The 144179-nt window shown below is 50.0% G+C and overlaps 1 protein-coding gene and 1 long non-coding RNA gene across 4 annotated transcripts; both read left to right on the top strand.

Moving 5' to 3' along the window:
- The first annotated feature begins 26414 nt into the window (after positions 1-26414).
- LOC148542808 (uncharacterized) lies at positions 26415-95185 on the top strand. The gene is made up of 3 exons (XR_015876007.1): positions 26415-26498; positions 29264-29386; positions 94749-95185. It is a non-coding gene; the product is annotated as an uncharacterized LOC148542808 (long non-coding RNA).
- A 16564-nt stretch (positions 95186-111749) lies between these two features.
- On the top strand, positions 111750-137580 carry SMNDC1 (survival motor neuron domain containing 1). Of its 3 annotated transcripts, none has more exons than XM_088464762.1 (6): positions 111750-111859; positions 129535-129654; positions 131163-131305; positions 132265-132426; positions 132748-132901; positions 137336-137580. In XM_088464762.1, exons 2-6 carry the CDS (start codon positions 129535-129537, stop codon positions 137471-137473), a joined length of 717 nt encoding a protein of 238 aa, XP_088320888.1. In that variant the 5' UTR covers positions 111750-111859; the 3' UTR covers positions 137474-137580. The 3 variants fall into 3 exon arrangements, with proteins under 3 accessions (XP_088320888.1, XP_088320897.1, XP_088320905.1); XM_088464771.1 differs by having other exon boundaries at positions 111751-111844; XM_088464779.1 differs by lacking the exon at positions 111750-111859 and adding an exon at positions 111941-112027.
- The last annotated feature ends 6599 nt before the right edge of the window (positions 137581-144179 follow it).

Genomic DNA, 144179 nt, shown 5'->3' with positions numbered 1-144179 from the left:
GCAGACAGCACAGCAGTGACAGCACCAGATGGATCAGCACCAGCCCAGATGGACACAGCAGACAGCACCAGCCCAGATGGACGCAGCAGACAGCACAGCATTGACAGCACCAGATGGATCAGCACCAGCCCAGGACACAGCAGACAGCACAGCACCAGCACCTCTCCCAGCCCTACACTAACCACCCTCCCTGTTCAGTCTCCGCAGCCGGAGTGAAATGGCGGCCGCCGCGTGGTCCCTTATATACAACATAGATCATAGAGATGAAAGATCGCGAGCCGCAAGATTTTTGACTCTGTGGTTTTGCCTCGGCTTCAGATCCGGGGCCGGGGGAGGAACCGAACGCACTTTTGGTTCTTGCCCCGGATCTCAACATCCATGGGTGGAATCCTGAAAAGCGGGACTGTCCTGTTGAAGTTGGGATGGTTGGGAGCTATGCCTAAAGATGCTCCATACAGTGCTGTACTTCCTGGTGCCAACGACCCTGTCTCCTCAGTGTGACATCATGACATGAAGTGTATGGGGCGCGAAGACGGCGCAGGGGGCTAAATCACCCTGCTCCAGCACTGACGGCATGATATGTATGACTACTGCAGGATGTGCAAGGAATACTGTATCAATAATATAGCAATGAAAGATTATTAACAGCTATATCTGGGCTGTATTCATAATTCACATGCATCCGCTAAGTGTGTCAATAACAGATCTCAGGAGGGGCAGAGGGGGGAAGGGGGGTCCATGGTTCCCACTGCTCATTTCTGACTGAGGACAGCTAGTGAGAATATTATATAATAATTCCTACAGGGTAGGCCAGTATGGTTCTAACAGTATTAGCTAAGCTTTGCAATTTGTAAATGAATATTTTGCTAAATTGTACAGGGGCCTATTCACCAACACTAAAATAACGTTATTAAGGACATTTTCCTTAAATAACGTTATTTTGGTATTCATGAACAGACTTAGCACAGGAGATATCACAGATATCTCCTTGCTAAGTTCCCCTGCGTTAATTTCCACACTCCCCATACATTAGTACATTAGTACATTAGTACATTAGTACATTAGTATTAGTACATTAGTATGGGTACATTAGTACATTAGTATTAGTACATTAGTATTAGTACATTAGTACATTAGTATTAGTACATTAGTACATTAGTATTAGTACATTAGTACATTAGTACATTAGTATTAGTACATTAGTACATTAGTACATTAGTATTAGTACATTAGTACATTAGTATTAGTACATTAGTACATTAGTATTAGTACATTAGTATTAGTACATTAGTACATTAGTACATTAGTATGGGGATGTGGAAATTGCGGTATTCATCAAATTCCGAAAATTATGAATTTTCGGAATTTGATGCAGTTACTATTCGCCACTGTGAGGTGGCGAATAGCAGAATCGACTTACCTGTATCCGCGTGTGCAGGTCCCCCGACGAGTCCCTCCGGCGCTCTGCTCCATCCTCAGGCTCCGGAGGCTGGTCTGTCATGTGTGCTCCCCAGCAGAGCACAAGAAAGTTTAGAAAAAGAAAAAAAAAACCACATGACAGACCAGCAGGACGGAGCCGGAGGCTGCTGCGCGGACAGGTAAGTCGGGGGGGGAGGGGGGTACACAAACTTACTGCATCTGTAGGCAGTGCTGTGCATGCGCTGGTTTTACAGATGTAACAGCGCATGTGCAGCACTGTTTCCAGATGCGATAAGGTAGTGTAGGCAGGGAAAAGTATCTATTTCCCGAAAAGCTGTCATTGCAAAAATGACAGTTTTTCGGAATAGATACTTATGGAGAGGTGGAATGATGAATTCCACCTATAATTAGGTAGAACTCCATGCGAGTTCTAAACCTAATTATCTCCATTGAATTTTTAGGTTTAATGAATAGGCCCCTAAGTCTACTACCAGAGCTGGGAGATGATGTTTCATTCATTCTCCTGGGCACTGTAGTTGGGGTAGGAATGAAACACTTTATGGCCAAATTCCATTGACAAATGGTATTAAATTTTGTGGCCAAATGCATAGCGGTGCGAATATTTCATATAACAATTTAAAGAATTGCGCTAATCTGTGTGAGACGCGAGCGGTGTAGCGGCACAGCAATGACTGAGTGATACAATTAATTTTAAAAGAAAAGATTATGTCTGCGCTCTCTGCGGCTCCATGCGGCATGTTATTTACAAAGACCGATACGTCCATAATGAAATATTCTCCGCATGTCTCTGTGTAACAAGATGTTTCTGTCTCCTCATTACTCTCATGGCTGATCGCGACAACACGAGGCTCATTAGGAATGACTGCTTGTATCCAAACGTAGACGACAAGATAATAAATGATTATAGTATCACACACTTGGGAATGTCTCAGAAAACAACATAACCTTGGCACTGCTAGTACATAGTCATAAGGGCACCTGAAGCTACATAATTATGTGGGCATTATTCTAAAACCCCCACAAAAGTACGACATCGTGGAGATCTCTCCTGGATAAGGGAAGGGTGGGAACAGTGGGTGGGTGGGCGGGATCCGCTTCTACCCTAACAATTTATACCCAAGGCGAGATGTATCAAGTCCTGGGGTAAATTTACTAAAGTTCGATTAGAGATTAATTTTTATGAATCACTGAAATCTCCTGAGATCGAATTGAACTTGAACAGCACAATCCTTTAGTAAATCTCAAATTTAGTAAGAATGGATTTTGCTTTCGATTTTCAATCTTGTTTTAGTTTAAGAAGGGATTTGCTGTTCGATTTTGCATCGATTTTGCAAACTGAACAGCAAATCCCACTCCAAAACGAACTTCAAAGCCCCAAATGAATAGAACTGCTTCATGCTTTCGTTTTCAGCATGAGCAGTTCGTTTTGACACAGATACATGCATAGATCAGTGAGATGCATGCATGTATCTTACTGTAAAAAGCTTGTTAAGTGCTAATGTTTTAAAAAAAATGACGTGGGGTCCCCCCTAAAACAGAACCAGCCCTGGACTTTTCATAGCCAGTCCTGGTTGTGTAAGTACAGGGAAAAAATTGCGTAGGGTTCCCCTGTACTTAGCACAACCAGCACTGGGCTCTGATCCAGTCCTAGTTCTGGAATTACAGGGAAAAAATTATGTAGGGTTCCCCTGTCATTTCCATAACCAGCACTGTACCCTTTCTAGCAGGGGGGGGTAATGTCACAGCTAGGGAAACCCTATCACCGTGTACCCCAGTCGAAACATTACTCCTGAACGCTAGTCAGCCCAGGCTGGGGATCCCTGGGGAGTTGAGAACCCCCACAACAAAGCGGTCCCCCTCTCCAGGGCACCCCAGGCCTAGACTGATAGCCCGGGGCTAGCCCCGTCACCCGTGGGCGGTGGGTGCCGGGTTGATAGTGTAAAAGTGTAGTGTAAAAAAAAGAATAGTAAACATTGGGCCTGATTCAGACCCACTCGCGAGCGGCTGTCCGCTCGCAAGTGGGTCGATGTTATGGACTGAGGATGCGCACGATGGAGGGAGCTCCGTCGTGCGCATGCGCCAGACGCGACGAGCGAAGGAAAGTCCTTCGCTCGTTGTGTCCGATCAAAGGGGGCGTGTTGTCAATGTTGATTGACAGCACGCCCCCTTTGGTGGGCGTGCCGGGGGCGTGCCTCCCTGACGGGGGCGTTCCCACGGGAACGCCTCCCGTCAGAAGCCGGCCCACTGACATCACTAGTGATGTCAGTGGGAGTGATTTTGGCTCTGATAGAGCCAAAATCACTCCGGAGCTTGCGGTTGAAAACCTCAACCGCAGGCTCCGGCTCGCAAATTCGATGGTCGCGATGGTCTCGATCATCGCGACCATCACAATGCCCGCTCGTATAGCCTGTGGGTGGTGACCCACAGCTATACGAGTGTCCAGGAGGACGCTCCATGAAAATGGAGCCCGGCCCTCATTCAGAGCGTGCGCTCTGCTCAGAGCGTACGGCTCTAAATGAGGGCCTTTGTCTTTACGAGTAGAACTGCAGGTCCCAGCAAGCCTACCCTGCATGCTGGTACTTGGAGTACCACAAGGACTCTTTGGAACATCAATATTTGATAAACGGCGGAGCGGTGAGTGCTTTGTTAGCTATAAGACATTCTCTGCTGACTTTCCCCTTCTGGGAATTGGGAAGCAAAGCACGTATTTATCAATTGTGACATTCTCTAAACAGGAGTTTTCGCAGACATTTATTTTCATTAGGAAGAAACATATCATTCATCTATTTATTATTTTTATGAATCTTTTCTGTTGGGATAATTTTTTATTAGTGCACTGGTATAATATGCTGATTGTATATTCAGAAGTAATAGGTACTGCAGTTCTAGTTTTATGTGTATTTTAAAACGAATAAATAATTTGAATGAACCAATTTTGATTATTTAATTGCATTCTTGGTGAACATAAGTGCAGACACACTTTTCTTGTATTTGTATTTTGTTTGAGAGGATTTGTGGCAGTCTCCTCTGTATGTCAGCTGCTGTGTATTCACCTAAAGATCCTTGATTGATTAAGCGCTCCACTGTGTTTTGGTTTCTCTAATGGGGGGCATCCACTACAAGATCTGAAAACGACAGCACGATTACGACATTGTAATCGTGCAGTCGTTTGTCAGTCGTGTGATGTGCCTGCACTGAACGAGCAGACGTTCAGTGCAGGGTCATCCATCATCTGGAAACATGCTGAGCCTGACGATATCGTCAGGTTGACCAGCATGTTTGCACGATGATAGATGTCTAAAAGATGTCTAAAAGATGTCTAAAAGACCAAATTTTCAAACGTTTTTCAAACGATGTTTGAACGATTATCGAACAATTTTATCTTTATCGTTCAATCGTTCAACTTTATCGTCTAGTGGATACCCCCTATTATACATCTCCCTCAAATAATGTTTTCCATGGAGTTCAGGATAGCGTGTGGACATTCACAATGTCAGCAATTATAAAGTAGATGTCACATTGATGACAGGTTCCCTATGCCGACCGAGCACACGTCGACATGTTCTTAACATGTCGATATGGAACCTGTTATACATTGCCATACAATCAACATGTAGAAATGTTGACAGCTAACAGTAAGATATGTAATGTTGACACTTATGACTACATCGTCATGTGCTATATCAACATTTTAACCCTGTCTACATGCTGCTGCTGTCGACATGTAGCATGTCAACATTTTAACCCTGTTGACATGGTACACTTCGACATTGTGGTGTCGACATAATGAATGTCTATATACAGGCATTGCCGACATGGTGGCTGCATTCCTTTCCATCAGCCGTGGTCAATGTTAGGTACAGTCAGGCAAACCAGCTACAGAGAGGCAGACAAATGGCTGAGCTACATTGCTGGAACGCTGGTTATAAAGAACGTTTAGACATCATGTCAGATCATATGATCCTCACCGAGCGTGACGGAAACATTCGCAAATCAGTCTACGAGCTCTCTCCCGCGTCCTGGTGGGGCCTGAGGAGGGAGCCCTTACGGTGGTTTCCGGATTATTGCTGAGAATGGTCACATCAATCATTTCTGCTCTGACTGATGGGGTTAAGCACATAGGATGGCATTTAGGGAATATTGGAAAACCTCCTCCATCGTGACTGAGAGTCATACTGTCCCCGAGGCCATAGCATCATCCACAGCTAAATCTGTTTACCAATGTTTTCATACACAAGAGATATTATTATGCCCATGTATCCCTACACCGAGGTCAACGGATCTACAATAATGAGCAAATGGAAGGGAACTAGAGGATAACTATAAAACAGGATTATAGGGAAACTGGTATATTGATATATTCAAATAGGTGGGGAAGGAGTGATTAAGGAGGATGCATTTGGAAGGGGTCCTGTGGAGGTAGAGAACCTTTGAAGCAGGTTGCAAAGTGAGAGGGTGACACAGACGGGGAGAGAGGAAAATGAGACGAGCAGCAGCGTTCAGGGTAGGCTTAGGAGGGTAAAGATGAAAATGGCCAGAGAGGAAGAGATCCAGAGAGGAGGAGGTTACAGTGGTCGAGGAGGGGGATTACAGGGTGTTGGTGGCATCATCGGTTAGAAAATGCCAGATCCTAGAGATGTTCCATAGATGAAAAGATATTCTGAATTCGTGGGGTGAAGGAGAGGGAGCAGTCAAGGCTGATACCCAAGCAGCAGACTTGAGAGACAGTAGAGAGGGAGATGTAATCAGCCAAAAGAAAAAGAGGGGGCCCTGGAATGAGGGAAACCAATGAGCTTGGTTCTGGTCACATTTAATTTAAGAAAACACTGGGATGTCCAGGATGAGATGGCAGAAAGGCAGGAATGGTCCCGCGAGAGGATGGATGCAGAGAGGTTGGGGAATAATAGGCCAATTTGGGTGTCATCAGTGTAATGGTGGTATTGGAGACTGAAGGAGCTGATGAGGTTGCCATGGGAGGAGATGTAAAGGTAGAAGAGGAGGGGTCAAATATTAACCCTTGATGGACAAAAAAGTAACAGTTAGTGAAGTAAGAGGTGAACCAAGAGAGGACAGTGTCACAGAGACCATTGCAGTGGAGGGCTTGAAGGAGAAGCGAATGGATCAACAGCATCAAATGCAGCAGAACAGATCTAAGAGAATGAGAAGAGGCCACTGTGCATGCGGAGGCCATTGGTGACCTTGGTGAGGGCAGTTTCTGTGGAGTGGTGGGGAAGGAAGGCAGACTAAAGGAATGAGAGGGTTGGGAGAGGGACATGGGGAGTTGGAGATGGAATCTTCTTTAGGTGTTTGGAGGCATATAGGAGGAGAGGGATAGGGTGGTAGATAGAGAGTCAGAGCTAGTGACGCACAAGTGGGACAGGTTGAAGAAATAGGCAAGGTGGGAGCAGCTTTCAATAGAGAGGGAGCATAGTAGATAGGAGGGAATGGGGTTTGGGTGGCAGGTAAAGGTGGATATGATAATTGGAAAATAATGAGAACAAAGGTGGAAAGGAAGTAGGGGTTGGAAGGGAGGCAGGGGAGGTATAAGAAGAGGTTGGTGGGATGGTGTCAAGTTTGGATGTGAAGTGTGTTGTGAAGTCAAGGGCAGCAAGGAATTATGCTAAGGGAAGAGTAGAAGGACAAAGGAAGGAGTTGATGTTGATGAGGATTGGAACATTGGGAGAAGATGAGAGGCTTAATGTAAGAAGGGAATATAATTTGAAGTGGAGGAAATGAAAATGAGAGCTTGATTTCTTCCAGTACCATTCAGCAGTGCAGAATGCATTTATGAAGGTAGTGAGTGAGCTTAGTATGCCAAGGTTGGGGTGCAGACAGCCTAAGACTGAGGGAAACAGTTGGAGCAGTAGAGTCAAGGATGGAGGTGAGGGTAATGTCATAGAGAGATACAGCTTGATCAGGGTCAGACAGGGTGGAGATTGGAGAGAGGAAAGAGTCCAGTCAGGAGGAGAATAAGGCAGGGTCAAGAGCATCAAGGTAGTGCTTGGCAAGAGCAACCTTGCAGTTGGAAGAAGGTGACAGGAGAATGGGGAGGCTAAATGAGAGAAAATGATGGTCAGATAGAGGCAAGAGGGAGTTAGTGAGGTTGGACAGAACAGAACATTGGTGGAAGTATAGTTCCAGGGTGTGTCTGCTGGAATGGGAGTGGTGGAATGTTCATTGAGAAAGGTCAAAAATGGTGGAGAATAAAAGAATTTTAGAAGCAGCGGTTTCTGTGGGATTGAAAAGTGGGATTTAAAGGATGAATGGTCGGGGGAGGGAAAGTGGTTCAGCCAGGTGGTGAAGTTATCTAGGACCTAGTTGAGTCAGGAGGAAAGAAGGTAACAAAGACACAAAGATCTGAAAGCTGGACGAGGCATATTGAGTGGATCTTAAAGGAGGAGAAGGAGTCTCGGGGTAGGACATGGAAAGTGCAGCCAGAAAAGAAGCCTCAGATGCCACCACCCCACCAGTTACCATGACGAAGGGTGTGGGAAAGTGGTGTGAGACGGGGAGAGCCAGGTTTCTGTGGTGGCTAGGAAAATAAAAACATTCGAGATGAAGCAGTCATGAACGGTCATGATATTGTATTACATACACATTTGACCTCATTTGGTTCGAAATCAAATGGGCAAATATTATATGTTTTGTTGTCAGAGCCATAAGTGGGGGTGAGTGAGTGGTTCCACTACCCAGAGTGCACTGCCTAGGGGATGGTACTGTCCCTCCTCAGTGGCACCAGCAGTCGGTTTGCGTCTTGCAGGGTTTACGGAACGGTCATAGGACACTCAGCGCTAATTTCCGTCCTATTACCAGCTGCCCCACCCCACTTCCATAACATCATTACATCGGTGGCCTGGCCGGCACAGGGTGGAATAATGCCCCGCTAGGGCCCTGTCTGTGGTTTATTAAACAGGAACTAGAGAAGCTTCAGCAATGAATTCACATCCCCATTTTTTATCATCACTTTTTGTGGTGAGATTCTCAAATATTATTTTTAAACTGCCTTTTTTTTTTTTAAAGACTGTATTCATAGGATGCCACCACCCAGCCTCTGATAGATTAAATCCACGTGCTTTCAGCGTTTTATGCCGCCAGTCGCCGGGTGATAAACATTAAGTAGAAAGAGTCTAGCAAGAGGAAGCGAAAACAGAATTATGATCCTAATTGTATGAAATGCCCAATTAAGTGTCTATGGGCTCTATTTATTAACATTATTTTTACTAAAATAAAGTGAAAAAGGGTGTTTTCACACCCTTTTCACATTATTTTAGTTTCACCTGTAGTTATTACAGGGCAATTGGAGTAGAACTAGTAAAATTCTACTCCAACCCCTAGTATCACTTATTTTTAGTAAAGCAGATCGCATTTCCCATAACTGTAATGGGAAATGTGTTCCGACTAGAGTTAATAAAAATAAATTGTAAAAAAATACCGGGGGAAGCCCTATGATAATAACGCCACCTGGAGGTGGCGTTATCCAGGGTCTCCCCCGGTTACCGGGCTCCCACTCTGCTCTAACGGGGAGAGCAGAGCCGGGAGCCGGTACCAGTAATCAGCTATGTGGTCTAAACAGACCGCAAGCTGATTACTGTAAAAAAAAGAAAAAAAAATTTTAAACATTTTTTTTTACTTACCTGAATCCAGGGACCGGTGATCGGGCCTCCGGTGATGGCTCCTCTCTGGTCAGCTGGTCTCCCATAGTGCACTGCGGCTCGGTCATCATGTGATCGGGTCCCAGTGCAGTATGGGAGATCACCTGATCGGGAAGCCCGGAGAAGATCACCGGAGGCCAGGAGGATGCAGGTAAGTGTAATGAAGGGAGGGGGGGGTTGCGGTGGTCCGCGATTGCGGGGGGCGGGGCTTAGCGTCGGTGGGGGGTAGCAGCGTCGGTGGGTCGGCGCATGCGCGGGCTCTTAGTCGCAGTATTTTTTCTGAAAATACCGCGACTAGAGTGCGGATGGGATCCGCAGGGACAGAGCTTTATCGCAAGCTCTGTCCCTGCAAGGGATTTATAGTAAATCCCTGTGATATTGCCTGAATTCGCAATGCGAATTCACTCGGTAATATCACACTACAATCCGCATTCAATATGCGGATTGCAGTAAATAGAGCCCCAAATCTTGTTTTTGACAAGTGGTATATCTTATATAAAATGTTTTTGACAAGTGGTATATCTTATATAAAATGTTTTTGGCAAGTGGTATATCTTATATAAAATGTTTTTGATAAATGGTACAAACGCTGTTGTCTTCCTATGGTGTGGTCTGTTATCTAACTTGTATAGAGTAATAACTTACATAACAGCGACTCTTGCAAGACTGAACTCATCTGAGGGAAATAGCCGTCTATATCAATGTCTCTTTGTCCTGGGTCAAGTGGAGAAAAAAAAAAAAAACTCAACATGTCCCTGTTTTGTTTTATAAATAAATATATACTTTTGTTCTCTTGAACGAGAGTTATTCCCCGGGGACATAGGTTAAAAGTTTTTAGCTAGTGACAAGAATCAAAAAATGTTGAGATGTTGAACGTTCTCATATCTTCTTTTGGAAGTTATATGAATTTGGGATTCGGTGGCCATCTTGGTTAGGGAATGAAGCCTCCCTGTAGGAGCCAATTTGGCGTCTGCGCAGTAACGCTCTTCATCTTCAACACCCCCTCACTACAAGCATCTCCGTGTTACACAAACATTTACTCAGAGCTTCTTTGTAGCAACCTATAAAAAATAAAGGGTTAGACAAGTGAGAAAACATCAACATTTCAAATCACTTCTTCTCTGTAGATATCTCAGTAGGATTTCTCTCTCTGGGGCTTATTCATCATGAGAAAGAATTGTAAGGTCATAATTATGTTTTGAAATCACATCGAATTCAGAGCAAATATCGGAGGCATTCATCAAGCCTCCTTTACTAAATTATCACTTCCAAAAACCTGCTCTTTTTGTGGCTACAGCTTTCACCTGCTTCCTCTGTATCTTCTGCACAGAGTCCACGCTCCCTCCCAAATCTTCTCTCCCCCGGTGTCTGCTCCCTCCCCGGAGCACATTGCCTCTCCACATACTCTCCCAGTGTCTGCTCCCTGCATCATTACCCCTGGTATGTGCTCCCTCCTCGCCATCCTCTCCCAAGTGACTGCTCCCTCCCCGGAGCACATTGCCTCTCCACATACTCTCCCAGTGTCTGCTCCCTGCATCATCACCCCTGGTATGTGCTCCCTCCTCGCCATCCTCTCCCCCAGTGTCTGCTCCCTCCCCAGAGCACATTGCCTCTCCGCATACTCTCCCCAGTGTCTCCCTCCCTGCATCATTACCCCTGGTATGTGCTCCCTCCTCCCATCCTCTCCACCAGTGTCTGCTCCCTCCCCAGAGCACATTGCCTCTCCACATACTCTCCCCAGTGTCTCCCTCACTGCATCATTACCCCTGGTATGTGCTCCCTACTCGCCATCGACACTGGGGAGAGGATGGAACATTGCATCTCCACATACTCTCCCAGTGTCTCCCTCCCTGCATCATTACCCCTGGTATGTGCTCCCTCCTCGCCATCCTCTCCCCCAGTGTCTGCTCCCTCCCCAGAGCACATTGCCTTTCCGCATACTCTCCCAGTGTCTCCCTCCCTGCATCATTACCCCTGGTATGTGCTCCCTCCTCGCCATCCTCTCCCCCAGTGTCTGCTCCCTCCCCAGAGCACATTGCCTCTCTGCGTACTCTCCCCAGTGTCTCCCTCCCTGCATCATTACCCCTGGTATGTGCTCCCTCCTCGCCATCCTCTCCCCCAGTGTCTGCTCCCTCCCCAGAGCACATTGCCTCTCCGCATACTCTCCCAGTGTCTCCCTCCCTGCATCATTACCCCTGGTATGTGCTCCCTCCTCGCCATCCTCTCCCCCACTGTCAGCTCCCTCCCCGGAGCACATTGCCTCTCCGCATACTCTCCCCAGTGTCTCCCTCCCTGCATCATTACCCCTGGTATGTGCTCCCTCCTCGCCATCCTCTCCCCCAGTGTCTGCTCCCTCCCCGGAGCACATTGCCTCTCCACATACTCTCCCCAGTGTCTCCCTCCCTGCATCATTACCCCTGGCATTTGCTCCCTCCTCACCATCCTCTCCCCAGTGTCTGCTCCCTCCCCGGAGCACATTGCCTCTCCGCATACTCTCCCCAGTGTCTCCCTCCCTGCATCATTACCCCTGGTATGTGCTCCCTCCTCACCATCCTCTCCCCCAGTGTCTGCTCCCTCCCCAGAGCACATTGACTCTCCGCATACTCTCCCCAGTGTCTCCCTCCCTGCATCATTACCCCTTGATATGTGCTCCCTCCTTCCATCCTCTCCCCCAGTGTCTGCTCCCTCCCCAGAGCACATTGCCTCTCCACATACTCTCCCCAGTGTCTCCCTCCCTGCATCATTACCCCTGGTATGTGCTCCCTCCTTCCATCCTCTCCCCCAGTGTCAGCTCCCTCCCCAGAGCACATTACCTCTCCATATACTCTCCCCAGTATCTCCCTCCCTGCATCATTACCCCTGCTATGTGCTCCCTCCTCGCCATCCTCTCCCCCAGTGTCAGCTCCCTCCACAGAGCACATTGCCTCTCCGCATACTCTCCCCAGTGTCTCCCTCCCTGCATCATTAGCCCTGGTATGTGCTCCCTCCTCGCCATCCTCTCCCCCAGTGTCTGCTCCATCCCCGTAGCACATTGCCTCTCCGCACACTCTCCCAGTATCTCCCTTCCTGCATCATTACCCCTGGTATGTGCTCCCTCCTTGCCATCCTCTCCCCAGTGTCTGCTCCCTCCCCGGAGCACATTGCATCTCCGCATACTCTCCCCAGTATCTCCCTCACTGCATCATTACCCCTGGTATGTGCTCCCTCCTCGCCATCCTCTCCCCAGTGACTGCTCCCTCCCCAGAGCACATTGCCTCACTGCATACTCTCCCAGTGTCTCCCTCCCTGCATCATTACCCCTGGTTTGTGCTCCCTCCTCACAATCCTCTCCCCCAGTGTCTGCTCCCTCCCCAGAGCACATTGCCTCTCCGCACACTCTCCCAGTATCTCCCTTCCTGCATCATTACCCCTGGTATGTGCTCCCTCCTTGCCATCCTCTCCCCAGTGTCTGCTCCCTCCCCGGAGCACATTGCATCTCCGCATACTCTCCCCAGTATCTCACTCACTGCATCATTACCCCTGGTATGTGCTCCCTCCTCGCCATCCTCTCCCCAGTGACTGCTCCCTCCCTTGAGCACATTGCCTCTCCACATACTCTCCCCAGTGTCTCCCTCCCTGCATCATTGCCCCTGGTATGTGCTCCCTCCTTTCCCTCCTTCCATCCTCTCCCCCAGTGTCTGCTCCCTCCCCGGAGCACATTGCCTCTCCACATACTCTCCCCAGTGTCTCCCTCCCTGCATCATTACCCCTGGTATGTGCTCCCTCCTTCCATCCTCTCCCCCAGTGTCTGCTCCCTCCCCAGAGCACATTGCCTCTCCACATACTCTCCCAGTGTCTCCCTCCCTGCATCATTATCCCTGGTATGTGCTCCCTCCTTGCCATCCTCTCCCCCAGTGTCTGCTCCCTCCCCGGAGCACATTGCCTCTCCACATACTCTCCCCAGTGTCTCCCTCCCTGCATCATTACCCCTGGTATGTGCTCCCTCCTCACCATCCTCTCCCCAGTGTCTGCTCCCTCCCCGGAGCACATTGCCTCTCCGCATACTCTCCCCAGTGTCTCCCTCCCTGCATCATTACCCCTGGTATGTGCTCCCTCCTCACCATCCTCTCCCCCAGTGTCTGCTCCCTCCCCAGAGCACATTGACTCTCCGCATACTCTCCCCAGTGTCTCCCTCCCTGCATCATTACCCCTGGTATGTGCTCCCTCCTCACCATGCTCTCCCCCAGTGTCTGCTCCCTCCCCAGAGCACATTGCCTCTCCACATACTCTCCCAGTGTCTCCCTCCCTGCATCATTACCCCTGGTATGTGCTCCCTCCTCACCATCCTCTCCCCAGTGTCTGCTCCCTCCCCGGAGCACTTTGCCTCTCCGCATACTCTCCCCAGTGTCTCCCTCCCTGCATCATTACCCCTGGTATGTGCTCCCTCCTCACCATCCTCTCCCCCAGTGTCTGCTCCCTCCCCAGAGCACATTGACTCTCCGCATACTCTCCCCAGTGTCTCCCTCCCTGCACCACTACCCCTGGTATGTGCTCCCTCCTCACCATCCTCTCCCCCAGTGTCTGCTCCCTCCCCAGAGCACATTGACTCTCCGCATACTCTCCCCAGTGTCTCCCTCCCTGCATCATTACCCCTGGTATGTGCTCCCTCCTTCCATCCTCTCCCCCAGTGTCTGCCCCCTCCCCAGAGCACATTGCCTCACTGCATACTCTCCCAGTGTCTCCCTCCCTGCATCATTACCCCTGGTATGTGCTCCCTCCTCGCCATCCTCTCCCCCAGTGTCTGCTCCCTCCCCAGAGCACATTGCCTCACTGCATACTCTCCCCAATGTCTCCCTCCCTGTATCATTACCCCTGGTATGTGCTCCCTCCTCGCCATCCTCTCCCCCAGTGTCAGCTCCCTCCACAGAGCACATTGCCTCTCCGCATACTCTCCCCAGTGTCTCCCTCCCTGCATCATTACCCCTGGTATGTGCTCCCTCCTCTCCTCCAGTGTCTGCTCCCTCCCCGGAGCACATTGCCTCTCCGCACACTCTCCCAGTATCTCCCTTCCTGCATCATTACCCCTGGTATGTGCTCCCTCCTTGCCATCCTCTCCCCAGTGTCTGCTCCCTCCCCGGAGCACATTGCATCTCCGCATACTCTCCCAGTGTCTCCCTCCCTGCATCATTACCCCTGGTTTGTGCTCCCTCCTCACAATCCTCTCCCCCAGTGTCTGCTCCCTCCCTTGAGCACATTGCCTCTCCACATACTCTCCCCAGTGTCTCCCTCCCTGCATCATTACCCCTGGTATGTGCTCCCTCCTCGCCATCCTCTCCCCAGTGTCTGCTCCCTCCCCAGAGCACATTGCCTCTCCGCATACTCTCCCCAGTATCTGCTCCCTGCATCATTACCCCTGGTATGTGCTCCCTCCTCGCCATCCTCTCCCCAGTGTCTGCTCCCTCCCCACAGCACATTGCCTCTCCGCATACTCTCCCAGTGTCTCCCTCCCTGCATCATTACCCCTGGTATGTGCTCCCTCCTTGCCATCCTCTCCCCAGTGACTGCTCCCTCCCCAGAGCACATTGCCTCACTGCATACTCACCCAGTGTCTCCTTCCCTGCATCATTACCCCTGGTATGTGCTCCCTCCTCGCCATCCTCTCCCCCAGTGTCTGCTCCCTCCCCGGAGCACATTGCCTCTCCACATACTCTCCCCAGTGTCTCTCTCCCTGCATCATTACCCCTGGTATGTGCTCCCTCCTCACCATCCTCTCCCCCAGTGTCTGATCCCTACCCGGAGCACATTGCCTCTCCACATACTCTCCCAGTGTCTGCTCCCTGCATCATTACCCCTGGTATGTGCTCCCTCCTCGCCATCCTCTCCCCCAGTGTCTGCTCCATCCCCCGGAGCACATTGCCTCTCCACATACTCTCCCAGTGTCTCCCTCCCTGCATCATTACCCCTGGTATGTGCTCCCTCCTCGCCATCCTCTCCCCCAGTGTCAGCTCCCTCCACAGAGCACATTGCCTCTCCGCATACTCTCCCCAGTGTCTCCCTCCCTGCATCATTACCCCTGGTATGTGCTCCCTCCTCGCCATCCTCTCCCCCAGTGTCTGCTCCCTCCCCAGAACACATTGCCTCTCCACATACTCTCCCCAATGTCTCCCTCCCTGCATCATTACCCCTGGTATGTGCTCCCTCCTCGCCATCCTCTCCCCAGTGTCTGCTCCCTCCCCAGAGCACATTGACTCTCTGCATACTCTCCCCAGTGTCTCCCTCCCTGCATCATTACCCCTGATATGTGCTCCCTCCTCGCAATCCTCTCCCCCAGTGTCTGCTCCATCCCCAGAGCACATTGCCTCTCCGCATACTCTCCCAGTGTCTCCCTCCCTGCATCATTACCCCTGGAATGTGCTCCCTCCTCACCATACTCTCCCCCAGTGTCAGCTCCCTCCCCAGAGCACATTGACTCTCCGCATACTCTCCCAGTGTCTCCCTCCCTGCATCATTACCCCTGGTATGTGCTCCCTCCTCGCCTTCCTTTCCCCCAGTGTCTGCTCACTCCCCAGAGCACAGTGCCTCTCCACATACTCTCCCAGTGTCTCCCTCCCTGCATCATTACCCCTGGTATGTGCTCCCTCCTCGCCATCCTCTCCCCCAGTGTCTGCTCCATCCCCGGAGCACATTGCCTCTCCACATACTCTCCCAGTGTCTCCCTCCCTGCATCATTACCCCTGGTATGTGCTCCCTCCTTGCCATCCTCTCCCCAGTGACTGCTCCCTCCCCAGAGCACATTGCCTCTCCACATACTCTCCCAGTGTCTCCCTACCTGCATCATTACCCCTGGTTTGTGCTCCCTCCTCACAATCCTCTCCCCCAGTGTCTGCTCCCTCCCTTGAGCACATTGCCTCTCCGCATACTCTCCCAGTGTCTCCCTCCCTGCATCATTTCCCCTGGTATGTGCTCCCTCCTCGCCATCCTCTCCCCTAGTGTCTGCTCCCTCCCCGAAGCACATTGCCCCACCACATACTCTCCCCAATGTCTCCCTCCCTGCATCATTACCCCTGGTATGTGCTCCCTCCTCGCCATCCTCTCCCCCAGTGTCTGCTCCCTCCCCGGAGCACATTGCCTCTCCACATACTCTCCCCAGTGTCTCTCTCCCTGCATCATTACCCCTGGTATGTGCTCCCTCCTCGCCATTCTCTCCCCCAGTGTCTGATCCCTACCCGGAGCACATTGCCTCTCCACATACTCTCCCAGTGTCTGCTCCCTGCATCATTACCCTTGGTATGTGCTCCCTCCTCGCCATCCTCTCCCCCAGTGTCTGCTCCCTCCCCAGAGCACATTGCCTCTCCGCATACTCTCCCCAGTATCTGCTCCCTGCATTATTACCCCTGGTATGTGCTCCTTCCTTGCCGTCCCATACTACTGTGTTGGCTGAGGCCAGCTGCCGGTGGAAAGAACTGATACACTCTTCGCAGATGCAGACACTTCTGATGGGTCTTACAGGTTGTGGGAACAGAAGAATTGACTTTTCTGAGGAGCCAGCAGCCACAGGAAGGTAAGATACAGCTGGGAGGGATCTGAATAGATTCTTCTGCTGCATAAGCTGCCGTATAAGCGCATTTCAGGCTTGCTGCCCTTTGTCAAGGATTTGTCAAAGATAGCGTCTTTGATCTTTTCACAGAAAGGTTATGATTAAAGAAAGTTAACCAGATGCTGTTAGTGCAACTCAGACGCAATTTTATCCCGGGTCCCTTGCTGCGTAGTAGTGTCCAGCAATGTAGTTCTTGTACAGGTGCCAAATGTGTGTGAAACGCGTTGGAAGCGGATTACTGTACTATTGTGCCGCGATTGACATCATATGTATTGTGCCATCGGGCAAATGAACAGGACGGACTCACAGGGAACCAGCCAGCAGGAGTGGAGCGCAGCACAGAAGGTAGGCAGCAATAGGGATCGTTAGCCAGGTAACATGCTGTCATCCCAGTGTGGCTACGAGCTGGCAACATCGGAACCCCAGCATCCCTCTACAGTTCTTTTAAATGTACATTAAAAAGAGCTATATAACATTTCTATGCACTAACCATTTTTATTTTTACAGGTATTGCGCTTACACATTTTATTATTTATCTCTTGAATATACACTTACAAGCGCTCTATATTAAATTTTATTGCATGTTTTTTTATGAGTAAAGCTGCTAATTTTATAACCAACAATAGCGTGGTTTTACACAATATATCTAGTTCAGGATATGTCTCCAATTGCTAGCATATCCAGTGACATGTACTTGTTCTGCCTTTCAAATTCCATCTGTTCTGTTATTTGTGCTGTTTCTTTGAATATGAAATATCTAGACTTGACAAGCTTTCTGGTATTTGGATTCTATAATCTGTAGCCTTAACTTTCATGGCAATAGCCGAACATGATGCACTTTACTGATATTGATTCCACCTTGCATCTTCTTTCCTTTGGTATGTGTCCATAGGCAGTATTGCAAAAGTTTTGAGAGGTCTTGAACTTCATTTCCTCTTTGACCACGCTTCAATAGGTGTTTTTTTCTTTAGGGCAACTGCGAGAGAACAATTTTTCAGGTAAACTGCTGTAGACACGGCTTCTGCTCAAAACTGCTTGAGTAGGCCTCTAATTTTCAAGTGGGCTTCAATTGTTCCAACTTTTTTAGCTGTAAGCATTTGATTCCCAATTCTTTTGGATCACATGCAGTCAACGTGGTGAACATTCCTCATTGCAGCTGAAATGACTTGTAGCGTCTGAATCAATATACCAACAATCCTTTCTGCGGCTATCTGTGACACTCAGTGCTGATTCATCTTGCCATTGTATTTCTTACTCTGCATAGCATTCACATTATTTTGCTTGCACCCAAATGCTTTGTGATCTGTCTTGTGACATATGAGGCCAAATGTAATAGGGTCCAAGTTTTTTGTACGTGACAAACTCAGACCTGCTCACACATCTGGAAGGTGCGGGTTTGACCCAAAACTCAGAAATTTAATAGGGTGCAAGTTTCTGTGGCGCAGTTTGACTCATATGCGAGTGAATGCGAGTTAAACTGCTGGTAAGCTCACACAAGGGGCCAAATGTAATAGGGTGAGAGTTTAGAAAATGCGAGAGTTTAGTAGTAACCTCTGACACTTTTTAATCTTGAACAATGTAATAGAGTCTGAGAACATAGAAACTCTCATGTATTTAGACTCAAAAAACTCTCACGATTTAAACTCTCTTCCAGATGTTTTCCCATTTTGAAGATAAAACTCGACCAATGTGACAGGTTACTGCTAAACGCTCACATTTTCTAAATGCTCACCCTATTACATTTGGCCCATGGTGTGAGTTATACAGAAGCCTTCACAGGTCAGTGAGATCCATGAAGGCTTCTGTTTAGAAAAAGTAGTAAATTGTTAAAAATGTAAAAAAAAAGAAATGACAAGGGGTTCCCCTTTAAAAGCACAACCAGCACCAGGCTTTTCTGAGCCACTCCTGGTTGTGAAAATGCAGGGGGAAAAAAACATAGGGTTCCCCTGTATTTTCATCAACCAGCACCGGGCTCAGTGAGCGAATCCTGGTTGTGGAAATACAGGGGACAAAATTATCAGGTATTTTCCACAGCCAGCACCAGACTCTTTCTAGCAGATGTGTAATGCCCTGGCAAAAGCATTCAACACCTGATTGCTAGTCAGCCCAGGCTGGGAATCCCTGGGGAGGTGGGGACTTCCCCAATAAAGGAGATCCCCCTTTCCAGGGCACACCAGGCCTGGGTTGCTAGCCCGGGGCTATCCCCTTAACCCCTGGGTAGGGGGCTGCCGGGTTGATTGTATAAAAAAATAGAAGAAATAATATTGTCTTTAACAGTAGAAACTAGAGGTCCAAGTAAGCCAGTCCTGCATGCTGGTACTTGGAGAACCACAAGTATCAGCATGCGGGGCATTAAGGGCCGTTGGTACCTCTAGTTCACCTGCAAAAAAAATATTTAGGGCACAGACAGTGAAGGTTTTATTATTTTATTTCTCATATACTCACTCATTGGACAGAATTCAATTGATTACGCGGTCCGGATCTCCCGTCTAAAGTGACAGGAGATCGCGAGCCGCCATTCAATTGCTGCCGTTCTTCGCGCTGATCGCGCCCATAGAGGTCAGGTTTAGCCGCGTAAAGCAGCTAAACCCAACCAAAGTGCTGGGCGCGATCGCGAAAAGTGATGTTTGGGCGCCCAAACATGTCACTTTTCGCACAGTTCAGCTCTCATCCCCCAGGGGCTGCGAGCTGAAATGTAGCGCTTGGCAGCTGATCGCGCCCGACAGGAGCAAGAATAGAATAGCTCCGTCGGTCGCGATAGGGGATGAAAACAATTGAATTCCGCCCATTGTCCTCTTCTCCATGTGGCATCTACATAACCTGTAAAAAATAATATCTATACTCACCTACCCTTGTGTCATGTCCTATTCTGTCCACTGTCTTCAGAAAAAAAAAAAAAAAAAATGGAGCACACGGACATGTACCCTTCTCTAAGGACTGTACCTTGCAAATGAGGCCCCAGCCGCTGCATTTCCCATAGAAATACATTGGCTGAGTATTCATTGGCTGAGAGAGGCGAGCCTCCGCCTCTCTCAGCCAATGAGCAGTTTCTACCATTGATTTCAATGGTGGGAACCTCTAGGTTACTAAAGGTTACTCCTGTTGACAGTGCATATTAAACAAGCACTGAAACGTTGAAAACTATATGATTCTCCTAAAGTCGTTTTTTCTATTGCCCTGAGTGACGCACCATTACTGCTGTTTATGTATATATGTATATATAAAATGCAACTAGTTCCCAATCTTTATAGGCTCCCGGATGAGGAATTTATCATACACCATTTTTGTACCATATAATGACATCAGTGAAGATTAATCTGCTGCTCTCTGTACCCGTGTCATGTAGTGTGGATAATGCATCAGGCATATTTCGCTGTGTCCCGTGTGCTGTCAGATCTTCGCACCAGTGGAACCGCTGAATTATAACATAAATTAGGTTATTGATCAAAGTATGAAAGCTGAGGCCTAAGTGACGAGAAGCACCACACAGAATTCATTAGCAATAAACCCAATTGGGTGTAACTGGGAGACTTGTGATGTAATAGGTGACGTTAATGCAGAATATTGAGGAATAGATAAGACCTAGTACAGAGCAGGCGAGGGTTTGTGGCTTTGTGTTTGGATGTACAGTTGTGACAAATGGTGGTAAAACTTTCATTGTATAATCCTGTTTCATATGGATGTAAAGGGCAGGCTACTTATTGCTGTACGCAGAGTCGCGCCATTTTTCTTCTGTTGCTGCAGAACTCTGTAATTCCCTATTTAGGACTAGTGAGCAGGATCCTATTCCCTAAACATTCATGAGTCTTATTCAGCAGACACTATGCAAATGTAATCCCCCAAACTGAACGGCAATACAACCTTGTCCTGCTGACACGAGGCCTTCCAAGGCCTACCCAGGGCCCTAGCTAGGTGTGTGCGAGCACCAGGGTGCAGGGCCTAGGCGGCATTGATAAATGTGGCAGGCCTGGTGGTATCACTGCTCGGTGGCACCTGTATTTTGCTTATAGGGTGCGTAGGACAGCACCCTGCAGCTTTTATAGAGCAGAGTTGTCCTAAGGATGCAGACAGGTGCTGAGTCTCATCCTGGACCCGGAGGCTCGCCTACTCTTAATGACATCATTAACAGGTAGGCTATTCATTATCAGGTTCTAGACCCAATAATTGCAACAGTAAGAAAGTACCGCCGGGATGTATTAATAATCACATGCAGGGACAGGGGCTCCGATAGAATCCCATGGAATGGCCGGCGGTTGGATTCCCAGCAGCGCCTGGCCGACATCAGCAGAGTTCCCGGCAGCGGAAGCCCGACAGCGCTGGAAATCCTCATCGTGGATAGGTAAGTATTCTCTAACATAACCCTAACCTTCCTTAGGGGTGACTAACCCCCCCCCCCAAGTGCCTTACCCTAATCCCTAAGTGCCTAACCCCCCTTTCCCTGCTGCCTAAACCTAAGTCCCCCCCAGGGGTACCTAACCCTCCCTCCCCCTAGCCTAACCCTAACCTTCCCGGGAGGGTGCCTAACCCTAAGCCCCCCCCCGGTGGCCTAAACCTAACCCTCCCCCCCTGCGGCTGTCCGCTCGCGGCACCCGGCATCCCTTCGATCGGGATGCCGGGCGCCGGTCTCCCGGCATCGGGGAAATGCCAGGCGTCTACATCTAGACGCCCGGCATTTCATCCCTCGCCGGGATATGACAGTAGGGAAGCCGGCTGCCGGTATTAAGGCAGCCGGCTTACCGATTGTGTACCAATCCCGTCCCTGCAGTGTGTTAGAAGTGAAGCGATCACTAATGCATACCTTCCAACTGTCCCGCATTCAGCGGGACAGTCCCGATTCCTGCGGTGGGAGGGAAGTTGGGGGGAGCAGGTAAGCAGAGCGATAATAAATGCCATGCGCAAGCGCACGGCTTCTATTCACAGTGCGGGGAGGAAGCCCGTGGGCAGCCCAGCATCGCGGATATGCTGGACACTCCCATTAGTGATGTAAACTGAGGTGTGCCACCAAGCCACGCCTCTTTATGGATAGGCCACGCCCTCTTTACGGAAGTCCTGTGCTGTGAAAACCAAATGTTGGGAGGTATGCTAATGTGATCCCTTCACCTTCGGGACTCCAGCACAGTTCTATGCATGCATGAATTGCTGACCGTGTAGACTACAATGGCTAATGCCACTTTGGGCAAGCTCCGGAATGCTGGAGCTTGGTACATTCTGCAATTAATCAGCCCCCATAGAAACGTTATTAGCATTACTTGATAAATAGGCCTCTATGTCACATGAGAAGTGGGCAGGGCCGGCGCAGGGTGCATTATCGCCCTGCTATGACCATGTGGCTTCCACAAGGCCAAACCACTCATTCCTGAAATAATCTGTGCTGCTGAAAATATTTTTAGGACCTGATTTGCCAGAAATGTTTCTGACCCACCCACTTCAAAACCGATGACATCCCCAGACAAGCAGGATTTTAAGATTCATATACGTTTGGGGGATCCTTAATATATGTGGGTACCCGTTTTTGGGGGAATATGCCACAAATATTATTTGATAAATAGGCCGAGCCCCCAAGTCCATTTAGTGACTCTGACACAGTACTACTCACCCTTACCTTATGTACAGGTTCATCAAGTGCCAACTGCTTTCTCTCCTTGCAGCTTACCACAACTTGCCCTACAAGATCGTGAGTTGTCCTCACCCTATGCTCGCCCATTCACCGTACGCTCGCCCCCTCACCCCCTCATCGGGCCTAGCCAGTAATTTTATTGCTGTATGTTCTTCCTTGATATGTCAGATTGCACTGTGGGGCTGAATCGTTTGCTATGATGCGAACGCTCGTAGCTGGCCGATAGTCGCTAACTGCGCATGCGTACGCATCACAATGCACAAGTGCGAACCAATGCGAGAGATCGGGATGTGTTTGCTTGCTGCGCATAGACAGCCCAGTAGATTGAGTAAACAGGAGAGGCCGCTTGTAGGTGGTGGTAACGGGCTGGCCATTAAAAACGGGGGAGTGGAGGTGCAAACGCAGGCGTGCCTGAGCATTTCACCGGCATTTTAGAGGCGTGCATAATTATAAGTCAGCATCTTAGTACACGTCACCTGGCTTGTTTTTACACTGAAGTGCTCGCAGTGCTTGCGGCAGGGTATGGTCAACCTCAAGCCCTACGATAGCATCCGATGTTACCCGATGTACCGATGGTTGCATACTACACTTCCTGGACATGGCGTGTACAAGTGTGCATCTTAAAACAGGCTGGTGGGTGTCTGCATACACTGTGTGGTCGTTTTGTAAGAAATACTGGGCGTGCTAATGCATTGCTGTGAGAGTGCACTACTTACGCAATTTGCTTACACATCATGCGAGCGATCGCATCTAGCAAGTGGCTCTGAATCAGCTCCTCAGGCTGCAGTCCCACTCCATCTTATTATAACAGTCCAAATGATATGATCACTCTGATTCCATTATGGAGTTAAGTGGCAATTCTGCAGACGCTAAGATTTACACTATTTTACATATGAATGTTCTTCACCGACCTGGAATCAATTTCCCTCAGTAATTTGTTACATTGCTAATCTAATAGGGGAAGTGTGGCGTGCTTTCATCAAGGTGTAACGCTAAGTGAGAATGATGTTATTATTATATGCTGAGCAGATAGTGTGGGTGTTACTGTCACTTCCATATAATAGCAACAATGTGTCCTGGAATTGACAATGAGAAGGAACATTAACCATCCAACGCTTCTTACAATACACCGCCACTCGCGCACAACAAAAAGACGCGGAAGATCGCTGTCAACGCTCCACTTTCTGCTCACTTAGGGCTCTATTAATTATGTTAATTATCGGATAATTAACATTTGAACTTGCCTCGAGTGCCGGAGCAATTCATCGTCACTCCGGTGCGGAGACAGCGATCCGACAATCAGCGGTCTCCCCGAGTCTCTTGACTGCTCCTTTCGGGGGTTCACTAGACAAGGTAACAAGACCTCTCATTGCGTAAATGTATTCAACTCGTTCATATTCTCAGTCTGAACATGGCTGCCTGTGTCAATGCAATTGCGTCTTAGACGCAGTTGCTGACATTGACTCTCCTCCTACACGCCCGCCTCTGGCTTGTCACCCCCGTTACCACCCTGAAACGCCCACCGAAATTATATCTCCCCTGCATGCAATTCTGGTATCCATCAGGACGCAGACACAGTGCGACACGGACGCATGCACAGGCTGATAACATTAGGCGCTTGCGTGCAGCATCAACACGACACGCACCTGTGAATCAGGCCCTGTATACGGCCACCAGGAGAGTGTAAGCTGACGTCACTGGCTGTGGTCATTGCCGCACACTGTATACATAGGCAAACGCAAGGGGGGTTTCCGGTTGCCTGGAAACCCCCCACCCCACCCACACCATGACCACAATAGAAATAGTAATATAGTAGAATATTACTAATGCTGCATGATCTTCTAAGTATCACAAATGAAATAATTAACACAACCTGTGGATCTTTTAACATGTGTTAGCCAGTAATAAATACACCTGTGCACCAACTAGGAGATCTAGAAAACATGTACTGTTAGGGGTGCACTGCTATAGACCATCAATAGGCTTAATTATTAATACCATATAATAATACACTATCCAGTGCATAACGTGACCAATATGTACATACAGTATATGTCCAGGGCAGTGCTAGGTTCTTCTGCTGCTTCTCCCCCAGACTCCAGGATTTGCTCCCATACTCTGGAATGGAGCCTACATCTGAATCAAAAACATTCAGCTCAGGCAGGGTGGTCCTACTGCTGCATTTATTGGCTTAGTGTGATCACTGATCCTGTATATGCTGGAGTTATGACACTCAAAAGTTCAAAACACTTTGTATGATGCATATTAAAGCTGGATAAGTGCTAATTATACCCTCTTCATGGACTGGCCACACTCGTAAAATTAAGCATTTGGAAACCCCCCTTTAGAAATCCTGCGTTTGCCACTGGTATATGGAGCTGATTACAAGCGACCGATTGGTAAGCTGTACACACAGTACACAATCGGCAACACAGTATGTCTGTATCGGCGTTCCCTGTAACAAGGACTGTAGGCGGGTCACCCGTACACACAGGCAGATGTGAGATATATATCGTCATTGGCTGAGCTGCAAAGCCAACCTGATATTTCTTTGAACAACGTTGTGCACAGACATATCGGGTTTACACTGATGCACTCAAACAAATGATATGTGGACAAGTGTGTGCCCAGCATTACCTTAGTGAGGGGGCGCCGAGGACGTACAGACTCTTCAGCATTGTTCACCCTTCTTTAATCATACCTCCTAACATCGGAGGTCGGCATTTCGGGACAAGGGAAGGGGCCACGCCAATGAAGGAGCGCGTCGGCATAGATGAGGAGGCATGGCCACACTCAGGGGCGAGTTAATTGACTTGAGTCCACCTATGTTTAAGAAAAGTGTTTAATTTGAATTAAAAATAAATAACACTTGTCTGTGAGGAGTCCCACACTATTGCTTTAATGCGTTTACATACAAAAGCTTCATCAGGAAGACCTAAGAGAATTGAAAGCGCTTTTGAACTTAAAACTTAAGAAAAGAGATCTGAGGTCTGGATAAAAATTTTACATCTCAGAAGATCCAAAATTTTACAGCAGAATCCGGACTGGAATGGGTTAAAAACAAAAAAATAAATAACTACTGTGGTGTCCCATTCAAATCCCAATCAATATCCTTTAGAGAATCTATGGAATGGTTAGAATATTGGTGCTCACCAACAATCTCCATCTAATTTATTATCACCCTAATTCATCTGCCTCCCAGCCTGAACAAGCAGACACGCTGTGTGAAATGCGTCGCGCTAAACAAGTGACATAAACATCGTTTTTCTTGAGTTTATGCTTTATTTATAACACCTGTGGTATTTGTATTTACTATGATGAGTTCTTAGAAAAATATTTAAAGTTTTTATTGGTTCAATTTTTTTTTTTTTACTTGATCTGATATTGTTTAGTTTATGTTATCTGTAAGCATTTATTATCTGTGACTATAACTATTACACTTATTCTATCCCTAGATTGTGTAACACTCTGCGGCTGATTATGCTGTAGTGGCGTCTGCGAGTTTAAGCTAATGCTACTATAAGCCTTTCCCTTGCGAGAATGTGCAAAGATGAGATGCCCACTTGATGCGTCTTTAGACGCTACGATCGGTCGCACCATTGAAACGTGCTCCTGCCCCATCACAACCAGTTACTGTACCAGCCAAATCGGACTGTGATGTCATAGGCTTGCGATGGGAGTGAGTCTTGTGTACACAATGTTGTGTCGAACTCCAGATATACTGTAGTACACTGATATGTGTCACGGTGATATGGACAAAGTACACAGATGTGCATCAATGGGTGCTGCAGGTTTTATATCTAAAGTGGCATCATTCGGTGCTGCAGGCTTTGTATCCAAAGTGGCGTCTTGCGACACGGAGCAGGACACGAGGATAACAGGAAGTCCAAGATCAAATGATGTCAGGAGCCAAATACTATGACTTGGGAAGACATTGTACAGGCACTGAATGATCATCCAGGGAGTGTTTTTATATGCAGTGCCTGTTGCTGATTGGTGATTGAGTCCCAGTTGACAGGAAACACAGGTAGACTCTGGCTACAACAAGATGGCTGCGCCCATGAACTGGAGACTCCGTGGGCAATTTTGGAGGAAGACATCATGCAACTCTAGAGACGCCAGTCAGCGTGGAGGAGAGGTCTGTGCCCTGCGGCTGGAGCGTTGCCGTGACGAAGTCCAGCGGCTGCCCAAGCCCTCGAAGCAGAGTGCAGAGGTAAGTAATGCTGCTGGCTGGTCTCTCCATCGGGACCTGATATCGGTGTTCCCAAAGTCTGCAGGACTGTTCAGGGCATAGGAATGAGCGATATTCAATTAAATCAAATATATTTTTTTTGCTCACAGCAGCTGTATGTGAGATGGCCAGAGCTTATGTCCCACCCATAGAAAATACATTTTGTGGGGATAACTTAATTTATTTATTTTATTTATTTATTAACAGTTTCTTATATAGCGCAGCATATTCCGTTACGCTTTACAATTGGGGACATTAATAGAACAAAACTGGGTAATAACAGACAGATATATAGGTAGGAAGGCCCTGCTCGCAAGCTTACAATCTATAGGGAAATAGGCATTGATACACAAGGATAGGTGCTATATATCGCAGTTTGGTCCGGCCAGAATGCAGAGTTTCTTGGTTGGCTGCATGATCCTGAGTCACACAGGAATGTCGGCCAAATGTCAGGAGGATGTGAGAGAAAGACAATGGGGCATATTCAATTGTGTGCGAGAATAGCAAAAAAAAAACACCTGCGAGGTTTTTCCTGCAGGTGCGGGGTTCTTGCTATTCTATAAGGTGCGTGTTTTTTTAAAAACACGCACCGGGAGGTTTTTTTTATCACGCACCTCCTGAGCAAGCGTGATTTTCCAAAAAACAATGATATTAGGAAAAATCACCGGGACTCGCTCTGACACTCCCGCGGCACCCCCCATTAGGACTAATTAAGCAATTGGAAGTATCCAATTAGCTTAATTAGTCCTTAATTACTCACCTTCCGAAGTGCTGTCTTCTTCTTCTTCTGCATCCAGCGTCAGGAGGCGGCCATACTTGCCGACATTCAGCTCCCTCCTTCCGGGAGGGAGCTGAATGCCTGCTTTCTGTGGGGGGCGTGGCCGGGCTATGATGCTGTTTTGGGGGCGGGGGCGTCATCGCGGCCCCGCCCCCTCTTCACAATGCCGGAAAAAGGTATTGTGAAGCAGGGGGCGGAGCCACGATGACGCAATTCAGCGCGAATCGCGTCATCGGGCCCCCCGCAGCGGGGGTTTTTACTAGTAGTCGGGGGGTAGGCGGCAGCCGGGAGGCTTGCCTGCCTTTCCGGGGGTCGGGAGCGGCACCCGATTTTCGGGAGGCTCCCGACCAAATCGTGAGGGTAGGCAAGCCTGGAGGCGACTCTTCTGCAACAGGGTGAGTATGTCACTGTGTGTGCTGTATGTAAGTGTATGTGAGTGAATGAGTGTGTGTGTGACCCCCCGTGCGGTGTGTGTGGCCCTCCCCGGAATGGGCGCTGGGACAACTACATCTCCCAGCAGCCCTTGCTCCTCCCAGCAGCCCCAGGGTCTCCCAGCAGCCCCCTCTCCAGTAAGAAGAGAGAGGGGAAGCCACTGGGAGCTGCGGAGACCCCCTGCCAGGTAGGTGTTTTTTCTATTTTTTTCATTTTATGCGGCGCAGGGTTTTCAGAGTTGAAAACCCCGTGAGGAGCGCGCATACCCACGGTATTCCGGAATTGGGCACGAGCTGCGCAAGGTTTTTAACTCGCTAAACCTCGCGCCCAATTGTATATGCCCCAATGTGTGAGGTTATGTGTGGACTGTGAGAGGGGATGTAATAAGACATGGAAGTTATGAAGGTTATGTGGTCGGTTCTGGAATCTGATAAGCTTGCCTGAAGAGGTGAGCTTTCAGGAACGCTTGAAGGATTGGAGACTAGAGGAAAGTCTTATTGTGCATGGTAGGGCATTCCATAGAGTTGGCGCAGCCCAAAGAAAGTCCTGTAACCATTAATGGGAGCAAGTAATGCGTGGGGATGAGAGACGCAGATCTTGTGCTGAGCAGAGAGGTCGGGTTGGGAGATAGTTTGAGATGAGTGAAGAGATGTATGTTGGTGTGGTTTGGTTAATAGCCTTATGTGTAAGTGAAAGTATTTTGTATTGAATATGGTAGAAAACCGGCAACCAATGGAGGGACTGACAGAGCGAGGCAGCAGACGATGAACGCTTGGCAAGGCAGATGGATTGTAATGGCGATAGCCTGTTTTTGGGAAGACCGCAATAGTCAATGCGGGAATTAGAGTTTTTGCAGTGTCTTGTGTGAGATATGGTTGAATTTTGGATATGTTTTTTAAATGTATGTAACATGATTTTGAGACCGTTTGAATGTGGGGAACAAAGGACAGTTCAGAGTCAAGAATGTCACAAAGGCAGCGAGCTTGTGGGGCGGGGTGGATTGTCGAGTTATCAACAGTGATAGAGAAATCAGGTTGGTAACTGTTATTGGCCGGTGGAAATATAATTAATAAATGCAACTAACGTTTGTTGTGGCCACTTATCATGACATAAGAAATGAAGAGTCCTAGGTCCTAGGAATTTAACAATAATCACATCCGATGTCAGGAAAACCCTAATGTGATCACTTTACTTCCGGGTTCGGGACCCTGCACATTCGTGGTTATTCTGACTGTGCGAGTGGGGAGTGGGGGAATGGATCCTATGCATCCTGGTAAATGGTGCAGAAAGTACTGTAGTTTATAGGCTATAATGGCGTTAGCTACTGGGGCCAAGTTCCGAAATGCTTCACATATCAGATCTTAGTAAATGTGTCATTTTAGCAGCCCCATAGAACCCTGGAGCTATCTGCTGCGGCCCTCTATAAGTACATTCAGGAGATATTTGTCCTTCAAAACAGCTGTTGTGATATCCCGCAAATATGTTTTGCTTACTATGCTCCTTCCTTTGATAAAGTGGCATTTGAATGAATTTACAGGCTATGCACAAACAGCGATCTGAATCCAGACAGTGGAACACGGGACTTAAGATAGGTGTCGAAATTCCAATGCCTATCTTCATACCGACGCCGGAATACAGACAAGACGCCAGCCCAAACGAGGTAAACCGGGGACATCTTAGTTGTTAGCCGCGGGGGGGGTTAAGTTAAGGGAGCATAGCGGGGTTTGCATTAGGTTTTGGGGGGCGAGAGGTTAGGGTTAGGCACCCCTAGGGGGTGGGGGATAGGCACCACTGGGGTGGACAGGGTTAGGCACTAAGGGGGGAGGCTAAGGTTTAGGCACTAGTGGGGAGGGTCAGGGTGCGGGGTGGGGAGGGTTAGGGTTAGGCTACAAGATGGGAGCGTTATGGGGGAGGTAAGTATACTTACCCAACTCCTGTCGGGATACCAACCATCGTGGAGAATTATAGGGAAATAAGGTCAGTAATGTCAAGGAAACATGCTTATTGCAGTGTGATAATTCACAGGTACAGCACAGCTCCTGTATGAGTACACTGTCAGCACATTGAGAGTCACAGAGTAACGCGCCTGTATGAGTACACTGTCAGCACATTGAGAGTCACAGAGTAACGCGCCTGTCTGTACACAGGGCCTGATTCAGACCCGGTCGCTCTGACAGAGCGCTCGCTCTGAATCAGGGCTGAGTTTTTTTTTTTTAGAACGGCCTCCTGGCTGCTCGCATAGCTGTGGGTGATCACCCACAGCTTATGCGAGCGCCCAAAAAGATGGTCGGGATGGTCAAGACCATCGCGACCATCAGGTTTGCGACGAGACCCTGTGGTAGGGTCTCGCTGCCGCAAGCCCCGGAGTGCTTTTGGCTCTATCAGAGCCCAAAGCACTCCCACTAGTGATGTCAGTGGGGCCGGACCCAGACGGTAGGCGTTCCCATGGGAACGCCTCCGTCTGGGCAGCAACGCCCCCGGCACGCCCACCAAAGGGGGCGAGCTGTCAGTCACCATCGACAGCACGCCCCCTTTGGTGCGAGACTCATAGCGACAGCTTGGCTGTCGCTATGCGGGTCTCGCGCATGCGCACGACGGAGCTCCCTCCGTCATGCGCATGCGCACTAGGGCACCATCGACCCGCTTGCAAGCGCTCATCGCTCGCGAGCGGGTCTGAATCAGGCCCAGTGTACATACAGGCGCATTACTCTGTAACTCCCAATGTGCTGACAGAGGGCCTGATTCAGAGCCAGATGCTATTTGCGCTCGCTCGTTCAGAAAAAGGGGCTGGCTATTTAAATTGAGCGCTCGCTCTTTGCGGTCTGTTGACGCCTCTATTTCTGAGCGAGCGAGCGTCCGAAACATGCGCTCGCTATTTAGTAAAGACGCCTCTTGGCCGCTCGCATCATACGTCATCTCCGCTATTTATTAGATTAATCGAGTACATCGAAAGGCGTATGAACTGCTCGCTATTCTTGTGGTAGCATTTTCCTACTGCAATCATGCGAGCAGTTCAGGCTAAATGACAACCAAGTGACGTGGTCGATGACGCTGCTTTGTTAATTATGCACACCCATTAAACGCCCGTTTTGACCGTTTGGCACGCCTGCGTTCGGATCACCACTCCCCATTTTCAAGCACCTTCCCCTGTTACCACCCACAAACGCCTCATTCTGTCACTCAAATTAGCAGGCACTCGCTATTTTGCGAGCGCCCGATTTCCGACCGCACTGACTGGTTGGCGCATGCGCATTACGACCCATACGCATGCGCAGATGTGCGAACATCGCTCGGAGCGAACGAGCGGCCGCTTACGAGCGGCTCTGAATCAGGCCCAGTGTACATACAGGCGTATTACTCTGTAACTCCCAATGTGCTGACAGTGTACATACAGGCGCGTTACTCTGTGACTCCTAATGTGCTGACAGTGGGCCTGATTCAGAGCCGCTCATAAGCGGCCGCTCGTTCGTTCCGAGCGATGTTTGCACAACTGCGCATGCGTACGGATCGTAATACGCATGCGCGAACCAGTCAGTGCGGCCGAAAATCGTTTGTTTGCTAAATAGCGAATGCCTGCTATTTTGAGTGACAGGAGGAGGCGTATCTGGGTGGTAACAGGGAAAGGTGCTTGAAAACAGGGAGTGGAATTCAGAACGCAGGCGTGCTTAAAGGTCAAAACGGGCGTTTTATGGCTGTGCATAATTAATACAGCAGCGTCACTGACCACGTCACTTGGTTTTTTTATAGGCGGAACTGCTCGCATGATTGTGGTAGGAAAAACCAACCACAAGAATAGCGAGCAGTTCATACGCTGGTCGATATACTCGATTAATCTAATAAATAGCGGACATGACGTAGGATGCGAGCGGCCAGGGGGCGTCGTTTTCCAAAAAACGACCGCATGTTTTGTACGCTCGTTCAGACCTAGAGGCGTGAACAGACCGCAAAGAGCGAACGGTTCATTTGAATAGCCACCCCTTTTTTCTGAACGAGTGAGCGCAAATAGCGTCCGGCTCTGAATCAGGCCCTGTGTACATACAGGGCCGTTACTCTGTGACTCCTAATGTGCTGATAGCGTACAGACAGGCGCGTTACTCTGTGACTCTCAATGTGCTGACAGTGTACTCATACAGGAGCTGTGCTGTACCTGTGAATTATCACACTGCCATAAGCATGTTTCCTTGACATTACTGACCTTATTTCCCTATAATTCTCCACTTCCTGTACCGTGAACCAATATTTCAAAATAGTCACACAGAGACTGTATCTATGTCGTGTGTGATGGTGAAACCTATTGTGTAACGAGCCCTTAGATAGCGCTGTTCACTTGTTTTCTCTGAATACTCATATATGTGGTTTCCAACTCACTGAAGGCCTGATTCAGACCCGGTCACAAGCGCTGAGCGCTCGCAACCGGGTCTATGGTGGCCCAGAGCACATGCGCACAACGTAGCCGGCTCCGTCGTGCACATGCGCGAGACCCGGATAGCGACGGGCAATCCGTCGCTCCGGGTCTCGTACCAAAGGGGGCGTGCTGTCGATGTTGATGGACAGCACGAGTGATGTCAGTGGAGAGATTCCGGCTCTGTTAGAGCCGAAAGCACTCCAGGGCTTGCGGCAATGAGACCCTACCACATCTTCCTGGCCGCTCGCTATAGCTGTGGGTGGTCCCCCACAGCTATGCGAGCGGCCAGGAGGCCGCTCTAAAAAAACAAAAGGCCGGCCCTGATTCAGAGCGAGCGCTCTGTCAGAGACTCCGGCTCTGAATCAGGGCCACAGTCCCGATTGCAATGGCTAATTAGCCATTGTTAGTATGATTGCGTGCGCAGTCGCAGTTGCATATGGTAGTGAATCAGGCCCCTAGTGTTCTGTGGTCACATATCTACCTACTATACCCAGCGACTGTAGTGTAATATGTCATTTATACTGTACCCAGCGACTGTGGTGTAATATGTCATTTATACTGTACCCAGCGACTGTGGTGTAATATGTCATTTATACTGTACCCAGCGACTGTAGTGTAATATCTCATTTATACTGTACCCAGCGACTGTAGTGTAATATGTTATTTATACTGTACCCAGCGACTGTGGTGTAATATGTAATTTATACTGTACCCAGCGACTGTGGTGTAATATGTCATTTATACTGTACCCAGCGACTGTGGTGTAATATGTCATTTATACTGTACCCAGCGACTTTAGTGTAATATGTCATTTATACTGTACCCAGCGACTGTAGTGTATTATGTCATTTATACTGTACCCAGTGACTGTAGTGTAATATGTTATTTATACTGTACCCAGCGACTGTGGTGTAATATGTCATTTATACTGTACCCAGCGACTGTGGTGTCATATGTCATTTATACTGTACCCAGCGACTGTAGTGTAATATGTCATTTATACTGTACCCAGCGACTGTAGTGTAATATGTCATTTATACTGTACCCAGCGACTGTGGTGTAATATGTCATTTATACTGTACCCAGCGACTGTGGTGTAATATGTCATTTATACTGTACCCAGCGACTGTAGTGTAATATGTCATTTATACTGTACCCAGCGACTGTAGTGTATTATGTCATTTATACTGTACCCAGCGACTGTAGTGTAATATGTTATTTATACTGTACCCAGCGACTGTGGTGTAATATGTCATTTATACTGTACCCAGCGACTGTAGTGTAATATGTCATTTATACTGTACCCAGCGACTGTAGTGTATTATGGGCCTGATTCAGAGCCGTTCGCTATTTGTGGTCGCTCGTTTAAAAACAAGGGGTGGCTATTCAAATGATCCGTACGCACATTGCAGTCTGTTCACACCTCTAAGTCTGAACGAGCGAGCAAAACATACGCTCGTTTATTTGTTAAAAACGCCCCCTGGCCGCTCGCATCCTACGTCATGTCCGCTATTTATTAGATTAATCGAGTACATCGACCAGCGTATGAACTGCTCGCTATTCTTGTGGTTGGTGTTTGCTACCACAAATTTGCGAGCAGTTCTGGCTATAAAATAACCCAGTGACGTGGTCAATGACGCTGCTGTTTTAAATATGCACACCCATAAAACGCCCGTTTTGACCTTTAAGCACGCCTGCGTTCGGATCTCCACTCCCCATTTTCAAGCACCTTCCCCTGTTACCACCCACATACGCCTCATTCTGTCACTCAAAATAGCAGGCCCTCGCTATATTGCGTACCAACGATTTTCGGCCGCACTGACTGGTTCGCGCATGCGTACTAAAAACCGTACGCATGCGCAGATGTGCAAACATCGCTCGGAACGAGCGTACTGCCGCTAACGAGCGGCTCTGAATGAGGGCCTATGTCATTTATACTGTACCCAGCGACTGTAGTGTAATATGTTATTTATACTGTACCCAGCGACTGTGGTGTAATATGTCATTTATACTGTACCCAGCGACTGTGGTGTAATATGTCATTTATACTGTACCCAGCATGTCATTTATACTGTACCCAGTGACTGTAGTGTAATATGTTATTTAGACTGTACCCAGCGACTGTGGTGTAATATGTCATTTATACTGTACCCAGCGACTGTGGTGTAATATGTCATTTATACTGTACCCAGCGACTGTAGTGTTATATGTCATTTATACTGTACCCAGCGACTGTAGTGTAATATGTCATTTATACTGTACCCAGCGACTGTGGTGTAATATGTCATTTATACTGTACCCAGCGACTGTAGTGTAATATGTCATTTATACTGTACCCAGCGACTGTAGTGTATTATGTCATTTATACTGTACCCAGCGACTGTAGTGTAATATGTTATTTATACTGTACCCAGCGACTGTGGTGTAATATGTCATTTATACTGTACCCAGCGACTGTGGTGTAATATGTCATTTATACTGTACCCAGCGACTGTAGTGTAATATGTTATTTATACTGTACCCAGCGACTGTAGTGTAATATGTAATTTATACTGTACCCAGCGACTGTGGTGTAATATGTCATTTATACTGTACCCAGCGACTGTAGTGTAATATGTCATTTATACTGTACCCAGCGACTGTAGTGTATTATGTCATTTATACTGTACCCAGCGACTGTAGTGTAATATGTTATTTATACTGTACCCAGCGACTGTGGTGTAATATGTAATTTATACTGTACCCAGCGACTGTGGTGTAATATGTAATTTATACTGTACCCAGCGACTGTAGTGTATTATGTCATTTATACTGTACCCAGCGACTGTAGTGTATTATGTCATTTATACTGTAACCAGCGACTGTAGTGTAATATCTCATTTATACTGTACCCAGCGACTGTAGTGTAATATGTCATTTATACTGTACCCAGCGACTGTGGTGTAATATGTTATTTATACTGTACCCAGCGACTGTGGTGTAATATGTCATTTATACTGTACCCAGCGACTGTAGTGTATTATGTCATTTATACTGTACCCAGCGACTGTAGTGTAATATGTTATTTATACTGTACCCAGCGACTGTGTTGTAATATGTCATTTATACTGTACCCAGCGACTGTGGTGTAATATGTCATTTATACTGTACACAGCGACTGTAGTGTATTTTGTCATTTATACTGTACCCAGCGACTGTAGTGTAATATGTCATTTATACTGTACCCAGCGACTGTGGTGTAATATGTCTTTTATACTGTACCCAGCGACTGTGGTGTAATATGTCATTTATACTGTACCCAGCGACTGTGGTGTAATATGTCATTTATACTGTACCCAGCGACTGTAGTGTATTATGTCATTTATACTGTACCCAGCGACTGTAGTGTAATATGTCATTTATACTGTACCCAGCGACTGTGGTGTAATATGTCATTTATACTGTACCCAGCGACTGTGGTGTAATATGTCATTTATACTGTACCCAGCGACTGTGGTGTAATATGTCATTTATACTGTACCCAGCGACTGTAGTGTAATATGTCATTTATACTGTACCCAGCGACTGTGGTGTAATATGTCATTTATACTGTACCCAGCGACTGTGGTGTAATATGTCATTTATACTGTACCCAGCGACTGTAGTGTATTATGTCATTTATACTGTACCCAGCGACTGAAGTGTATTATGTCATTTATACTGTACCCAGCGACTGTAGTGTATTATGTCATTTATACTGTACCCAGCGACTGTAGTGTAATATGTCATTTATACTGTACCCAGCGACTGTAGTGTAATATGTCATTTATACTGTACCCAGCGACTGTAGTGTATTATGTCATTTATACTATACCCAGCGACTGTAGTGTAATATGTCATTTATACTGTACCCAGCGACTGTAGTGTAATATGTCATTTATACTGTACCCAGCGACTGTGGTGTAATATGTCATTTATACTGTACCCAGCGACTGTGGTGTAATATGTCATTTATACTGTACCCAGCGACTGTAGTGTATTATGTCATTTATACTGTACCCAGCGACTGAAGTGTATTATGTCATTTATACTGTACCCAGCGACTGTAGTGTATTATGTCATTTATACTGTACCCAGCGACTGTAGTGTAATATGTCATTTATACTGTACCCAGCGACTGTAGTGTAATATGTCATTTATACTGTACCCAGCGACTGTAGTGTATTATGTCATTTATACTATACCCAGCGACTGTAGTGTAATATGTCATTTATACTGTACCCAGCGACTGTAGTGTAATATGTCATTTATACTGTACCCAGCGACTGCAGTGTATTATGTAATTTATACTGTACCCAGCGACTGTAGTGTAATATCTCATTTATACTGTACCCAGCGACTGTGGTGTAATATGTTACTTATACTGTACCCAGCGACTGTGGTATATGTCATTTATACTGTACCCAGCGACTGTAGTGTAATATGTCATTTATACTGTACCCAGAGACTGTAGTGTAATATCTCATTTATACTGTACCCAGCGACTGTGGTGTAATATGTCATTTATACTGTACCCAGCGACTGTGGTGTAATATGTCTTTTATACTGTACCCAGCGACTGTGGTGTAATATGTCATTTATACTGTACCCAGCGACTGTAGTGTAATATGTCATTTATACTGTACCCAGCGACTGTAGTGTATTATGTCATTTATACTGTACCCAGTGACTGTAGTGTAATATGTCATTTATACTGTACCCAGCGACTGTGGTGTAATATGTGATTTATACTGTACCCAGCGACTGTAGTGTAATATGTCATTTATACTGTACCCAGCGACTGTGGTGTAATATGTCATTTATACTGTACCCAGCGACTGTGGTGTAATATGTCATTTATACTGTACCCAGCGACTGTAGTGTATTATGTCATTTATACTGTACCCAGCGACTGAAGTGTATTATGTCATTTATACTGTACCCAGCGACTGTAGTGTATTATGTCATTTATACTGTACCCAGCGACTGTAGTGTAATATGTCATTTATACTGTACCCAGCGACTGTAGTGTAATATGTCATTTATACTGTACCCAGCGACTGTAGTGTATTATGTCATTTATACTATACCCAGCGACTGTAGTGTAATATGTCATTTATACTGTACCCAGCGACTGCAGTGTATTATGTAATTTATACTGTACCCAGCGACTGTAGTGTAATATCTCATTTATACTGTACCCAGCGACTGTGGTGTAATATGTTACTTATACTGTACCCAGCGACTGTGGTATATGTCATTTATACTGTACCCAGCGACTGTAGTGTAATATGTCATTTATACTGTACCCAGAGACTGTAGTGTAATATCTCATTTATACTGTACCCAGCGACTGTGGTGTAATATGTCATTTATACTGTACCCAGCGACTGTGGTGTAATATGTCATTTATACTGTACCCAGCGACTGTAGTGTAATATGTCATTTATACTGTACCCAGCGACTGTGGTGTAATATGTTATTTATACTGTACCCAGCGACTGTCGTGTAATATGTCATTTATACTGTACCCAGCGACTGTGGTGTAATATGTCATTTATACTGTACCCAGCGACTGTGGTGTAATATGTCATTTATACTGTACCCAGCGACTGTAGTGTATTATGTCATTTATACTGTACCCAGCGACTGTAGTGTATTATGTCATTTATACTGTACCCAGCGACTGTAGTGTAATATGTCATTTATACTGTACCCAGCGACTGTAGTGTATTATGTAATTTATACTGTACCCAGCGACTGTAGTGTAATATCTCATTTATACTGTACCCAGCGACTGTGGTGTAATATGTTACTTATACTGTACCCAGCGACTGTGGTATATGTCATTTATACTGTACCCAGCGACTGTAGTGTAATATGTCATTTATACTGTACCCAGAGACTGTAGTGTAATATCTCATTTATACTGTACCCAGCGACTGTGGTGTAATATGTCATTTATACTGTACCCAGCGACTGTGGTGTAATATGTCATTTATACTGTACCCAGCGACTGTAGTGTAATATGTCATTTATACTGTACCCAGCGACTGTAGTGTATTATGTCATTTATACTGTACCCAGCGACTGTAGTGTAATATGTCATTTATACCGTACCCAGCGACTGTGGTGTAATATGTCATTTATACTGTACCCAGCGACTGTAGTGTAATATGTAATTTATACTGTACCCAGCGACTGTAGTGTAATATGTCATTTATACTGTACCCAGCGACTGTGGTGTAATATGTCATTTATACTGTACCCAGCGACTGTGGTGTAATATGTCATTTATACTGTACCCAGCGACTGTAGTGTATTATGTCATTTATACTGTACCCAGCGACTGTAGTGTATTATGTCATTTATACTGTACCCAGCGACTGAAGTGTATTATGTCATTTATACTGTACCCAGCGACTGTAGTGTATTATGTCATTTATACTGTACCCAGCGACTGTAGTGTAATATGTCATTTATACTGTACCCAGCGACTGTAGTGTATTATGTCATTTATACTATACCCAGCGACTGTAGTGTAATATGTCATTTATACTGTACCCAGCGACTGTAGTGTATTATGTCATTTATACTATACCCAGCGACTGTAGTGTAATATGTCATTTATACTGTACCCAGCGACTGCGGTGTATTATGTAATTTATACTGTACCCAGCGACTGTAGTGTAATATCTCATTTATACTGTACCCAGCGACTGTGGTGTAATATGTTACTTATACTGTACCCAGCGACTGTGGTATATGTCATTTATACTGTACCCAGCGACTGTAGTGTAATATGTCATTTATACTGTACCCAGCGACTGTAGCGTATTATGTCATTTATACTATACCCAGCGACTGTAGTGTAATATGTCATTTATACTGTACCCAGCGACTGCAGTGTATTATGTAATTTATACTGTACCCAGCGACTGTAGTGTAATATCTCATTTATACTGTACCCAGCGACTGTGGTGTAATATGTTACTTATACTGTACCCAGCGACTGTGGTATATGTCATTTATACTGTACCCAGTGACTGTAGTGTAATATGTCATTTATACTGTACCCAGCGACTGTAGCGTATTATGTCATTTATACTATACCCAGCGACTGTAGTGTAATATGTCATTTATACTGTACCCAGCGACTGCAGTGTATTATGTAATTTATACTGTACCCAGCGACTGTAGTGTAATATCTCATTTATACTGTACCCAGCGACTGTGGTGTAATATGTCATTTATACTGTACCCAGCGACTGTAGTGTAATATGTCATTTATACTGTACCCAGCGACTGTAGTGTAATATGTCATTTATACTGTACCCAGCGACTGTGGTGTAATATGTCATTTATACTGTACCCAGCGACTGTGGTGTAATATGTCATTTATACTGTACCCAGCGACTGTAGTGTATTATGTCATTTATACTGTACCCAGCGACTGTAGTGTATTATGTCATTTATACTGTACCCAGCGACTGTAGTGTAATATGTCATTTATACTGTACCCAGCGACTGTAGTGTATTATGTCATTTATACTATAGCCAGCGACTGTAGTGTAATATGTCATTTATACTGTACCCAGCGACTGCGGCGTATTATGTAATTTATACTGTACCCAGCGACTGTAGTGTAATATCTCATTTATACTGTACCCAGCGACTGTGGTGTAATATGTTACTTATACTGTACCCAGCGACTGTGGTATATGTCATTTATACTGTACCCAGCGACTGTAGTGTAATATGTCATTTATACTGTACCCAGAGACTGTAGTGTAATATCTCATTTATACTGTACCCAGCGACTGTAGTGTAATATGTCATTTATACTGTACCCAGAGACTGTAGTGTAATATGTCATTTATACTGTACCCAGCGACTGTAGTGTAATATGTCATTTATACTGTACCCAGCGACTGTAGTGTAATATGTTATTTATACTGTACCCAGCGACTGTGGTGTAATATGTCATTTATACTGTACCCAGCGACTGTGGTGTAATATGTCATTTATACTGTACCCAGCGACTGTGGTGTAATATGTCATTTATACTGTACCCAGCGACTGTGGTGTAATATGTCATTTATACTGTACCCAGCGACTGTAGTGTAATATGTCATTTATACTGTACCCAGCGACTGTGGTGTAATATGTCATTTATACTGTACCCAGCGACTGTGGTGTAATATGTCATTTATACTGTACCCAGCGACTGTAGTGTAATATGTCATTTATACTGTACCCAGCGACTGTAGTGTATTATGTCATTTATACTGTACCCAGCGACTGTAGTGTAATATGTTATTTATACTGTACCCAGCGACTGTGGTGTAATAATATGTCATTTATACTCAGGGCAGTTTCTAGGGTCTGAGGCTCCCAGTGTGAGCAGTCAAAATGCTCGAAGCAGTAATATTGTGGAGTGGGCGTGGCGTCATCATGAGGGGGTGTGGTATCACAGTAAGGGAGCGTGATCTAGAAAGACCACAGAATGACACCCACCGTGACTACTGAGTACAAGGGTGTCTAACCTGTCAGAGGCAAAGTGCTGAAAAATATATGTAGCTAAATAAAAGATAGACAGGATGCGCGTGCCGGAGGCGCGCGCTCAAAAAATGGGGTGTGGCCTAGCTGTCACAAGTACACGCCGCATTTCTGTGTGCATGCCTGTGGTGTGACATTTGCAGAAGTATGACCTTGCATCACACCCGGTTTTAGTCGCGTTGGGAGCGAGCCCAGCCAGATCCACATAAAATACACTGCAACAAACCACTTCCACATAAAATATATTGGAAAAGCCAGAGGCACATAAACTACGTTTTAAAACCACATCCACCTCAAATACATTATTAAATCCAGAACCACATAAAACACATTGAAAAAACATGATTCACATAATACACACTTCATTCCAGCCCCCTCCCTTACCATTCCAGCCCCCTCCCTTACCATTCTCTACCCTCCCTTACCATTCTCTCCCCTCCCTTACCATTCCAGCCCCCTCCCTTACCACTCCAGCCCCCTCCCTTACCATTCTCTCCCCTCCCTTACCATTCCAGCCCCCTCCCTTACCATTCTCTCCCCTCCCTTACCATTCCAGCCCCCTCCCTTACCATTCCAGCCCCCTCCCTTGCCATTCCATCCCGACAGGTCTTAGGCTTCCCCCCCACTGGCTCTCAGGCAAAAGTGCCCATTATGCAGTGCCCCCTGTAGTTGTCCCCATATGCAGTGTCCCCTGTATTTATGCCCCTTATGCAGTGCCCACAGTGGTAGTGTAACTTATGCAGTGCCCCCTGTAGTCATGTCCCCTGTAGTCATGCCCCCATCAGTAATGCCCCCAATAGTAATGGTTCCTGTTGTAGTGCCCCAGTAGTAGTGTCCCCAGTTGTATTGCCCCCAATAGTAATGCCCCCTGTACTAGTGTCCCCTTTATAAATTCCCCAGTATTAATGCCCCTGTATTAGTGCCCCCAGTAGAAGTGCCCCTGGCCCCTGAGTAATGCACCCAGTAGTGGTGCCTCCTAAGCAATAACCCCAGTAGAAGTGCCCCCAGAGTAATGTCCCTAGTAGCTGTGCCCAGGTGCCCCCAGTAGTGGTGGCTCCCCCCAAGTATTGTCCAGGCTGCCTGCACACACACACAAAAAAAAAAAAAAACAGTAACACTTACCTTCAGCCCCGCTCTGGCCCCAGCTCTGGCGTCCGATCCGCTCGGCTGCTCCTCTCTCTGCACTATGGGAAAGACGTCATGACGTCCTCCCATAGTGCACATTGTGGGAGCCGGAAGCCGGAGCCTCCGTCTCCGTCTCCGGCTGCTCTGCTCTGCCGGGCGCCCGCTGGTAACTGAATCTCAGCGGGCGCCCGGCAGTTAACATGCTGTTTCTACAGCAGGGGTAGGAGGCAGCGCGCCCCGTGCGATTGCACGGGTCGCCTGCCCCTAGAAACGGCCCTGTTTATACTGTACCCAGCGACTGTGGTGTAATACATCATTTATACTGTACCCAGTGACTGTAGTGTAATATGTCATTTATACCAGTGGTAGAACTAGAGAGTGGTGGGCCCAGGTACAAGAATATGCTTTGGGCCCCCCTATGCAGTGGCCCCAGTAGTGGTCTCCCTATGCATCGCCCCCAGTACTGCCCCTTATACAGTGTCCCCAGAAGTGGTCCCCCCTATGCATTGCCCCCAGTAGTAGTCCCCCCTATGCATTGCCCCCAGTAGTAGTCCCCCTATGCATTGACCCCAGTAGTGGTCCCCCCTATGCATTGCCTCCAGTAGTAGTCCCCCCTATGCATTGCCCCCAGTAGTATTCCCCCTATGCAGTGCCCCCCGTTGTAGTCCCCCCTATGCCGTGCCCCCAGTACTAATCCCCCCAATGCAGTGCCCCCAGTCGCAGTCCTCCCTATGCATTGTCCCCAGTAGCAGTCCCCCCTATGCATTGTCCCCAGTAGCAGTCCCCCCTATGCATTGTCCCCAGTAATAGTCCCCCTTATACATTGTCCCCAGTAGTAGTCCCCCCTATGCATTGTCCCCAGTAGCAGTCCCCCCTATGCATTGTCCCCAGTAGCGGCCCCCCCCTATACAGTGCCCCTAGTAGCGGCCACCCCCTATACAGTGCCCCCAGTAACCCCCCCTATGCTGTACCAGTTCCCGTGCCCACTTACACACACACACAAAAAAACACAACTTACCTGAATCCGTGCTCCTCCCGGCCCGCTCTTCTGCACAATGGGAGAGATGTCATTACGTCTCTCCCATCACCCGCTGCCGGGGGAGCCGGAAGGTGGAGCTCATGAGTGAGCTCCAGCTGGCTCCCTCCGTGGACGCAGCAGCCAATGAGAGTCTGTCTGACTGTCATTGGCTGCGATAACAAACACACAGCCGCCGCTCTCACTGCGGTCTGCACTTCACTTGTGGGGACACTAGCTGCGGGTGCAGCGGCGGCTATGGACCCTGCGCAAGCCACCGGGTGCACCGCCGCTAGTTCCGCCACTGATTTATATTGTACCCAGCGACGGTATTGTAATATGTAATTTATACTGTACCCAGCGACGGTATTGTAATTAGGGGTGTGCACCGGCCACTTTTCGTGTTTTGTGTTTTGGTTTTGGATCTGGATCTTTCTTCGTGTTTTGGATCTGGATTGGTTTTGCCAAAACCACCCTTCCGTGTTTTGGGTTCTGGGTTTTGTGTTTTGGATCTGTATTTTTTTGAAAAAAAGCATAAAAACAGCTAAAATCACAGAATTTGTAGGTTTTTCTGCTCCTATGCTATTATTAACCTCAATAACCTTAATTTCCACTCATTTCCAGTCTATTCTGAACACCTCACACCTCACAATAGTGTTTTTATGTCCAAAAGGTTGCACCGAGGTAGCTGGATGACTATGCTAAGCGACACGAGTGGGCGGCACAAACACGTGACCCATCTAGGAGTGACACTGCAGTGGCAGGCAGGATGGCAGTTAGAAAAACTAGGCCCCAAACTGTACATAATGCAAAGAAAAAAAGAGGTGCAAGATGGAATTGTCCTTGGGCCCTCCCACCCACCCTTATGTTGTATAAACAGGACATGCACACTTTAACAAATCAATCATTTCAGCGCCAGGGTCTGCCACACAACTGTGGCTGAAATGATTGGTTCGTTTGGGCCCCCACAAAACAAGCTGGCAATTAATGTGTCCCTGCACAAACTGGCTCTACGGAGGCAAGATGTCATCCTCATCCTCCTCATCCACCGATTCCTCACCCTCTTCAGTGTGTACATCCTCATCCTCACAAAGTATTAACTCGTCCCCACTTGAATCCACCACCACAGGTCCCTCTGTACCTTCTGGAGGCTGGTCTCCCTGGAAGAGCTGATAATTCATTTTGATGAACATCATCTTCTCCACATTCTGTGGAAGCAACCTCCTACGCCTTTCGCTGACAAGGTTCCCGGCTGCACTAAACACTCTTTCGGAGTACACACTGGAGGGGGGGCAACTCAGGTAAAATAGAGCCAGTTTGTACAGGGGCCTCCAAATTGCCTCTTTTTCCTGCCAGTACAGGTATGGACTGTCTGACATGCCTACTTGGATGCTGTCACCGATGTAATCCTCCACCATTCTGTCAATGGTGACAGTATCATATGCAGTGACAGTAGACATGTCAGAAATTGTTGCCAGGTCCTTCAGTCCGGACCAGATGTCCAAACTTGGTCCTGCCTGCCCTGCATCACCGCCAGCGGGTTGCTTAGGATACCTAAGTTTTTTCCTGGCAGCCCCAGTTGCGGGAGAAAATGAAGAAGGAGCCGTTGACGTGTCACGTTCCGCTTCAGCTGACAGTGTGTTCACCAGCAGGTCTTTGCACCTCTGCAGGCTTGTGTCGGCCGGAAAGAGAGACACCACATAGGCTTTAAACCTAGGATCGAGCACGGTGGCCAAAATGTAGTGGTCTGATTTCAACAGATTGACCACCCTGGAATCCTGGCAAAGCGAATGAAGGGCTTCATCCACAAGTCCCACATGCCGAGCGGAATCGCTCCGTCTTAGCTCCTCCTTCACTTTCTCCAGCTGCTTCTGCAAAAGCCTGATGAGGGGAATGACCTGACTCAAGCTGGCAGTGTCTGAACTGACTTCACGTGTGGCAAGTTCGAAGGGCTGAAGAACCTTGCACAACACGGAAATCATTCTCCACTGCGCTTGAGTCAGGTGCATACCCCCTCCTTTGCCTATGTCATAGGTGGATGTATAGGCTTGTATGGCCTTTTGCTGCTCCTCCATCCTCTGAAGCATATAGAGGGTTGAGTTCCACCGCGTCACAACCTCTTGCTTCAGGTGATGGCGGGGCAGGTTCAAGAGTGTTTGCTGGCGCTCCAGTCTTCGGCACGCAGTCGCTGAATGGCGAAAGTGGCCAGAAATTTTTCGGGCCACCCAAAGCGTCTCCTGCACGCCCCTGTCGCTTTTCAGAAAATTCTGCACCACCAAGTTTATTGTGTGAGCAAAACATGGGACGTGCTGGAATTTGCCCAGATGTAATGCCCGCACAATATTGGTGGCGTTGTCAGATATCACAAATCCCCAGGAGAGTCTAAGTGGGGTAAGCCACTGGGCGATGATTTCCCTCAGTTTCTCTAAGAGGTTGTCGGCGGTGTGCCTCTTACTGAAACCGGTGATACACAGCGTAGCCTGCCTTGTAACGAGCTGGCGTTTCTGAGATGCTGCTACTGGTGACGCTGCTGCTGTTGCTGCGTAAGGTGATACATCTACCCAGTGGGCTGTCACAGTCATATAGTCCTTAGTCTGCCCTGTTCCACTTGTCCACATGTCCGTGGTTAAGTGGACATTGTGTACAACGGCATTTTTCAGGACACTGAGGACACTTTTTCTGACGTTTCTGTACAGTCTCGGTATCGCCTGCCTAGTGAAGTGGAATCTAGACGGGATTTGGAACCGGGGACACACTACCTCCATCAATTGTCTAAATCCCACTGCACTAATGGCGGATACCGGACGCACGTCTAACACCAACATAGCAGTCAAGGCCTCAGTTATACGTTTTGCTTCAGGATGACTGCTGTCGTACTTCATCCTCCTCGCTAAGGACTGTTGGAGGGTCAATTGTTTAGTAAAAGTAGTGGTGTTCCTACTTCCTCTCTGGGATGATGAACGACTCCCAGCAGCAGCAGCAACAGCAGCAGCGGCAGCAGTAGGCGTAGCAATGCAGGATCCTCCGGAGGAATCCCGGATAGGAGAGTCAGTCATGCCAGTGATATGGCCTGCAGGACTACTTCCGATCCTGACTAAGGAGGAAATTGACGAGGAGGGAGTTGACGGTGTGGTTTGCAGGCGCTTGGATACAACAGGACAACGGGATTTAGGTGTCCCTGGACTGCTTACGGTCTGAGCCAAAGTTTCTGAACTTGACAGTAACTTTTTATGAACGCGCTGCAGGTGCCGTATAAGGGAGGATGTTCCTAGGTGGTTGACGTCCCTACCCCTACTTATTTCACCTTTACATATGGTACATATGGCAAGACAGTTGTTGTCCGGATTTGGATAGAAATATTGCCAGACCAAAGAGGTGGAATGTTTGGTCTTCTGCCCAGGCATGACCGTGATGGGCTTTTTCATCCCACGGACAACAACTGTCTCCCCCGGAGCCTGATTTAAACAAACCACATCACCATCAGAATCCTCCTCGCCAACTTCCTCCTCAGCGCCAGCTACACCAGTATCCTCATCCTGTTGTACTTCAACAGTGACATCTTCAATTTGCATATCAGCAAGTGGACTGTGGGTGCTCCTTTCAGCACTTGCAGGGGGCGTGCAAATGGTGGAAAGAGCCACCTCTTCCCGTCCAGTGCTGGGAAGGTCAGGCATCGCAACCACCACCACACTTGGACTCTCTTTGGGGATTTGTGATATCTTCTTAGTAAGCACAGTTCTTCGCTGTGCTTTTGCCAGCTTAACTCTTTTGATTTTTTTAGTGGGAGGAGTGCTTCCATCGTCATGTGAAGCTGAACCACTAGTCATGAACATACTAGGGATCGACCTTAGCCGTTCCTTGCCACTCCGTGTCGTAAATGGCATATTGGCAAGTTTACGTTTCTCTTCAGCTGATTTAAATGTCTTTTTCAAGGTCATTTTCCTGAACTTTGCCATTTGGGATTGTATGTGCCCTCTACTATGACATTGGGCATCGGCCTTGGCAGACGACGTTGATGGCATGTTATCGTCTATGTCATGACTAGTGGCAGCAGCTTCAGCACTAGGAGGAAGTGGTTCTTGATCTTTCTCTATTTTATTTTTATCGGAGAAAGTTTGGTCCTCCATTTATGTTATATCGATTTGATATATACGTGCGGCTAAACACAGAAAATAAATTTTTTTTTGGTTCGGACTGGAGTGTACTTTGTGGGTTACAGCACCCTTTAACGGTCAAGCCAGCCGGCCCTTTACTTATGACACAGGCGCACTCTTGGCACTACTTTGTTGATGCACGTGCGGCTACTGCGCACACAATTCACAAACACAGAAAATAATTTTTTTTTTGGTTTGGACTGGAGTGTACTTTCGGGAGTTACAGCACCCTTAACGGTCAAGCCAGCCGGCCCTTTACTTATGACACAGGCGCACGCTTGGCACTACTTTGTTGATGCACGTGCGGCTACTGCGCACACAATTCACAAACACAGAAAATAATTTTTTTTTGGTTTGGACTGGAGTGTACTTTCAGGGGTTACAGCACCCTTTAACGGTCAAGCCAGCCGGCCCTTTACTTATGACACAGGCGCACGCTTGGCACTACTTTGTTGATGCACGTGCGGCTACTGCGCACACAATTCACAAACACAGAAAATAATTTTTTTTTTGGTTTGGACTGGAGTGTACTTTCGGGGGTTACAGCACCCTTAACGGTCAAGCCAGCCGGCCCTTTACTTATGACACAGGCGCACGCTTGGCACTACTTTGTTGATGCACGTGCGGCTACTGCGCACACAATTCACAAACACAGAAAATAATTTTTTTTTGGTTTGGACTGGAGTGTACTTTCGGGGGTTACAGCACCCTTTAACGGTCAAGCCAGCCGGCCCTTTACTTATGACACAGGCGCACGCTTGGCACTACTTTGTTGATGCACGTGCGGCTACTGCGCACACAATTCACAAACACAGAAAATAATTTTTTTTTAGGTTTGGACTGGAGTGTACTTTCGGGGGTTACAGCACCCTTAACGGTCAAGCCAGCCGGCCCTTTACTTATGACACAGGCGCACGCTTGGCACTACTTTGTTGATGCACGTGCGGCTACTGCGCACACAATTCACAAACACAGAAAATAATTTTTTTTTTGGTTTGGACTGGAGTGTACTTTCGGGGGTTACAGCACCCTTAACGGTCAAGCCAGCCGGCCCTTTACTTATGACACAGGCGCACGCTTGGCACTACTTTGTTGATGCACGTGCGGCTACTGCGCACACAATTCACAAACACAGAAAATATATTATTTTTTTAGCACTTGGGGGGAGCACCCCTGATGGACAGAGCACCCCCTGGACAACACTACAGCACCCCTTTAGGACTGGGACACTGCACAGGACTTTGGAACTGACTGCACAACACAGTCCAGCCAGCCCCTATGGACTTTGAAGTAGTGGACACAGCCCCTATTAACAACAGCAGCACAGCACAACACAGCCAGCCCCTATGGACTTTGAAGTAGTGGACAACAGCAGCACTACACTACACTACACTACACAGCACTAACTCCCACCCTCCCTCTTCACTGTCCACAGCCGAGTGAGAAAATGGCGCCGACGCGGGTACCTTATATAGGATCCAAAACCCGCGAGACTCGGAAGGCGGGATGATGACGTTTTGCCTCGATGTCAGATCCGAGTCAGGCGGGAAAAGTCGAGCCTGACTCGGATCGGACTCGGATCGGGGGGGCTCGGGGGGGTTCGGATTTCAGAAATCCGAACCCGCTCACCCCTAATTGTAATATGTAATTTATACTGTACCCAGCGACGGTATTGTAATATGTAATTTATACTGTACCCAGCGATGGTATTGTAATATGTAATTTATACTGTACCCAGCGACGGTATTGTAATATGTAATTTATACTGTACCCAGCGACAGTATTGTAATATGTAATTTATACTGTACCCAGTGACGGTAATTTATTCCCAGCAACAGTAGTGTACTATGGACCCGATTCAGACACGCTTGCTAAGGCACGATCGCTCTGAGCGATTTTTGCCCATCTGCGCATGCGTATAATTCGCAGTGCGCGTGCACAAGCCAGTCGTTGCTATCTGATTTTGGTTGCTCGGTCGCTGCTTTGAGTGACAGATAGCCCCGTCTGTGGGTGGTAACAGGGGAAGGTGCTTGTGAACGGGGGAGTGGTTGAGCTAACGCAGGCGTGTCGGGCCAAAACGCCATTTAAAGGGAGCGCACAATTAGCAAAGTAGCGTCATTGTACACGTCACCTGGATCTATTTCAGCCAGCGCTGATCGCTGTACTTGCGGAAGGTTAAGGCAAAACCAAGGGCTGCGAGCAGCTCCGATGGCTCACAATGGTCCCGATTAATCCATCATTTCCCAGAGATGACGTGTTGCGAGTGGCAAGGGGGCGTCTTTAGACATTTGCGAGCGCACTTTGCCGTAGCTCGCTAAAACATAGTGGGCGTCCTTACGCGATGCAGTGCAAGCATTTCATTAAATAATCCGGTCCCTTTTTGCAAGCGAGCCACCGCAACTTGCGAGCGGGTCTGAATGAGATCCTATGTCATTTATACTGTACCCGGTCCCAGCAACAGTACTGTAGTATGTCATTTATATTGTACCCAACAATGGTAGTGTTATTATATGTCATCTATACTGTACCCAGCCACCGTAGTGCATTATGTCATATGGCATAGGCAAATGCAGGGGGGGTTTCCATCTGCCTGGAAACCCCCCTCCCCAGCACACACCATGACCACAATAGAAATAGTAATATAATAGAATGTTACTAGTGCTGCATGTTCTTCTCAGTATCACAAATGAAATGATTAGCACCATCTGTGGATCTTTTAAAATGTGTCAGCCAGTAATAAATATACCTGTGCACCAACTAGGAGATGTGGAAAACATGCACTGTTAGGGGTACACTGTTATAGACGATCAATAGGGTTAATTATTAATACTGTATAATAATACACTATCCAGTACATAAGGAGACCAATATGTACATATATGTCCAGGGCAGTGCTAAGTTCCTCTGCTGCTCCTCCAGACTCCCGGACTTTCTCCAATGCTCTGGAAAGGTGCCCACATCTGACATAACATTCAGCTCAGACAGGACGGACCTACTGCCGCATCTAATGGGTTACTGTGATCACTGGTCCTGTATATGCTGGAATTATGCAACACAATATACTTTGTATGTAACATATTAAAGCTGGATAAGTGCTAATTATACCCTCTTCATGGACTGGCCACACTCACTCTAAAATCAAGCATTTGGAAACCCCCCTCTAGAAATCCTGCGTTTGCCACTGATATGGGGCTCTATTTATTAACATTATTTTGACTAAAATAAAGTGATAAAGGCTGTTTTGTGTTTTCACACCCTTTTCACATTATTTTAGTATCACCTATAGTTATTACAGGGCAATTTGAGTAGAATTCGTAAAATTCTACTCCAACCTCTAAGTATCATTTTTAGTAAAGCAGATTGCATTTCCCATAATTGTAATGGGAAATGTGATCCGAGCAGTTACTAAAAATAATATGTGAAAAAATATCGGGGGAAGCCCTGTGATAATAACGCCACCTGGAGGTGGAGTTATCCAGGGTCTCCCCCGGTTACCGGCCTCCTACTCTGCTCTAACAGGGAGAGCAGAGCCGGGAGTCGGTTCCAGTGATCAGCTGTGTGGTCTAAACAGACCGCAAGCTGATTACTGTAAAAAAAAATAGTAAAAAAAAAAATTTACTTACCTGACTCCAGGAACCGGTGATCGGGCCTCCGGGGATGACTCCCCTCCGGTCAGCTGGTCTCCCACAGTGCACTGCTGCCCGGTCATCAGGTGATCGGGTCCCAGTGCAATATGGGAGATCACCTGACCGGAGGAATGGAGAACATCACCGGAGGCCCGGAGCATGCATGTAAGTGAAATTAAGGGAGAGGGGGTGGGGGAGGGGGGTCACGGGGGGGTCCGTGATCGCGGGGGCGGGGCTTAGCGCCGGGGGGGTAGTAGCGGTGACCGGTCGGCGCATGCGCGGGCACTTAATCACGGTATTTTTTGTGAAAATACCATGATAAGGCTCCGAAGGGGATTTGCAGGGACAGAGCTTTATCGCAAGCTCTGTCCCTGCAAGGGATTTGTAGTAAATCCCCGTGATATTGCCTGAATTCGCAATGCGAATTCACTCGGTAATATCACACTACAATCTGCATTCAATATGCGGATTGTAGTAAATAGAGCCCGTATACTGTACCCAGTGACAGTAGTGTGTAATATGTTATGTATACTGTACCCAGCCATGGTAATGTAATATGTAATTTATACTATACATAGTGGTAGTTTTTCTTAAGCTTCTAAACCAGACAAGTGGTGGTGTTTCACATAGCAACCAATCAGATTGTGTCTACCATTTTCTAGAATACAATAGAGAAATGATAGACACAATCTGATTGGGTGCTGTAGGAAACATTTCATTTTTAGAAGCTGTAGCAAATCTACCCCATAGAGTAATATCTTATAGTGAAGTGGTGGGCCTGGTTCAGATTACCGCTGGGTTTGGGCATACGTATACCAGCTCTCTATGGCATAAAAGCCCAAATCCTTTCTCCAAAATTTACCAACAATAATACACAAGAGTAGCGTGGCTCTAAGTGCCCATTACACAATGGCGCAGGTATGAGCACCCTACGCTCCTCCATAGCACTGCCCCTTGTACAGGGTTGCCTACCTTTAATATTCTCTTCCCGGGAGAAGCCCGCGTAAGAGAAGCAGCAGGGGGCCGACGGGGGCGGGGCTTGACGATTCGCGTCATTAAGCCCCATCCCCTCGCGGTAAAATTGCCGCGATTGGGCACAATTTACATAGGGGGCGGGGCCAAATGCTGTGATTCATGCAGAATCACAGCTTAAGACCCGCCCCCTTCACGGAGACTCGCGATTGCCGCGGGTATTCTCCTAATTCTGCCCACTTCACTAGGAAGTGGGCAGAATGCGGGATAAATGCCTACCCTTCCGGGGGTGCGGGGGGTAACCCAAAAAATCGGGAGCCTCCCGCGAAAACCGGGAGGGTAGGCATGTATGCCCTTGTACCAGCAGGTGTATTCTCTACAAAAAAAGAAAAATTGATGTCATTAATATGTAGGAATTTCCCGATATTCCACTGTTTATAATGCCACCCGCTCTATGGCCCTGATTCAGAGCCGGCCGCTCTGACAGAGCACTCGCTCTGGATCAGGGCCGGGTATTTTTTTTTTTAATGGCCTCCTGCCCGCTCGCATAGCTGTGAGTGACCACCCACAGCTATAGCGAGCGGCCAGGAAGATGGTCGCGATGGTCAAGACCATCGCAACCATCGGGCTTGGGCCGAGACCCTTGTGGTTGCCGCAAGCCCCAAAGAGATATCGGCTCTAACACATGGGAACGCCTCCATTTGGGCAGCACATAGCGCTTGCGACCGGGTCTAAATCAGGCCCTATAATCCCAGTTGTGGCCTGAGTGACCTACTTGCCTATGACCTCTGAGTTTCGAGGAGTTCTCATAGATACAGAGGGAGGGCAGTAATGTAGCACAACGATCCTGGTGCACTCTGGCACGTGCTGGTGCTGTAAGCTGACATTATACAGAGGGAGGGCAGTAATGTAGCACAGCGATCCTGGTGCACTCTGGCACTTGCTGGTGGTGTAAGATGACATGATACAGAGGGAGGGCAGTAATGTAGCACAGTGATCCTGGTGCACTCTGGCACGTGCTGGTGGTGTAAGATAACATGATACAGAGGGAGGGCAGTAATGTAGCACAGCGATCCTGGTGCACTCTGGTACGTGCTGGTGCTGTAAGATGACATGATACAGAGGGAGGGCAGTAATGTAGCACAGCGATCCTGGTGCACTCTGGCACGTGCTGGTGGTGTAAGCTGACATGATACAGAGGGAGGGCAGTAATGTAGCACAGCGATCCTGGTGCACTCTGGCACGTTCTGGTGCTGTAAGATGACAAGATACAGAGGGAGGGCAGTGATGTAGCACAGCGATCCTGGTGCACTCTGGCACGTGCTGGTGGTGTAAGATGACATGATACAGAGGGAGGGCAGTAAAGTAGCACAGCGATCCTGGTGCACTCTGGCACGTGCTGGTGGTGTAAGATGACATTATACAGAGGGAGGGCAGTAATTTAGCACAGCGATCCTGGTGCACTCTGGCACGTGCTGGTGCTGTAAGATTACATGATACAGAGGGAGGGCAGTAATGTAGCACAGCGATCCTGGTGCACTCTGGCACGTTCTGGTGGTGTAAGATGACATGATACAGAGGGAGGGCAGTAATGTAGCACAGCGATCCTGGTGCACTCTGGCACGTTCTGGTGGTGTAAGATGACATGATACAGAGGGAGGGCAGTAATGTAGCACAGCAATCCTGGTGCACTCTGGCACGTGCTGGTGGTGTAAGATGACATGATACAGAGGGAGGGCAGTAATGTAGCACAGCGATCCTGGTGCACTCTGGCACCTGCTGGTGGTGTAAGATGACATGATACAGAGGGAGGGCAGTAATGTAGCACAGCGATCCTGGTGCACTCTGGCACGTGCTGGTGGTGTAAGATGACATGATACAGAGGGAGGGCAGTAATGTAGCACAGCGATCCTGGTGCACTCTGGCACGTGCTGGTGGTGTAAGATGACATGATACAGAGGGAGGGCAGTACTGTAGCACAGTGATCCTGGTGCACACTGGCACGTGCTGGTGGTGTAAGATGACATGATACAGAGGGAGGGCAGTAATGTAGCACAGTGATCCTGGTGCACTCTGGCACTTGCTGGTGCTGTAAGCTGACATGATACAGAGGGAGGGCAGTAATGTAGCATAGCGATCCTGGTGCACTCTGGCACGTGCTGGTGCTGTAAGCTGACATGATACAGAGGGAGGGCAGTAATGTAGCATAGCGATCCTGGTGCACTCTGGCACGTGCTGGTGCTGTAAGATGACATGATACAGAGGGAGGGCAGTAATGTAGCACAGCGATCCTGGTGCACTCTGGCACGTGCTGGTGGTGTAAGATGACATGATACAAAGGGAGGGCAGTAATGTAGCACAGCGATCCTGGTGCACTCTGGCACGTGCTGGTGCTGTAAGATGACATGATACAGAGGGAGGGCAGTAATGTAGCACAGCGATCCTGGTGCACTCTGGCACGTTCTGGTGCTGTAAGATGACATGATACAGAGGGTGCGCAGTAATGTAGCACAGCGATCCTCGTGCACTCTGGCACGTGCAGGTGGTGTAAGATGACATGATACAGAGGGAGGGCAGTAATGTAGCACAGCGATCCTGGTGCACTCTGGCACGTGCTGGTGGTGTAAGATGACATGATACAGAGGGAGGGCAGTAATGTAGCACAGCGATCCTGGTGCACTCTGGCACGTTCTGGTGGTGTAATATGACATGATACAGAGGGAGGGCAGTAATGTAGCACAGCGATCCTGGTGCACTTTGGCACGTGCTGGTGGTGTAAGATGACATGATACAGAGGGAGGGTAGTAATGTAGCACAGCGATCCTGGTGCACTCTGGCACGTGCTGGTGCTGTAAGATGACATGATACAAAGGGAGCGCAGTAATGTAGCACAGCGATCCTGGTGCACTCTGGCACTTGCTGGTGGTGTAAGATTACATGATACAGAGGGAGGGCAGTAATGTAGCACAGCGATCCTGGTGCACTCTGGCACGTGCTGGTGGTGTAAGATGACATGATACAGAGGGAGGGCAGTAATGTAGCACAGCGATCCTGGTGCACTCTGGCACGTGCTGGTGGTGTAAGATGACATGATACAGAGGGAGGGTAGTAATGTAGCACAGCGATCCTGGTGCACTCTGGCACGTGCTGGTGCTGTAAGATGACATGATATAGAGGGAGGGCAGTAATGTAGCACAGTGATCCTGGTGCACTCTGGCACGTGCTGGTGCTGTAAGATGACATGATACAGAGGGAGGGCAGTAATGTAGCACAGCGATCCTGGTGCACTCTGGCACACACTGGTGGTGTAAGCTGACATGATACAGAGGGAGGGCAGTAATGTAGCACAGCGATCCTGGTGCACTCTGGCACGTGCTGGTGCTGTAAGATGACAAGATACAGAGGGAGGGCAGTAATGTAGCACAGCGATCCTGGTGCACTCTGGCACATGTTGGTGGTGTAAGATTACATGATACAGAGGGAGGGCAGTAATGTAGCACAGCGATCCTGGTGCACTCTGGCACGTTATGGTGGTGTAAGATGACATGATACAGAGGGAGGGCAGTAATGTAGCACAGCGATCCTGGTGCACTCTGGCACTTGCTGGTGGTGTAAGATGACATGATACAGAGGGAGGGCAGTAATGTAGCACAGCGATCCTGGTGCACTCTGGCACGTGCTGGTGGTGTAAGATGACGTGATACAGAGGGAGGGCAGTAATGTAGCACAGCGATCCTGGTGCACTCTGGCACGTTCTGGTGGTGTAAGATGACATGATACAGAGGGAGGGCAGTAATGTAGCACAGCGATCCTGGTGCACTCTGGCACGTGCTGGTGGTGTAAGATGACATGATACAGAGGGAGGGTAGTAATGTAGCACAGCGATCCTGGTGCACTCTGGCACTTGCTGGTGGTGTAAGATGACGTGATACAGAGGGAGGGCAGTAATGTAGCACAGCGATCCTGGTGCACTCTGGCACGTGCTGGTGGTGTAAGATGACGTGATACAGAGGGAGGGCAGTAATGTAGCAAAGCGATCCTGGTGCACTCTGGCACGTTCTGGTGGTGTAAGATGACCTGATACAGAGGGAGGGCAGTAATGTAGCACAGCGATCCTGGTGCACTCTGGCACGTTCTGGTGGTGTAAGATGACATGATACAGAGGGAGGGCAGTAATGTAGCACAGCGATCCTGGTGCACTCTGGCACGTGCTGGTGGTGTAAGATGACATGATACAGAGGGAGGGTAGTAATGTAGCACTGCGATCCTGGTGCACTCTGGCACTTGCTGGTGGTGTAAGATGACGTGATACAGAGGGAGGGCAGTAATGTAGCACAGCGATCCTGGTGCACTCTGGCACGTGCTGGTGGTGTAAGATGACGTGATACAGAGGGAGGGCAGTAATGTAGCAAAGCGATCCTGGTGCACTCTGGCACGTTCTGGTGGTGTAAGATGACCTGATACAGAGGGAGGGCAGTAATATAGCACAGCGATCCTGGTGCACTCTGGCACGTTCTGGTGGTGTAAGATGACATGATACAGAGGGAGGGCAGTAATGTAGCACAGCGATCCTGGTGCACTCTGGCACGTTCTGGTGGTGTAAGATGACATGATACAGAGGGAGGGCAGTAATGTAGCACAGCGATCCTGGTGCACTCTGGCACGTGCTGGTGGTGTAAGATGACATGATACAGAGGGAGGGTAGTAATGTAGCACAGCGATCCTGGTGCACTCTGGCACTTGCTGGTGGTGTAAGATGACGTGATACAGAGGGAGGGCAGTAATGTAGCACAGCGATCCTGGTGCACTCTGGCACGTGCTGGTGGTGTAAGATGACATGATACAGAGGGAGGGTAGTAATGTAGCACAGCGATCCTGGTGCACTCTGGCACTTGCTGGTGGTGTAAGATGACGTGATACAGAGGGAGGGCAGTAATGTAGCACAGCGATCCTGGTGCACTCTGGCACGTGCTGGTGGTGTAAGATGACGTGATACAGAGGGAAGGCAGTAATGTATGAAAGCGATCCTCGTGCACTCTGGCACGTGCTGGTGGTGTAAGATGACATGATACAGAGGGAGGGCAGTAATGTAGCACAGCGATCCTGGTGCACTCTGGCACATGCTGGTGGTGTAAGATGACTTGATACAGAGGGAGGGCAGTATTGTAGCACAGCGATCCTGGTGCACTCTGGCACGTGCTGGTGGTGTAAGATGACATGATACAGAGGGAGGGCAGTAATGTAGCACAGCGATCCTGGTGTACTCTGGCACATGCTGGTGCTGTAAGATGACATGATAGAGAGGGAGCACAGTAATGTAGCACAGCGATCCTGGTGCACTCTGGCACATGCTGGTGGTGTAAGATGACATAATACAGAGGGAGGGCAGTAATGTAGCACAGCGATCCTGGTGCACTCTGGCACATGCTAGTGCTGTAAGATGACATGATACAGAGGGAGGGTAGTAATGTAGCACAGCGATCCTGGTGCACTCTGGCACGTGCTGGTGGTGTAAGATGACATGATACAGAGGGAGGGCAGTAATGTAGCACAGCTATCCTGGTGCACTCTGGCACGTGCTGGTGGTGTAAGATGACATGATACAGAGGGAGGGCAGTAATGTAGCACAGCGATCCTGGTGCTCTCCGGCACGTGCTGGTGGTGTGAGATGACATGATACAGAGGGAGGGCAGTAATGTAGCACAGCGATCCTAGTGCACTCTGGCACGTGCTGGTGCTGTAAGATGACATGATACAGAGGGAGGGCAGTAATGTAGCACAGCGATCCTGGTGCACTCTGGCACGTGTTGGTGGTGTAAGATGATATGATACAGAGGGAGGGCAGTAATGTAGCACAGCGATCCTGGTGCACTCTGGCACGTGCTGGTGGTGTAAGATGACATGATACAGAGGGAGGACAGTAATGTAGCACAGCGACCCTGGTGCACTCTGTCACGTGCTGGTGGTGTAAGATGACATTATACAGAGGGAGGGCAGTAATGCAGCACAGCGATCCTGGTGCACTCAGGCACATGCTGGTGGTGTAAGATGACATTATACAGAGGGAGGGCAGTAATGTAGCACAGCGATCCTGGTGCACTCTGGCACGTGCTGGTGGTGTAAGATGACATGATACAGAGGGAGGGCAGTAATATAGCACAGCGATCCTGGTGCACTCTGGCACGTGCTGCTGCTGTAAGGTGACATGATACAGAGGGAGAGCAGTAATGTAGCACAGCAATCCTGGTGCACTCTGGCACATGCTGGTGGTGTAAGATGACATGATACAGAGGGAGGGCAGTAATGTAGCACAGCGATCCTGGTGCACTCTGGCACATGCTGGTGCTGTAAGATGACATGATACAGAGGGAGGGCAGTAATGTAGCACAGCGATCCTGGTGCACTCTGGCACGTGCTGGTGCTGTAAGATGACATGATACAGAGGGAGGGCAGTAATGTAGCACAGTGATCCTGGTGCACTCTGGCACATGCTGGTGGTGTAAGATGACATGATACAGAGGGAGGGCAGTAATGTAGCACAGCGATCCTGGTGCACTCTGGCACATGCTGGTGGTGTAAGATGACAAGATACAGAGGGAGCGCAGTAATGTAGCACAGCGATCCTGGTGCACTCTGGCACGTGCTGGTTGTGTAAGATGACATGATACAGAGGGAAGGCAGTAATGTAGCACAGCGATCCTGGTGTACTCTGGCACATGCTGGTGCTGTAAGATGACATGATACAGAGGGAGCACAGTAATGTAGCACAGCGATCCTGGTGCACTCTGGCACATGCTGGTGGTGTAAGATGACATAATACAGAGGGAGGGCAGTAATGTAGCACAGCGATCCTGGTGCACTCTGGCACATGCTAGTGCTGTAAGATGACATGATACAGAGGGAGGGTAGTAATGTAGCACAGCGATCCTGGTGCACTCTGGCACGTGCTGGTGGTGTAAGATGACATGATACAGAGGGAGGGCAGTAATGTAGCACAGCTATCCTGGTGCACTCTGGCACGTGCTGGTGGTGTAAGATGACATGATACAGAGGGAGGGCAGTAATGTAGCACAGCGATCCTGGTGCTCTCCGGCACGTGCTGGTGGTGTGAGATGACATGATACAGAGGGAGGGCAGTAATGTAGCACAGCGATCCTAGTGCACTCTGGCACGTGCTGGTGCTGTAAGATGACATGATACAGAGGGAGGGCAGTAATGTAGCACAGCGATCCTGGTGCACTCTGGCACGTGCTGGTGGTGTAAGATGATATGATACAGAGGGAGGGCAGTAATGTAGCACAGCGATCCTGGTCACTCTGGCACGTGCTGGTGGTGTACGATGACATGATACAGAGGGAGGACAGTAATGTAGCACAGCGACCCTGGTGCACTCTGGCACGTGCTGGTGGTGTAAGATGACATTATACAGAGGGAGGGCAGTAATGCAGCACAGCGATCCTGGTGCACTCTGGCACATGCTGGTGGTGTAAGATGACATTATACAGAGGGAGGGCAGTAATGTAGCACAGCGATCCTGGTGCACTCTGGCACGTGCTGGTGGTGTAAGATGACATGATACAGAGGGAGGGCAGTAATATAGCACAGTGATCCTGGTGCACTCTGGCACGTGCTGGTGGTGTAAGATGACATGATACAGAGGGAGGGCAGTAATGTAGCACAGCGATCCTGGTGCACTCTGGCACGTGCTGGTGGTGTAAGATGACATGATACAGAGGGAGGGCAGTAATGTAGCACAGTGATCCTGGTGCACTCTGCAACGTGCTGGTGCTGTAAGCTGACATGATACAGAGGGAGGGCAGTAATGTAGCACAGCGATCCTGGTGCACTCTGGCACATGCTGGTGGTGTAAGATGACATGATACAGAGGGAGGGCAGTAATGTAGCACAGCAATCCTGGTGCACTCTGGCACGTGCTGGTGGTGTAAGCTGACATGATACAGAGGGAGGGTAGTAATGTAGCACAGCGATCCTGGTGCACTCTGGCACATGCTGGTGGTGTAAGATGACATGATACAGAGGGAGGGCAGTAATGTAGCATAGCGATCCTGGTGCACTCTGGCACGTGCTGGTGGTGTAAGATGACATGATACAGAGGGAGGGCAGTAATGTAGCACAGCGATCCTGGTGCACTCTGGCACGTGCCGGTGGTGTAAGATGACATGATACATAGGGAGCGCAGTAATGTAGCACAGTGATCCTGGTGCACTCTGGCACGTGCTGGTGGTGTAAGATGACATGATACAGAGGGAGGGCAGTAATGTAGCACAGCGATCCTGGTGCACTCTGGCACGTGCTGGTGGTGTAAGATGACATGATACAGAGGGAGGGCAGTAATGTAGCACAGTGATCCTGGTGCACGCTGCAACGTGCTGGTGCTGTAAGCTGACATGATACAGAGGGAGGGCAGTAATGTAGCACAGCGATCCTGGTGCACTCTGGCACGTGCTGGTGGTGTAAGCTGACATGATACATAGGGAGCGCAGTAATGTAGCACAGCGACCCTGGTGCACTCTGGCACGTGCTGGTGGTGTAAGCTGACATGATACAGAGGGAGGGTAGTAATGTAGCACAGCGATCCTGGTGCACTCTGGCACGTGCCGGTGGTGTAAGATGACATGATACATAGGGAGCGCAGTAATGTAGCACAGCGACCCTGGTGCACTCTGGCACGTGCTGGTGGTGTAAGATGACATTATACAGAGGGAGGGCAGTAATGTAGCACAGCAATCCTGGTGCACTCTGGCACGTGCCGGTGGTGTAAGCTGACATGATACAGAGGGAGGGTAGTAATGCAGCACAGCGATCCTGGTGCACTCTGGCACATGCTGGTGGTGTAAGATGACATTATACAGAGGGAGGGCAGTAATGTAGCACAGCGATCCTGGTGCACTCTGGCACGTGCTGGTGGTGTAAGATGACATTATACAGAGGGAGGGCAGTAATGTAGCACAGCGATCCTGGTGCACTCTGGCACGTGCTGGTGGTGTAAGATGACATGATACAGAGGGAGGGCAGTAATATAGCACAGTGATCCTGGTGCACTCTGGCACGTGCTGGTGGTGTAAGATGACATGATACAGAGGGAGGGCAGTAATGTAGCACAGCGATCCTGGTGCACTCTGGCACGTGCTGGTGGTGTAAGATGACATGATACAGAGGGAGGGCAGTAATGTAGCACAGTGATCCTGGTGCACTCTGCAACGTGCTGGTGCTGTAAGCTGACATGATACAGAGGGAGGGCAGTAATGTAGCACAGCGATCCTGGTGCACTCTGGCACATGCTGGTGGTGTAAGATGACATGATACAGAGGGAGGGCAGTAATGTAGCACAGCAATCCTGGTGCACTCTGCAACGTGCTGGTGCTGTAAGCTGACATGATACAGAGGGAGGGCAGTAATGTAGCACAGCGATCCTGGTGCACTCTGGCACATGCTGGTGGTGTAAGATGACATGATACAGAGGGAGGGCAGTAATGTAGCACAGCAATCCTGGTGCACTCTGGCACGTGCTGGTGGTGTAAGCTGACATGATACAGAGGGAGGGTAGTAATGTAGCACAGCGATCCTGGTGCACTCTGGCACATGCTGGTGGTGTAAGATGACATGATACAGAGGGAGGGCAGTAATGTAGCATAGCGATCCTGGTGCACTCTGGCACGTGCTGGTGGTGTAAGATGACATGATACAGAGGGAGGGCAGTAATGTAGCACAGCGATCCTGGTGCACTCTGGCACGTGCCGGTGGTGTAAGATGACATGATACATAGGGAGCGCAGTAATGTAGCACAGTGATCCTGGTGCACTCTGGCACGTGCTGGTGGTGTAAGATGACATGATACAGAGGGAGGGCAGTAATGTAGCACAGCGATCCTGGTGCACTCTGGCACGTGCTGGTGGTGTAAGATGACATGATACAGAGGGAGGGCAGTAATGTAGCACAGTGATCCTGGTGCACTCTGCAACGTGCTGGTGCTGTAAGCTGACATGATACAGAGGGAGGGCAGTAATGTAGCACAGCGATCCTGGTGCACTCTGGCACGTGCTGGTGGTGTAAGCTGACATGATACAGAGGGAGGGTAGTAATGTAGCACAGCGATCCTGGTGCACTCTGGCACATGCTGGTGGTGTAAGATGACATGATACAGAGGGAGGGCAGTAATGTAGCACAGCAATCCTGGTGCACTCTGGCACGTGCTGGTGGTGTAAGCTGACATGATACAGAGGGAGGGTAGTAATGTAGCACAGCGATCCTGGTGCACTCTGGCACATGCTGGTGGTGTAAGATGACATGATACAGAGGGAGGGCAGTAATGTAGCATAGCGATCCTGGTGCACTCTGGCACGTGCTGGTGCTGTAAGATGACATGATACAGAGGGAGCGCAGTAATGTAGCACAGCGATCCTGGTGCACTCTGGCACGTCCTGGTGATGTAAGATGACATGATACAGAGGGAGGGCAGTAATGTAGCACAGCGATCCTGGTGCACTCTGGCACATGCTGGTGGTGTAAGATGACATGATACAGAGGGAGGGCAGTAATGTAGCTCAGCGATCCTGGTGCACTCTGGCACATGCTGGTGGTGTAAGATGACATGATACAGAGGGAGGGCAGTAATGTAGCACAGCGATCCTGGTGCACTCTGGCACATGCTGGTGGTGTAAGATGACATGATACTGAGGGAGGGCAGTAATGTAGCACAGCGATCCTGGTGCACTCTGGCACGTGCTGGTGCTGTAAGATGACATGATACAGAGGGAGGGCAGTAATGTAGCACAGCGATCCTGGTGCACTCTGGCACGTGCTGGTGCTGTAAGATGACATGATACAGAGGGAGGGCAGTAATGTAGCACAGCGATCCTGGTGCACTCTGGCACGTGCTGGTGCTGTAAGATGACATGATACAGAGGGAGGGCAGTAATGTAGCACAGCGATCCTGGTGCACTCTGGCACGTGCTGGTGGTGTAAGATGACATGATACAGAGGGAGCGCAGTAATGTAGCACAGCGATCCTGGTGCACTCTGGCACATGCTGGTGGTGTAAGATGACATGATACAGAGGGAGGGCAGTAATGTAGCACAGCAATCCTGGTGCACTCTGCAACGTGCTGGTGCTGTAAGCTGACATGATACAGAGGGAGGGCAGTAATGTAGCACAGCGATCCTGGTGCACTCTGGCACATGCTGGTGGTGTAAGATGACATGATACAGAGGGAGGGCAGTAATGTAGCACAGCAATCCTGGTGCACTCTGGCACGTGCTGGTGGTGTAAGCTGACATGATACAGAGGGAGGGTAGTAATGTAGCACAGCGATCCTGGTGCACTCTGGCACATGCTGGTGGTGTAAGATGACATGATACAGAGGGAGGGCAGTAATGTAGCATAGCGATCCTGGTGCACTCTGGCACGTGCTGGTGGTGTAAGATGACATGATACAGAGGGAGGGCAGTAATGTAGCACAGCGATCCTGGTGCACTCTGGCACGTGCCGGTGGTGTAAGATGACATGATACATAGGGAGCGCAGTAATGTAGCACAGTGATCCTGGTGCACTCTGGCACGTGCTGGTGGTGTAAGATGACATGATACAGAGGGAGGGCAGTAATGTAGCACAGCGATCCTGGTGCACTCTGGCACGTGCTGGTGGTGTAAGATGACATGATACAGAGGGAGGGCAGTAATGTAGCACAGTGATCCTGGTGCACTCTGCAACGTGCTGGTGCTGTAAGCTGACATGATACAGAGGGAGGGCAGTAATGTAGCACAGCGATCCTGGTGCACTCTGGCACGTGCTGGTGGTGTAAGCTGACATGATACAGAGGGAGGGTAGTAATGTAGCACAGCGATCCTGGTGCACTCTGGCACATGCTGGTGGTGTAAGATGACATGATACAGAGGGAGGGCAGTAATGTAGCACAGCAATCCTGGTGCACTCTGGCACGTGCTGGTGGTGTAAGCTGACATGATACAGAGGGAGGGTAGTAATGTAGCACAGCGATCCTGGTGCACTCTGGCACATGCTGGTGGTGTAAGATGACATGATACAGAGGGAGGGCAGTAATGTAGCATAGCGATCCTGGTGCACTCTGGCACGTGCTGGTGCTGTAAGATGACATGATACAGAGGGAGCGCAGTAATGTAGCACAGCGATCCTGGTGCACTCTGGCACGTCCTGGTGATGTAAGATGACATGATACAGAGGGAGGGCAGTAATGTAGCACAGCGATCCTGGTGCACTCTGGCACATGCTGGTGGTGTAAGATGACATGATACAGAGGGAGGGCAGTAATGTAGCTCAGCGATCCTGGTGCACTCTGGCACATGCTGGTGGTGTAAGATGACATGATACAGAGGGAGGGCAGTAATGTAGCACAGCGATCCTGGTGCACTCTGGCACATGCTGGTGGTGTAAGATGACATGATACTGAGGGAGGGCAGTAATGTAGCACAGCGATCCTGGTGCACTCTGGCACGTGCTGGTGCTGTAAGATGACATGATACAGAGGGAGGGCAGTAATGTAGCACAGCGATCCTGGTGCACTCTGGCACGTGCTGGTGCTGTAAGATGACATGATACAGAGGGAGGGCAGTAATGTAGCACAGCGATCCTGGTGCACTCTGGCACGTGCTGGTGCTGTAAGATGACATGATACAGAGGGAGGGCAGTAATGTAGCACAGCGATCCTGGTGCACTCTGGCACGTGCTGGTGGTGTAAGATGACATGATACAGAGGGAGCGCAGTAATGTAGCACAGCGATTCTGGTGCACTCTGGCACATGCTGGTGGTGTAAGATGAAATGATACAGAGGGAGGGCAGTAATGTAGCACAGCGATCCTGGTGCACTCTGGGACGTGCTGGTGGTGTAAGATGACATGATATAGAGGGAGGACAGTAATGTAGCACAGCGATCCTGGTGCACTCTGGCACTTGCTGGTGGTGTAAGATGACATGATACAGAGGGAGGGCAGTAATGTAGCACAGCGATCCTGGTGCACTCTGTCACGTGCTGGTGGTGTAAGATGACATGTTACAGAGGGAGCGCACTAATGTAGCACAGCGATCCTGGTGCACTCTGACACGTGCTGGTGCTGTAAGATGACGTGATACAGAGGGAGCGCACTAATGTAGCACAGCGATCCTGGTGCACTCTGGCACTTGCTGGTGGTGTAAGATGACATGATACAGAGGGAGGGCAGTATTGTAGCACAGCGATCCTGGTGCACTCTGTCACGTGATGGTGGTGTAAGATGACATGATACAGAGGGAGCGCAGTAATGTAGCAAAGCGATCCTGGTGCACTCTGGCACGTGCTGGTGCTGTAAGATGACGTGATACAGAGGGAGCGCAGTAATGTAGCACCGCGATCCTGGTGCACTCTGGCACGTGCTGGTGGTGTAAGCTGACATGATACAGCGGAAGCGCAGTAATGTAGCACAGCGATCCTGGTGCACTCTGGCACGTGCTGTTGGTGTAAGATGACATGATACAGAGGGAGGGCAGTAATGTAGCACAGCGATCCTGGTGCTCTCCGGCACGTGCTGGTGGTGTAAGATGACATGATACAGAGGGAGGGCAGTAATGTAGCACAGCGATCCTGGTGCACTCTGGCACGTGCTGGTGCTGTAAGATGACATGATACAGAGGGAGGGCAGTAATGTAGCACAGCGATCCTGGTGCTCTCCGGCACGTGCTGGTGGTGTAAGATGACATGATACAGAGGGAGGGCAGTAATGTAGCACAGCGATCCTGGTGCACTCCGGCACGTGCTGGTGGTTTAAGATGACATGATACAGAGGGAGGGCAGTAATGTAGCACAGCGATCCTGGTGCACTCTGGCACGTGCTGGTGGTGTAAGATGACATGATACAGAGGGAGGACAGTAATGTAGCACAGCGATCCTGGTGCACTCTGGCACGTGCTGGTGGTGTAAGATGACATTATACAGAGGGAGGGCAGTAATGTAGCACAGCGATCCTGGTGCACTCTGGCACGTGCTGGTGCTGTAAGATGACATGATACAGAGGGAGGGCAGTAATGTAGCACATCGATCCTGGTGCACTCTGGCACGTGCTGCTGCTGTAAGCTGATATGATACAGAGGGTGGGCAGTAATGTAGCACAGCGATCCTGGTGCTCTCTGGCACGTGCTGGTGCTGTAAGATGACATGATACAGAGGGAGCGCAGTAATATAGCACAGCGATCCTGGTGCTCTCTGGCACGTGCTGGTTGTGTAAGATGACATGATACAGAAGGAGGGCAGTAATGTAGCACAGCGATCCTGGTGCACTCTGGCACGTGCTGGTGGTGTAAGATGACATGATACAGAGGGAGGGCAGTAATGTAGCACAGCGATCCTGGTGCACTCTGGCACGTTCTGATGCTGTAAGATGACATGATACAGAGGGAGGGCAGTAATGTAGCACAGCGATCCTGGTGCACTCTGGCACGTGCTGCTGGTGTAAGATGACATGATACAGAGGGAGGGCAGTAATGTAGCACAGCGATCCTGGTGCACTCTGGCACGTGCTGGTGGTGTAAGATGACATGATACAGAGGGAGGGCAGTAATGTAGCACAGCGATCCTGGTGCACTCTTGCACGTGATGGTGGTGTAAGATGACATGATACAGAGGGAGGGCAGTAATGTAGCACAGCGATCCTGATGCACTCTGGCACGTGCTGGTTGTGTAAGATTACATGATACAGAGGGAGGGCAGTAATGTAGTACAGCGATCCTGGTGCACTCTGGCACGTGCTGGTGGTGTAAGATGACATGATACAGAGGGAGGGCAGTAATGTAGCACAGCGATCCTGGTGCACTCTGGCACGTGCTGGTGGTGTAAGATGACATGATACAGAGGAAGGGCAGTAATGTAGCACAGCGATCCTGGTGCACTCTGGCACGTTCTGGTGCTGTAAGATGACATGATACAGAGGGACGGCAGTAATGTAGCACAGCGATCCTGGTGCACTCTGGCACGTGCTGGTGGTGTAAGATGACATGATACAGAGGGAGGGCAGTAATGTAGCACAGCGATCCTGGTGCACTCTGGCACGTGCTGGAGGTGGAAGATGACATGATACAGAGGGAGGGCAGTAATGTAGCACAGCGATCCTGGTGCACTCTGGCACGTGATGGTGGTGTAAGATGACATGATACAGAGGGAGGGCAGTAATGTAGCACAGCGATCCTGGTGCACTCTGGCACGTGCTGGTTGTGTAAGATTACATGATACAGAGGGAGGGCAGTAATGTAGAACAGCGATCCTGGTGCACTCTGGCACGTGCTGGTGGTGTAAGATGACATGATACAGAGGGCAGTAATGTAGCACAGCGATCTTGGTGCACTCTGTCACGTACTGGTGGTGGAAGATGACATGATACAGAGGGAGGGCAGTAATGTAGCACAGCGATCCTGGTGCACTTTGGCACGTGCTGGTGCTGTAAGATGACATGATACAGAGGGAGGGCAGCAATGTAGCACAGCGATCCTGGTGCACTCTGGCACGTGCTGGTGGTGTAAGATGACATTATACAGAGGGAGGGCAGTAATGTAGCACAGCGATCCTGGTGCACTCTGGCACGTGCTGGTGCTGTAAGATGACATGATACAGAGGGAGCGCAGTAATGTAGCACAGCGATCCTGGTGCACTCTGGCACGTGCTGCTGCTGTAAGCTGATATGATACAGAGGGTGGGCAGTAATGTAGCACAGCGATCCTGGTGCACTCTGGCACGTGCTGGTGCTGTAAGATGACATGATACAGAGCGAGCGCAGTAATATAGCACAGCGATCCTGGTGCACTCTGGCACGTGCTGGTGGTGTAAGATGACATGATACAGAGGGAGGGCAGTAATGTAGCACAGCGATCCTGGTGCACTCTGGCACGTGCTGGTGGTGTAAGATGACATGATACAGAGGGAGGGGAGTAATGTAGCACAGCGATCCTGGTGCACTCTGGCACGTTCTGGTGCTGTAAGATGACATGATACAGAGGGAGGGCAGTAATGTAGCACAGCGATCCTGGTGCACTCTGGCACGTGCTGGTGGTGTAAGATGACATGATACAGAGGGAGGGCAGTAATGTAGCACAGCGATCCTGGTGCACTCTGGCACGTGCTGGTGGTGTAAGATGACATGATACAGAGGGAGGGCAGTAATGTAGCACAGAGATCCTGGTGCACTCTGGCACGTGATGGTGGTGTAAGATGACATGATACAGAGGGAGGGCAGTAATGTAGCACAGCGATCCTGGTGCACTCTGGCACGTGCTGGTTGTGTAAGATTACATGATACAGAGGGAGGGCAGTAATGTAGCACAGCGATCCTGGTGCACTCTGGCACGTGCTGGTGGTGTAAGATGACATGATACAGAGGGCAGTAATGTAGCACAGCGATCTTGGTGCACTCTGTCACGTACTGGTGGTGGAAGATGACATGATAGAGAGGGAGGGCAGTAATGTAGCACAGCGATCCTGGTGCACTTTGGCACGTGCTGGTGCTGTAAGATGACATGATACAGAGGGAGGGCAGTAATGTAGCACAGCGATCCTGGTGCTCTCTGGCACGTGCTGGTGCTGTAAGATGACATGATACAGAGGGAGCGCAGTAATATAGCACAGCGATCCTGGTGCTCTCTGGCACGTGCTGGTGGTGTAAGATGACATGATACAGAGGGAGGGCAGTAATGTAGCACAGCGATCCTGGTGGACTCTGGCACGTGCTGGTGGTGTAAGATGACATGATACAGAGGGAGGGCAGTAATGTAGCACAGCGATCCTGGTGCACTCTGGCACGTTCTGATGCTGTAAGATGACATGATACAGAGGGAGGGCAGTAATGTAGCACAGCGATCCTGGTGCACTCTGGCACGTGCTGCTGGTGTAAGATGACATGATACAGAGGGAGGGCAGTAATGTAGCACAGCGATCCTGGTGCACTCTGGCACGTGCTGGTGGTGTAAGATGACATGATACAGAGGGAGGGCAGTAATGTAGCACAGCGATCCTGGTGCACTCTGGCACGTGATGGTGGTGTAAGATGACATGATACAGAGGGAGGGCAGTAATGTAGCACAGCGATCCTGGTGCACTCTGGCACGTGCTGGTGGTGTAAGATGACATGATACAAAGGGAGGGCAGTAATGTAGCACAGCGATCCTGGTGCACTCTGGCACGTTCTGGTGCTGTAAGATGACATGATACAGAAGGAGGGCAGTAATGTAGCACAGCGATCCTGGTGCACTCTGGCACGTCCTGGTGATGTAAGATGACATGATACAGAGGGAGGGCAGTAATGTAGCACAGCGATCCTGGTGCACTCTGGCACATGCTGGTGGTGTAAGATGACATGATACAGAGGGAGGGCAGTAATGTAGCTCAGCGATCCTGGTGCACTCTGGCACATGCTGGTGGTGTAAGATGACATGATACAGAGGGAGGGCAGTAATGTAGCACAGCGATCCTGGTGCACTCTGGCACATGCTGGTGGTGTAAGATGACATGATACTGAGGGAGGGCAGTAATGTAGCACAGCGATCCTGGTGCACTCTGGCACGTGCTGGTGCTGTAAGATGACATGATACAGAGGGAGGGCAGTAATGTAGCACAGCGATCCTGGTGCACTCTGGCACGTGCTGGTGCTGTAAGATGACATGATACAGAGGGAGGGCAGTAATGTAGCACAGCGATCCTGGTGCACTCTGGCACGTGCTGGTGCTGTAAGATGACATGATACAGAGGGAGGGCAGTAATGTAGCACAGCGATCCTGGTGCACTCTGGCACGTGCTGGTGGTGTAAGATGACATGATACAGAGGGAGCGCAGTAATGTAGCACAGCGATCCTGGTGCACTCTGGCACATGCTGGTGGTGTAAGATGAAATGATACAGAGGGAGGGCAGTAATGTAGCACAGCGATCCTGGTGCACTCTGGGACGTGCTGGTGGTGTAAGATGACATGATATAGAGGGAGGACAGTAATGTAGCACAGCGATCCTGGTGCACTCTGGCACTTGCTGGTGGTGTAAGATGACATGATACAGAGGGAGGGCAGTAATGTAGCACAGCGATCCTAGTGCACTCTGTCACGTGCTGGTGGTGTAAGATGACATGTTACAGAGGGAGCGCACTAATGTAGCACAGCGATCCTGGTGCACTCTGACACGTGCTGGTGCTGTAAGATGACGTGATACAGAGGGAGCGCACTAATGTAGCACAGCGATCCTGGTGCACTCTGGCACTTGCTGGTGGTGTAAGATGACATGATACAGAGGGAGGGCAGTATTGTAGCACAGCGATCCTGGTGCACTCTGTCACGTGCTGGTGGTGTAAGATGACATGATACAGAGGGAGCGCAGTAATGTAGCAAAGCGATCCTGGTGCACTCTGGCACGTGCTGGTGCTGTAAGATGACGTGATACAGAGGGAGCGCAGTAATGTAGCACCGCGATCCTGGTGCACTCTGGCACGTGCTGGTGGTGTAAGCTGACATGATACAGAGGAAGCGCAGTAATGTAGCACAGCGATCCTGGTGCACTCTGGCACGTGCTGGTGGTGTAAGATGACATGATACAGAGGGAGGGCAGTAATGTAGCACAGCGATCCTGGTGCTCCCCGGCACGTGCTGGTGGTGTAAGATGACATGATACAGAGGGAGGGCAGTAATGTAGCACAGCGATCCTGGTGCACTCTGGCACGTGCTGGTGCTGTAAGATGACATGATACAGAGGGAGGGCAGTAATGTAGCACAGCGATCCTGGTGCTCTCCGGCACGTGCTGGTGGTGTAAGATGACATGATACAGAGGGAGGGCAGTAATGTAGCACAGCGATCCTGGTGCACTCCGGCACGTGCTGGTGGTGTAAGATGACATGATACAGAGGGAGGGCAGTAATGTAGCACAGCGATCCTGGTGCACTCTGGCACGTGCTGGTGGTGTAAGATGACATGATACAGAGGGAGGACAGTAATGTAGCACAGCGATCCTGGTGCACTCTGGCACGTGCTGGTGGTGTAAGATGACATTATACAGAGGGAGGGCAGTAATGTAGCACAGCGATCCTGGTGCACTCTGGCACGTGCTGGTGCTGTAAGATGACATGATACAGAGGGAGGGCAGTAATGTAGCACATCGATCCTGGTGCACTCTGGCACGTGCTGCTGTAAGCTGATATGATACAGAGGGTGGGCAGTAATGTAGCACAGCGATCCTGGTGCTCTCTGGCACGTGCTGGTGCTGTAAGATGACATGATACAGAGGGAGCGCAGTAATATAGCACAGCGATCCTGGTGCTCTCTGGCACGTGCTGGTGGTGTAAGATGACATGATACAGAAGGAGGGCAGTAATGTAGCACAGCGATCCTGGTGCACTCTGGCACGTGCTGGTGGTGTAAGATGACATGATACAGAGGGAGGGCAGTAATGTAGCACAGCGATCCTGGTGCACTCTGGCACGTTCTGATGCTGTAAGATGACATGATACAGAGGGAGGGCAGTAATGTAGCACAGCGATCCTGGTGCACTCTGGCACGTGCTGCTGGTGTAAGATGACATGATACAGAGGGAGGGCAGTAATGTAGCACAGCGATCCTGATGCACTCTGGCACGTGCTGGTGGTGTAAGATGACATGATACAGAGGGAGGGCAGTAATGTAGCACAGCGATCCTGGTGCACTCTTGCACGTGATGGTGGTGTAAGATGACATGATACAGAGGGAGGGCAGTAATGTAGCACAGCGATCCTGATGCACTCTGGCACGTGCTGGTTGTGTAAGATGACATGATACAGAGGGAGGGCAGTAATGTAGTACAGCGATCCTGGTGCACTCTGGCACGTGCTGGTGGTGTAAGATGACATGATACAGAGGGAGGGCAGTAATGTAGCACAGCGATCCTGGTGCACTCTGGCACGTGCTGGTGGTGTAAGATGACATGATACAGAGGAAGGGCAGTAATGTAGCACAGCGATCCTGGTGCACTCTGGCACGTTCTGGTGCTGTAAGATGACATGATACAGAGGGACGGCAGTAATGTAGCACAGCGATCCTGGTGCACTCTGGCACGTGCTGGTGGTGTAAGATGACATGATACAGAGGGAGGGCAGTAATGTAGCACAGCGATCCTGGTGCACTCTGGCACGTGCTGGTGGTGGAAGATGACATGATACAGAGGGAGGGCAGTAATGTAGCACAGCGATCCTGGTGCACTCTGGCACGTGATGGTGGTGTAAGATGACATGATACAGAGGGAGGGCAGTAATGTAGCACAGCGATACTGGTGCACTCTGGCACGTGCTGGTTGTGTAAGATTACATGATACAGAGGGAGGGCAGTAATGTAGAACAGCGATCCTGGTGCACTCTGGCACGTGCTGGTGGTGTAAGATGACATGATACAGAGGGCAGTAATGTAGCACAGCGATCTTGGTGCACTCTGTCACGTACTGGTGGTGGAAGATGACATGATACAGAGGGAGGGCAGTAATGTAGCACAGCGATCCTGGTGCACTTTGGCACGTGCTGGTGCTGTAAGATGACATGATACAGAGGGAGGGCAGCAATGTAGCACAGCGATCCTGGTGCACTCTGGCACGTGCTGGTGGTGTAAGATGACATTATACAGAGGGAGGGCAGTAATGTAGCACAGCGATCCTGGTGCACTCTGGCACGTGCTGGTGCTGTAAGATGACATGATACAGAGGGAGCGCAGTAATGTAGCACAGCGATCCTGGTGCACTCTGGCACGTGCTGCTGCTGTAAGCTGATATGATAGAGAGGGTGGGCAGTAATGTAGCACAGCGATCCTGGTGCAATCTGGCACGTGCTGGTGCTGTAAGATGACATGATACAGAGGGAGCGCAGTAATATAGCACAGCGATCCTGGTGCACTCTGGCACGTGCTGGTGGTGTAAGATGACATGATACAGAGGGAGGGCAGTAATGTAGCACAGCGATCCTGGTGCACTCTGGCACGTGCTGGTGGTGTAAGATGACATGATACAGAGGGAGGGGAGTAATGTAGCACAGCGATCCTGGTGCACTCTGGCACGTTCTGGTGCTGTAAGATGACATGATACAGAGGGAGGGCAGTAATGTAGCACAGCGATCCTGGTGCACTCTGGCACGTGCTGGTGGTGTAAGATGACATGATACAGAGGGAGGGCAGTAATGTAGCACAGCGATCCTGGTGCACTCTGGCACGTGCTGGTGGTGTAAGATGACATGATACAGAGGGAGGGCAGTAATGTAGCACAGCGATCCTGGTGCACTCTGGCACGTGATGGTGGTGTAAGATGACATGATACAGAGGGAGGGCAGTAATGTAGCACAGCGATCCTGGTGCACTCTGGCACGTGCTGGTTGTGTAAGATTACATGATACAGAGGGAGGGCAGTAATGTAGCACAGCGATCCTGGTGCACTCTGGCACGTGCTGGTGGTGTAAGATGACATGATACAGAGGGCAGTAATGTAGCACAGCGATCTTGGTGCACTCTGTCACGTACTGGTGGTGGAAGATGACATGATAGAGAGGGAGGGCAGTAATGTAGCACAGCGATCCTGGTGCACTTTGGCACGTGCTGGTGCTGTAAGATGACATGATACAGAGGGAGGGCAGTAATGTAGCACAGCGATCCTGGTGCTCTCTGGCACGTGCTGGTGCTGTAAGATGACATGATACAGAGGGAGCGCAGTAATATAGCACAGCGATCCTGGTGCTCTCTGGCACGTGCTGGTGGTGTAAGATGACATGATACAGAGGGAGGGCAGTAATGTAGCACAGCGATCCTGGTGGACACTGGCACGTGCTGGTGGTGTAAGATGACATGATACAGAGGGAGGGCAGTAATGTAGCACAGCGATCCTGGTGCACTCTGGCACGTTCTGATGCTGTAAGATGACATGATACAGAGGGAGGGCAGTAATGTAGCACAGCGATCCTGGTGCACTCTGGCACGTGCAGCTGGTGTAAGATGACATGATACAGAGGGAGGGCAGTAATGTAGCACAGCGATCCTGGTGCACTCTGGCACGTGCTGGTGGTGTAAGATGACATGATACAGAGGGAGGGCAGTAATGTAGCACAGCGTTCCTGGTGCACTCTGGCACGTGATGGTGGTGTAAGATGACATGATACAGAGGGAGGGCAGTAATGTAGCACAGCGATCCTGGTGCACTCTGGCACGTGCTGGTGGTGTAAGATGACATGATACAGAGGGAGGGCAGTAATGTAGCACAGCGATCCTGGTGCACTCTGGCACGTTCTGGTGCTGTAAGATGACATGATACAGAGGGAGGGCAGTAATGTAGCAAAGCGATCCTGGTGCACTCTGGCACGTGCTGGTGGTGTAAGATGACATGATACAGAGGGAGGGCAGTAATGTCGCACAGCGATCCTGGTGCACTCTGGCACGAGCTGGTGGTGGAAGATGACATGATACAGAGGGAGGGCAGTAATGTAGCACAGCGATCCTGGTGCACTCTGGCACGTGATGGTGGTGTAAGATGACATGATTCAGAGGGAGGGCAGTAATGTAGCACAGCGATCCTGGTGCACTCTGGCACGTGCTGGTTGTGTAAGATTACATGATACAGAGGGAGGGCAGTAATGTAGAACAGCGATCCTGGTGCACTCTGGCACGTGCTGGTGGTGTAAGATGACATGATACAGAGGGCAGTAATGTAGCACAGCGATCTTGGTGCACTCTGTCACGTACTGGTGGTGGAAGATGACATGATACAGAGGGAGGGCAGTAATGTAGCACAGCGATCCTGGTGCAGTTTGGCACGTGCTGGTGCTGTAAGATGACATGATACAGAGGGAGGGCAGTAATGTAGCACAGCGATCCTGGTGCACTCTGGCACGTGCTGGTGGTGTAAGATGACATTATACAGAGGGAGGGCATTAATGTAGCACAGCGATCCTGGTGCACTCTGGCACGTGCTGGTGCTGTAAGATGACATGATACAGAGGGAGCGCAGTAATGTAGCACAGCGATCCTGGTGCACTCTGGCACGTGCTGCTGCTGTAGGCTGATATGATACAGAGGGTGGGCAGTAATGTAGCACAGCGATCCTGGTGCACTCTGGCACGTGCTGGTGCTGTAAGATGACATGATACAGAGGGAGCGCAGTAATATAGCACAGCGATCCTGGTGCACTCTGGCACGTGCTGGTGGTGTAAGATGACATGATACAGAGGGAGGGCAGTAATGTAGCACAGCGATCCTGGTGCACTCTGGCACGTGCTGGTGGTGTAAGATGACATGATACAGAGGGAGGGGAGTAATGTAGCACAGCGATCCTGGTGCACTCTGGCACGTTCTGGTGCTGTAAGATTACATGATACAGAGGGAGGGCAGTAATGTAGCACAGCGATCCTGGTGCACTCTGGCACGTGCTGGTGGTGTAAGATGACATGATACAGAGGGAGGGCAGTAATGTAGCACAGCGATCCTGGTGCACTCTGGCACGTGCTGGTGGTGTAAGATGACATGATACAGAGGGAGGGCAATAATGTAGCACAGCGATCCTGGTGCACTCTGGCACGTGATGGTGGTGTAAGATGACATGATACAGAGGGAGGGCAGTAATGTAGCACAGCGATCCTGGTGCACTCTGGCACGTGCTGGTTGTGTAAGATTACATGATACAGAGAGAGGTCAGTAATGTAGCACAGCGATCCTGGTGCACTCTGGCACGTGCTGGTGGTGTAAGATGACATGATACAGAGGGCAGTAATGTAGCACAGCGATCTTGGTGCACTCTGTCACGTACTGGTGGTGGAAGATGACATGATAGAGAGGGAGGGCAGTAATGTAGCACAGCGATCCTGGTGCACTTTGGCACGTGCTGGTGCTGTAAGATGACATGATACAGAGGGAGGGCAGTAATGTAGCACAGCGATCCTGGTGCACTCTGGCACGTGCTGGTGGTGTAAGATGACATGATACATAGGGAGGGCAGTAATGTAGCACAGTGATCCTGGTGCACTCTGGAATGTGCTGGTGGTGTAAGATGACATGATACAGAGGGAGGGCAGTAATGTAGCACAGCGATCCTGGTGCACTCTGGCACGTGCTGGTGGTGTAAGCTGACATGATACAGAGGGAGGGTTGTAATGTAGCACAGCGATCCTGGTGCACTCTGGCACATGCTGGTGGTGTAAGATGACATGATACAGAGGGAGGGCAGTAATGTAGCACAGCGATCCTGGTGCACTCTGGCACGTGCTGGTGCTGTAAGATGACATGATACAGAGGGAGCGCAGTAATGTAGCACAGCGATCCTGGTGCACTCTGGCACGTGCTGGTGATGTAAGATGACATGATACAGAGGGAGGGCAGTAATGTAGTACAGCGATCCTGGTGCACTCTGGCACATGCTGGTGGTGTAAGATGACATGATACAGAGGGAGGGCAGTAATGTAGCACAGTGATCCTGGTGCACTCTGCAACGTGCTGGTGCTGTAAGCTGACATGATACAGAGGGAGGGCAGTAATGTAGCACAGCGATCCTGGTGCACTCTGGCACGTGCTGGTGGTGTAAGCTGACATGATACAGAGGGAGGGTAGTAATGTAGCACAGCGATCCTGGTGCACTCTGGCACCTGCTGGTGGTGTAAGATGACATGATACAGAGGGAGGGCAGTAATGTAGCACAGCATTCCTGGTGCACTCTGGCACGTGCTGGTGGTGTAAGCTGACATGATACAGAGGGAGGGTAGTAATATAGCACAGCGATCCTGGTGCACTCTGGCACATGCTGGTGGTGTAAGATGACATGATACAGAGGGAGGGCAGTAATGTAGCACAGCGATCCTGGTGCACTCTGGCACGTGCTGGTGCTGTAAGATGACATGATACAGAGGGAGCGCAGTAATGTAGCACAGCGATCCTGGTGCACTCTGGCACGTGCTGGTGCTGTAAGATGACATGATACAGAGGGAGGGCAGTAATGTAGCACAGCGATCCTGGTGCACTCTGGCACGTGCTGGTGGTGTAAGCTGACATGATACAGAGGTAGGGCAGCAATGTAGCACAGCGATCCTGGTGCACTCTGGCACGTGCTGGTGGTGTAAGATGACATGATACAGAGGGAGTGCAGTAATGTAGCACAGCGATCCTGGTGCACTCTGGCACGTGCTGGTGGTGTAAGCTGACATGATACAGAGGGAGGGCAGTAATGTAGCACAGTGATCCTGGTGCACTCTGGCACATGCTGGTGGTGTAGGATGACATGATACAGAGGGAGTGCAGTAATGTAGCACAGCGATCCTGGTGCACTCTGGCACGTGCTGGTGCTGTAAGATGACATGATACAGAGGGAGCGCAGTAATGTAGAACAGCGATCCTGGTGCACTCTGGCACATGCTGGTGGTGTAAGATGACATGATACAGAGGGAGCGCAGTAATGTAGCACAGCGATCCTGGTGCACTCTGGCACATGCTGGTGGTGTAAGATGACATGATACAGAGGGAGGGCAGTAATGTAGCACAGCGATCCTGGTGCACTCTGGCACTTGCTGGTGGTGTAAGATGACATGATACAGAGGGAGGGCAGTAATGTAGCACACTGATCCTGGTGCACTCTGGCACGTGCTGGTGGTGTAAGATGACATGATACAGAGGGAGGGCAGTAATGTAGCACAGCGATCCTGGTGCACTCTGGCACGTGCTGGTGGTGTAAGATGACATGATACAGAGGGAGGGCAGTAATGTAGCACAGCGATCCTGGTGCACTCTGGCACGTGCTGGTGGTGTAAGATGACATGATACAGAGGGAGGGCAGTAATGTAGCACAGAGATCCTGGTGCACTCTGGCACGTTCTGGTGCTGTAAGATGACATGATACAGAGGGAGGGCAGTAATGTAGCACAGCGATCCTGGTGCACTCTGGCACGTGCTGGTGGTGTAAGATGACATGATACAGAGGGAGGGCAGTAATGTAGCACAGCGATCCTGGTGCACTCTGGCACTTGCTGGTGGTGTAAGATGACATGATACAGAGGGAGGGCAGTAATGTAGCACACTGATCCTGGTGCACTCTGGCACGTTCTGGTGCTGTAAGATGACATGATACAGAGGGAGGGCAGTAATGTAGCACAGCGATCCTGGTGCACTCTGGCACGTGCTGGTGGTGTAAGATGACATGATACAGAGGGAGGGCAGTAATGTAGCACAGCGATCCTGGTGCACTCTGGCACTTGCTGGTGGTGTAAGATGACATGATACAGAGGGAGGGCAGTAATGTAGCACACTGATCCTGGTGCACTCTGGCACGTGCTGGTGGTGTAAGATGACATGATACAGAGGGAGGGCAGTAATGTAGCACAGCGATCCTGGTGCACTCTGGCACGTGCTGGTGGTGTAAGATGACATGATACAGAGGGTTGGCAGTAATGTAGCACAGCGATCCTGGTGCACTCTGGCCCCTGCTGGTGGTGTAAGATGACATGATACAGAGGGAGGGCAGTAATGTAGCACAGCGATCCTGGTGCACTCTGGCCCCTGCTGGTGGTGTAAGATGACATGTTACAGGGGGAGGGCAGTAATGTAGCACAGCGATCCTGGTGCACTCTGGCACGTGCTGGTGGTGTAAGATGACATGATACAGAGGGAGGGCAGTAATGTAGCACAGCGATCCTGGTGCTCTCCGGCACGTGCTGGTGGTGTAAGATGACATGATACAGAGGGAGGGCAGTAATGTAGCACAGCGATCCTGGTGCACTCTGGCACGTGCTGGTGCTGTAAGATGACATGATACAGAGGGAGGGCAGTAATGTAGCACAGCGATCCTGGTGCACTCTGGCACGTGCTGGTGCTGTAAGATGACATGATACAGAGGGAGGGCAGTAATGTAGCACAGCGATCCTGGTGCTCTCCGGCACGTGCTGGTGGTGTAAGATGACATGATACAGAGGGAGGGTAGTAATGTAGCACAGCGATCCTGGTGGACTCTGGCACGTGCTGGTGGTGTAAGATGACATGATACAGAGGGAGGGCAGTAATGTAGCACAGCGATCCTGGTGCACTCTGGCACGTGCTGGTGGTGTAAGATGACATGATACAGAGGGAGGACAGTAATGTAGCACAGCGATCCTGGTGCACTCTGGCACGTGCTGGTGGTGTAAGATGACATGATACAGAGGGAGGGCAGTAATGTAGCACAGCGATCCTGGTGCACTCTGGCACGTGCTGGTGCTGTAAGATGACATGATACAGAGGGAGCGCAGTAATGTAGCACAGCGATCCTGGTGCACTCTGGCGCGTGCTGCTGCTGTAAGCTGATATGATACAGAGGGTGGGCAGTAATGTAGCACAGCGATCCTGGTGCACTCTGGCACGTGCTGGTGCTGTAAGATGACATGATACAGAGGGAGCGCAGTAATGTAGCACAGCGATCCTGGTGCACTCTGGCACGTGCTGGTGGTGTAAGATGACATGATACAGAGGGAGGGCAGTAATGTAGCACAGCGATCCTGGTGCACTCTGGCACGTGCTGGTGGTGTAAGATGACATGATACAGAGGGAGGGCAGTAATGTAGCACAGCGATCCTGGTGCACTCTGGCACGTTCTGGTGCTGTAAGATGACATGATACAGAGGGAGGGCAGTAATGTAGCACAGCGATCCTGGTGCACTCTGGCACGTGCTGGTGGTGTAAGATGACATGATACAGAGGGAGGGCAGTAATGTAGCACAGCGATCCTGGTGCCCTCTGGCACGTGCTGGTGGTGTAAGATGACATGATACAGAGGGAGGGCAGTAATGTAGCACAGCGATCCTGGTGCACTCTGGCACGTGCTGGTGGTGTAAGATGACATGATACAGAGGGAGGGCAGTAATGTAGCACAGCGATCCTGGTGCACTCTGGCACGTGCTGGTTGTGTAAGATTACATGATACAGAGGGAGGGCAGTAATGTAGCACAGCGATCCTGGTGCACTCTGGCACGTGCTGGTGGTGTAAGATGACATGATACAGAGGGCAGTAATGTAGCACAGCGATCTTGGTGCACTCTGTCACGTACTGGTGGTGGAAGATGACATGATACAGAGGGAGGGCAGTAATGTAGCACAGCGATCCTGGTGCACTTTGGCACGTGCTGGTGCTGTAAGATGACATGATACAGAGGGAGGGCAGCAATGTAGCACAGCGATCCTGGTGCACTCTGGCACGTGCTGGTGGTGTAAGATGACATTATACAGAGGGAGGGCAGTAATGTAGCACACCGATCCTGGTGCACTCTGGCACGTGCTAGTGGTGTAAGCTGACATGATACAGAGGGAGGGTAGTAATGTAGCACAGCGATCCTGGTGCACTCTGGCACGTGCTGGTGATGTAAGATGACATGATACAGAGGGAGGGCAGTAATGTAGCACAGCGATCCTGGTGCACTCTTGCACATGCTGTTGGTGTAAGATGACATGATACAGAGGGAGGGTAGTAATGTAGCACAGTGATCCTGGCGCACTCTGCAACGTGCTGGTGCTGTAAGCTGACATGATACAGAGGGAGGGCAGTAATGTAGCACAGCGATCCTGGTGCACTCTGGCACGTGCTGGTGGTGTAAGCTGACATGATACAGAGGGAGGGTAGTAATGTAGCACAGCGATCCTGGTGCACTCTGGCACATGCCGGTGGTGTAAGATGACATGATACAGAGGGAGGGCAGTAATGTAGCACAGCGATCCTGGTGCACTCTGGCACTTGCTGGTGGTGTAAGATGACATGATACAGAGGGAGGGCAGTAATGTAGCACAGCAATCCTGGTGCACTCTGGCACGTGCTGGTGGTGTAAGCTGACATGATACAGAGGGAGGGTAGTAATATAGCACAGCGATCCTGGTGCACTCTGGCACGTGCTGGTGGTGTAAGATGACATGATACAGAGGGAGGGCAGTAATGTAGCACAGCGATCCTGGTGCACTCTGGCACGTGCTGGTGCTGTAAGATGACATGATACAGAGGGAGCGCAGTAATGTAGCACAGCGATCCTGGTGCACTCTGGCACGTGCTGGTGATGTAAGATGACATGATACAGAGGGAGGGCAGAAATGTAGCACAGCGATCCTGGTGCACTCTGGCACATGCTGGTGGTGTAAGATGACATGATACTGAGGGAGGGCAGTAATGTAGCACAGTGATCCTGGTGCACTCTGGCACATGCTGGTGCTGTAAGATGAGATGATACAGGGGCAGGGCAGTAATGTAGCACAGCGATCCTGGTGCACTCTTGCACGTGCTGGTGCTGTAAGATGACATGATACAGAGGGAGGGCAGTAATGTAGCACAGCGATCCTGGTGCACTCTGGCACGTGCTGGTGGTGTAAGCTGACATGATACAGAGGTAGGGCAGTAATGTAGCACAGCGATCCTGGTGCACTCTGGCACGTGCTGGTGGTGTAAGATGACATGATACAGAGGGAGTGCAGTAATGTAGCACAGCGATCCTGGTGCACTCTGGCACGTTCTGGTGGTGTAAGCTGACATGATACAGAGGGAGGGCAGTAATGTAGCACAGCGATCCTGGTGCACTCTGGCACATGCTGATGGTGTAAGATGACATGATACAGAGGGAGTGCAGTAATGTAGCACAGCGATCCTGGTGCACTCTGGCACGTGCTGGTGCTGTAAGATGACATGATACAGAGGGAGCGCAGTAATGTAGCACAGCGATCCTGGTGCACTCTGGCACATGCTGGTGGTGTAAGATGACATGATACAGAGGGAGCGCAGTAATGTAGCACAGCGATCCTGGTGCACTCTGGCACATGCTGTTGGTGTAAGATGACATGATACAGAGGGAGGGCAGTAATGTAGCACAGCGATCCTGGTGCACTCTGGCACTTGCTGGTGGTGTAAGATGACATGATACAGAGGGAGGGCAGTAATGTAGCACACTGATCCTGGTGCACTCTGGCACGTGCTGGTGGTGTAAGATGACATGATACAGAGGGAGGGCAGTAATGTAGCACAGCGATCCTGGTGCACTCTGGCACATGCTGGTGGTGTAAGATGACATGATACAGAGGGAGGGCAGTAATGTAGCACAGCGATCCTGGTGCACTCTGGCACGTGCTGGTGGTGTAAGATGACATGATACAGAGGGAGGGCAGTAATGTAGCACAGCGATCCTGGTGCACTCTGGCACGTGCTGGTGGTGTAAGCTGACATGATACAGAGGTAGGGCAGTAATGTAGCACAGCGATCCTGGTGCACTCTGGCACGTGCTGGTGGTGTAAGATGACATGATACAGAGGGAGTGCAGTAATGTAGCACAGCGATCCTGGTGCACTCTGGCACGTTCTGGTGGTGTAAGCTGACATGATACAGAGGGAGGGCAGTAATGTAGCACAGCGATCCTGGTGCACTCTGGCACATGCTGATGGTGTAAGATGACATGATACAGAGGGAGTGCAGTAATGTAGCACAGCGATCCTGGTGCACTCTGGCACGTGCTGGTGCTGTAAGATGACATGATACAGAGGGAGCGCAGTAATGTAGCACAGCGATCCTGGTGCACTCTGGCACATGCTGGTGGTGTAAGATGACATGATACAGAGGGAGCGCAGTAACGTAGCACAGCGATCCTGGTGCACTCTGGCACATGCTGTTGGTGTAAGATGACATGATACAGAGGGAGGGCAGTAATGTAGCACAGCGATCCTGGTGCACTCTGGCACTTGCTGGTGGTGTAAGATGACATGATACAGAGGGAGGGCAGTAATGTAGCACACTGATCCTGGTGCACTCTGGCACGTGCTGGTGGTGTAAGATGACATGATACAGAGGGAGGGCAGTAATGTAGCACAGCGATCCTGGTGCACTCTGGCACATGCTGGTGGTGTAAGATGACATGATACAGAGGGAGGGCAGTAATGTAGCACAGCGATCCTGGTGCACTCTGGCACGTGCTGGTGGTGTAAGATGACATGATACAGAGGGAGGGCAGTAATGTAGCACAGCGATCCTGGTGCACTCTGGCACGTTCTGGTGCTGTAAGATGACATGATACAAAGGGAGGGCAGTAATGTAGCACAGCGATCCTGGTGCACTCTGGCACGTGCTGGTGGTGTAAGATGACATGATACAGGGGGAGGGCAGTAATGTAGCACAGCGATCCTGGTGCACTCTGGCACGTGCTGGTGGTGTAAGATGACATGATACAGAGGGAGGGCAGTAATGTAGCACAGCGATCCTGGTGCACTCTGGCACGTGCTGGTGGCGTAAGATGACATGATACAGAGGGAGGGCAGTAATGTAGCACAGTGATCCTGGTGCACTCTGGCACGTGCTGGTGCTGTAAGATGATATGATACAGAGGGAGGGCAGTAATGTAGCACAGCGATCCTGGTGCACTCTGGCACGTGCTGGTTGTGTAAGATTACATGATACAGAGGGAGGGCAGTAATGTAGCACAGCGATCATGGTGCACTCTGGCACGTGCTGGTGGTGTAAGATGACATGATACAGAGGGCAGTACTGTAGCACAGCGATCTTGGTGCACTCTGTCACGTACTGGTGGTGGAAGATGACATGATACAGAGGGAGGGCAGTAATGTAGTACAGCGATCCTGGTGCACTTTGGCACGTGCTGGTGCTGTAAGATGACATGATACAGATGGAGGGCAGTAATGTAGCACAGCGATCCTGGTGCACTCTGGCACGTGCTGGTGGTGTATGATGACATTATACAGAGGGAGGGCAGTAATGTAGCATACCGATCCTGGTGCACTCTGGCACGTGCTGGTGGTGTAAGATGACATGATACAGAGGGAGGGCAGTAATGTAGCACAGTGATCCTGGTGCACTCTGCAACGTGCTGGTGCTGTAAGCTGACATGATACAGAGGGAGGGCAGTAATGTAGCACAGCGATCCTGGTGCACTCTGGCACGTGCTGGTGGTGTAAGCTGACATGATACAGAGGGAGGGTAGTAATGTAGCACAGCGATCCTGGTGCACTCTGGCACATGCTGGTGGTCTAAGATGACATGATACAGAGGGAGGGCAGTAATGTAGCACAGCAATCCTGGTGCACTCTGGCACGTGCTGGTGGTGTAAGCTGACATGATACAGAGGGAGGGTAGTAATGTAGCACAGCGATCCTGGTGCACTCTGGCACGTGCTGGTGGCGTAAGATGACATGATACAGAGGGAGGGCAGTAATGTAGCACAGCAATCCTGGTGCACTCTGGCACGTGCTGGTGGTGTAAGCTGACATGATACAGAGGGAGGGTAGTAATGTAGCACAGCGATCCTGGTGCACTCTGGCACGTGCTGGTGGTGTAAGATGACATGATACAGAGGGAGGGCAGTAATGTAGCACAGCGATCCTGGTGCACTCTGGCACGTGCTGGTGGTGTAAGCTGACATGATACAGAGGGAGGGTAGTAATATAGCACAGCGATCCTGGTGCACTCTGGCACATGCTGGTGGTGTAAGATAACATGATACAGAGGGAGGGCAGTAATGTAGCACAGCGATCCTGGTGCACTCTGGCACGTGCTGGTGCTGTAAGATGACATGATACAGAGGGAGCGCAGTAATGTAGCACAGCGATCCTGGTGCACTCTGGCACGTGCTGGTGATGTAAGATGACATGATACAGAGGGAGGGCAGTAATGTAGCACAGCGATCCTGGTGCACTCTGGCACATGCTGGTGGTGTAAGATGACATGATACAGAGGGAGGGCAGTAATGTAGCACAGCGATCCTGGTGCACTCTGGCACGTGCTGGTGGTGTAAGATGACATGATACAGAGGGAGGGCAGTAATGTAGCACAGCGATCCTGGTGCACTCTGGCACGTGCTGGTGGTGTAAGATGACATGATACAGAGGGAGGGCAGTAATGTAGCACAGCGATCCTGGTGCACTCTGGCACGTGCTGGTGGTGTAAGATGACATGATACAGAGGGAGGGCAGTAATGTAGCACAGCGATCCTGGTGCACTCTGGCACGTGCTGGTGGCGTAAGATGACATGATACAGAGGGAGGGCAGAAATGTAGCACAGCGATCCTGGTGCACTCTGGCACGTGCTGGTGCTGTAAGATGACATGATACAGAGGGAGGGCAGTAATGTAGCACAGCGATCCTGGTGCACTCTGGCACGTGCTGGTTGTGTAAGATTACATGATACAGAGGGAGGGCAGTAATGTAGCACAGCGATCCTGGTGCACTCTGGCACGTGCTGGTGGTGTAAGATGACATGATACAGAGGGCAGTACTGTAGCACAGCGATCTTTGTGCACTCTGTCACGTACTGGTGGTGGAAGATGACATGATACAGAGGGAGGGCAGTAATGTAGCACAGCGATCCTGGTGCACTTTGGCACGTGCTGGTGCTGTAAGATGACATGATACAGAGGGAGGGCAGTAATGTAGCACAGCGATCCTGGTGCACTCTGGCACGTGCTGGTGGTGTAAGATGACATGATACAGAGGGAGGGCAGTAATGTAGTAGTGATCCTGGTGCACTCTGCAACGTGCTGGTGCTGTATGCTGACATGATACAGAGGGAGGGCAGTAATGTAGCACAGCGATCCTGGTGCACTCTGGCACGTGCTGGTGGTGTAAGCTGACATGATACAGAGGGAGGGTAGTAATGTAGCACAGCGATCCTGGTGCACTCTGGCACATGCTGGTGGTGTAAGATGACATGATACAGAGGGAGGGCAGTAATGTAGCACAGCAATCCTGGTGCACTCTGGCACGTGCTGGTGGTGTAAGCTGACATGATACAGAGGGAGGGTAGTAATATAGCACAGCGATCCTGGTGCACTCTGGCACATGCTGGTGGTGTAAGATGACATGATACAGAGGGAGGGCAGTAATGTAGCACAGCGATCCTGGTGCACTCTGGCACGTGCTGGTGCTGTAAGATGACATGATACAGAGGGAGCGCAGTAATGTAGCACAGCGATCCTGGTGCACTCTGGCACGTGCTGGTGATGTAAGATGACATGATACAGAGGGAGGGTAGTAATGTAGCACAGCGATCCTGGTGCACTCTGGCACATGCTGGTGGTGTAAGATGACATGATACAGAGGGAGGGCAGTAATGTAGCACAGCGATCCTGGTGCACTCTGGCACATGCTGGTGGTGTAAGATGACATGATACTGAGGGAGGGCAGTAATGTAGCACAGTGATCCTGGTGCACTCTGGCACGTGCTGGTGCTGTAAGATGAGATGATACAGGGGCAGGGCAGTAATGTAGCACAGCGATCCTGGTGCACTCTGGCACGTGCTGGTGCTGTAAGATGACATGATACAGAGGGAGGGCAGTAATGTAGCACAGCGATCCTGGTGCACGCTGGCACGTGCTGGTGGTGTAAGCTGACATGATACAGAGGTAGGGCAGTAATGTAGCACAGCGATCCTGGTGCACTCTGGCACGTGCTGGTGGTGTAAGATGACATGATACAGAGGGAGTGCAGTAATGTAGCACAGCGATCCTGCTGCACTCTGGCACGTGCTGTTGGTGTAAGCTGACATGATACAGAGGGAGGGCAGTAATGTAGCACAGTGATCCTGGTGCACTCTGGCACATGCTGGTGGTGTAAGATGACATGATACAGAGGGAGTGCAGTAATGTAGCACAGCGATCCTGGTGCACTCTGGCACGTGCTGGTGGTGTAAGATGACATGATACAGAGGGAGGGCAGTAATGTAGCACAGTGATCCTGGTGCACTCTGCAACGTGCTGGTGCTGTATGCTGACATGATACAGAGGGAGGGCAGTAATGTAGCACAGCGATCCTGGTGCACTCTGGCACGTGCTGGTGGTGTAAGCTGACATGATACAGAGGGAGGGTAGTAATGTAGCACAGCGATCCTGGTGCACTCTGGCACATGCTGGTGGTGTAAGATGACATGATACAGAGGGAGGGCAGTAATGTAGCACAGCAATCCTGGTGCACTCTGGCACGTGCTGGTGGTGTAAGCTGACATGATACAGAGGGAGGGTAGTAATATAGCACAGCAATCCTGGTGCACTCTGGCACATGCTGGTGGTGTAAGATGACATGATAAAGAGGGAGGGCAGTAATGTAGCACAGCGATCCTGGTGCACTCTGGCACGTGCTGGTGCTGTAAGATGACATGATACAGAGGGAGCGCAGTAATGTAGCACAGCGATCCTGGTGCACTCTGGCACGTGCTGGTGATGTAAGATGACATGATACAGAGGGAGGGCAGTAATGTAGCACAGCGATCCTGGTGCACTCTGGCACGTGCTGGTGGTGTAAGCTGACATGATACAGAGGGAGGGTAGTAATATAGCACAGCGATCCTGGTGCACTCTGGCACATGCTGGTGGTGTAAGATAACATGATACAGAGGGAGGGCAGTAATGTAGCACAGCGATCCTGGTGCACTCTGGCACGTGCTGGTGCTGTAAGATGACATGATACAGAGGGAGCGCAGTAATGTAGCACAGCGATCCTGGTGCACTCTGGCACGTGCTGGTGATGTAAGATGACATGATACAGAGGGAGGGCAGTAATGTAGCACAGCGATCCTGGTGCACTCTGGCATATTGGTCAGTGACGTAATTAGGGTATGTGGAGCCCAAGGCAAATTTGAAAATGGAGCACCCCCCCACACACCCCCTATGTGCTCTCGCCCTAGACGTGCGCGGGGAAAAATGGGCGTGGCCACTTAAAAAATGGGGCGTGTCAACATGACACACACCCCTTTCTTGTCACTGGGAACATTTCTTTCCATTTGCACCTTAATGCAGTGCCCCTTATACAGTCCCCCCCCATGCAGTGCCCCTAGTAGTGGTCCCCCTTATGCAGGCCCCGATTATTTCCCCTTATACAGGCACCCAGTACTGGTCCCCCATATGCAGTGCCCCTTACACAGTGCCCCCTGTAGTGGTCCCCCTTATACAGTGCCCCCAGTAGTGATCCCTCATATGCAGGCCCCCAGTAGTTCCACTTATACAGTGCCCCCAGTAGTGATCCCTCATATGCAGTGCCCCTTATATAGTGCTCCCAGTAGTTGTCCCCCTTATTCAGTGCCCCCTGTAGTGGTTCTGCCTTTTCAGTGCCCCCTGTAGTGGACCCCCCTGTGCAGTGCCCCCAGTAGTGAGCCCCTTATATAGTGCCCCCAGTAGTAGTCCCTCCTATACAGTGCCCTTTATATAGTTCCCCCAGTAGGAGTCCCCCTTGATGCAGCGCCCCCTGTAGTAGTCCCCAGTAGTGGTCCCCCACAATGCAGTGCCCCCAGTAGTATCCCCCCCAGTGGAAGTCCCCAGTAGTGGTCCACCATGATGCAGTGCCCACAGTAGTATCCCCCCCCCAGTCGTAGTCCCCCACGATGCAGTTGTTGAAACTGAATAATTGGCTGAGACAAGTTCAGTCTAAAATTTAATCGCAGCGACGCCATCTTGCGAATGGCTGCAAGACGCCATCTTGAAAATGAGATCGCAAGATGCCATTTTGCGAATGGCCGCCTAAGCGCCATTTTAGGTAAACTCACATTTTAGTACATGTGGCGATAATGATGACATGATACAGAGGGAGGGCAGTAATGTAGCACAGCAATCCTGGTGCACTCTGGCACGTGCTGGTGGTGTAAGCTGACATGATACAGAGGGAGGGTAGTAATGTAGCACAGCGATCCTGGTGCACTCTGGCACGTGCTGGTGGCGTAAGATGACATGATACAGAGGGAGGGCAGTAATGTAGCACAGCAATCCTGGTGCACTCTGGCACGTGCTGGTGGTGTAAGCTGACATGATACAGAGGGAGGGTAGTAATGTAGCACAGCGATCCTGGTGCACTCTGGCACGTGCTGGTGGTGTAAGATGACATGATACAGAGGGAGGGCAGTAATGTAGCACAGCGATCCTGGTGCACTCTGGCACGTGCTGGTGGTGTAAGCTGACATGATACAGAGGGAGGGTAGTAATATAGCACAGCGATCCTGGTGCACTCTGGCACATGCTGGTGGTGTAAGATAACATGATACAGAGGGAGGGCAGTAATGTAGCACAGCGATCCTGGTGCACTCTGGCACGTGCTGGTGCTGTAAGATGACATGATACAGAGGGAGCGCAGTAATGTAGCACAGCGATCCTGGTGCACTCTGGCACGTGCTGGTGATGTAAGATGACATGATACAGAGGGAGGGCAGTAATGTAGCACAGCGATCCTGGTGCACTCTGGCACATGCTGGTGGTGTAAGATGACATGATACAGAGGGAGGGCAGTAATGTAGCACAGCGATCCTGGTGCACTCTGGCACGTGCTGGTGGTGTAAGATGACATGATACAGAGGGAGGGCAGTAATGTAGCACAGCGATCCTGGTGCACTCTGGCACGTGCTGGTGGTGTAAGCTGACATGATACAGAGGGAGGGCAGTAATGTAGCACAGCGATCCTGGTGCACTCTGGCACGTGCTGGTGGTGTAAGATGACATGATACAGAGGGAGGGCAGTAATGTAGCACAGCGATCCTGGTGCACTCTGGCACGTGCTGGTGGCGTAAGATGACATGATACAGAGGGAGGGCAGAAATGTAGCACAGCGATCCTGGTGCACTCTGGCACGTGCTGGTGCTGTAAGATGACATGATACAGAGGGAGGGCAGTAATGTAGCACAGCGATCCTGGTGCACTCTGGCACGTGCTGGTTGTGTAAGATTACATGATACAGAGGGAGGGCAGTAATGTAGCACAGCGATCCTGGTGCACTCTGGCACGTGCTGGTGGTGTAAGATGACATGATACAGAGGGCAGTACTGTAGCACAGCGATCTTTGTGCACTCTGTCACGTACTGGTGGTGGAAGATGACATGATACAGAGGGAGGGCAGTAATGTAGCACAGCGATCCTGGTGCACTTTGGCACGTGCTGGTGCTGTAAGATGACATGATACAGAGGGAGGGCAGTAATGTAGCACAGCGATCCTGGTGCACTCTGGCACGTGCTGGTGGTGTAAGATGACATGATACAGAGGGAGGGCAGTAATGTAGTAGTGATCCTGGTGCACTCTGCAACGTGCTGGTGCTGTATGCTGACATGATACAGAGGGAGGGCAGTAATGTAGCACAGCGATCCTGGTGCACTCTGGCACGTGCTGGTGGTGTAAGCTGACATGATACAGAGGGAGGGTAGTAATGTAGCACAGCGATCCTGGTGCACTCTGGCACATGCTGGTGGTGTAAGATGACATGATACAGAGGGAGGGCAGTAATGTAGCACAGCAATCCTGGTGCACTCTGGCACGTGCTGGTGGTGTAAGCTGACATGATACAGAGGGAGGGTAGTAATATAGCACAGCGATCCTGGTGCACTCTGGCACATGCTGGTGGTGTAAGATGACATGATACAGAGGGAGGGCAGTAATGTAGCACAGCGATCCTGGTGCACTCTGGCACGTGCTGGTGCTGTAAGATGACATGATACAGAGGGAGCGCAGTAATGTAGCACAGCGATCCTGGTGCACTCTGGCACGTGCTGGTGATGTAAGATGACATGATACAGAGGGAGGGCAGTAATGTAGCACAGCGATCCTGGTGCACTCTGGCACATGCTGGTGGTGTAAGATGACATGATACAGAGGGAGGGCAGTAATGTAGCACAGCGATCCTGGTGCACTCTGGCACATGCTGGTGGTGTAAGATGACATGATACTGAGGGAGGGCAGTAATGTAGCACAGTGATCCTGGTGCACTCTGGCACGTGCTGGTGCTGTAAGATGAGATGATACAGGGGCAGGGCAGTAATGTAGCACAGCGATCCTGGTGCACTCTGGCACGTGCTGGTGCTGTAAGATGACATGATACAGAGGGAGGGCAGTAATGTAGCACAGCGATCCTGGTGCACGCTGGCACGTGCTGGTGGTGTAAGCTGACATGATACAGAGGTAGGGCAGTAATGTAGCACAGCGATCCTGGTGCACTCTGGCACGTGCTGGTGGTGTAAGATGACATGATACAGAGGGAGTGCAGTAATGTAGCACAGCGATCCTGCTGCACTCTGGCACGTGCTGTTGGTGTAAGCTGACATGATACAGAGGGAGGGCAGTAATGTAGCACAGTGATCCTGGTGCACTCTGGCACATGCTGGTGGTGTAAGATGACATGATACAGAGGGAGTGCAGTAATGTAGCACAGCGATCCTGGTGCACTCTGGCACGTGCTGGTGGTGTAAGATGACATGATACAGAGGGAGGGCAGTAATGTAGCACAGTGATCCTGGTGCACTCTGCAACGTGCTGGTGCTGTATGCTGACATGATACAGAGGGAGGGCAGTAATGTAGCACAGCGATCCTGGTGCACTCTGGCACGTGCTGGTGGTGTAAGCTGACATGATACAGAGGGAGGGTAGTAATGTAGCACAGCGATCCTGGTGCACTCTGGCACATGCTGGTGGTGTAAGATGACATGATACAGAGGGAGGGCAGTAATGTAGCACAGCAATCCTGGTGCACTCTGGCACGTGCTGGTGGTGTAAGCTGACATGATACAGAGGGAGGGTAGTAATATAGCACAGCGATCCTGGTGCACTCTGGCACATGCTGGTGGTGTAAGATGACATGATAAAGAGGGAGGGCAGTAATGTAGCACAGCGATCCTGGTGCACTCTGGCACGTGCTGGTGCTGTAAGATGACATGATACAGAGGGAGCGCAGTAATGTAGCACAGCGATCCTGGTGCACTCTGGCACGTGCTGGTGATGTAAGATGACATGATACAGAGGGAGGGCAGTAATGTAGCACAGCGATCCTGGTGCACTCTGGCACATGCTGGTGGTGTAAGATGACATGATACAGAGGGAGGGCAGTAATGTAGCACAGCGATCCTGGTGCACTCTGGCACATGCTGGTGGTGTAAGATGACATGATACTGAGGGAGGGCAGTAATGTAGCACAGTGATCCTGGTGCACTCTGGCACGTGCTGGTGCTGTAAGATGAGATGATACAGGGGCAGGGCAGTAATGTAGCACAGCGATCCTGGTGCACTCTGGCACGTGCTGGTGGTGTAAGCTAACATGATACAGAGGTAGGGCAGTAATGTAGCACAGCGATCCTGGTGCACTCTGGCACGTGCTGGTGGTGTAAGATGACATGATACAGAGGGAGTGCAGTAATGTAGCACAGCGATCCTGGTGCACTCTGGCACGTGCTGTTGGTGTAAGCTGACATGATACAGAGGGAGGGCAGTAATGTAGCACAGTGATCCTGGTGCACTCTGGCACATGCTGGTGGTGTAAGATGACATGATACAGAGGGAGTGCAGTAATGTAGCACAGCGATCCTGGTGCACTCTGGCACGTGCTGGTGCTGTAAGATGACATGATACAGAGGGAGGGCAGTAATGTAGCACAGTGATCCTGGTGCACTCTGCAACGTGCTGGTGCTGTATGCTGACATGATACAGAGGGAGGGCAGTAATGTAGCACAGCGATCCTGGTGCACTCTGGCACGTGCTGGTGGTGTAAGCTGACATGATACAGAGGGAGGGTAGTAATGTAGCACAGCGATCCTGGTGCACTCTGGCACATGCTGGTGGTGTAAGATGACATGATACAGAGGGAGGGCAGTAATGTAGCACAGCAATCCTGGTGCACTCTGGCACGTGCTGGTGGTGTAAGCTGACATGATACAGAGGGAGGGTAGTAATATAGCACAGCGATCCTGGTGCACTCTGGCACATGCTGGTGGTGTAAGATGACATGATACAGAGGGAGTGCAGTAATGTAGCACAGCGATCCTGGTGCACTCTGGCACGTGCTGGTGCTGTAAGATGACATGATACAGAGGGAGGGCAGTAATGTAGCACAGTGATCCTGGTGCACTCTGGCACGTGCTGGTGCTGTAAGATGAGATGATACAGGGGCAGGGCAGTAATGTAGCACAGCGATCCTGGTGCACTCTGGCACGTGCTGGTGGTGTAAGCTGACATGATACAGAGGTAGGGCAGTAATGTAGCACAGCGATCCTGGTGCACTCTGGCACGTGCTGGTGGTGTAAGATGACATGATACAGAGGGAGTGCAGTAATGTAGCACAGCGATCCTGGTGCACTCTGGCACGTGCTGTTGGTGTAAGCTGACATGATACAGAGGGAGGGCAGTAATGTAGCACAGTGATCCTGGTGCACTCTGGCACATGCTGGTGGTGTAAGATGACATGATACAGAGGGAGTGCAGTAATGTAGCACAGCGATCCTGGTGCACTCTGGCACGTGCTGGTGCTGTAAGATGACATGATACAGAGGGAGCGCAGTAATGTAGCACAGCGATCCTGGTGCACTCTGGCACATGCTGGTGGTGTAAGATGACATGATACAGAGGGAGCGCAGTAATGTAGCACAGCGATCCTGGTGCACTCTGGCACATGCTGGTGGTGTAAGATGACATGATACAGAGGGAGGGCAGTAATGTAGCACAGCGATCCTGGTGCACTCTGGCACTTGCTGGTGGTGTAAGATGACATGATACAGAGGGAGGGCAGTAATGTAGCACAGTGATCCTGGTGCACTCTGGCACGTGCTGGTGGTGTAAGATGACATGATACAGAGGGAGGGCAGTAATGTAGCACAGCGATCCTGGTGCACTCTGGCACATGCTGGTGGTGTAAGATGACATGATACAGAGGGAGTGCAGTAATGTAGCACAGCGATCCTGGTGCACTCTGGCACGTGCTGGTGGTGTAAGATGACATGATACAGAGGGAGGGCAGTAATGTAGCACAGCGATCCTGGTGCACTCTGGCACATGCTGGTGGTGTGAGATTACATGATACAGAGGGAGGGCAGTAATGTAGCACAGCGATCCTGGTGCACTCTGGCATATTGGTCAGTGACGTAATTAGGGTATGTGGAGCCCAAGGCAAATTTGAAAATGGAGCACCCCCCCACACACCCCCTATGTGCTCTCGCCGTAGACGTGCGCGGGGAAAAATGGGCGTGGCCACTTAAAAAATGGGGCGTGTCAACATGACACACACCCCTTTCTTGTCACTGGGAACATTTCTTTCCATTTGCACCTTAATGCAGTGCCCCTTATACAGTCCCCCCCATGCAGTGCCCCTAGTAGTGGTCCCCCTTATGCAGGCCCCGATTATTTCCCCTTATACAGGCACCCAGTACTGGTCCCCCATATGCAGTGCCCCTTACACAGTGCCCCCTGTAGTGGTCCCCCTTATACAGTGCCCCCAGTAGTGATCCCTCATATGCAGGCCCCCAGTAGTTCCACTTATACAGTGCCCCCAGTAGTGATCCCTCATATGCAGTGCCCCTTATATAGTGCTCCCAGTAGTTGTCCCCCTTATTCAGTGCCCCCTGTAGTGGTTCTGCCTTTTCAGTGCCCCCTGTAGTGGACCCCCCTGTGCAGTGCCCCCAGTAGTGAGCCCCTTATATAGTGCCCCCAGTAGTAGTCCCTCCTATACAGTGCCCTTTATATAGTTCCCCCAGTAGGAGTCCCCCTTGATGCAGCGCCCCCTGTAGTAGTCCCCAGTAGTGGTCCCCCACAATGCAGTGCCCCCAGTAGTATCCCCCCCAGTGGAAGTCCCCAGTAGTGGTCCACCATGATGCAGTGCCCACAGTAGTATCCCCCCCCCAGTCGTAGTCCCCCACGATGCAGTTGTTGAAACTGAATAATTGGCTGAGACAAGTTCAGTCTAAAATTTAATCGCAGCGACGCCATCTTGCGAATGGCTGCAAGACGCCATCTTGAAAATGAGATCGCAAGATGCCATTTTGCGAATGGCCGCCTAAGCGCCATTTTAGGTAAACTCACATTTTAGTACATGTGGCGATAATACTAATAGCACCATGCGATTGCATTTTTCATCATTTCCCATACACACATTAATACACACAATTGCGCTGTTAACTAGTCGCATATTAGCGAATGCATAGGACTTTGTATGAAACCGCTGTTTTATTAGCTTTATGCGCATGCATCTGCCCCAAGTTAACTAGCGTCCTTATATCAAACCCTGAATACCCACACATTACATATTCACACATAAGGTTCAATAAGCTCTAAAGTATATGATTTAAGTAGGTTCAGTTAGTTTAACTGCTGAGAAATAAAGATATTTGATAACTAAGGTATTATACATGCTAAACCAGTCGTGTTTGGAGTTGTACTGATGCGTACTCTTTTTACAGTATTCCGGTTTTATCGGTGGGGAGATCGCATCGTGCATTCCCGAGTTATGGATTGCAGAGCCTACAAGCAACAAAATGTATATTTTAGGAACAACTGTTAGGATGCTGCAGGGTGCGTGAAGAGGAAGACCCCCAGCTGTTAGAGGCAGGGAGAGTCTGTTTGAACCAGCCTGTTAAATGTGCTGTAACAGATGCTTCACCCCTGAGAACCAATGACATCAGCAACAAACTTCCCTATTGTCCTGTTTATTCTGGGGGGGTATAAATATGAGTGCACGAACGCTGGTTCTCAGTCTTCGTGCTGAATGCTGTATGACTAGGGGTCTCTTGCTGAAGCCTATCTCTGGGTCCGGAAGCGCCTGCGTATGTATACTGTACTTGGGTCTGTATAATTTCCTTTTGCGCCTAAATTGTGTCTTGATCAATTGCGTGTAACTGTCTGAACTTTTACCTGAATATCACTTGTGCTTTGGAACCACAGATTCCACGTCTAAGTCTTTATTTATGGTGTGACTGCGTACGCAAATTAGCTTCACCCTTAGAAGGTATAGGCAGGACATTAGAAGGTATAGGAAGGTGTGTATAGAGGTTCTGATCCAGTATCGTTACAGTGCCCACAGTAGTATCCCCCCCAGTAGTGGTCCCCCCTGAAGCAGTGCCCTCAGTAGTATCCCCCCCAGTAGTATCCCCCCAGTAGTGGTCCCCCCCCGCCCCAGTAGTTGTCCACACCCCCGAGGCAGTGCCCCAGTAGTATCCCCCAGTCGGTCGGGAGTTTGACTGGGGCGTTACACCTGTCAAAACGTAACGCAGATGTCCAAAGGCGAGCTCAGGGAGGACAAAAACCTCCCGTGGAGCAGAAGGGCAAAAGTATTGGTCCCCCCCGATGCAGTGCCCCCAGTAGTATCCCCCACCCAGTAGTAGTCCCCAGTACTGGTCCCCCCCACCTGAAGCAGTGCCCACAGTAGTATCCCCCCCAGTAGTAGTCCCCTTCTTTGTAATAGAGCGCCCCCCGAAATACACACTAAAATGAAACAAAAAAAAATACTTACCTGTATCCACGCTCCTGCTCCCGCCGCCGTCCGCACGTCCATCCTCCCGGGCCGGGCCGCTCTGCATTATGGGAGAGACGTCATGACATCATGACGTTTCTCCCATTACCACTGCAGGAGCCGGACGGAAGCCCGGCTCTTGCAGTGGGCGTGCAGCAGTCAATGAGAGTCTGTCTGACTCTCATTGGCTGCTGATTAACACACCCATCACCGCCAGTGCTGGCGGTGATGTGTGTGTTATGCACAGCCTGATCCCGCCTCCCACCCTCCTCCTGGCGCTATTGGGCAAGCGCTCAAGGGGGAGGGAAGGGGCTCAGCTGTGCAGCACAGGACCGGCGCTTGAAGCCTAGCGCCGGTCCTGTGTAAATGTGTAGCGCTGACCGCACTCACTGCGGTTGGCGCTACACTGGCTAACTAGGGCGGGCCGGTATCGTGGCCGGCCGCGCCCCCCGTGCTGCCGTTCCCATGGCGCTCAGTGCATGCACCCCGCTCGCCCTGCCCTAGTTACGCCACTGATAATGGTGCTGTATTAATACCTGATATAATACATGGCAGGTACATGGAGATGCTGTCTGTGAATGCTTTGCTGCTTTGCTACTTTGGAACTGAGGGCCTGATTCAGAGCCGCTCGTAAGCGGCCGCTCGTTCGCTCCGAGCTATGTTCGCACATCTGTGCATGCGTATGGGTCGTAATGCGCATGCGCCAACCAGTCAGTGCAGTCGGAAAAATTGCGAGTGCCTACTAATTTGAGTGACAGGATGAGGTGTTTGTGGGTGGTAACAGGGGAAGGTGCTTGAAAACGGGGAGTGGTGATCCGAACGCAGGCGTGCCATATGGTCAAAACGGGCGTTTTAAGGGTGTGCATAATTAACAAAGCAGCGTCATCGACCACGTCACTTGGTTGTCTCTCTGCCTGAACTGTTCGCATGATTGTGGTAGGAAAATCCAACCACAAGCACTGCGAGCAGTTCATACGCCTTTCGATGTACTCGATTAGTCTAATAAATAGCGGAGATAACGTAGGATGCGAGCGGCCAGGGGGCGTCTTTTCAAAATAGCGAGCGCATGTTTCGTTCGCTCGCTCAGACATAGAGGTGTCAACAGACCGCAAAGAGCGAGCGCTCAATTTAAATAGCCGGACGCTTTTTCTGAACGAGCGAGCGCAAATAGCGTCCGGCTCTGAATCAGGCCCTGAATGTGCATAGTTTAGAAATGAGACGTTATTATCACAGAACTCCTAGCACAAAGCAGATTCATTGTCCTACTTATATACTGTACATCAGCAATGCTCTAATATGTGTAATAATGTCATTTCCACGCTGCAGAGATCAGTGATTGGTTGTCTCCTAGCTGACATGTTGGGATCTGCAGACACATTTCCGCACATTGGGATCATGTACAGCTCATCTGTTACTCACTGTATCTGTATGTATTGGCTCTCGCTGATACTGCCGTTCACTTAGAATACTTCCTGCACTAAGGGGCCTATATACCAATTTCCCCATCAGTAGGATCCTGTATTGCTACACAGTCCCTCATAGTCACAGCCTAACAAAAACATGTAGATTGCCCAGAGGTGATAAGGGATAGCTATTTGGGGGAGATGGATCAAGCCTTGGAGAGAGACAAAGCACCAACCAATCAGCTCCTGGCTGTCAATTTACAGGCTGTATTAAAAAAATGACAGTTATGAACTGATTGCTTGATACATTGGCCCCTATTTATCAACGATGCATAACCTCTTTAGCGCTCGCTAAAGGGATTATGCCAGGTGTCAGGATTTGATAAACAGCGGTATTCTAAGGTTACCATTGTTTGTCAAACATCGCTCGCGCCATCTTGCGGGCCCCATTGCCTGCAATAGAGCAGGCAAAAGCTTTCCAGGTCCCCGTGTCATGCACATGCCCAGATGGACCGCCGTGGATGCACATTACATCGGCGCCTGGGGTTGGCAGAGGGAGGCTGCCAGCAGAGGACGAGGACTTTGCTGGACTTCCCGGGACCTCGCCGGAGGGGTAAGTATTGTTGAATAGCAGTACATTTTCTGTTTGTATCACGGTGATACTAAACGAAAGTTTTTACTGGTGTTTAATATCGTTGATAAATGGGGCCTCTATCTCCCTCCACTTAATCTCTCTCCAAAGCTTGATACATCTCTCTCCATTTGTGTTTGGCCGATAGGGCTATTCGCTCATTGATAAACTGCTCAATAGTTGAAGAGCGAGTAGCCGCGGAAAGTGTATTATAGAATAGCTGCTGTTTTGTTATGGTACCTTTCTTTTTTTTTTAGTTGTCCCGCTGTCATGAAACCCCCTCTATACTCCTTTAAATGTGTTGAAATATATTTTAGAACAAAGGGGGTCATTCAGACCCACTCGCGAGCGCAGGACGCTCACAAGCGGGTCGATGTTCCCCCACTGCGCATGCGCACAACAGAGGGAGCTCCGTCGTGCGCATGCGCGAGACCCGGCGAGCGACGGGCTTTCCATCGCTCCGGGTCTTGCACCAAAAGGAGCGTGCTGTCGATGTTGACAGCACGCCCCCTTTGGTGGGCATGCCGGGGGCGTGCCTGCCAGATGGAGGCATTCCCATGGGAACGCCTACCGTCTGAAGCCGGCCCCACTGACATCACTAGTGATGTCAGTGGGAGTGATTTTGGCTCTGATAGAGCCAAAATCACTCCAGGGCTTGCGGCAGCGAGACCCTACCGCAGGGTCTCCGTTGCAAGCCCGATGGTCGCGATGGTCAAGACCATCGCAACCATCATCATGGACGCTCCCATATGCTGTGGGTGGTCACCCACAGCTATGCGAGCGGCCAGGAGGCCGCTCCATTTTCATGGAGGAGGGCCCTGATTCAGAGCGAGCACTCTGGTCAGAGCGTTCGGCTCTGAATCAGGCCCAAAGTGTTATAAATCAGTCAGAATTTGCTCACTGCATGTTGCCATATTTCTGTGAAAGTCTGCTCCATTTGTCAGTCAGCAAACATTTATCCCTTTCATGTGAACTACAGGTTGAATTTGACACAAGTTCTTATTATTTTATTTTGTACTTTATCGATTTCTCACGAATAAGCCCTTTACTAATAGAGGCAGCTTGGCAGGGCGGTGTGTAGCTATACAGGATCATTAGTCAGTCACAGCAGGTGTAAAGTAAATAATGGTAATATATATATATGATTCATTACTTTCGATGCCGAACCAAAGGCCAGGCTATTCCCAGTAGGCCTGTAGGCTGTTGTGTTGGTTGCTGTGTAAGTCATTACAGGGTTAAATAATGCTGAGGTTTGAGGCATCAGATGTGTTATTCGTGCGGTCGGTTAGTTGGGGGCCGCAGGGCTCACAGCCGGTGACTCATCCCTGGTGTCTTAGTCAGAGCAGGATATGAAAAACTGCACATTGTGCCCTAGGTCCCTACACCTGGGAACGTGCGGAGAGATCAGGCAACGCCCCCATTATTATCCGGGAAGGAGCGCTGATATACAATGTGCAATCATCTGCGGCAGATCTCCCAGGGACCCCATCTATCAGATGCTTCTTCTAGGTCACCGAGTAATGAATCTGCCATCCGCTGATTATATCTCCCACCTCATTATCAGGCACAAGGGCCTAGGGAACTGACAGACGCCGACCTGATGGCTATTACAAAATGGCGGCCTCCGGTGACAGAAGCGCATTAATCAATGTAAACATGAAGAAAAATGGGGCGTTCTGTTTTCAAGCAAATCCGCACTTAGCAAGGAAATCCCAATATCCGTGCGTTTATCCGTGAAGCGGGAACAATTTGCGCAAAAGAAGGCAAGTTACATTTGTTTCAATTGCACCAATGCTCATACCATTGTTATGTCAAAATAAGTATTCGCAACGGGGACCTGACCGTGAGTCAGAGGGAAATCAGCCGCAAGTCGGAATGGTCGCCGTACGCACCACTCAGAATAGCGCAGACCTTGGCTACACGTCACTCTCACGAAAAGGATCTTTTCTCTGCATTTGCAAAATAAACGTCCAGTTTCGGATCAGAAACACCCATTTCATGGACAAATAAATCTGTCCGCTCACAGAACCTCCCTCTAGGTGCGTAAGCAGTGCGCGGCACATGCGCAGTCTGCAAATATTCGGATGATGCGACCACTTTGGGATTTGCGTGTGACAGAATCAGGCCCTGAGCGTTTGCACTTTTAGTATATATTACATTATACATATAAAGGAACCCGGTGGTAATGAACCCTATGTTAAATACGGTACGCAGTCATGTCGGCGGTCAGGAGGGTTAGGGACAGAATTTTATCAAACTACCATGTCGACATGCTAACAATGTTGACATAAGAACCATGTCAACATAGTTATCGACATAGCTGGGGCGCGGTGTAGGAGGTGGGCGTCGCTGAGATGTGAAAAAACATTGGGGCAGAGTGGTGGGGCGTGACCGCGCAATTTTATCGTGGCCCCAGCCCCGCTACACGATGCTGACATTACCTGCATTGTAAAGCAGGGGGCGTGGATACGATGACATCGCCACCCCGCTGGACCGCCTTCAGCTCGCCGGCTAGGAGACTTGCCCGCTTTTCCGGGTGGCCGGGAGAGTGGGCAAGTTAGGGTTAATGTTGACACTATGAACATGTTGATATGTTCAATGTCGACATTCGATCATGTCAGCATACTCGTGTCGGCGTGACTTATGTGGACACTCGACATTGTGGCCATTGACCACATAGACCACACCCCTAAATACTATATACTATCCCTTAGATGTACTTTCCAATGTATTGTGTTTTGGCGTCCTCCTTCTGTCCCGGGCAAACGACTGGGTAATTTTCATAGCCTATAAATGTGCGTCAGAACCCGTGCACATGGGCATTCCTATTACACGTCCAATACACCATCTAAGCCTGGTAAATGCTCTATAATGCCGATAACCCAACATGGTGCAAGCGAATGGGCCTCTGACTGCCTGACAAGCGCTTTTTTCGCTTGGCGTGAAGCTCAGTGTTGTTCGGTGCGGCCATGAGTGGCTTGGTGCAATGTAATGAGTAGTGTAATAAAATGCCGCAGCGTGGGGGGAAATGCAGAATAACGACAAGAAAATTATCCCGTCTCACTGAGCGTCGGAGACTATTTTACGCTCATTTTAGCTGATGCACATTAATTGCTCGTGTGAAAACTTCCTGCTGTTCCCAAAGTATAATCCATACGTCAGGAAATTGGAAAGTTCGTTTATTCTGGAGTTCAGGGGGTTGCGTAGTGTCTGGGGGCTGCAGGAAGGAACCAGGGCTCAGTGCTATGTGCTAATGAGAATATTATCACATACTACCCACACAGGCGTATAAGGTCTATGTGTATCACAGGATGCCCCCAAGGGAGGGGGCTGCACAATTACTCCTGTCAGACTGATATACAGCATTAAATGCAGAGTTATTTCCTTTACTGCCGCCCTCGCCCTCCTCAGTGACTACATTCCCACCATCCTGCGTTTCGTTCGGAATTCAGACGTTCTCTTCATAAGTGACAAAGCTCTAAAAAGTGAAATCCAGTTTCTTTAAAATGTGTTTCTGTACAATGCCCTTTTTGTTATTGCGGCAAATGACCACAGGCGGAATGCAGGAGATATAAGGCGGCATTAGGTAGCCTGTAGGGCACAGTATCACCAGAGAGAGGCCTCCAGATCCTTCCTCGGCAGCCTGGCGTATGTGATTGTGCGGGAGGATGGCTGTATGTGCCCAGAACACACACTTAATCACTTGTGCTATCAAATGCGCTGTCCCGAGCGGCTTATAATGATTGCCCCGTTAATTCATCTGTTATCGCAGGGAAGAGCATTTATAACAGATGTCAGGTGTGGACTTCAATTAATAGGACCATGATAGGGTTTAGTGGTGCCCCCAACCCTCCTAATACCTGGCCCACCTAGCCCTGAAGTTGTCAAGGTAAGTCAGCGGTCCGGGTGTCAGTAGCCAGTATAGTAGACAATGCATAGAGGTGAGACTCCAACACTGACTGATGATCTATACGATATATCACCTTCTTTCTGCCTAGGTGTAAGACTCCAGAAGAGGGCACACCCGGAGCTAGCCTAATAATTGCATCTCAGTTTATTCAACCCAAACAAAGAAATACAGTACAGATTCTGGGGCAGACTAGATGGGCCAAGTGGTTCTTATCTGCTGTCAAATTCTACGTTTCTATGTAACTATTCTTTATGGAATGATAGTCAGGGTCACTCAAAATCTAGATAACCATAGAGTGATTTGCATTAATGCCTCTCAGTGTGGGGCTCAGGGCCCTATCTGTGTGAGGTTTATATGTTCTGAGATATGTGTTCCCACAATACAGAAACATACTGCTAGGTTACTGTTATTATAATATTCATGCAAAACTCATTTTCAGTTTCCACTTTTCTGTCTCACTAGTGACACCAAGTGGCCAAAATAAATATGCTCCTTTACAACACATTACAGTACTAGCAAATGCTACAGGTACAGTTCTGTCCCTCGGTTTAACTTCTTCACTGCAGAACAGGTGTGTACCTATGGATCCGAGCGTCCCTGGCAAACTAATGGACTGGTGCCCCTCTCCCCCCATAATTTCTGAATAATTACACTATACATTAAATAAATACTTAAAATGATTCCCCAGCTACCCTCTCTATGCAGTGCCCCCATAGTAGCCCCCACTATGCAGTGCCCCCAGTAGTGGCCACCCCCCCATACAGTGCTCCCAGTAGTAGTCCCCCCTATGCAGTGCCCCCAGTAGTACTCCTCCCAATACAGTGCCCCCAGTAGTAGTCCCCCCTATACAGTGCCCCCAGTAGTAGTCCCCCCATACAGTGCCCCCAGTAGTAGTCCCCCCATACAGTGCACCCACTAGTAGTCCTCCAATACAGTGCCCCCAGTAGTAGTCCCCCCATACAGTGCACCCACTAGTAGTCCCCCTATACAGTGCCCCCAGTAGTAGTCCCCCCTATACAGTGCCCCCAGTAGTAGTCCCCCCTATACAGTGCCCCCAGTAGTGGAAACCCCCCATAAAGTGCCTCCAGTAGTGCCCCCCCTTAACAGTGCCCCCAGTAGTGGCCACCCCCCCATAAAGTGTCCCCAACAGCGCCCATCAGCTGTACAGGGCCCCTTAGTATCCCCCCCCCATGCCAGGCTTACACACACACACAGAAAAAAATAAACAAAAAAAACCAAACAAAAAACAACTTACCTGAGTCCCCGCTCCTGACACGACCGTCGCTGTCCGCTCCTCCTGGCCTGCTCTGCAGTGCACTAAGGTCATTACGTCTCTCCCATCACCTGCTGCAGGGAAGGCAGAGCTCACGAGTGAGCTCCAAACGGCTCCCTCCATGGACGCAGCAGCCAGGGAGAGTTTGGCTGACTCTCATTGGCTGACTCTCAATGGCTGGCTCTCATTGGCTGGCTGCTACAGCAAACACATAACAGCCGCTGTTTGGTACTGTGTACGGCAGACTGCTCTCACTGCGGTCTGCCCTACACTTGTGGGGCCCGGGGGACTAGCGGTGGGTGCAGCCCACCCCTTGGCTGCGGATGGCACTGCTGGATGGCGCCACCCCTTTGGCCGGCACCCCTGGCTAGTGCCATCCTGGCCAATGGGTAGATACACCCCTGCTGCAAAATTTTAATAATGAACATAAGTATCTATAATGGGTGTTGGGTGTGCGGTGCATGGAGGGAGGAAGGCCACTGCACTTGTGCCCCCTGGGTATAGTCTTCTCTCAGCAGCATTCCTGTATATGTAAATAAAGCCGGGTGCACACCAGATGATGTGTGTACCCAGCTACAGCAGACAGATGCGACTGGATGATATATTGGGCGGTTCGCACACACTGAGTGATATGTAATTCCCCAGCCGCATCCATAAAAACACAGTATCGGCCGCCAGATCTTCAGATTGGCCTGCACTGCAGGCCGATGTGAAGATGCGATGAACAACGCACGGGAGTGCGCAATAGTGCGCACGCACTAGACAATGTGGACGATTTGTCGTTCCCATTCGCCTCAAAACGACAAATGGTCCAATATATCATCTAGCGTGTATCCAGCTTTATATATAAAACATGACTAAATGTACTCAGTTACTTTATAATGAAGCTTTAAAATACACTGAAAATAAAATAATAGCCATATTTATACGCTACAGTATTGGGTGACTCTTTATTGTGCTAAAGGTGCCCACACACATAGCGACATTTTAAACGATTTGGCCGATTTCGATGAATCGGGTAAAAAAAAAAAGTACAAATCGTGAGTTTATACTCACGAGCACGATGCGCGTCCCCGCTCATCGTACATAGCATCTTCTGATCTGCCATGCTGTAGGGCAGATTAGCCAATCTGGGATACAATGCATTTGGCTGCAAGATAGATCTTTAGTCAGATTGGACATTTTTAACTCCAAATCGTGATCACAACGGCAAGGGAGCTCCCGTGAAAGTTCATGAGGAAATTGGCCATAAAATCGTATCGTGAGGACATCGGTATGTGTGTGGGCACCTTAACAGTTAAATTAACGATTATCCCAGACAAAGGTATCAGGGTTTTGTAGTAGTATGTGTGATATACACAGTGACATTACATGGCTATACTTACTAGTGAGGACACTGCCATCTACTGGAACGATTGTAAAACACAATTCCATGTATTATTCATTTATTACCTATTTATATAGCGCACACATATTCTGCATCGCTTTACAGAGAGTCTTATTTTTATTTATTTATTAACAGTTTCTTATATAGCGCAGCATATTCCGTTGCGCTTTACAATTGGAGCATTAATAGAACAAAACTGGGTAATAACAGACAGATATATAGGTAGGAAGGCCCTGCTCGCAAGCTTACAATCTATAAGGAAATAGACATTGATACGCAAGGATCTTTGGTCATTCACATCAGTCCCTTCCCCAGTAAAGCTTACAATCTATACTCCCTATCACATGTACATACATTGGGGTTCATTTGTGCCAGAAGCTAATTATCCTACCAGTATATTTTTAGATTGTGGGAAGAAACCATCACAATTACATTCAAACGCTACACAGACAGGGCCTCGGTGGGAATCGAACCCAAGACCTCAGTGCTGTGAGACAGTAATGTAAAGCACTACGTCAACCATGCTGGCAAAAACAAATTTCCAAAGCGTCAGCATTATCCGTTTGCACTTTACAATTGGGAACAAAATGGTAAGAAGACGCGACTGGGTAATAACAGACAGACAGACAGAGAGGTAAGAAGGCCCTGCTCACAGGCTTATGCTCTATAGGGAAACAGACAATGATACACAAGGATAAAGTGCTACATATTGCATATTAGTCCCGCAGATTGCTGAGCGTCTTGGTAATTTGCTAAAATACAGGTAGCCAATGTGTAGGGACTGACAGAGCAGCAGCAGCATGTTACGCAAGGAAGATCAGACTCGCTGCTGCATTCAAAATGGATTGTAGGGGTAACAGTCTGGATAGGGGAAGACCAACGAGGAGGAGACTATTGCAGGAAGCAATGTGGGAGATAACTAATGTTAGGGCAGGAATTAGAGGCTTTGCAGCGTTGGATGCAGATAAAATGTGGGGAGCTAAGGACAGTTCAGATTCAGGATTATACCTTAGCAGTGAGCCGGAAGGGAAGGGATGATTGTTATACATATACATACACGTCAGGTCGGTAATTACATTTGGCCGTTATGATTATTATTAACTTTGTTTATGAAAGATTGCATTTAAGTGGCAAGATGACATCCAAGCTGAAATGGCATTGAGTAACGCGGCCCAGGTGGTGAGAGACCTGGGGAGGTAGATTTGAGCATCACCCGCATACAGAAGATAATTATAGCCGAAAGAGCTGATAAGTTTGGCAAGAGATGTGGTATAGGTAGAGAAGCGCAGAGGACCTAGGACTGAGGACCTCATTCAGAGTCGGTCGATGCGGCCGCTCGGTCGTAAGGTAAAAGGGGCCGGATATGCAAATGAAGCGCTTGCAAGTTGCGGCGTTAAGATGGGATCGTTAGCTGGACGAGCGAGGGGAGGATGCGGCCGTAAGACTAAAAATATGCCCCCTTCTCGTTCGCATTACACGTCATCTCCGGGCATATAAGGATTAATCGAGACCATCCGAGCTGGTCGTAGAGCTTAAGGTTGACCATACCCTCTCTTAAGCACTACGATCAGGTCAGTGTACAAACCACCCATGTCACATGTGCCATGACGCTACTTAGTTAATTATGCACTCCCATAAAACGCCGTTTGCATAGTCAGGCATGCCTGCGTTTGGATCTCCACTCCCCCGTTCACAAGCACCTTCCCTGTTACCACCCATAAACGCCTCATCCTGTCACTCAAACTACCGACCTGGCTGTGTTCAAGGAGAGAGCAATTTCTAATTGTAACAGCTAGCTTGCGCACGCGCATTGCGAATTTTACGCATGCGCAGTTTAGCGAACATCAGTGGCGTACCACCGAGCAGCCGCAACGACAGACTCTGAATGAGGTCCAGAGTCTTGTGATCTCCATCTGATGGAAGACAAAGAGAGAAAGTGAATCCTGAGAAGCGAACACTGAAAGAGACATTTGTAGGAAGAAAATCAGGATGGGTCAGGGGGCTCGATTCAGACCCAACAGTACACAAATCCACCAATATGCAGTACTTGTAGCTGACCATACACTACCGCAAGCTCTCCGAGCGCTTCAGTGTAAAATTCAGCCATGTGACGTGTACTATGATGCTGCGTCTTAATTATGCACGCCTCTGAAACGGCGTTAAGACGCTCAGGCACACTGGCGTTCGCACCACCACTCCCCCGTTTCCATTGAACAACCCCTGTCACCACCCACAAATGGCTCATCCTGTTACTCAAGCTAGCGAGGTGTCTGTACACAAGGGGCGAGCACTTCGCAATCGCACAGACTGGTTCGCGCACTGCGATGCAGACACAGGATGCAAACATCGGCAGGCTGCGTGCGAACGCATCCTAGAGAGTGGGTCTGAATCGGGCCCAGTGTCCTGAAGACCTATTGCAGGGATTATAGGGCCCGATTCAGACCCGTTCGCTGATTTGCGAACGCACGCTATAGCCGATAGTCGCCCGTCTGCACATGCGGCAAAATATGCATGCACGAACCAGTCACTGCGATCGGGAATCGTGTGCTCGTAGTACACAGACTGGACGCTACTTTGAATGACAGATAGCGCCGTTTGTGGGTGGTAACGGGAAGGTGCTTGGGAACGGGGAAGTGGTGCGAACGCAGGCGTGTCTGGGCGTCAAAACGGAGTTTTATGGGTGTGCATAATTAGCAAAGATGCGTCATTGTACACGTCACTTGGTTATTGGGCTACCTCCGATGGCTCTTGATGGTTCTGATTAAACATACACTTCCTGGAGATGACGTGTGTTAAGAAAAGTGGGCGTCTACAGACTGGCGTGCGTTCGCTCTGCCGTCGCTCTCTAAGACATAGCGGGCATCCTTACACCAGACAGTGCGATCGCAGATTTTGCATACCCAGCCCCTTTTGGCTGCAAGAGAGCGCAACTTAGCTTCCGGGTCTGAATCCCCCATAGTGTCTGCATGAGGAGTGTCAGATGCAGCAGAGACATCCAGAAGAATAAGAAGTGAGCAATGTCCTTTAGATTTAGCAGTGATCAAATCATTCACTACTTTAGTCAGTGCCAGGGGGTTCCCTATCCGGGAACTAAGGACCTCTTTCAGAGCAGGTCGCACAGAGCGTGCGGTTGGTCTGAATGAGGGGAGGACCTCTTGAATTTTCAAGACGTCCTCCTTTGCGGTGGTAAGGCTGTGGGTTAACACCCACAGCCTTACGACCGCCTAAGGTGATGGTCGCGATGGTCAAGACCATCGCGACCATCGGGGCTTACGACGAGACCCTAGGGTAGGGTCTCCCTTGTCGTAAGCCCCGGAGAGCTTTCGGCTCTGTCTGAGCCGGAAGCTCTCCACTGACATCACTAGTGATGTCAGTGGGGCCGCCCCCAAACGGTAGGCGTTCCCATGGGAACGCCCCAATTTGGGCTGCCACCCCCCCGGCCCGCCTTCCAAACAGGGCAGCTGTCAATCAACATCGACAGCTCGCCCCCTTTGGATCAAGACCCGCTACGACCGGCTCTGTCGGTCGTAGCGGGTCTCACGCATGCGCACGACGGCTCCGGCGCCGTCGTGCGCATACTCTGTGGGGGGCCATCGACCCGGTCCGAGCGCATCGGCGCTAACGACCAGGTCTGAATGACCCCCTAAAAGTGGTCCTGGAAACATTTCTGGTAGTGGTCTCGTGTGGGCGGCGCCAAATCAACTGTAGGTGGAACCAACATAAAAAAAAAACAACTGGGGTTAGTACATCACTATGGAGACACTGGTGATACCTACATTCCCTACGCATGACTCCACATATGCAGCCAGAACTTCACATATAACATTCATATCTATTGTGTGTGTTATATATAGACACACACACACACTAGTACAGGGCTTCCCAACCATGGTCCTCAAGGCACACTAACAGTCCAGGTTTTAGGGATAGCCATACTTGAGCACAGGTGACTTAATTAGTGCCTCAGTTATTTTGAATAAACCATCTGTGCACAATCATGGATATCACTAAAACCAGGACTGTTAGTTTCCCTTGAGGGCCGAGGTTGGGAATCACTGCACTAGTATATAAATGGACCTGGAATCTATGGCCCTCATTCAGAGCCACTCGCTAGCGGCAGTACGCTCGTTCCGAGCGATGTTCGCACATCTGCGCATGCGTACGGTTTTTAGTACGCATGCGCGAACCAGTCATTGCGGGCGAAAATCGTTTGTACGCAATATAGCGAGTGCCTGCTATTTTGAGTGACAGAATGAGGTGTATGTGGGTGGTAACAGGGGAAGGTGCTTGAAAACGGGGGTGTGGAGATCAGAACGCAGGCGTACTTAAAGGTCAAAACGGGCGTTTTATGGGTGTGCATAATTAATATAGCAGCGTCATTGACCACGTCACTTGTTTTTTTTTAACTCAGAACTGCTCGCAAAATAGCGGTTGAAAAAACCAACCACAAGACTAGCGAGCAGTTCATACGTTGTACGATGTACTCGATTAATCTAATAAATAGCAGACATGACATATGGTGCGAGCGGCCAGGGGGCGTTTTTAACAAATAAACGAGCGTATGTTTTGCTCGCTCGTTCAGACTTAGAGGTGTGAACAGACTGCAATGTGCGAACGGATCATTTGCATAGCCACCCCTTGTTTTTGAACGAACGAACACAAATAGCGAACGGCTCTGAATGAGGGCCTATGGTCGGTCACCTCAGCTGCTCCACTACTCCTGTCCTTGCCCCCCTCGGTCTAGGTCCTCTTCATTCCCACCTAACGTGCACAGCTTGCGCCCCAGCTCCCACAGTGTGCGCTGTGCACGTTTGCTGTGATGGGCAGAACTTGCTGCAGCAATGGGAATGAAGAGGACCTGGCACATGCCCGTGCTTCAGCCACAATTAATTTACATTGGGGGGGGTGTCAAATTTTATAATACATACATATATATAATATATATTTATTGTGACGAGAATCACATAGACTGGGTAAAATCTTTCAACATCTTTTTTTCTCACCACAGTGGTGCTGCCCTAGTGGCGAAATCACTAATGAATCTGCAGTAGTAACCCACTAGGCCAAGGAATGTCCTGAGCTGGGACTTACATTTGGGTTTAGGCCATGTTAGGACCACCTCCACCTTACTGGGCTGAGGTTTTACCTGCCCTCTGCCTACAATATATCCCAGATATTTCGCCTCCACCATTCCAATGGCACACCGCTCAGGATGATCAGTAAACCCATGCGCCTGTAAAGATTGCAACACTGCTTCTACTCTTGGTAGGTGTGACTCCTAGTTGGAGCTAAAGATGACTATGACTTTTCACTCATTGGCTGTCTATGGACTGACTGACCACCTGTGAGACTGACTGAGGGTGCTTACGGACGGGCTAACAGGAATTAGTTACCGAAGCCAATCAGCCGGCATGTGCTGCCATGGATTTAGTTACCAGAGCTGCCAGCAGATGCTGCGGGGTGCGGGACATCGTCAGGAGTGACGTAGCAGACCGGCATCACCCGTAGGACGCTGTACTCCATGTTCTGAACTTTTACCCATTATTTCTTGTCATGTTTGCAGCACAGATGGTGTAGTGGTTAGAATTACTGCCTCACAGCACTGAGGTCTTGGGTTTGATACCCACTACAGCGTATATTCTCCCTGTGCTTGCGTGGGTAGGTTAATTGGCTCCTAACAAAAAGTAACCCTAGTGTGTAAGTACATGTGGTAGGGAATATAGGGCCTGATCAGGGCATGTTTTGTTTTCTCCAGCCTGCTCGCAAAGCAAGCGGGTTGATGTCCCCCACTGCGCATACACACGACGGAGGGAGCTCCGTCGTGCGCATGCGCGAGACCCGGAGAGCGACGGGCTCTCCATCGCTCCGGGTCTCGCACCAAAGGGGGCATGCTGTCGATGTTGATTGACAGCACGCCCCCTTTGTTGGGCATGCCTGCCAGAAAGAGGCATTCCCATGGGAACGCCTACCGTCTCAAGCCGGCCCCACTGACATCACTAGTGATTTTGGCTCTGATAACAGCCAAAATCACTCCAGGGCTTGCGGCAGCGAGACCCTACCGCAGGGTCTCCGTCGCAAGCCAATGGTCGCGACCATCATCATAGACGCTCGCATAAGCTGTGGGTGGTAACCCACAGCTATGCGAGCGTCCATGAGGACGCTCCTAAAACAGGTAGGAGGGCCCTGATTCAGAGCGAGCGCTCTGGTCAGAGCGTTCAGCTCTGAATCAGGCCCTATTTGTGCACTATATAAAATACTGGTAATAAATAATAGCTTCTGCCTATGTACGATGTAGGGCGCTGCGGACCTCTTATGGCACCACATAAGTAAAGGATAATAATAACGATGAGGGTGGAAGGGACGAATGTTACTGGGCACTTGATCATTGTGGAATATGAGGGACATCCAGGGACACATCCCTGAGCTCTGGGCTTTGTACAATCAGTAGCGGCTGCAGGCACGGGCAAGCTGGTCCGTCGCCCGGAGCGCTACTGTTTCCGGAGGGCGCAGGAAATGCCCACCTCCCTCCCAGCGCTATAGTCTATATTTAAGCTCAGGGGGAGGGAGCGGAGGTGGGAAGGGGCGGCAACACAGGACGGCGCTGGGTGCAGCACAGCCTAGCACCGGTCCTGTGTACAATGGGCCTGATTCACTACCGGTCGCAACTGTGAATGCAATAGCGATTACGCACGCAGTCTCATTGCCATGATACGCTAATCCACTGTGATCGCTGTGCCGCCGCAGCACAACATGAGGACGCCCCCTTTACCTTACACGCGTCCGTAATCCTTAGCAAGACAGTGAAACCATCGGTAACGTTGTAGGATTTGGAAGAGGGACATTCGGCGCGCACTGCCAAAAAGAGGTGGAGGGTGGGGGGGGGGGGGTCTTTCGCCGAGAGGGTGTGGCTTAGTGCAGATGGGCGTCGTCTCTGTAGCGTAACTCTGGGGGCCTGCCCACCAGAGACTCTGCCTGCACAAGTATAGATGCCATAGGCGCATGTGCGGTGTGTGGCTTCCCCAACGCCCCCCACCCCACCCCCCCACACCGCGGGACACTGCGACCCGGGGGTGGGACAGTCCCAGAAAAACGGGACTGTCCATCACCGTAGATAATGTATGCACGCCTGCGTTCACCCGACCACCCACAAACGGCACTTCCTGTCAATCGCTCTGCGATGGGTCTGCGTAGTCACTGCGATCGCACACGCGCCCCTCGCCGAATGCCGCGTATCAGCGACTACGATCCCGGCTGACTCAGGCCCCCAGGCAGATGGGATGAGTGACACACCGCTACACAGTCACCATGACAACCACACCCGTGACATCGGCGCGACGCTGCCTCCGAAGCCACGCCCCCGGGTCTCGCGGGAGCAGGAGGAAGAAGTCTCGCGTGAGGAGGCCGCCGCCGCTGCCGGGACCGCGCGGGGAGAGAGAGGCTGCTGTGAGTGCGGGGACGGTGAGTGCGGCGGGAGCGGGGCGGTCCCCGGGCACCTCCCGGCACCGGTCACGGGGGAGGGGGGGGGGAGTAGGACGGTGCAGGTGGAGCCTTGAGGGGAGGTGAGAGGCCGGAGCGCGACATGAGGCCTGGTTTCCGGAGTAGGCCGTAATCGCGTCCCGAGCACCGGTGAGGGCGATTGGTTTCCCGGTCCTTGCTTCCCCAAAGGTTTCCCCTGCTTATCAGGCGTCATTCCCAATATCCACAGGGTGCCCCTCTGTATAACCCTATATCCCCCCCATATAATGTGCCCCTCTGTATAACTGTATTCCCCTCAGTGTAACCCTCGCCATGCAGAGAGAGTGTCTCTGTATACCCCTGTCTCCCCCAGCACTGTGTCCCTGTAAATAGTCCTATAAGCCCAGGCCATGCAGAGAGAGTGTCTCTGTATACCCCTGTCTCCCCCAGCATTGTGTCCCTGTAAATAGTCCTATAAGCCCAGGCCATGCAGAGAGAGTGTCTCTGTATACCCCTGTCTCCCCCAGCATTGTGTCCCTGTAAATAGTCCTTTAAGCCCACGCCATGCAGAGAGAGTGTCTCTGTATACCCCTGTCTCCCCCAGCATTGTGTCCCTGTAAATAGTCCTATAAGCCCAGGCCATGCAGAGAGAGTGTCTCTGTATACCCCTGTCTCCCCCAGCATTGTGTCCCTGTAAATAGTCCTATAAGCCCAGGCCATGCAGAGAGAGTCTCTCTGTATACCCCTGTCTCCCCCAGCATTGTGTCCCTGTAAATAGTCCTATAAGCCCAGGCCATGCAGAGAGAGTGTCTCTGTATACCCCTGTCTCCCCCAGCATTGTGTCCCTGTAAATAGTCCTATAAGCCCAGGCCATGCAGAGTGAGTGTCTCTGTATACCCCTGTCTCCCCCAGCATTGTGTCCCTGTAAATAGTCCTTTAAGCCCACGCCATGCAGAGAGAGTGTCTCTGTATACCCCTGTCTCCCCCAGCATTGTGTCCCTGTAAATAGTCCTATAAGCCCAGGCCATGCAGAGAGAGTGTCTCTGTATACCCCTGTCTCCCCCAGCATTGTGTCCCTGTAAATAGTCCTATAAGCCCAGGCCATGCAGAGAGAGTGTCTCTGTATACCCCTGTCTCCCCCAGCATTGTGTCCCTGTAAATAGTCCTATAAGCCCAGGCCATGCAGAGTGAGTGTCTCTGTATACCCCTGTCTCCCCCAGCATTGTGTCCCTGTAAATAGTCCTTTAAGCCCACGCCATGCAGAGAGAGTGTCTCTGTATACCCCTGTCTCCCCCAGCATTGTGTCCCTGTAAATAGTCCTATAAGCCCAGGCCATGCAGAGAGAGTGTCTCTGTATACCCCTGTCTCCCCCAGCATTGTGTCCCTGTAAATAGTCCTATAAGCCCAGGCCATGCAGAGAGTGTCTCTGTATACCCCTGTCTCCCCCAGCATTGTGTCCCTGTAAATAGTCCTATAAGCCCAGGCCATGCAGAGTGAGTGTCTCTGTATACCCCTGTCTCCCCCAGCATTGTGTCCCTGTAAATAGTCCTATAAGCCCACGCCATGCAGAGTGAGTGTGTCTGTATACCCCTGTCTCCCCCAGCATTGTGTCCCTGTAAATAGTCCTATAAGCCCACGCCATGCAGAGTGAGTGTGTCTGTATACCCCTGTCTCCCCCAGCATTGTGTCCCTGTAAATAGTCCTATAAGCCCACGCCATGCAGAGTGAGTGTCTGTATACCCCTGTCTCCCCCAGCATTGTGTCCCTGTAAATAGTCCTATAAGCCCACGCCATGCAGAGTGAGTGTGTCTGTATACCCCTGTCTCCCCCAGCATTGTGTCCCTGTAAATAGTCCTATAAGCCCACGCCATGGAGAGTGAGTGTCTCTGTATACCCCTGTCTCCCCCAGCATTGTGTCCCTGTAAATAGTCCTATAAGCCCAGGCCATGCAGAGAGAGTGTCTCTGTATACCCCTGTCTACCCCAGCATTGTGTCCCTGTAAATAGTCCTATAAGCCCAGGCCATGCAGAGAGTCTCTCTGTATACCCCTGTCTCCCCCAGCATTGTGTCCCTGTAAATAGTCCTATAAGCCCACGCCATGGAGAGTGAGTGTCTCTGTATACCCCTGTCTCCCCCAGCATTGTGTCCCTGTAAATAGTCCTATAAGCCCAGGCCATGCAGAGAGAGTGTCTCTGTATACCCCTGTCTACCCCAGCATTGTGTCCCTGTAAATAGTCCTATAAGCCCAGGCCATGCAGAGAGTCTCTCTGTATACCCCTGTCTCCCCCAGCATTGTGTCCCTGTAAATAGTCCTATAAGCCCACGCCATGCAGAGAGAGTCTCTCTGTATACCCCTGTCTCCCCCAGCATTGTCTCCCTGTAAATAGTCCTATAAGCCCACGCCATGCAGAGAGAGTGTCTCTGTATACCCCTGTCTCCCCCAGCATTGTGTCCCTGTAAATAGTCCTATAAGCCCAGGCCATGCAGAGTGAGTGTCTCTGTATACCCCTGTCTCCCCCAGCATTGTCTCCCTGTAAATAGTCCTATAAGCCCACGCCATGCAGAGAGAGTGTCTCTGTATACCCCTGTCTCCCCCAGCATTGTGTCCCTGTAAATAGTCCTATAAGCCCACGCCATGCAGAGTGAGTGTGTCTGTATACCCCTGTCTCCCCCAGCATTGTGTCCCTGTAAATAGTCCTATAAGCCCACGCCATGCAGAGTGAGTGTCTCTGTATACCCCTGTCTCCCCCAGCATTGTGTCCCTGTAAATAGTCCTATAAGCCCACGCCATGCAGAGAGAGTGTCTCTGTATACCCCTGTCTCCCCCAGCATTGTCTCCCTGTAAATAGTCCTATAAGCCCAGGCCATGCAGAGAGAGTGTCTCTGTATACCCCTGTCTCCCCCAGCATTGTGTCCCTGTAAATAGTCCTATAAGCCCACGCCATGCAGAGAGAGTGTCTCTGTATACCCCTGTCTCCCCCAGCATTGTGTCCCTGTAAATAGTCCTATAAGCCCAGGCCATGCAGAGAGAGTGTCTCTGTATACCCCTGTCTCCCCCAGCATTGTCTCCCTGTAAATAGTCCTATAAGCCCAGGCCATGCAGAGAGAGTGTCTCTGTATACCCCTGTCTCCCCCAGCATTGTCTCCCTGTAAATAGTCCTATAAGCCCAGGCCATGCAGAGAGAGTGTCTCTGTATACCCCTGTCTCCCCCAGCATTGTCTCCCTGTAAATAGTCCTATAAGCCCAGGCCATGCAGAGAGAGTGTCTCTGTATACCCCTGTCTCCCCCAGCATTGTGTCCCTGTAAATAGTCCTATAAGCCCAGGCCATGCAGAGAGAGTGTCTCTGTATACCCCTGTCTCCCCCAGCATTGTGTCCCTGTAAATAGTCCTATAAGCCCAGGCCATGCAGAGAGAGTGTCTCTGTATACCCCTGTCTCCCCCAGCATTGTGTCCCTGTAAATAGTCCTATAAGCCCAGGCCATGCAGAGAGAGTGTCTCTGTATACCCCTGTCTCCCCCAGCATTGTGTCCCTGTAAATAGTCCTATAAACCCAGGCCATGCAGAGAGAGTGTCTCTGTATACCCCTGTCTCCCCCAGCATTGTGTCCCTGTAAATAGTCCTATAAGCCCAGGCCATGCAGAAGAGTGTCTCTGTATACCCCTGTCTCCCCCAGCATTGTGTCCCTGTAAATAGTCCTATAAGCCCAGGCCATGCAGAGAGAGTGTCTCTGTATACCCCTGTCTCCCCCAGCATTGTGTCCCTGTAAATAGTCCTATAAGCCCAGGCCATGCAGAGAGAGTGTCTCTGTATACCCCTGTCTCCCCCAGCATTGTCTCCCTGTAAATAGTCCTATAAGCCCACGCCATGCAGAGAGAGTGTCTCTGTATACCCCTGTCTCCCCCAGCATTGTGTCTCTGTAAATAGTCCTATAAGCCCAGGCCATGCAGAGTGAGTGTCTCTGTATACCCCTGTCTCCCCCAGCATTGTGTCTCTGTAAATAGTCCTATAAGCCCAGGCCATGCAGAGAGAGTGTCTCTGTATACCCCTGTCTCCCCCAGCATTGTGTCCCTGTAAATAGTCCTATAAGCCCAGGCCATGCAGAGAGAGTGTCTCTGTATACCCCTGTCTCCCCCAGCATTGTCTCCCTGTAAATAGTCCTATAAGCCCACGCCATGCAGAGAGAGTGTCTCTGTATACCCCTGTCTCCCCCAGCATTGTGTCTCTGTAAATAGTCCTATAAGCCCAGGCCATGCAGAGTGAGTGTCTCTGTATACCCCTGTCTCCCCCAGCATTGTCTTCCTGTAAATAGTCCTATAAGCCCACGCCATGCAGAGAGAGTGTCTCTGTATACCCCTGTCTCCCCCAGCACTGTCTTCCTGTAAATAGTCCTATAAGCCCAGGCCATGCAGAGAGAGTGTCTCTGTATACCCCTGTCTCCCCCAGCATTGTGTCCCTGTAAATAGTCCTATAAGCCCAGGCCATGCAGAGTGAGTGTCTCTGTATACCCCTGTCTCCCCCAGCACTGTCTTCCTGTAAATAGTCCTATAAGCCCACGCCATGCAGAGAGAGTGTCTCTGTATACCCCTGTCTCCCCCAGCATTGTGTCCCTGTAAATAGTCCTATAAGCCCAGGCCATGCAGAGTGAGTGTCTCTGTATACCCCTGTCTCCCCCAGCATTGTCTCCCTGTAAATAGTCCTATAAGCCCACGCCATGCAGAGAGAGTGTCTCTGTATACCCCTGTCTCCCCCAGCATTGTGTCTCTGTAAATAGTCCTATAAGCCCAGGCCATGCAGAGTGAGTGTCTCTGTATACCCCTGTCTCCCCCAGCATTGTCTTCCTGTAAATAGTCCTATAAGCCCACGCCATGCAGAGAGAGTGTCTCTGTATACCCCTGTCTCCCCCAGCACTGTCTTCCTGTAAATAGTCCTATAAGCCCAGGCCATGCAGAGAGAGTGTCTCTGTATACCCCTGTCTCCCCCAGCATTGTGTCCCTGTAAATAGTCCTATAAGCCCAGGCCATGCAGAGTGAGTGTCTCTGTATACCCCTGTCTCCCCCAGCACTGTCTTCCTGTAAATAGTCCTATAAGCCCACGCCATGCAGAGAGAGTGTCTCTGTATACCCCTGTCTCCCCCAGCACTGTCTTCCTGTAAATAGTCCTATAAGCCCACGCCATGCAGAGAGAGTGTCTCTGTATACCCCTGTCTCCCCCAGCATTGTCTCCCTGTAAATAGTCCTATAAGCCCAGGCCATGCAGAGTGAGTGTCTCTGTATACCCCTGTCTCCCCCAGCACTGTCTTCCTGTAAATAGTCCTATAAGCCCACGCCATGCAGAGAGAGTGTCTCTGTATACCCCTGTCTCCCCCAGCATTGTGTCCCTGTAAATAGTCCTATAAGCCCAGGCCATGCAGAGTGAGTGTCTCTGTATACCCCTGTCTCCCCCAGCATTGTGTCCCTGTAAATAGTCCTATAAGCCCAGGCCATGCAGAGAGAGTGTCTCTGTATACCCCTGTCTCCCCCAGCACTGTGTCCCTGTAAATAGTCCTATAAGCCCACGCCATGCAGAGAGAGTGTCTCTGTATACCCCTGTCTCCCCCAGCACTGTGTCCCTGTAAATAGTCCTATAAGCCCACGCCATGCAGAGAGAGTGTCTCTGTATACCCCTGTCTCCCCCAGCATTGTGTCCCTGTAAATAGTCCTATAAGCCCAGGCCATGCAGAGAGAGTGTCTCTGTATACCCCTGTCTCCCCCAGCATTGTGTCCCTGTAAATAGTCCTTTAAGCCCACGCCATGCAGAGAGAGTGTCTCTGTATACCCCTGTCTCCCCCAGCATTGTGTCCCTGTAAATAGTCCTATAAGCCCAGGCCATGCAGAGAGAGTGTCTCTGTATACCCCTGTCTCCCCCAGCATTGTGTCCCTGTAAATAGTCCTATAAGCCCAGGCCATGCAGAGAGAGTCTCTCTGTATACCCCTGTCTCCCCCAGCATTGTGTCCCTGTAAATAGTCCTATAAGCCCAGGCCATGCAGAGAGAGTGTCTCTGTATACCCCTGTCTCCCCCAGCATTGTGTCCCTGTAAATAGTCCTATAAGCCCAGGCCATGCAGAGTGAGTGTCTCTGTATACCCCTGTCTCCCCCAGCATTGTGTCCCTGTAAATAGTCCTTTAAGCCCACGCCATGCAGAGAGAGTGTCTCTGTATACCCCTGTCTCCCCCAGCATTGTGTCCCTGTAAATAGTCCTATAAGCCCAGGCCATGCAGAGAGAGTGTCTCTGTATACCCCTGTCTCCCCCAGCATTGTGTCCCTGTAAATAGTCCTATAAGCCCAGGCCATGCAGAGAGAGTGTCTCTGTATACCCCTGTCTCCCCCAGCATTGTGTCCCTGTAAATAGTCCTATAAGCCCAGGCCATGCAGAGTGAGTGTCTCTGTATACCCCTGTCTCCCCCAGCATTGTGTCCCTGTAAATAGTCCTTTAAGCCCACGCCATGCAGAGAGAGTGTCTCTGTATACCCCTGTCTCCCCCAGCATTGTGTCCCTGTAAATAGTCCTATAAGCCCAGGCCATGCAGAGAGAGTGTCTCTGTATACCCCTGTCTCCCCCAGCATTGTGTCCCTGTAAATAGTCCTATAAGCCCAGGCCATGCAGAGAGTGTCTCTGTATACCCCTGTCTCCCCCAGCATTGTGTCCCTGTAAATAGTCCTATAAGCCCAGGCCATGCAGAGTGAGTGTCTCTGTATACCCCTGTCTCCCCCAGCATTGTGTCCCTGTAAATAGTCCTATAAGCCCACGCCATGCAGAGTGAGTGTGTCTGTATACCCCTGTCTCCCCCAGCATTGTGTCCCTGTAAATAGTCCTATAAGCCCACGCCATGCAGAGTGAGTGTGTCTGTATACCCCTGTCTCCCCCAGCATTGTGTCCCTGTAAATAGTCCTATAAGCCCACGCCATGCAGAGTGAGTGTCTGTATACCCCTGTCTCCCCCAGCATTGTGTCCCTGTAAATAGTCCTATAAGCCCACGCCATGCAGAGTGAGTGTGTCTGTATACCCCTGTCTCCCCCAGCATTGTGTCCCTGTAAATAGTCCTATAAGCCCACGCCATGGAGAGTGAGTGTCTCTGTATACCCCTGTCTCCCCCAGCATTGTGTCCCTGTAAATAGTCCTATAAGCCCAGGCCATGCAGAGAGAGTGTCTCTGTATACCCCTGTCTACCCCAGCATTGTGTCCCTGTAAATAGTCCTATAAGCCCAGGCCATGCAGAGAGTCTCTCTGTATACCCCTGTCTCCCCCAGCATTGTGTCCCTGTAAATAGTCCTATAAGCCCACGCCATGGAGAGTGAGTGTCTCTGTATACCCCTGTCTCCCCCAGCATTGTGTCCCTGTAAATAGTCCTATAAGCCCAGGCCATGCAGAGAGAGTGTCTCTGTATACCCCTGTCTACCCCAGCATTGTGTCCCTGTAAATAGTCCTATAAGCCCAGGCCATGCAGAGAGTCTCTCTGTATACCCCTGTCTCCCCCAGCATTGTGTCCCTGTAAATAGTCCTATAAGCCCACGCCATGCAGAGAGAGTCTCTCTGTATACCCCTGTCTCCCCCAGCATTGTCTCCCTGTAAATAGTCCTATAAGCCCACGCCATGCAGAGAGAGTGTCTCTGTATACCCCTGTCTCCCCCAGCATTGTGTCCCTGTAAATAGTCCTATAAGCCCAGGCCATGCAGAGTGAGTGTCTCTGTATACCCCTGTCTCCCCCAGCATTGTCTCCCTGTAAATAGTCCTATAAGCCCACGCCATGCAGAGAGAGTGTCTCTGTATACCCCTGTCTCCCCCAGCATTGTGTCCCTGTAAATAGTCCTATAAGCCCACGCCATGCAGAGTGAGTGTGTCTGTATACCCCTGTCTCCCCCAGCATTGTGTCCCTGTAAATAGTCCTATAAGCCCACGCCATGCAGAGTGAGTGTCTCTGTATACCCCTGTCTCCCCCAGCATTGTGTCCCTGTAAATAGTCCTATAAGCCCACGCCATGCAGAGAGAGTGTCTCTGTATACCCCTGTCTCCCCCAGCATTGTCTCCCTGTAAATAGTCCTATAAGCCCAGGCCATGCAGAGAGAGTGTCTCTGTATACCCCTGTCTCCCCCAGCATTGTGTCCCTGTAAATAGTCCTATAAGCCCACGCCATGCAGAGAGAGTGTCTCTGTATACCCCTGTCTCCCCCAGCATTGTGTCCCTGTAAATAGTCCTATAAGCCCAGGCCATGCAGAGAGAGTGTCTCTGTATACCCCTGTCTCCCCCAGCATTGTCTCCCTGTAAATAGTCCTATAAGCCCAGGCCATGCAGAGAGAGTGTCTCTGTATACCCCTGTCTCCCCCAGCATTGTCTCCCTGTAAATAGTCCTATAAGCCCAGGCCATGCAGAGAGAGTGTCTCTGTATACCCCTGTCTCCCCCAGCATTGTCTCCCTGTAAATAGTCCTATAAGCCCAGGCCATGCAGAGAGAGTGTCTCTGTATACCCCTGTCTCCCCCAGCATTGTGTCCCTGTAAATAGTCCTATAAGCCCAGGCCATGCAGAGAGAGTGTCTCTGTATACCCCTGTCTCCCCCAGCATTGTGTCCCTGTAAATAGTCCTATAAGCCCAGGCCATGCAGAGAGAGTGTCTCTGTATACCCCTGTCTCCCCCAGCATTGTGTCCCTGTAAATAGTCCTATAAGCCCAGGCCATGCAGAGAGAGTGTCTCTGTATACCCCTGTCTCCCCCAGCATTGTGTCCCTGTAAATAGTCCTATAAACCCAGGCCATGCAGAGAGAGTGTCTCTGTATACCCCTGTCTCCCCCAGCATTGTGTCCCTGTAAATAGTCCTATAAGCCCAGGCCATGCAGAAGAGTGTCTCTGTATACCCCTGTCTCCCCCAGCATTGTGTCCCTGTAAATAGTCCTATAAGCCCAGGCCATGCAGAGAGAGTGTCTCTGTATACCCCTGTCTCCCCCAGCATTGTGTCCCTGTAAATAGTCCTATAAGCCCAGGCCATGCAGAGAGAGTGTCTCTGTATACCCCTGTCTCCCCCAGCATTGTCTCCCTGTAAATAGTCCTATAAGCCCACGCCATGCAGAGAGAGTGTCTCTGTATACCCCTGTCTCCCCCAGCATTGTGTCTCTGTAAATAGTCCTATAAGCCCAGGCCATGCAGAGTGAGTGTCTCTGTATACCCCTGTCTCCCCCAGCATTGTGTCTCTGTAAATAGTCCTATAAGCCCAGGCCATGCAGAGAGAGTGTCTCTGTATACCCCTGTCTCCCCCAGCATTGTGTCCCTGTAAATAGTCCTATAAGCCCAGGCCATGCAGAGAGAGTGTCTCTGTATACCCCTGTCTCCCCCAGCATTGTCTCCCTGTAAATAGTCCTATAAGCCCACGCCATGCAGAGAGAGTGTCTCTGTATACCCCTGTCTCCCCCAGCATTGTGTCTCTGTAAATAGTCCTATAAGCCCAGGCCATGCAGAGTGAGTGTCTCTGTATACCCCTGTCTCCCCCAGCATTGTCTTCCTGTAAATAGTCCTATAAGCCCACGCCATGCAGAGAGAGTGTCTCTGTATACCCCTGTCTCCCCCAGCACTGTCTTCCTGTAAATAGTCCTATAAGCCCAGGCCATGCAGAGAGAGTGTCTCTGTATACCCCTGTCTCCCCCAGCATTGTGTCCCTGTAAATAGTCCTATAAGCCCAGGCCATGCAGAGTGAGTGTCTCTGTATACCCCTGTCTCCCCCAGCACTGTCTTCCTGTAAATAGTCCTATAAGCCCACGCCATGCAGAGAGAGTGTCTCTGTATACCCCTGTCTCCCCCAGCATTGTGTCCCTGTAAATAGTCCTATAAGCCCAGGCCATGCAGAGTGAGTGTCTCTGTATACCCCTGTCTCCCCCAGCATTGTCTCCCTGTAAATAGTCCTATAAGCCCACGCCATGCAGAGAGAGTGTCTCTGTATACCCCTGTCTCCCCCAGCATTGTGTCTCTGTAAATAGTCCTATAAGCCCAGGCCATGCAGAGTGAGTGTCTCTGTATACCCCTGTCTCCCCCAGCATTGTCTTCCTGTAAATAGTCCTATAAGCCCACGCCATGCAGAGAGAGTGTCTCTGTATACCCCTGTCTCCCCCAGCACTGTCTTCCTGTAAATAGTCCTATAAGCCCAGGCCATGCAGAGAGAGTGTCTCTGTATACCCCTGTCTCCCCCAGCATTGTGTCCCTGTAAATAGTCCTATAAGCCCAGGCCATGCAGAGTGAGTGTCTCTGTATACCCCTGTCTCCCCCAGCACTGTCTTCCTGTAAATAGTCCTATAAGCCCACGCCATGCAGAGAGAGTGTCTCTGTATACCCCTGTCTCCCCCAGCACTGTCTTCCTGTAAATAGTCCTATAAGCCCACGCCATGCAGAGAGAGTGTCTCTGTATACCCCTGTCTCCCCCAGCATTGTCTCCCTGTAAATAGTCCTATAAGCCCAGGCCATGCAGAGTGAGTGTCTCTGTATACCCCTGTCTCCCCCAGCACTGTCTTCCTGTAAATAGTCCTATAAGCCCACGCCATGCAGAGAGAGTGTCTCTGTATACCCCTGTCTCCCCCAGCATTGTGTCCCTGTAAATAGTCCTATAAGCCCAGGCCATGCAGAGTGAGTGTCTCTGTATACCCCTGTCTCCCCCAGCATTGTGTCCCTGTAAATAGTCCTATAAGCCCAGGCCATGCAGAGAGAGTGTCTCTGTATACCCCTGTCTCCCCCAGCACTGTGTCCCTGTAAATAGTCCTATAAGCCCACGCCATGCAGAGAGAGTGTCTCTGTATACCCCTGTCTCCCCCAGCACTGTGTCCCTGTAAATAGTCCTATAAGCCCACGCCATGCAGAGAGAGTGTCTCTGTATACCCCTGTCTCCCCCAGCATTGTGTCCCTGTAAATAGTCCTATAAGCCCAGGCCATGCAGAGAGAGTGTCTCTGTATACCCCTGTCTCCCCCAGCACTGTGTCCCTGTAAATAGTCCTATAAGCCCACGCCATGCAGAGAGAGTGTCTCTGTATACCCCTGTCTCCCCCAGCATTGTGTCCCTGTAAATAGTCCTATAAGCCCAGGCCATGCAGAGAGAGTGTCTCTGTATACCCCTGTCTCCCCCAGCACTGTGTCCCTGTAAATAGTCCTATAAGCCCACGCCATGCAGAGTGAGTGTCTCTGTATACACCTGTCTCCCCCAGCATTGTGTCCCTGTAAATAGTCCTATAAGCCCAGGCCATGCAGAGAGAGTGTCTCTGTATACCCCTGTCTCCCCCAGCATTGTGTCCCTGTAAATAGTCCTATAAGCCCAGGCCATGCAGAGAGAGTGTCTCTGTATACCCCTGTCTCCCCCAGCATTGTCTCCCTGTAAATAGTCCTATAAGCCCAGGCCATGCAGAGTGAGTGTCTCTGTATACCCCTGTCTCCCCCAGCATTGTCTCCCTGTAAATAGTCCTATAAGCCCACGCCATGCAGAGAGAGTGTCTCTGTATACCCCTGTCTCCCCCAGCATTGTGTCCCTGTAAATAGTCCTATAAGCCCAGGCCATGCAGAGAGAGTGTCTCTGTATACCCCTGTCTCCCCCAGCATTGTGTCCCTGTAAATAGTCCTATAAGCCCAGGCCATGCAGAGAGAGTGTCTCTGTATACCCCTGTCTCCCCCAGCATTGTGTCCCTGTAAATAGTCCTATAAACCCAGGCCATGCAGAGAGAGTGTCTCTGTATACCCCTGTCTCCCCCAGCATTGTGTCCCTGTAAATAGTCCTATAAGCCCAGGCCATGCAGAGAGAGTGTCTCTGTATACCCCTGTCTCCCCCAGCATTGTGTCCCTGTAAATAGTCCTATAAGCCCAGGCCATGCAGAGAGAGTGTCTCTGTATACCCCTGTCTCCCCCAGCATTGTGTCCCTGTAAATAGTCCTATAAGCCCAGGCCATGCAGAGAGAGTGTCTCTGTATACCCCTGTCTCCCCCAGCATTGTGTCCCTGTAAATAGTCCTATAAGCCCAGGCCATGCAGAGAGAGTGTCTCTGTATACCCCTGTCTCCCCCAGCATTGTGTCCCTGTAAATAGTCCTATAAGCCCAGGCCATGCAGAGTGAGTGTCTCTGTATACCCCTGTCTCCCCCAGCATTGTGTCCCTGTAAATAGTCCTATAAGCCCACGCCATGCAGAGAGAGTGTCTCTGTATACCCCTGTCTCCCCAGCATTGTGTCCCTGTAAATAGTCCTATAAGCCCAGGCCATGCAGAGAGTGTCTCTGTATACCCCTGTCTCCCCCAGCACTGTCTCCCTGTAAATAGTCCTATAAGCCCACGCCATGCAGAGAGAGAGTCTCTGTATACCCCTGTCTCCCCCAGCACTGTGTCCCTGTAAATAGTCCTATAAGCCCACGCCATGCAGAGTGAGTGTCTCTGTATACCCCTGTCTCCCCCAGCATTGTGTCCCTGTAAATAGTCCTATAAGCCCACGCCATGCAGAGTGAGTGTCTCTGTATACCCCTGTCTCCCCCAGCATTGTGTCCCTGTAAATAGTCCTATAAGCCCACGCCATGCAGAGAGAGTGTCTCTGTATACCCCTGTCTCCCCCAGCATTGTGTCCCTGTAAATAGTCCTATAAGCCCAGGCCATGCAGAGAGAGTGTCTCTGTATACCCCTGTCTCCCCCAGCATTGTGTCCCTGTAAATAGTCCTATAAGCCCAGGCCATGCAGAGAGAGTGTCTCTGTATACCCCTGTCTCCCCCAGCATTGTCTCCCTGTAAATAGTCCTATAAGCCCAGGCCATGCAGAGAGAGTGTCTCTGTATACCCCTGTCTCCCCCAGCATTGTCTCCCTGTAAATAGTCCTATAAGCCCAGGCCATGCAGAGAGAGTGTCTCTGTATACCCCTGTCTCCCCCAGCACTGTCTCCCTGTAAATAGTCCTATAAGCCCAGGCCATGCAGAGAGAGTGTCTCTGTATACCCCTGTCTCCCCCAGCACTGTGTCCCTGTAAATAGTCCTATAAGCCCAGGCCATGCAGAGAGAGTGTCTCTGTATACCCCTGTCTCCCCCAGCATTGTCTCCCTGTAAATAGTCCTATAAGCCCAGGCCATGCAGAGAGAGTGTCTCTGTATACCCCTGTCTCCCCCAGCATTGTCTCCCTGTAAATAGTCCTATAAGCCCACGCCATGCAGAGAGAGTGTCTCTGTATACCCCTGTCTCCCCCAGCACTGTGTCCCTGTAAATAGTCCTATAAGCCCACGCCATGCAGAGAGAGTGTCTCTGTATACCCCTGTCTCCCCCAGCACTGTGTCCCTGTAAATAGTCCTATAAGCCCAGGCCATGCAGGGAGAGTGTCTCTGTATACCCCTGTCTCCCCCAGCATTGTGTCCCTGTAAATAGTCCTATAAGCCCACGCCATGCAGAGAGAGTGTCTCTGTATACCCCTGTCTCCCCCAGCATTGTGTCCCTGTAAATAGTCCTATAAGCCCACGCCATGCAGAGAGAGTGTCTCTGTATACCCCTGTCTCCCCCAGCATTGTGTCCCTGTAAATAGTCCTATAAGCCCACGCCATGCAGAGAGAGAGTCTCTGTATACCCCTGTCTCCCCCAGCATTGTGTCCCTGTAAATAGTCCTATAAGCCCAGGCCATGCAGAGTGAGTGTCTCTGTATACCCCTGTCTCCCCCAGCATTGTCTCCCTGTAAATAGTCCTATAAGCCCACGCCATGCAGAGAGAGTGTCTCTGTATACCCCTGTCTCCCCCAGCATTGTGTCCCTGTAAATAGTCCTATAAGCCCACGCCATGCAGAGAGAGTGTCTCTGTATACCCCTGTCTCCCCCAGCACTGTCTCCCTGTAAATAGTCCTATAAGCCCACGCCATGCAGAGAGAGTGTCTCTGTATACCCCTGTCTCCCCCAGCACTGTCTCCCTGTAAATAGTCCTATAAGCCCACGCCATGCAGAGAGAGTGTCTCTGTATACCCCTGTCTCCCCCAGCACTGTGTCCCTGTAAATAGTCCTATAAGCCCAGGCCATGCAGAGAGTGTCTCTGTATACCCCTGTCTCCCCCAGCATTGTGTCCCTGTAAATAGTCCTATAAGCCCAGGCCATGCAGAGAGTGTCTCTGTATACCCCTGTCTCCCCCAGCATTGTCTCCCTGTAAATAGTCCTATAAGCCCAGGCCATGCAGAGAGAGTGTCTCTGTATACCCCTGTCTCCCCCAGCATTGTGTCCCTGTAAATAGTCCTATAAGCCCACGCCATGCAGAGTGAGTGTCTCTGTATACCCCTGTCTCCCCCAGCATTGTGTCCCTGTAAATAGTCCTATAAGCCCAGGCCATGCAGAGAGAGTGTCTCTGTATACCCCTGTCTCCCCCAGCATTGTGTCCCTGTAAATAGTCCTATAAGCCCAGGCTATGCAGAGAGAGTGTCTCTGTATACCCCTGTCTCCCCCAGCATTGTGTCCCTGTAAATAGTCCTATAAGCCCACGCCATGCAGAGAGAGTGTCTCTGTATACCCCTGTCTCCCCCAGCATTGTGTCCCTGTAAATAGTCCTATAAGCCCACGCCATGCAGAGTGAGTGTCTCTGTATACCCCTGTCTCCCCCAGCATTGTGTCCCTGTAAATAGTCCTATAAGCCCACGCCATGCAGAGTGAGTGTCTCTGTATACCCCTGTCTCCCCCAGCATTGTCTCCCTGTAAATAGTCCTATAAGCCCAGGCCATGCAGAGAGAGTGTCTCTGTATACCCCTGTCTCCCCCCAGCATTGTCTCCCTGTAAATAGTCCTATAAGCCCAGGCCATGCAGAGTGAGTGTCTCTGTATACCCCTGTCTCCCCTGCATTGTCTCCCTGTAAATAGTCCTATAAGCCCACGCCATGCAGAGAGAGTGTCTCTGTATACCCCTGTCTCCCCCAGCATTGTGTCCCTGTAAATAGTCCTATAAGCCCAGGCCATGCAGAGAGAGTGTCTCTGTATACCCCTGTCTCCCCCAGCATTGTGTCCCTGTAAATAGTCCTATAAGCCCAGGCCATGCAGAGAGAGTGTCTCTGTATACCCCTGTCTCCCCCAGCATTGTGTCCCTGTAAATAGTCCTATAAACCCAGGCCATGCAGAGAGAGTGTCTCTGTATACCCCTGTCTCCCCCAGCATTGTGTCCCTGTAAATAGTCCTATAAGCCCAGGCCATGCAGAGAGAGTGTCTCTGTATACCCCTGTCTCCCCCAGCACTGTGTCCCTGTAAATAGTCCTATAAGCCCACGCCATGCAGAGAGAGTGTCTCTGTATACCCCTGTCTCCCCCAGCATTGTGTCCCTGTAAATAGTCCTATAAGCCCAGGCCATGCAGAGTGAGTGTCTCTGTATACCCCTGTCTCCCCCAGCACTGTCTCCCTGTAAATAGTCCTATAAGCCCACGCCATGCAGAGAGAGTGTCTCTGTATACCCCTGTCTCCCCCAGCATTGTGTCCCTGTAAATAGTCCTATAAGCCCAGGCCATGCAGAGAGTGTCTCTGTATACCCCTGTCTCCCCCAGCATTGTGTCCCTGTAAATAGTCCTATAAGCCCAGGCCATGCAGAGAGTGTCTCTGTATACCCCTGTCTCCCCCAGCATTGTCTCCCTGTAAATAGTCCTATAAGCCCAGGCCATGCAGAGAGAGTGTCTCTGTATACCCCTGTCTCCCCCAGCATTGTCTCCCTGTAAATAGTCCTATAAGCCCAGGCCATGCAGAGAGAGTGTCTCTGTATACCCCTGTCTCCCCCAGCATTGTGTCCCTGTAAATAGTCCTATAAGCCCAGGCCATGCAGAGAGAGTGTCTCTGTATACCCCTGTCTCCCCCAGCATTGTGTCCCTGTAAATAGTCCTATAAGCCCAGGCCATGCAGAGAGAGTGTCTCTGTATACCCCTGTCTCCCCCAGCATTGTGTCCCTGTAAATAGTCCTATAAGCCCAGGCCATGCAGAGAGTGTCTCTGTATACCCCTGTCTCCCCCAGCATTGTCTCCCTGTAAATAGTCCTATAAGCCCAGGCCATGCAGAGAGAGTGTCTCTGTATACCCCTGTCTCCCCCAGCATTGTGTCCCTGTAAATAGTCCTATAAGCCCAGGCCATGCAGAGAGAGTGTCTCTGTATACCCCTGTCTCCCCCAGCATTGTGTCCCTGTAAATAGTCCTATAAGCCCAGGCCATGCAGAGTGAGTGTCTCTGTATACCCCTGTCTCCCCCAGCATTGTGTCCCTGTAAATAGTCCTATAAGCCCAGGCCATGCAGAGAGAGTGTCTCTGTATACCCCTGTCTCCCCCAGCATTGTGTCCCTGTAAATAGTCCTATAAGCCCAGGCCATGCAGAGAGAGTGTCTCTGTATACCCCTGTCTCCCCCAGCATTGTGTCCCTGTAAATAGTCCTATAAGCCCAGGCCATGCAGAGAGAGTGTCTCTGTATACCCCTGTCTCCCCCAGCACTGTCTTCCTGTAAATAGTCCTATAAGCCCACGCCATGCAGAGAGAGTGTCTCTGTATACCCCTGTCTCCCCCAGCATTGTGTCCCTGTAAATAGTCCTATAAGCCCACGCCATGCAGAGAGAGAGTCTCTGTATACCCCTGTCTCCCCCAGCATTGTGTCCCTGTAAATAGTCCTATAAGCCCAGGCCATGCAGAGTGAGTGTCTCTGTTTACCCCTGTCTCCCCCAGCATTGTCTCCCTGTAAATAGTCCTATAAGCCCACGCCATGCAGAGAGAGTGTCTCTGTATACCCCTGTCTCCCCCAGCATTGTGTCCCTGTAAATAGTCCTATAAGCCCACGCCATGCAGAGAGAGTGTCTCTGTATACCCCTGTCTCCCCCAGCACTGTCTCCCTGTAAATAGTCCTATAAGCCCACGCCATGCAGAGAGAGTGTCTCTGTATACCCCTGTCTCCCCCAGCACTGTGTCCCTGTAAATAGTCCTATAAGCCCACGCCATGCAGAGAGAGTGTCTCTGTATACCCCTGTCTCCCCCAGCACTGTGTCCCTGTAAATAGTCCTATAAGCCCACGCCATGCAGAGAGAGTGTCTCTGTATACCCCTGTCTCCCCCAGCACTGTGTCCCTGTAAATAGTCCTATAAGCCCACGCCATGCAGAGAGAGTGTCTCTGTATACCCCTGTCTCCCCCAGCATTGTGTCCCTGTAAATAGTCCTATAAGCCCACGCCATGCAGAGAGAGTGTCTCTCTATACCCCTGTCTCCCCCAGCATTGTCTCCCTGTAAATAGTCCTATAAGCCCACGCCATGCAGAGCGAGTGTCTCAGCCTCCTGTATCATTAGTGCTTGGCATACTCCTCATTATATGTTTTGTCTCATACAGATTTCTGTTCCGCCTCCTGTGAGGTTTTGCAGTATTACTAGTCAGAGGAGATGGATAATCACGGTTATAATGAGACCTAAACACACCTACACATAGTGAAAATAAATGAGGAGGCAAGACCTTTCCTATGGTGGGGGGTTCACCTTGTCCAAGTCACTTGCAAAATCCCCATATTTCCAGAATCAGTATTGAAGAAATAGTGCCTCCATGAGAGCGTCAGTCCAGCTCCTGCACCATCTATCCCGGCTCTTGGCAGTGATAATGACAGTAGGGCTTACTATCCCTTATGTAGGTTTGCCTGGAGACCTGTGTAAAGCTGTCACTAAACCTCGCTCCTTTCACTGCTGCTTGTTTGTGCAGATGGCTGAAGAGCTAGCAAAGCAGCTGGCTGGCTACAAAGCCCAACTCCAACAGGTGGAGTCAGCCCTCACCGCCAATGGGGAGAACGAGGACTTGCTGAAGCTGAAAAAAGATTTGCAGGTGAGTGTCGCTGGGCACGTGCTCCGGGGCACAGTACATACCATGCCAAGGTGTCTCCAGTTCTGGTTGAGGGTGGATGTCTCTCAATGTTTCTGCTTAATGGCTCAATTTTAGTGTTTGTATTGGGGTTTGAAGGGGGCAATTCATTTCTTAGCGATGTGCCACCAAACACAGCTCAGTCCTTTAGACTGTAAGCTCTCACGAGCAGGGACCTCATGTGCTTTTCCTTACCTCACTTATACCCTCATGTCCTCACTGTCTACAGCAGCACCAGATCTTCGGCTTCTGCCATCCCTATACTGATTTGGGTAGTTAGATAGATATAGATAATAGGCGATGATTGGGTTGCATTGAATTACCCCTTATATGTGCAGGGTAGACACCGGGTGTTTCTTGAAAATATATCCCACTGTGCTTATAATGTTAGCTCTTACTGGCAGGGCCCTCCGTCCTCTTGCTCATCCCTCTACACTAGCCTTGTTTCCACTGTCAGCAGCTTTGATCCTGTCCCAGGTTACTGACTGCTATTGTTTTTGTCTGTCAGCGGCAGGAACGGTCAGGTGATCTGACCTTTCATACACGGCCCAGGCTATCAGCGCTGCTATCGTGTAGATAGCGCCGCTAATGACAGAGGCGCTATGCATTTACCACGCAACCCTTGATCATACATCGGGGAGAAGCGGTATCAGCGCTGCTTACATTTCCCCCTTTGTGTCAACATATAATTAATCATAGGGTCATATCCAATTAGCCCCGAACACTGTTCAGGCGCTAATTGATTCCCGCAATCGGTGAAAACCAGTGATTTTTTTTTTTTTTTGCCGATAATCCCCGATTTTCGCTGATATTTTTTTCTCCCTATCCTTTTAATTCGGGCGAAATAATAGGCTAGTTCGCCCGTTAACACATAGGAGCCGCGATAAGCTCGCGGCCCTATGTGTTCTCGCCTTTTTTGGGCCGAAAAAACGGTACTTATCGTGGATTATTTATCGGGACACCTCAAGTCTCGAAAAAAAACCCTGATAAGTGCCGTCGTCAGGCCGACTTCGAGACTAATTGGATAGCCCCGGGTGAGCTAATTAGCTGCGGTAATTTACCGTGGCTAATTGGATATGGCCATAATATCCTATATTTAACCATTTGCTATGTATAGACTCTGAAATAGACTGCATTACAAATTACCTCTCTCACCATCTTTAGCCCTTTGAGTCCCCTCTCTATGGCCGGCTCACTTTTCCCAACTAGGTCGGTATAGAAAAAACAGCATAAATCTCTTCATGCTAGTTTGTATGAAGGCGTAGCCATTGGCAATGCTATGCAGTGGATGGGGCAGGCTGATCACATTACAGCTGGCCTTTGAAGGTGATGGAAGTGTCTCTAGTGGTGAGTCTATATAGCCATTAGGTAGCGTGTGGGGAGGCGCGGTGTAACGTCAGGGTAGCTCTGCACTGTCTGACCGTAAGTCTTATCTAAAATATTTACTAGTGACCCATGTCCTTCATTTTCAGGAAGTCATCGAATTAACTAAAGACCTTCTGTCGTCACAACCTTCCGAAGCTCCCGACAGTTCCGATGACGTCTCCTTTGCTGCTGGCAGCCATTCCTGGAAAGTGGGGGAGAGGTGTATGTCTGTTTGGAATGACGATGGACAGTAAGTGGAAAGCAGCAACCTCTTTACATTTCCTATGACACGGTTCTGTCAGACGGTAAGAGGGGAGGGGGTGAGTTGCCGCTAATTCTGCGCTATGAGATGCGGTCACAGCCAGCTGTAGGAGGGGAATGGGTATGAAATACCACCGGCCGCATGGCCGGCGGTTCGATTCCTGTCAGCGGCAGCCCGACAGGAGCAGAGTGCAACGCAGCGGAAGCCCGACAGCGCTGGAAATCCCGATCGTGGATAGGTAAGTATCACCTAACCTAACCCCCCTGACCCTAACCCTCCTTAGGGATGCCTAACCCTAACTTCCCCCCCAAGTGCCTAACTCTAATCCCCCCTCTAAGTGCCTAACCCTAACCACCCCCTTCCCCGCTGCCTAAACCTAAGTCCTCCGGGGGGGTGCCTAACCCTAAGTCCCCCCCAGTATGGAATGTACTGGGGAAACGGATGTAGATGTTCTATAAAAATTGGTCTGGTCATTGAGACGTGATGGGGTTATGATATTATTAATATTATTGTTTATTTGTCGGTACACAGCGCATAAACAAGTGAACAAGAAGCCAGTGACTTACAGTACAATACAGTGCAGGACAGGGACATGGTTTATATACGTTGCTGCAGTAGCCATCATAACATTCAAATAAGCAACAAGGCGTAAACAACCGAGTGTTAGGTGCCCGAGTGAGGAGTAAATAGGAGTATAAGTAAGGAGAAGCACAAAAGGGTAGCTTACATTCTAATGGGGAGGGGCAGACAGACAGACGGGTGACACAGGTGGGGTAGACAGGGAGGAAGGAGCATTGTAGCAGTGGCTTTTATCACCATGAATGATGACTGAGCACCCGCTTTGGGGCCCTTGCACTGGTTTTGTAGCAGACTGATTGCACTGTATGCTGAGTCCCGTATTGTTCCAAACCTTTACTCACATGCTTACAGTCACAATCTCTTTACAGGTGGTATGAGGCCGAGATCGAAGAGATAGACGAGGAGAACGGGACAGCGGCCATCACCTTCTTGGGTTATGGAAACGCAGAAGTCATATCGCTGCTGAACCTGAAGCCGTTAGAGGAGGGACGGAAAGCCAAGGAGGACAGCAGCAGCCTTCCCATGTCTAAGTGAGTATCTCTCCCAACCCACAAACCCCGAAGATGTTCGTTCTGTCTGTCACTAAATCTGGGGGAGTCGGTCTTTGATAAAAATAAGTTTTTCATTGGGTGCTGCCTTCTGCGCAAATCTTTCCTGCATGTGTGGCTGCTGACTTGGTTCCTTGTTCTCATTACCGTCTCCTTTGGGGTATTTGGGATCATTAAAGAGAGTTTGTGGCTTCTGACGTATTTAGATGTATTTTTGGGGTGCGCAAGAGCCCGTGAAAGGTGGTCTTACTCCCCGGGCGGCAGTGCGGCGAATCGGGAAAATAATCGGATGCTTTGTTTCAGGAAAGAAATGATTGCTCAGCAGAGGGAGTACAAGAAGAAGAAGGCGTTGAAAAAAGCGCAGAGAATAAAGGAATTGGAGCAGGAGCGCGAAGACCAGAAATCAAAATGGCAGCAATTTAATAACAAGGCTTATTCTAAAAACAAGAAGGGACAGGTACACTCTCTCCTCTTCATCCTGTGCCCATCATAGAGGGGGCTCCCATGTCACCATCTTGCTGTTTTGTTTCTTTCAATGTGGCCCCCAATCTTAGCGTCCCTGCCTAATACAGAAAGCAGTTCGTTTGACAATCTTAAGTCCGTCTACAGTCGTCATGTCAACAGTATTTTGTAGACTCCACAATGCCGACACTGGTAATGATATTTAAAGCATTGTAACTGTCGGCATTAGTCTGGAGATGAGTGGTTAGGTCTTGGGCCAGTTTCAGATCTCAGAATGAGGGAACAACCTCAGCACAGATGTCTGTAAATGATGTAGTTTTGTCTCGTTCTGAGATCCGAAATTAGCGGGAAGACCCGAACCAAAACCAAACCGCTCAACTCTACTTTAACGATGATTCCAGAGCTGTCTTATCCCTGAGTTATTGCAGGGTCAGTTACATGTTTACTCTGTAACTCCGTATCCCCCACAGTGTTCTCCCCAGAAATTTTTTCCAGCCGGGTGGCATCCAAAAGTACCCGGGCCTTCGCAATTATGCGCGCGCCGGGAAAAGGGGTATCTCCCTTACCAATCCAGCCCGACAGTTCTCAGGCTTCTCTCCCACTGGCTCTGTCAAAAGTGCCCATTATACAGTGCCCCCTGTAGTTTTCCCCTTTATGCATTGCCCCCTGTAGTTTAACTTTGCCCTTATGCATTGCCCCCAGACTGGTCCCTTATGTAGTGCCCCCAGACTGGCCCCTTATGCAGTGCCCCCAGGTTTAATAGTGTCCCTTATGCGGTGCCCCCAGACTGGTCCTGGCCCCAGCCCAGCACTTACCTTTACTGGCTGAACACACCCGCTGCCTCGCGCTGACTGGATCTAATTAGATCCAGCAGGCACGCGGGGCAGGCTCCTCATGTCGCGGGTGACATCTTCCGCACAGTGCATCACTGGGAACGCTGGCCTCTAAAGCGATCGGAGGCTTCTTTAGCCTCCGGTCACTTCAGAGGCCAGTGGGGGTCAGCGGGTAAAAGTGCTGGGCGGCAGGCTGTTTCTGCCGGGCGATGCTCCCGTAGAAAACAGCCTGGGGAGAACACTTCCCCATATACATGGAAAATCTGAGTTGTCATGTATAAAAGGTACTTTTCCTTGTGAACATCCCCGTTACTTTTTTATCTTTTATATATAAAATCAATTGTCCTGAGTGACTGACTCATCAACGCCCAGCCCAAACCCCTGGACCTAGAAACATGAAAATTGGGGAGTATACGCCTTCCATGACATAGGTAACCACTAAGAAGGGTTTTTTCAAAGTTAGACTCGTAAGGGGGTGCAGAGGGCTTAAATGTTCCCCCCCCCCCCCCCCAGTGCAATGTCCTGCCTGACTGTCTCATGGTGGCTGCAGTACTGTTTAATATTCAAACACCAACTGAAACCCCAAGTCTTGCCAACCATCACTGGCAGTTGGTGTGTCTCCCCTATTTGAACAGTGAGGGATGAGGATGTGTTACTACAGAGGTGAGGGAGGGGATTGTGTTAGTACAAGTGTGAGCGAAGGACTGTGTTACTACATAGGTGAGAGGAAAATGTGTTAAAACAGCAGTGAGAGGGGAATGTGTTACTATAGAGCTGATGGAGGGGAATTTGTTACTATGTAAGTGATGGAGGGGAAGGTGTTACTATAGAGGTGAGGGAGGTGAATGTGTTACTACACAGGTGGGGTCGGAGAATGGCAAATGTTACTATGGGGCGAGGGAGGGAAATGTTACTACTACAAAGTGGAGGGGAAGAATGGGTTACTGCAGGAGTACTATGTTACTATGGAAGTGAGGGAGGGGAATGTGTAACTACATGTGTGAGGGAGGGATTGTATTTCTACACAGGTGAGGGAGAGGAATGTCAAATGTGTTACAACACGGACGAGGGAGGGGTGAGGTGTTACTACAGAGGTGGGCAAGGATAATGTGTTACTACAGTGGTGAGGGAGTGAAATGTGTTAGTACACAGGTGATGGATGGTAATGTTTTACTATAGCAGTGATGTATTGCTATAGAGGTGAAGGATTAATGTGTTACTGAAATGGTGAGATGGAAACAGTAAATATCTAAGATCTATCTGGGTGAAACAGAGTACATCAGCTAGTATATATCATACATGCGATAAGCAGCACCCAGTAAATGCAGTGTGTGTTGTAGTCTGCGGGTTGGGTCGGAATGGTTTCAGTTTCTGAGCAGTTCTCTGCCTTATGGCCTGTTTGGCATTAAGTGTCTGCAGGGATGTAAGTGCTTTGTAGAAGGTAATGTAGACAGGGTAATTAAAATGCTGATTATTAGACTGTTAGCAACATGTTACTGTCCCTTTATAATGTATAATTCGCTACATGCCAAGAGTAGCCATGTTTGCGACGTGAAACCATGTATGGTGATTACATTCTAACACCGTATCAACTTATCCAGCTGCTGCAGTGTATGTAATAAGTTATTATATTGTAATGACTAGCCCTGGGGACGCCCATGACACCGGACTGTTGTTCTAGGGGTTTCTTTATGTTGAATTGTCAGGGAGTGCATTTTTTTGTTATTCTGAGTCTTCTGATATTTATGTAGTACAGTGATTTTCAACTGGAGGCACACTATGCAAGATTGTAAAGTCTGTCAAGGCGCACTATGCGGCGATGAGGCGTGCGCAACCTAGAAGAAAACATACATAATGGCTCCCACATAAAAAGACACATATACATTGGCCCGCACAGGAATAACACACATACATTGGCCTCCACAGGAATAAAACACACTACATTGGCCTCCACAGGAATAACACGCATACATTGGCCTCCACAGGAATAAAACTCATACATTGGCCTCCACAGGAATAAAACTTATATACATTGACCTCCACAGGAATAAAACACATACATTGGGCCCCACAGGAATAAAACACACTACATTGGCCTCCACAGGAATAAAACACACTACATTGGCCTCCATAGGAATGAAATGCATACATTGGCCTCCACAGGAATAAAACACACTACATTGGCCTCCACAGGAATAAAACTCATATACATTGGCCTTCACAGGAATAAAACTCATATACATTGGCCTCCACAGGAATAAAACACACTACATTGGCCTCCACAGGAATAAAACACACATACATTGGCCTCCATAGGAATGAAACGCATACATTGGCCTCCACAGGAATAAAACACACTACATTGGCCTCCACAGGAATAAAACACACTACATTGGCCTCCACAGGAATAAAACACACTACATTGGCCTCCATAGGAATGAAACGCATACAATGGCCCCCACAGGAATAAAACGCGCATACGTTGGCCCCCACAGGAATAAAACACGCATACATTGGCCCCCACAGGAATAAAACACGCATACATTGGCCCCCACAGGAATAAAACACGCATACATTGGCCTCCACAGGAATAAAACACGCATACATTGGCCCCCACAGGAATAAAACTCATATACATTGGCCCCCACAGGAATAAAACTCATATACATTGGCCCCCACAGGAATAAAACACATATACATTGGCCCCCACAGGAATAAAACACATATACATTGGCCCCCACAGGAATAAAACTCATATACATTGGCCCCCACAGGAATAAAACTCATATACATTGGCCCCCACAGGAATAAAACTCGCATACATTGGCCCCCACAGGAATAAAACTCGCATACATTGGCCCCCACAGGAATAAAACACGCATACATTGGCCCCCAAAGATACAAAAAAGCATTGGCTGGCCGCCAAAAGGGAAAAAAAACCACGTTGCTCCCACATAAAAAATAAATGTAAATTTTTCTGGCCCTACCTGTTCCTCATCGGCTTGGGTGTTGGGTGCACACAGTGCAGAGCTGTCAGCAGCATCCAGGTGGGCAGGAGGGAGGGCTGACTGGTAGGGCGTGTGTGACCTGTAATGTCACGCCGCTGCGTCTACACAGGTCATGGCCTGGGCGTGCCTGAGCCTCCCAGAAGAGCTCAGCGGCAGTGCTGCCTGGCCCGCAGTACACTTATCTGACACCGCGGCACACATGACAACCGTCCCGGTAGCGCACAACATGATGCCACCGCATTCACAAGACGCTTTTTGTTGTAAGTTTTTTGCTTGAGTCCACCTATAGTGCTCCTAGATCCCTGTCACATGATCTCTGTGCGCAGTGACACGCTTCAAGCCTTCAGAGAACGAAGAACTTACCGTAGCGCTACGACGCTCCTGTGAAGAAAGTTGGAGGGGAGGGGGTTGTGTTACTCAAAAGCCTTACATGCTGCTTCCGAGCTAATTGCTGCCATGTCCAATAGGAAGAACGCCCCCTTTAATTCTCCCCACAGAGCCATTGTAGGGGAGCTCTGCACTAAATACAAGTTCATTTCTGTATTCATCTTATATTCTGATGGTTTTTCTTTTTGTTTTTATATTTAGGTGAAGAGAAGCATTTTCGCTTCCCCCGAAAGCGTCACCGGAAAGGTCGGAGTGGGCACCTGCGGCATTGCTGACAAACCGATGACACAGTACCAAGACACTTCCAAATACAACGTGCGGCACCTGATGCCGCAGTAACGCGCGCCAGACCCCCAGCCCGACACTGACCTTTTTATTGTTCTATTTTTCTAAAACTAAATTATTTGTTGTCCTATGAGGAATAAACTGGGCTCAGCGATCATTTATTTGGTTTGGAAGCGCAAGGATTTTGGAAACTAGAAGTCAGGTTTTGCGTTACTTCCACCCCCACGCAGAGCCCTCTATATAGTTTGAGGCTGTATAAGGGAGCGTTTAACGCGTATACATCATATGCATGTAGTGGAGCCCTCCATACTGATCAGAAAGCATCCTATTCATGGTTTAGGACATAGTAACACATCTGAGGCGCATGGAACCTCAAACCTCATGCATTTAATATTCCTAGCGAAGAGGTATCCGTTTAGTGGACGGAACCAATATTCGTCCGGTGTCCGCATTGTCTCAGTGACAATCCCGATGTAAGTAGTCTGAGGATGCCTTTAGCTCTATGTGATCAGGAGCAGGTGGGGCACTTGCCGACTTTTACAGAACCGTTGCGCTGCGAAGATGCAGCCGAGGTCTGAGAGTTTTTTGGGGAGGGGGTTAAATAAAATTCAGCCAGTTTGGTGGACTCTGTTATGTAGAGTCATAGATGCTTGGTCTTTTATCTCATAGAAAGTTTTTTGTTTTTGTTTTTTTGGTCTAGAAGTACATTGCAAAAATAACACTGTTGTCCTTTAAAACGGGATAGTAGCAAAATCTGCTGCATGACTTAAACACACGTTAGGGGCTCCGAGGTCACCTCGGGAATCCACAGGAAATTCGTTTAACTTCAACAAATCTTCTATTTTTTTTTTTACACCTGTTCCTCATATACAGCTGATATTACAAACCTGGAATTGTTTTACTCAGAAGTGAACGGGTAGCCTGGTGCGTTCTGTAGATATCGTTTTTGTATATATGTGTAGTGGATTGTGTGATGTTTCGCTCCATTCAGGTCTATGGGCAGATACTGACTTGACCGCTGTTCTGGTGTAAATAGGACATCTGTACCCCCCACCCCCCCTGTATTAATGATATCTTGTACAGATTCTGGGAGGTTTGCCCTGCAAGTCAGCAGTTTGGTTGCACAATGACTGAATCCGGATGCTGAGGAAACATTTTTTTTGTTTTTGAATAGTCCTATCCAGCAGTATTTTGCCCCCTGGCCCTTGTCTGTTTCATGGACTACTGTTCGGCTGTTATCGCATGAAACCATCCCAAAATTATCCGTCTCACTGGGTAAAAAACATCATCTGCGCTTAACGTAAGGCGGCATTTCATGACTTCCTGTCTTGCGTTTGAGAACGGCAATGCAGGAGTGTGACAGGAAAGGGGGGTAGTTAGCGAGGTTTAACCTCCATATCTGCAACAAGCAGTTAAACTACTACATTGCTGGACGCTGACTTTTGTATAACAAGTGTGAATTTCAGTTTTGTATGTATCTTTTTATGAAATAAAATATTTTAAAAGCCACAAAACACACCTCTACATCGGGGCCTACAAAAGTCACAACATCTATTTTGTAACATTGTGCAATAAATACAAACTTCTGTGTACTGTATTGCCTGTCTGTGGTGCTAAATAGCTGATACCGGTTTGTCTAGAGCAGACCGGTCGCCTGCTGCAGCCATACAGTCAGGTGCATAAATATTGGGACATTGACAGAATTTTCATATTTTGGCCTCTATTCACCACCACAATGACTTTGACATGAAACAAACAAGATGTGCTTTAACTGCAGACTTTCAGATTTAGTTTGAGGGTAATTACATCCAAATCAGGTGAACGGTGTAGGAATTACAACGGTTTCTATATGTGCCTCCCACTTTTGAAGGGGCCAAAAGTAATGGGACAAACTAAACAATCCTAAATCAAACTTTCACTTTTTAATACTTTGTTGCAAATCCTTTGCAGTCAATTACAGCCTGAAGTCTGGAACGCATAGACATCACCAGACGCTGGGTTTCATCTATGTCTTCAGTTCCTGCTTGTTCTTGGGGCATTTTCCCTTCAATTTGGTCTTCATCAAGTAAAATGCATGCTCAATCGGATTCAGGTCAGGGAATTGACTTGGCCATTGCATAACATTCCACTTTTTAGCCTTAAAAAACTCTTTGGTTGCTTTTGCAGTATGTTTCGGGTCATTGTCCATCTGCACTGTGAAGCGCCGTCCAATGAGTTCTGAAGCATTTGACAGAATATGAGCATATAATATTGCCAGAAACACTTCAGAATTCATTCTGCTGCTTTTGTCAGCAGTCACATCATCAATAAATACAAGGGAACCAGTTCCATTGGCAGCCATACATGCCCACGCCATGACACTACCACCACCATGCTTCACTGATGAGGTGGTATGTTTTGGATCATGAGCAGTTCCTTTCCTTCTCCATACTCTTCTCTTCCCATCACTCTGGTACAAGTTGATCTTTGTCTCATCTGGCCATAGGATGTTGTTCCAGAACTGTAATGGCTTTTTTAGATGTTGTTTGGCAAACTCTAATCTGGTCTTCCTGTTTTTGTGGCTCACCAATGGTTTACATCTTGTGGTGAACCCTCTATATTCACCCTTGTGAAGTCTTATCTTGATTGTTGACTTTGACACATATACACCTACCTCCTGGAGAGTGTTCCAAACAGTTGATTTGGCCACACCTAATGTTTTTGCTATCTCTCTGATGGGTTTGTTTTGGTTTTTCAGCCTAATGATGGCTTGCTTCACTGATAGTGACAGCTCTTTGGATCTCATATGAGAGTCGACAGCAACTGATTCTAAATGCAAATGTCACACCTAGAATCAACTCCAGACCTTTTACCTGCTTAATTGATAATGAAATAATGAGGGAATAGCTCACACCTGTCCATGAAATAGCTTTTGAGGTGATAGTCCCATTACTTTTGGCCCCTTAAAAAGTGGGAGGCACATATAGAAACTGTTGTAATTCCTACACTGTTCACCTGATGTAATTAGAGTCAAATTAAATCTGAAAGGCTGCATTTAAAGCACATATTGTTTTTCATTTCAAAGGCATTGTGGTGGTGAATAGAGGCCAAAATATGAAAATTCTGTCAATGTCCCAATATTTATGCACCTGACTGTATATATGTCAACATGTCGGTGTCTAAATCCCGACTGGGATTGAAGACTGGCGTTAAAATGCAGATGATGGGAGGGAGGGGGGGGGGGGTTGTGTGCATTAGGCTTTGGCACACCTTCGGGGAGGGTTAGAGTTGGGCTAGGGGGAGGGTTAGGTTTAAGGTGCAGGGAGGGGTGGTTAGGCATCACCTAGGGGTGCCATTGTTTTTCTCCTGAAGTCCATGGCAGCCTTTTAAAATGGGATGTAATCAAGCAAATACAATAGGGAGATCCACAAAGTAACAAGGTGTATATGCTCCATAATCAAACACTTATTTAAGTGTCCTTGGGGAGAACACGTTTCCTAAACGGAGTCAGCGGAAGATAATAGATGCCCATCGTGCAAAGTTCCGTCACGTACCCCAACCCACTTTGATCACGGTTTATTACAGTGGGCTTCCACTATTTCTGGCACTTTAGTCACATTTCCTGTAGGTCATTTCCCTGATCCATCTGGAAGGGGCATCATTCTGAGACCCCTCTAAAATCTCAATCTTTTCTGTATTTTCAAGATGCTCTAGAGCAATGTTTTTCCAAAACTCACTTCTCAGGGAGCACCAACAGTGCATGGATTCCCTGTTTGTGCACAGGTGTAGTCATTAGTGGCTGACACATTTTTAAAAGATCCACAGGTGGAGCTAATTATTTCACATGTGATCTGTGAGGAGACCTGGAAAACTTGCACTGTTAGCGCTCCCTGAGAAATGAGTTTGGGAAACCCCTGCCCTAGACAACAACACAGTAATCCTCACTAACTCCAGTGAATGCTGGTCTTTCTTGCTGTTTTTAAAAAGATGGTACATGTTCTAAGAAACACTTTATCCGTGTAGATACTTAAAAGCTGTTCCTTGCACCACATGGGTGCCTGTAACTATTTCTCCTCCATCCACTAGGGAACACTAGAGCTTCAGACGGTGGGTTGAGTAGAGCCTGGTACTTTAACAATCAAAAAGTGTGACTGTCTCCTCCCCCATCATCCCCAGTTTTTATAATGTGCCTGAGAAGAACCGGTGCACATGGGGCTGTCTCCATCTCTATTTTCTAATTTTTATTAATTATATTTATTACAAGCCTTGAAGACAGGAGGACTGCTGCTGTGACAGTTTTCCTAGACCGTGGGAGCCGCCAGGGAGGGTACTGCCTACTGCAGCCTGTGTCTGGTCACCCTTATGGAGGGGGCGCCAACCTAATATGGGGCTATTGAGTCACAGCTGAAACCGGCTTGTGTCCGAGTCCCCTGCTCCCCCCTCCTTGCCCAGAACTCTGACTGCCGCCGCATCAGTGAGTATACAGCTCCTGATTAGCAGGAGAGCTGTTCCTTTACAGCTGGGCAAGTGACAGGCGGTCTTGTACCAAAGGCGACTTTTGTATTTCTGCCATGCCGGGGCTTGCACTATAGAAGCTCCGGTGACTGCTTATACGGGGGCACTTGTACTGAGCTGCTTCAGTGCGGCTGTCATGCCAGTGCTTTATTGGGAGAGGCGCTGGCTTTTATCGGCCTTGCGATGAGTTCCTTGTGGTAGGGTCTCATCTGCTGCAAGCCCCAGTGAGCTTCCTGCTCAAATAGTGCAGGAAGTCTCCACTACTGACATCACGAGTGATGTCAGTAGGGCCGCCCACAAACGTCAGGCGTTCCTTCAGGAACACCTCCATTTGCCCAGCCACCCCCCCCCCTCCCCGCCTACAAAACTGGGCGAGCTGTCGAACATCGACAGCCGCTCCATTTCTAGTGAGCCCCGGAGCGAGTGAATTTCTCACTTGCTATGGGGCTTGCGCACACGCAGTCATGCAGCCAAACCAACGACCTGCTTGCGAGCGCAGAACCAGCGTGGGCTCAGGATCTAGACCGCTCTGTGGATAGTCTTGCCCAGGTTATGGGTTCTGTGCCTAAGTCTGAGAATCCTGAAGCAGATCACTCGTCTCAGGAGGAGGAAGGGGATGGCAGTGGCCTGGCAGAATCCGGACCGTAAGCACCAGATCCCTAGTCTGTTTTTCTCCCTTTATCCAATGGGAGACACCGCCACCTGTAGATTCTTCGGTTTCTCTTGGAAACTACATTAAAATCCATTTATACTGCTGCTGGCGCACTTCTCAGACTGGCAGTGGTCGGCTCTTGGTTCAAAAAGGCAGTGGAGAAGTGGATGGAACAATTGTCGGAAGGTCTAAAAGTCAAACACCCTGCGGGCAGATTTTATTACCTTGGTGGAGCATATTGAGGAATCTGCAGTATATTTGGGAGACATCTCCAGAGATGTCGGCCAGGTAGGCGCTAGGATTTCTGCTTCAGCTGTCTCTGCTCGCTGGGCTCTTTGGCTTCGTGCTTGGCAAGCGGACGCGGAGTCTAAACGGGCGGTAGAAGCTCTTCCTGAAACAGGTGACAGTTTATTTTGTCCTGAGTTGGACGTGGATATCTCTGGCTACTGGGGGGTAAGAGCACTTGTCTACCTTCTTCAGCTCCACCACGTCGCTCATTTAAAGGACCTTTTCGCTCCTTTCGAGCTCCAGAGAGATTTCAGGGTCGACCCACGAGGTTCGTCTTCAGCAGGTTGAGGAGGCTGCACAACTTTTCCAGTCGAGCCTTTGAAACAACTAGTTTCTCTTTCATCCACTAGGGGACACTGGAGGTTGCTTACGCTGGGGTATAGAGGCGTGGATAGCTGGAGCTGGCACTATAAATAATTTAGAAGTGTGAAGCTCCTTCCCCTCTATGCCCCACCAGCCCTCAGTTTTAGAAAATGTGCCCTTTGGATCTGGTCACAATCTGCTGTGCTCCAGCAATACATGATTTTTATTTTTAATTTAGATTTATTTTTACTTTACATCTTTTACACTTGATGGGTACCCTTCGCCACCTCTCTAAAGGTGGGGTCCGGGTACCCGGCGCCCTGACTTGTTAGAAGCAGGAAGGAGTGCACAGTGCTTATACTAAAAGCACTGACAGCTCCTTATCGCCACAGCACATCTCTAACAAGGAAGAAGAGAGTGCTGAAGCTGAGAGAGCCCTCCGGGGAACGCAGTGAGTATGTGGCTGCGTGTTCCCCGCTGCTCCCCTCACCCCCCCCCCCTCTGCTACCGATCGTGTCTCTCCTACTGCCCAGGTACTTAGCGCTACGGCGCTGTAGCCACGCGCTAGTGGCTGCAGCATAGTGGGCCTCACACGTGTTTTCCCCCCCCCCCCCCCGGGGACCTTCACTGCGGCAGCGGGGCTCTGTATGCCGGCACTGTTACAAGTGGGAGCCGGCAAGCACTGTCGCTGCTCCCACACGCACCTTCCGCAGCCGCTCTCCTCCCCCCCCGCCGAGAGCTTTGCTGCGGGAGCAGGGGGCACTGTAAAAGTGTTGGATCTTCCGTTTAACGGAGCTAGCAGCCATTTCCGAGCCTGGGGGACTTGAAGAAGGGGGCGTAGCCTATATAGCGCGGTCTCTAAGGCACGGCAGAGAGCTGTTATGAACAGCGTGTATGCCGTTTTTCATTCGACCTGCACCTCTCCCTCGTAGAGGTAATGTGCAGCTGTCATGGCTCCTGCTTCCACCACAGGATCCTTGAGCAAAGGAGTGATTACTAGCTCACCTGCTCCGCCGTGGACGC

This window comes from Taudactylus pleione, unplaced genomic scaffold, assembly GCF_031769625.1.
Source record: "Taudactylus pleione unplaced genomic scaffold, aTauple2 ptg000008l, whole genome shotgun sequence".
NCBI classification, from domain to species: domain Eukaryota; kingdom Metazoa; phylum Chordata; class Amphibia; order Anura; family Myobatrachidae; genus Taudactylus; species Taudactylus pleione.
Note: the sequence above shows the minus strand (reverse complement) of the source record. Positions and strands in the feature narration are given on the sequence as shown.

What these genes read in the sequence shown, in the direction of transcription:
- SMNDC1 (XM_088464762.1), top strand. Translation starts at nt 129,535, where the DNA reads ATGGCTGAAGAGCTAGCAAAGCAGCTGGCTGGCTACAAAGCCCAACTC. An exon ending in GTTTGGAATGACGATGGACA is followed by an intron (nt 131,306 to 132,264) that starts GTAAGTGGAAAG and finishes ATCTCTTTACAG; the next exon opens with GTGGTATGAGGCCGAGATCG. An exon ending in CTAAAAACAAGAAGGGACAG is followed by an intron (nt 132,902 to 137,335) that starts GTACACTCTCTC and finishes TTTTATATTTAG; the next exon opens with GTGAAGAGAAGCATTTTCGC.